Raw genomic sequence first — 139,927 nt, forward strand, 5'->3', positions numbered from 1 at the left:
ACTTCGGCATTTTCTTTTGTATTGCTGGGAAACGAACGGGGAATGTATACATTTTCATTTTTACGGGTTCGGCAATTAGTTTCCCCGGTCGCATGCAAGGTCATGCTAGGGTGGAAAACAGACCTTCAAGTTATCTTTTAGTCTATACCAGTGCAAGGGAGCAGGGAGAAGGGAGAGTTGGATTTTGCCTAGTCTGTTACGGAGGCGTGTAACATTATATAGTTTAATTTGTGGCTTGTTTTCTTCTTCTTGATAATAACAAAAAATAACAAAAGTCAATCATTGCGAATAGCTCACAACCACCCAGCCCTTTAGAAAACAAACACCCATGGGGAAAGAACAGGCGATTCTAAGGAATCTTACAATTGTAAAATCCCAGTAACACTCGTCTAATTGTCGATTTGTATAACAAGGTGTCCCGTGGATGTTGCGTGTCGGGTTTGTCTTGAACACGCGACAAGGCAAAAATGATTTGTGAGGTCATTCCACATTAATTGACTAATTATGGTCTTCATATTTGCTAATCGTGTAGTCAAAGGAAGTTTTATAAAAATCATCTGGCCGCCCACCCAAGGGACAAGCACATTCCGCAGTCCTTTATTATTTGTAGCTCTAATTCGTCATTATTTTTTGTCTTAAGAAATTAAGGTTGTGCATGAAGATATTGTGAGGAAAGTCTTTTAGGGCAGTGCTGCTCTTTCTGAATCGATGCTACTTTATGGTATTGTTCTCAGTAAAAGCGTTTATAATGGTGAAGTGCTTTGTTTAATTAAACACATCACCTACTACAATTGATAGGGGAAAGAGATGTTTATTTTTTTTAAACGGGATTCTTGAAATTTGGTATCCTTTTGCTCTCATCACCCGCCGGCCAGCAATGTCGTCGGCCGTTGAAAGATGTTTTTATTAATTAGCCTGATGAATCAGATATTCCGCTCCCGACGGCGGACAGATAATTAAAATGGCTACTTAGGAAACGTTTGGAAATGTTGAGTTTTTTATTTTGAAAGAGCGAAATACGTTTGTCGTTGCAGAGAGAAGCCAGAGAGTATTCTAATTATAAAATCACGAATAGTTGACATAGTGTTGGAAAATTGATGACGAAATCATTTAAGCTCCTTCAAGAAACCCGACGAGCGTTCTCAAGTGTCGCACGATATACGCATAAATACACTTCCTTCCTAAAACAGTCAAGTTTTCAAGTTTTGTCATTTAGACATGTGATTTTTACGTTTAACATCCACTGAATCACAGCTTCGGAAACGTTCTGGTCCTGAAGGAAATCCGTTTCGTCTTTTTGGCAACCCAAGCTGGTTTTTCCTGTTTTCAATTTTCCTCACGCAATTAGCAGTTGGAGGAACAAAAGTATCAAGGTAACAATTTTATTTTATTCCTTATATTATTGTTACATTTGCAGTCAAACTACGAATCATACAAACCTCGAAAGAAGAACTTTGTGAGCGTTATTAGAGGTGCCCGTATTACATAACTGTTAGAAGAGTGCGTATAAATTTTGGCCTTTGCATATGGGGGCAAGCAAGATGTCCATATTTTAAAAATGCCACGTAAATAATGTTCGACTGTTAGCTGGTTAAAGGATTTCAATGTACGCTCACGAACAGTTATGGTTCCAAAACATGCAATTTATTCGTAGCAATTTGGCATAGGGCAACGGTTTTATTCTAAGTGTTGTTCAACAACAAACCACTTGTAACTGTTATCCTTGTAAACTTGACTCCAACCAAATCTATACAATAAGAAGACTTGGCCTTCCTTCGCGAAAACAACAAAAAAGAAGGATTCAGTTGCTTTGTAGCTTTTATGGTTACTAGATGCAGGTATATTTTGAAACTGGCCACAGCTTGTTGTGCCGTTTCGGTTATAGAGAACTGTTTCGTTACATGTTTGGAACTCAAATTAAACACAGTTGACATTAACCCTTCGACTGCCTTCGAAAGATGAGCATCGATTTTTATTCTCTTCATTATTTTACCAATTGCTTTAGTAAGTGTCAAATTGTTGATATCTTCAATTTTTTACGCGTATAACTGTTTGAAGTTGAAAAGTTGCACGTGCGTCCACATCTGTCGTTTTAATGACGAACGTTTAAGATGTTACCCTGTCGTAAACAACAATCTTCTATACTCATTTTTTTTAATGACCCCATGGCAACCATTCTAAAATAATAATTAATTACGTTTTTAGTTTCGAGTTAAGTTAAAACGTTAAAGCTAGAGCAATATTGTGTTGTCAGTGCTTTCACTGAACCGATAAGTACGTTTTAATCCTGCCATCGGTGCAGTGACATGCGTTAGATTCTAGAATTGATTAGAAATTAAACTATCAACATACTCGACATACTCATTGTTTTGGGCGGTGTTTTGGTAACAGGGGTCGTTATTGACTGCATTTTTTTATGTCTGCTGAGCTTTTTAGAATATAAAATATACAAGAAATTAGAAAACAAAATAAACGCTTTGGTGTTTGATGACGAGTAACCATGGTGGCTGGACCATGCTAATGTTTTTTTGTATAGTTTGAGCTGATTTTGGACTTTACAGATTCTAGACTTAGCAATGCCGAAAATAATAAAAAAAATAACAGGAAAGTCAACTCATTGTGTCTGGTGTTTGATATAAGAAGTCGCTATGGTAATTCAGTCTAGTACTGTTTGCGGTTAGCTGAGCTTTTTTGGTTTCCACATTCAACACAACCTGAACAGAACAAGAACTAGATGTATTTTGAGGACGCTGGTTTAAGGCCATAGCAGGTGAGAAAAGAAACTTCTTCTTGCTGTTTTACTGGCTTTAATTTGAACAAAGTACAAGTCCGAATTGATCATATTTATTCACTGCTTATAACACTTTAACAATAGCTCTTTCAATTCTAAGATCTCAAAGCAAGCTACAGAAGTTAACACAGCAATTTTTCACAATTTAACTTTAACACTGGGCAGATTTCAAGTAACAAATTAATTGTACTGTTTCATGGAATTGTCCTTTCAATTATTCTCACCTATTTTACACGAAGGATAGATGGATTTGATTGTTTTTCTATCCACTTTTGGTTACTCAACAATTCTTATTCACTGCCGGATGCCATTTCTGCAAAGTCTCTACGATCTTATAGATCATGCAGTTTTTAAACTGTCACCTGCAGTTGTTTAACTTTTCTTTTGCATCCTGTTCAAGGACTATTCACACAAACGACACTGATACGTTTTTGTTTCAATTTAGTTAGGGATGCTAATATTTGATTATGTTTATGACTGAACTGGACTCTCCAGACTAATGTAACCACAAGCCTAGCAGTGGACAGCTGTTTCGTCCTTTTTGGGACTCGTCAGCACTGCGTAAGGCATGGTGGTAATGGGAGAAAAGTTCTTATTTCTCCCACCTCATTGATCCAACACTTGTGGTACACAATATGGATCTCTGGGGACAAGCGCACCAGTAGTCTTATATTTGAGTTATGTTTAGGTACACATTTAGACCCATAGCTTGCATAACCAAACCTTGATGAACATGGCAAATTTGTTTCCTGCTTTACCCTTAATGGAACCTTGTGAGCTCAGTGGTTCTTGTGATCACGATAGGAAATTTGAATAAACAGGTCTTTGTTCATTAAAAAGGCAAGGAAGAAGAGTTTTTTTCAGAGAAAATATGTGAGTTTCTTCATACGTGACTATTGTGCATTATCTTTATAAGCCCAGCCCATGTTGATTGTCTTGCTAATTGTCTTAAAAAGGCTTCCAAAAAATAAACCTAATCTGTATATTGTGCGTCCAGAACAGTACATTCAAATTACCAATAAAATAAGGAAGGCATTAAATTCAAGAAAACATCAGTCTTTGACTTTCTTTATTGATCTAAATGGAATGGTGGTATGTTTTTTTAAAGACTTTGTTCCAAAAAACGTAGATCTATGAAGACTCGTGACTGAGAAAATAAGAAGGTATTAAACTATCAGTTGCTTCTAAATATAAACTATAATTATGGTATTTTTATTTGACTATTGTAACAGCATTTGATTCAAAAGATCACTATTATAAAAATAAGTTTTGAAGTATAAGAAACTTATTTAATTAACACAACATGAATCCATTTAGTGTTAAACGAATGATATTTGTGCCAGTGTTTGGAATTTCCTTTCAATTTTCTAAAATCCTACTGTCATGGGTCCCTTTTGGTTAATTATCATCTGTTTGGTGTTTTTCTGCCTCAGCTAACTATTATTTTTAGTTTGACTTCATTTTTTTCATGGCAAAACGCGCTTCAAATAACGTGATAGGCCCCGTTAAGTCAACATGGGCGATCCTGTTAAAGCCATTTCCTGCTTATAAGAACAAAGGTAACCATGGTCAGACTTTGTGGAGTCACTAAAAAGTTGGATTTACACATGCAAAGGAAAGATTGAAAAAATACATTTCTTATCTGAAAAAATTCACACCAATATTTGAACATTTTAAATCGTCCTTCTTACCTTAAAACCAAATTCAACTATGTGACTTAGCTTCACGAAAGAGCAACTACACCGAAAAAAATATACTTGTATTTGTTTATTAGTATTAATCACGTTAAAGAAAACGTACTCACAAATATAAATACCTGTAAAAGTTTTGTTTCGTTGTTTTTCTACGTGAAGCAATTCTCTTCGAATTGCGTCAGGGTCAATAATGTAAACATGCAACCTCGAGGTTGGTAAACATGTTTTGGGGGTTTTGGCTCAGGTGAGTCAAAAAACTACGCCAAAACAGGCTGGGGCGTTTCACACGAGCAAATTTTGCACTCACAGTTTTTTATAGCAAAAATGAGTTAGCTAGTAGAAAGAGAGTTTTAGAAGCTAGCTGGAATAGTTAGAAAACGCAAGTTAAAGCAACTGTAGGAAATATCAACCAAAAGACAACACCAGCAACAAAAGAACAACATTATCAAAAATAACAATTGACTTAAACAAACAAAATTAAGAGTCTCACTGAAATTAATTTGGCAGTAGTTATTTTTGTGCCTATAACTGTTCCTCAATAGCCAAAAAGAGTCAACATGTCAAATCTTCTTTTAAATGAGTTTGTTTTTGTATATGTAGAAGTGACGTTATTGCAAAGTTAGAAGAACTGAACCTTTTGTACCTGTCTTAGCAACATCGTCGTTTGGTCTCAATCTGATAAGGTATAGTGTTTAAATAATATTTATAGTTTTTAATCTGATAACCCCTGAACTATCCAAACTTGTAAGTTAAAAATGCACTTTTCTCTTCGAGAAAGAGGTATATATAAACATTGCTTGACATTCTAGCCTCGTAAGTGGAGACAGATTATATGTTGGTCGCCCGTGTGTATCCTTAAAAAACCTGGTCTCTAAATAGAATGGAATTTTTAACTAAATAATAATGGCTTTGGAAAGATACCTCAAAAGAAATGAAGCAATACGTACATCTATAATAATCAACACAACAGAGTGTAAAGGAATGAATGAATATACTGCGCAGATTCAAACCTTACTACTCATTTTTTGACAATCTGTCGAGAAACCCATCGTCCTTGACTTCGCCAGGAGCTCATGACATTTTACCGTGAAGAACTTTCCCACGATGGCTTAAGGTTTGTATGTATGGCTCTTAAATAGCTGTTCTTTCAGTCAGTTGTATAAATATACACGTTTTAACGATCCGAATCATCATTCTTTGAATTCCTTCCAGTAGGCACCACGACCCTCTCTAATAATAAGCGTCACTTTTAAATGTGTTTTCGTAACAAACCGCTCTGTTCCCTGAGGCCTTTTTGTTCCAATTTCAGCGCTGGCCGTGTCACTGTATTGCGTTTATGGGCAGCACACTTGTGTGGGCCAGTACTAGTAGGCTCGTATAAACAGATAAACTTCTAATTTAGTAGCGCCCACCCCTTCAATTATATTATCAGAATAAGCGATCTATACCAGTGTTATAAACAGGGCTCCTTTAGGAACTAAATGTGATGGGCCTCTATGGGTGACCATGAAGGCATAATGCTGTTACTCCAAAACAGTCCGTTTTCATGCGAATCTTTCAGTTCATCTTTTATTTATCGCTATAAGCATAGGAATTTGTGAGAAACTACAATTAATGCGAAAAGAAATTTTAGTAACATGTTTATCACAGTTTTTTGCTTGGGGGGAACGGTTCTAAACCAAAGCTCTGCATGGTCCCTCAAAATTTTTCAGTGCTCGTAAAATAAGGCTCCTGCTAAGAATGCTCGTACCGTATTTTCTCGATTAAACGCCCCCGGCGTTTATTTCAAACTTGGCCCTATAGGGCCGGCGTTTATTTGAATTCAGGAGTTTTTTCAAGCCCTATGTTTCTAAGAAATGATTTTTATTCATTATTTTTGACAGCTATATAATTAGACATTATTTTTAAAGCATATTCTATCTTTAATAATTGTCTAAGGGGTTGATTTTCAAATACAACTTGGAGACCCGGCGTTTATTCGGGGCCCGGCGTTTAATCGAGAAAATACGGTATATTTTTACAAGTGCTCGAATGCTTGGTTTTTAGTGGAAGAAGTCTTTTGAAAAGTGCTCGTTGCTCTCAAGTTTAATTTTGTCAATGCTCGTGCTCCTAAAGAAAAACGTTGTGTTTGCACGCTCACAAAGACCATTCGATTCTCCTCAGATTGTCGCTTCTGCGAAAATTAATCAATAATGCACATTCGTACCATTAAGTTAAAGTAAACTCTATTCCTCTGTTTTATCTTACAAGTAAGCTTCAACGTAGGTCAAACATCTCAGATCGTGTAGGCGAATTGACTTCAATATAGGCGAATCGGCTTGTACTTGTAGGCGAAAATATCCGGATACCAATTGAGCTCCGGGATTGGTGAACTTAGCAAAAGGGAACACGATCTGAGATTATGTGTACGGTCCCCTGCCTTTTTTGCGATAACCGCCTACATCGGTGTGCCTCGGACCCCGTGATGCGCTTGAACTGTTTCCATGTCAAGTTTTTAAGTGTCATTGCTTTTTACTATTTCTCTTATTTTAAAGAAATTTTATGTTGAAATTGCACTAAAGGGGCCCCTCCGTAATGAACGTCCTTCCGTGAGGTCCCAAATTTAGATCAGGACCGCCAAAAGGTTAATTCAAGCAAGATTGAGCTAATCCAGGATCAGCGGCAAGTTCGCACTCAATTGTATAAGTTATCGGAAAGTTATCTAAACAATTTCGCTCATTTTCGCCTGACATTTTTAACTTTTATTTGGACAATGTCAAACGTAAACTTAAAATTAGCAGCGGAAAACTCTTTACAACGACAGAAATATATTTAAACCCTTCGGTTGAATTTAATTCCTAGATTACATTAATCGGCTTTTTGAACAAGCGGCGACCCCGCACTGGTCGCACAAACGAGCATTACGGTAAACATCAATGCCGCCTAACCGCACACATGCGTGCAGTTTACACTAATAGACCGTTATATACCTTCTTAAAACAACACGCCAGGTTATATCGAGGCATCTCCGGCCTAATCCTTAAAATAAGGACACATATCCCCTCCAGTTGTCTTAAAATAACAGGCACGAGGGCAAGGGTTAGTTGAGTTTTCTCTCTAATTTCGCTGTCTCCGGAGATGTATGCGATGGCAAACAAAATTAACTAGTTTCCGAGGGTAAAACTAGCAACTAAAAAAGAGATATTTTCCGATCATTTCTTTTCCTTTTCGCTCATTTGTTAATCCACGAAATGTATGTAAGGAGCTGACCTATTAAGACGGGAACTAATTTAATTTTTTTAAAAAATTCTGAGCGAGCCTGTACAGTGGAACAGGCCGGTAAAATTGGGCAATTACATAATGTGGTGGAAATTGCTCGTAGTCAAATTTAGGGAGTAATTAAGTAGTTCAGGCTCAAATAGGATGTTTATAGGCGAAAAATATTATATATTAAGATAATAAAACGCTTTGAAACTTAAACCTTTGACTGTAAATTTTTTCGGGATTTGCGTACGGCGTTAAAAAACAACACAAACACAAGACACTAGTTGTGCCGGACAGTTTTATATTTAAATCTAATCGTGTTTGCTGGCTAATTATATCCAAAATATTTTACGGATTAAAACACAGAAGTTCCTAGTTGTTTAGATTTCTGCTTGATAAATTACCTCTCTCAGGCTTATCCCTACCATGTACCACCCGGCAACAAAATTTCCTTTTATAACACAGCTCTGTCACAGTGAGTCGTGTTTAAAGGCCATGAGGTCAAACCTTGAATTTTACAATCTGGACTAAATTTTATGTTTGAATGGCAGAATTTCAAATGAATAACAACAAAAGCAACAGCAACAACCACCACCACAAGAGCGACAAACAGGCAAGCAAATAACAGCATATACCCAGACAACTTCTCACATAACTGATGACCTGATCCATAGTTTTTGGACTGCGTATCTCTAATTTTACAGGTCAGATTTTTCAGATTTGTAGTTAACCATAGCAATTTATTTTTGTTTAATTTTAACTGGAAGATATTGTCTGATCTATATAAATTAGATGGGCTATTTATTATAGATCTGTAGTTAATAATAGCAATTTAATTTTTTTATCTCAACGGGAAGATAATGTCTTGTCTAGTGTATAAAACTAAATGGGCTGTTTATTAACAGTATTTCAATCAGTATGGGAATCATGTATGTATGTCTTAAGTTGTAATTACGTGACTTGAAAATCACCAAAAGTGGTTAAAAAAAAAAGAAAACTTTGCTAAAATGAATAGTTTTCTATTTTTATTTTATACCCATAACAAGGTACAAAGCTGTCCGTGTGATAAGGTAAACACTTAATCTAAATTCAATGGAAAACCTGACACAATTAATGTTCAATACTTATCTGGCTCTGGGCTTTCAAAGGATGGATAAAGCTATTTACTACTAAGATAAATTGGTATTCAGTGAAAACAATCTCAACAAAACAAAGTCTTATCCATTGATAGTGATTTATCCGCTGCAAAGTGTTATGTGACGCTGACTTGAAGATGATGTTAGATCTCCTCAGTGGCATACATTTCTTGTATGGGAATTAAAAAATTAAATTTATAACTAGAAAGAGCAAGAAAAATTTATTTATACTAACAAATTTTTAAGGCAAACTGCTTAAAATCTGCTGCAAATGATGGATTTGTTAGTGCAAGAATTACAATCGTTTTTATGGTCGGCCAGTGACAAACCAAATCACCCAGTCATACGTCTGTGCCCTAATAAAGTTTCTGTGACAAATATGAGAGGAACACTCTGAATAATGGTATTGAACGAGATATTTCCTGTTGAAAACGTTACGTTTGTATGGTTGGGTGACAACTTATGCCACCCATCCATACAGAGATCTGTAAATTTGATATCACAAATTAATAGTGTGTATGCCATAAAGTAACTGTGCGAAAGACACTTTAATTAATGATAATATTAAATGAGATATTTCCTGTTGAAAAACATCAAATTTACAGAATTTCATATGTCTGGGTGGCAATGGTTGCCACCCAGATATACTGGTCAAACTTTGAATGCATCAATTTAAACAGATTTGAAAAGTTTACTTTCAAACTTGGCTCTGTAAGTAAGATTGCCATGGGTTTTCTAGCTATAATGTCTCTTTTTAAATCGTGTGTAGTCAGTGAATTTCTTAACTCGAGATAAAAAATATAACGTCATAAAAAGTGCCCTTTTTGTGACCTCTATAAAATCTCTGCTAGGGGTCTTTTAAGGAAAAAGCCCTTTAGATAATTTAAATAGTAGTAATGGCGAAATAGGGTTAGGAGCTGAAGATCGAACTGGTGATTGATATACCAGTTGTTTTGTGATGCTATTTTAGGGTTAATGCTAACGACCTAGAGTGACAGACGTCAAAAAACAAGCATGGGTCATCACAGTGGTTGTGTGCATGTATTTTCTGCACTCTATGTGAAATGCAAAACATCTTTTTAAGCTTGGAAAATGCACTTATGTTTCAGATTATCGCAGAAAAAATGTTATTGCAAAAATGACCACAATGTTCTCTTTATCTGGTTCGAATTAGGTGAGTTTAGTTTCTGGCGACCACAATCCAGCCCTGTGTAAACAAAGTTGGTGTAAATTTAACTGCTCATTGACGCGCTAAAAGAAAAGGGTAATGAGGGGATGTTTTTAGTTAAGAGTGCAGTCGACCACCTACCTTAGATTTCATTAATTACAGTCTTAAAACTATTCTATTTATACATTGCTGTATGTTGGTCACTTTTTTTTACTTGTGTCTCGTCAATGATCATAAAGAATGATTCTCTGTAAAATAACCCTCATGCTTTGAAGAGTCATGGAAATACAGTTTCTCGTTACACTTATGGTATTGTCAAGCAGTGAATAGAAAAAAAATATAGAAAGTCGTCAACAAGAGGAAATCGCCTTAATGTACCCCAAACTCTCACCACTGACATTGAAAGAAATCTCTGGCGATCTCTGTACAAAGAATTAGGTAGGTAGTCGGTCTTATGTTTCAGGATTTAACTTCTAGAAACTGTAGCAGAATCCCGGAGGGGGGGGGGGGGTACTCCTATAAATTTCTGATAGGGGTGTGCCGCCAAGGTTATTAAACCCTGACTCTATTTAAGGATAAAGAAAGCGAAAATTGATACCCTTTTTAAGGCCCAAAACTGAAAAAATGACACCCTATTCAAGGGAAGGAGAAGCGTTCCGTGACGACGCAAATCGACGTCTAACCGCCCACGGCAAAACACAAATCTTTATAAAATCAAAATCGCTTTACTAACACTCGAACGGATGCCTTTTTACGTTGAGCTGGGCGTTTATGTTAGCTGATAGAGTTTAGGTACCCTATCTAAGGATCACACCGGGAACACATTGCCAAAAGGAGCAAAAATGATACCCTTTTTAAGGACTGAGAACCTCAAAAACCATACCCTATCGGGCAGCACATACCTATATAGCCCATATATGGGAGTACCCCCCCCCCCCCCCGGGCAGAATCACACGAGGAAGCCAGAAGCTCTATTTTACCTGACAGCTGACAAATTGCCGTAAATGTTGACTGACAAATTTTGTCTTTGCTAATCATCTAAACTGTCAATTGTAAATTTGTCCATGTTATCAATGATGGCCTATTCAGTGACCATTCTAACCCGCGCTCCTTAGTCCTCACGTCCTGTAAAACGTGCGTTTACTTCTGACAATCCCTTCAACTGTTTCATACATCTTGCGTTGACTTGAGTCGAATTGACGTATCTTTCTTTCAACAGAAAGTCAGTCACAAATAACGTTTATAATCAGGTCTAGATCAAACTGACACTGGAAGCACATGGAATATTGCTTTGTATATGTAATTAGTGAATGTGTGTAAAACATTCACCGAGCGCGGAAAGCTGCGTGGCAGCCACAAAATGAAATGTGACGCGCGTGTGATAGGGCGTGTGTGGGAAAACTCACGCGAGGAGAGACCTGCGCGCGATGGATGAAAACTTAGCTTGCATCTTATATTTATTGTTGAAACTTTGGGCCAATGTAAATTCTCCCTGTTGAATGCCAATCATTTTCCTAAATGTTAGTTATGAGAATTTGACAGTGCAACAAGACAGCCTCCCCTTATTACATAACCTAGTTTTAGTCACTTTTAGCTTTCTCCAATACTTTGCTCGAGAGTATCGAGAAATTGGATTTTGGGAATTAAGACATTCCTGAAATTAAAACATTGCTTGAACGCTGACACAAAGCACTCAATTTATTACACAACTAATTAATAAAATCAGCTCTTTTGGAAAAATGCTCGTAGTGTTTCCGTCCTTGTTCCATTTTAATTGCTCTCAACGTAACATTCTTCGCCTGTGAACTTACAGAGTAAGCTACACCTGGGTCGCAAAATTGATTTGTACAAAAGAACTGGGTCGAGTTATTTTTAGCGACCTCTTGGCCTTTCTTCTTCTGATAATTACGAACTTCGTTGAAATCATAGTTTCACAAGTGTTCGAAAAACACAAACTACGTTCCTGAGATTCTCGTTTGAATTGACCTCACTCGATCTAACCACGATTTATGTTGCCGCACCAGAAGTATTAAATCAAGTTATGTTTTTCCACAAGATATTCTGTCTCATCCAATTTGAAACAAATTCATTTTGGTCCTGATCAATATGTAGCTTTCCAGTATTTATTTTGTGAGTTTTCCCTACGATTTCAAACCATTACTTTGAAGGTTTCATAAATTGATTTTGTTGCGACCTCGGCCTTAAGTACGTGTTTTGCAAGCAGAACAGAGGTGCACCGCTTCGCTTCCTTCTCTTCAAGGATTATCTGCAGCAAAAAGTCCCGCTCTGTACCCGCGGCGTTTCATCAGACCACCCACAAGGAAGCCGACGTGTGCAGAATCATGTGTGGTAACTTAAAAGTGATTGAATGGTTTCTGGGTCATTACCCCTCCGATCAATTTGCCAGTAGGGATCCTTTGCAGTTACAAGCCCCTGGGATATACGCTCCCTCCTTTTCGGAATATAAGTTCCCCTCCATTTACTATCTCGCTGTAAATGATACAGGCGCAAGCAGACAATCTTCTCAGGACAGCCATTTTTGAAATATCTTCAATTTCTTCATTTGAAGAGTACGCTTGTGACATTTTGAAGTTTGTCGCGTGCCGCGTTAAATTGGCCGAAAGGTCATTAGATATTGTAATGTTTTGCGCTCAAAGACTTGTAAAGCGGGTTACAAGCCCCCTCCCGGCTAAGTGCTCCTTGTTCCCCATTCTCTCATATCCGAATGGCAGCCCCCTTGTGTAAACCCCCCTTTCACAAGACTTATATTATAAAATAGCTTATGATGCATTTTAACAAAGAAGAATATTCAAAATGAACGCTTTATTGAAGTAGCCAAACATTACTGTCAGACGGCGTGGAAGCTTTCAACAACATGCGAATATTCAATCGGATTGTAAAAGGTAGAATTAATTTACACGGGTCGATAGCAATCAAGAACAAGTCACGTATCCAGAAATTAGCTTTTCATATCATCCAGCTTAAATGTCATAATCTGCTTAATAGATTGTTTTTCTAGAGGGTTAAAACTCACATCGAAAGTAGGAAATGCTTTGTTTATTGTTAAAACGTCCTGACGCATAACTCCTATTTAATTTTTCAAGATTTACCGATTTGTCTTCAGGACGCCCTGAATTTGTTTACCCATTTTGTTCCCAATCATTGCAGGTTCTAAAGAAAATAAAGTGAGTTAGAGTTTCGAATTTTTTCATTTCAATCTCGAGTTTAGTTTACTCCATAAAGGTCGCTCTGCCTGATTCTATTTGAAGCACTTTCGTCTCGAGCGAATTACTAAGGAATTTTAAGTTCGTCTGGTCGCCTGCTAGCTTTGTCGTGTGGCTATTTTGTACAGATGAAGAGCTTGGCTCGTATGAACTTGACACGAGTTAAAACTCGCAACAAAAGAAGGAAATGCTTTGTTTATTGTTAAAACCTCCCGACGCATACCTCTTGTTTAATTTTTTTAAGATTTACCGATTTGTCTTTAGAATAAGTCTGAATTTGTTTACCCATTTTTGTTTCACATCGCTTCAGGCTCTGAAAACAATATACTGGTATATACTTTCGAGTTATTGCATTTCAATCGCGAGTTTCCGCTATTTAAAAAAGGCAAAATGGTCAATATGCCTGATTCCATTTGAAGCACTTTCGTCTAGAGTGACTTACTAAAGAACATTAAGTTTGTCTGGTCGCGTGCTTTGTCGTGTGCCCCTTCTATATTCGGATGAAGACCTCCCCTCGAATGAAAATGACACGCCTACCAAGGGAATTAGAGCACTCTTCAAATTTCTACGTTTATTTTTTTGCATTTGAGCGGTACCAGATAAACAGGCCTTTAAAAAACGCACGAAAATCGCAAGCATTGCTCATATATAAAGAAAAGCAACATTAAATCGCTTGTTAAGACGGATTTTATGTTTTTTTATGCGCCGGCAAAGATTAAAGCGACTACGGAAATAGGAAAACTACAGGTCTGAAAACATCAGAAGGGGAGAAAAGTCGAGGTATCAAGAGATGATGTGATATTTGCTCGCTCCAAAGTTATGCAGCTAGTGTGGTCGACCAAGAACCGATACTGTATATATTGGATATCTGATGATCTTACAATTGACCTCGATATTAGAAACAGAATATTTCTGGCTCCAAGATGTCCGTATATTGAGCAATGTATCAATAGACAAGCTAACCTGAATGACCTCTCAACAACAGAAACGAGGTCTGAAATTAGTATTTTCACACTCCACTTAAGCTTGCCTGAAGTAAGGACTCTGTATGTTTCTTAGTAGTAAACTTCAAACTTTTATCTTATCCGTAACTCAATGATATTTACTTATTAAAGTGAGAGTAAATCGGTGGAATAATACCACTCACCCCAAATTTATTACCGAAGCGAACGACCGCTTCTACCAATTATAGATCACCAGTTTCAACTTAGTTCAGGATGAACAATTTTAATTATATAAATGGCGCCAGTTTCGTCTTGAGGTTTTGAAAAGTCCGTGTAGTCTATAAAAGTAGCTAACGTTAGTTTCCTAAGTAAAGATCTTCCAAAAGTAAAGGGTTCCCTCCTCCAGTGCCTCACTCTACGACTTGCCTCTCATCGCTAATAGAGACTTACCCCCTCCCCGACTGTAAAAAGTACTATGGTGGCCAGGTTTTTAAAATTTCTACTGCCAACAATGGGTAAATTATCTATCACACTGAACCCAGCTGCTTTCAATTTATGGGTGATCAAAACGTGTGAGCTCTTTTAGTCCCAGAAGCAAAGCTGGAAGAATCCCCAGCGAGTGACCATTTAGCTGAGCATTACTTTTAAAAGAAGAACTTACCATTTATGCGAGCTCTTGGAAGTCAAAGGGTGAAATTTATAATCTTTGGTAGATTTCGTAAAGCTTCATAGAAGTGACAATCCCATTCCCCTAGCCCGGATCAATTTAGGTTTCTGGGAAACTGCTCACCTACCCCTCCCCAAACCTAACATTAACCCTTACTTATCGCTTTGGGCAAAATGTTAGGTTTGGGGAGGGGTAGGTGAGCAGTTTCCCAGAAACCTAAATTGATCCCCTAGCTCCACTAAAAGTAGTAAGGAGGACTACTTAAACCCGACAGGAATTCGGGATCATTACAACGCAATGAATTGAGCTACATTCCTCCTTCCATTTGATGCATCCTCTCTAACGAGCGCGCCCTTTGAAGGGGTCATGAATGGTCCCTCAAAATGTCGCAATACTCGCAAAATTTTAGTGGGTGCTCGTTTGCTCGTGCTCGCACATTTTTACAAGTGCTCGCATGCTCGGTTTTCCGTGGTGAAAAGTGCTCGTTGCTTGCAAGGTTAACGTTTGTCAGTGCTCGTGCTCGCAAAGAATAACGCTTTGCTCGCATGCTCGCAAATGCTCGCAAAGACCATTTGATACCCCTCTTTGAACGTGATGTTGTTACAGCAGCCTTCTTGTCTTCCATCTCTTTCTACGTACTAAATCGAAAGAACGGAAGATCTAGAAACAACAGAAGTCAAATGGCGCATGACATTAGAATTCTACAAAGCCAAACGCTTTTCTTGCATTGCAGATGAACACACACGTCTGTAACTTGGTCAGAATTTGGCTGTAGATGATAGAAGCAAAGGCAAGCTAAAGGATGCACTGCGGTTCTTCTCGCTTCGGCACTTAAGTGATTAACATGTAATTTCCCTATACAAATAACAATACATTATCAAAGAGTCAGTTGACGAGAATATACAAATTCATGAACTTGCAGAACGATATATTTTATCTTTTTATCTATTTTAAGAACTAACTGTTATGTTATGTTCTTTTTCTTCTTCTCCCTCTTCTTCTTCTTCCTATTATTACTTGTTGTTATTATTATTATTTTCATTAAGTTATTGTAATTATATTAAAAAATATTATTATTATTATTATTATTATTATTATTATTATTATTATTAAAATCTGAGTTACTACTCAGGTTACTTGGTCTTGTAAGATCGCGTGCACCGTAAATGACCTAAATAGGTGATAAAGTACATGTTTATGGAGTAAAACTGTGCGATTTGAAGAATTCAATTGACTGTCAACAATTTAGGAAACTACCACACACATATAGATCTTTCCTGACGCTAAAATATGTCTATTCATCTGCGGACGGTTGAATGACAATCCTGCCAAGTTCCAGCTAAGTACAATGGAATGAGCCAAAGGCGTGATGACATGCGAGTACACACGTTTCGCCAGTCGTGAAAATTAGATCTCATATTTTTTCTGATCAGCTTTGCCGGTGAAAATTAGATTTTCGTCTTTTGCTTAAATCCAATACTACCCACAGAGAGGATTAGAGACGTTCGGAAATATTAGAAAAAAGCGACAAAATACAAATTTAAGACAGATATAAAACAGTTCTTCTTAAACAGAAGGCAAGCAAGGAACAAAGGTTGTACTTTATTTGTGCTTTATAGTATAGACCCTGATTAAGAAAAGCAAGATAAAGAAATATATCCTCTAACTGGAGACCAATAAACTTTTGGTAGATTGGCATCTTTCAGTCGAGTTCCTTATAATCGGAACAATTAGGAGAACGAGAGTCCGTCAAAGAGAGTCAAACTATCGTTTTCATTTAACCCGCTTTAACCACCTTTCGTGCGCTCTAATCGACTCTTGTATTTGCGTACTCTTGCATGCCCAACATACAAGTTAGCGAGACTGACTTTAGATAGGTCGTTAAATAAGCAGATGACGTCAACTGTCGCGTAGTCTCGGTTTATTTGATCGCGCACACTTCGACTCGGAATGAGAGTTGAAGAAAACTCGTGAAGCAATTTTCTCTCTTTCGACTCGAGCACTCAAAGACTGTTGTTTTCTCTGGTTAGATATGCCGGGCCTTAGTTTGTCAGCTCGGTGCATTTTAAGGACACTTGATAATCATGTACATGGAATATAAATAAATATGGACACTTCTATTTTACATGTAAACATTTGGGTCTGCCCTTTCGACCATTACGGTATTCGATTGTTTCCTGCAGTCAGGGTTTCTGAATCACATGGTCGAGGAACCTAGAGTCAATTAGACTTCGATTTCCTCCCTTCGAATGTCTGGAACTGTTGTCATTTCCGTCAGCTCGATCAGACAAGAAACCACGAAACGACTGATAAACGTGTGAATGAATCATCGGTTTCCTCTAAATACTTTCATTTAGTTTATTTTAAAGGAATGATTGCCAATAGATCAGGCTGTTCAACAAGGTGTAATGAGGCAATGATTTCAACAAAGGGGACCATGAAGAAGTGTTTGGAAAAAGAACGAAATCCTGCTTTGAACAACTGAAATAAACTGATCACGTGAAGACACCTGACCCAGTTTGGAAGGTTGAAATAATTCCGGATTCTCTCTAGTGGAAAGCTATAAAAATAAAGTAGTTTCTAGAGCATAGTGGCTCATCCGGCATCAAGCCGATGCATGACTTCTTAACTGCATGCTGTCGCAATTTACTCCCCCTGGATCAAGCTAGTTCATTGCCGGTTAACCTCCAACATTTTTTTAGGTGGTCAAATAATTCGGGTGGTAACCATTTTTCCAACTACTAGGTGAAGACAGGCATTGTGAGAAAAGAAAATCTTACCCAAAATCTTGAGAGAGAAGAAAGTGTCCCTGGCTCTGAATATTGTTGTGCAACTCGTCTGCCTCCCACACAGGTCAAGAGAGCTATGCTCTTATGCTCCGAAGCCAGGGCCATTAATTTGGTTCCAAAAGTTGGAACTTTGAAAATTCTTACCGAAACTGGTTATAGCCTAATGTTTAAATGGCAATAATATATTTCTAGGTGATGAACCGTTGTTTTAGATAAGAGGACAACACACGAGTACCCAGTGATAATTGATGGGAATGGTCATGGATTCAAGGCTTGGAGAATGAGACCTTAGGAGAAAATTTAAACTAGGTGCTATTAAACATATGAAGATTATTCACTGAAACGAAGGCAACCACAGTATAGAAATTTGTTGTTTTTTCGTTGCAAATAATTGCCCTTTTTTGGTTGAAAGAATTCAAGTCTAGCTATAGTAAATCAAAAATAGATCAGTGCCGGAAATAGTGGGACATTGAACATCGAAACGAGATTAGGAGCGAAAAAAATCAGCTAAGGAAATGGTTTTTCAGTCAGGAAAATATAGAATAGTTTTGCAAAAAAATTAAGAGATTAGAGGTTTTGGAGAAAATGCATTCAGGAAAAGAAAATCCTTTACTGAGTCTTTAAAAAGGAAACAACACAAATGGTACTAAAGGAAACTCAGCCTCAGCCTTGCGGGGGGAATTATTTCTTTAGTGAGAACAATTAAAATTTTAAATTCCTGCTCACCACGAAACTGTCAATTTTTGTTTGAAATTTGTCCCATTTTGAAAGGCATTTGTCAGATTTGTCAATCATTTCCTCAGGGATTTGTCAAGATTTGTCTTATTTTTAGAGGTTCATGCATTCTATTCAGAGTCTAAGTGAAGGGTATTGTTGTTCTACGCCCGTAAACACGATTTTCTTCTGTATTGATTACTTCCTGTGCTTATTCTGCAAAATGGGTTGCGTGAAAAGCATCCGTTGCTGGACCAAGTCAGAGCCTGTTCTTTTCTTCACCAACAAAAGGAAGAGTGACGACAGCTCAGTGAATTGCATGCAATAATATTTCAATTAAAGCCTAAAATGTATCTCAAGCAGGTCGCCTGTGAGGCGCCCTACGAATAATGCTGAAGAGTGACATCTAAGAGCATTGCTTGGACATTTTGGCAACCTCTACGTGTCTAATTGGACCTTGTAGTTGGCACATACCGGGAATCTCCAAGTGATAACAATCAAAGCTATTCATTTCTTTAGAAAAACTTTTTTCGCTAATATGCTACCAATGAGAGATGCGCTGTCCACTTGCTAAGAACATTTGGCGTCCCACAAGGAACAATGACCTCGAATGTCACATCGCATTCATGAATGTAACATTCTTTAATCGCCCCTAAAACCCAACAGCTACGTCACAGCCTGGGAAGTGTAAGAGTCCATGTCTTGCGGTGGTTCAGTTTTTCCCACACTTTGCAATTAATGTAATGAGAATATACACTAGATTTTTGTTAAGATAAGCTTTAATTGATGAGATCTAAAGATAAGGTCGTTGTGGCGTTAATTGCAGGTCTGGGTTCTCACAACGGGTTTTGTGTGTCGACGCGATTCTCACGGAAAAAGACTCTTATAGGAGACTCGTGCGGTCAAATGTTATCTACTTTGGCCTTATTGCCAGCTTTGAGGTCTTGCCAGTGCGGAAAAATCTTGTTATGGTCGAAACTTCCTCTGACGTGAAATAATTCTTTAAACAGATGCTTGTTGTCGGAAGTCATCTAGCGTTTTATACGTACATACTAAAACAATACTAACAAAAGCGCGTGTCCAAGAGTTTATATCAAATCAAGAAGCAACAAAATAAACTAACAGTTTTCAGAACGAGTTTCACAAGAATTTTGTAGTTTACACCAAGAAAAGTTAGAAATCGTGATAGTTTTGTGTACAATAAACCGGCTCGTGGTCATAATGTGTTCATAAAGCCGCATGTATAGAAAGACAATATTTTGCTACGGAAAACTCCAAAAAGTACATTGTAATGATCTTGTTAGAGCAATTTGTCCACAGACATATAATAACGCTGTGGATATTAGTTGTCTCGTCAGATTGACTCCAAGCTGTTCTTTTCAATTGCGTTTTAGCTTTCCGTCTTTGCAGTCGATCATTTCAAGTTGATTAATCCAAGGGGTGTGTCATTAAAACGCCTGTCACCTCCTTGTGTGGTCCACCACGCATACGTAAACACGATCTCAATCGAACAGGCCACATTTACCAGGTGGCATTCAACTAAAGAAGATCAGAACGCTGAACTTTCCTGACGGCATATCGGAGTTCGTTCATCAGCGTACGCCCTCTAAGAGTGCAAGCTTGTAATTCGTCTCTCATATTAAGTCAATACAATTTCTTTCTTAGACTCGAGAAGTGGGATCAGATCTTTAAGGGATCATGAAGGCACAGCGCATTCCTCGCTTTATGTGCCTATTGGTGGCTTTCTTGATGCTCGACGCCAAAGGCATTTTAAGATTGACAGAAGGCAAGACTTTTCACAAGGTAAGTTTTCTCTTCTAGTTTTGTGGGACTTCATAGCGCTGCATGCTGCAGTTAGTAGTTTCTCTTTTGAAAAGTCCTAAAAAGCTAGTTAATCTCAACAAGCCGCCAGTCACCGCCGCATTGCGGAGGAGGAATACTTGCGCCACCATTGCACGCAAACACTTATCGGGGACATACCTTCATTTGTACTGAAATATGCCAAGTAAAAAACCTTTTCAAGAGGCGCTAACTTAATTAAAATTATTTTACATTTTCTGACGGACGGACTCAAGAATTACTTGGCATTTACTGGGATAATCACCGTATATCTCTTGCATTTGTCACGTGCTTCATTGTAGAGACTAGAGGCCGCGAGCAGAACACATTCCACTACCGTAACATTTCAAGTGTTCCTAAAAGTGCTTTGCCAAACTGACCTTTTACTTAACTTAACCAACGGCAGTCAAGCGATTTTCAAAGCTATCTCTTCTTATTTATTTTTAAAAGGAAAAAAAAAGATAAAATATGTACATCGATCAGTTTTCGTGAACCTCTGTGGGGTGATGCATCTAGATTCCTCTTGCAAAACACAAAAGTTTTCGAGAAGCAAATGGAAATCAAATTCTCGTTTATTTTGTAATCAAACTTCTTTTGAAAAGAAATATATTTTCTGAGATTTAACACCAGATTAGCGATTCTTTCATTTTGTTGGGGCAAAAAGGACGCGCATTTAGATGGAATCCTATCTCTGTGACCATTACTAAGTTAGCTTGTTAAATGTGTTCCGAGGATTTTAATTTACTGAAAACAAAGCTGACTGTATGACGTTGAATAAGGAAATAAAGAACAATGCAATTACAATGTTTATGAAGGGAATTTGTGAAATCCTCTTTGGCGTGAAAATGTTGGCATTGTTTTCAAATTGCCCACTACATTAATAGCAGATTTTTACTACAATGATCGCAATTTTGTCTGGAACTCAGCACATTGCCGCAGATGGCTCTAAAACTGGTATTTTAGTTCGAGGTAGGGAGTTTTTTAGCAACACATGTTCAACAAAACGAGCATTTTAGCGTTTAATGGAAACCATATGTGTAGATCTCGTTTGAGAATTACAAATTGCTTTATCAGTACCTAAATCACACAGGCGTGACTCAATGTTTGACTTACGGTGGAGCGATGCTATTTTTTACTCCATAAAAGCAGTGACTGATGTTTATAACTGAGGCTTTGAACTGCTAAAATAACTCGTACAAGAGAGTAAGGATTGAAGAATTGTTTATAATTTGAAGAGGCTGTTCATCATTCGCTCCTCCCGCTAACAAAAGATAACAAGATGTCTTGCCACGCCAGTCACCAGGAACAGAAGACGTATCAGATAGCAACTGGGCCACGCAGCAGAGAGCTCCATTTTTCATTCCCCCGTTTGACATGTCAAAAGATTCTCGTCGCTGTAAATTCGAATAACGGTTTGCCTGGCATGGGTTTGTGCTGTATATGTAGCCCTATACTTCTTTTTGCCTCACTTGTCTCGGCTAGATCTTTGATAGGATATCTGCTGCTCTTCCGTAGCGGAAACAATTCACGCTTTAATACTCGATTGCACAAGGCTGTGTATACTATTAAAAATTATTTTAAGCTCTTTTGAAGTAAATAAATGCTTATGTCACGACGCTTATTGCACGCTTTCGATGGACACACGGGCAGACATTCTGTGGGGTCAACGAATCTTGGATTTTTTTAAAGTCGCTACTTGACACATAAACTGATATCGCTCGAGATCTCAGTGGAAGAGAAACTTCTGCTCCACGAGTAACACGTCGAAGAAAATTGTTTAGCAGCTCAGCTCACGAGTTAAACATTGAGATTGAAAACTAAAACCTAAAAACAGCTCCACTTTAAATATTTTGCTGATATCATGATCGACCATGCTACAACGAAGAATAGCAATTAGTTTCGATCTGGTTCGCCGGTCGCTCAATCGTAGCCGCTTTCTTGATATTGCTGTTATTACCGATTCGGACTGAAATAATCTCCTGTACTGAGGATGAAGTCACTTAAGTATTTAAAGTAAGAGGTTTAAATGAAAAAGCGGAACGCTTTAAGGTCATCCGTAGGCCTAATATAAAGAGTTTTGAAAGAAGTCAGAAGTACGGTCAGTCAATACGGCACGCGATCATTATCAGAAAAGAGCTCACAAGCACCGAGAATTGATGAAAATACGGTGCAAACACTTAAATTAAACGTCACAAGCATTAAATATGATTTTCATAATTAACACTGTCTCTTCTCGTGAAGATTAGTCTCAAAATATGACTTACGCGACCAGACGGCCTTTGTGCTATAAGAATGGAAGCTCGCTAATGTCTTCATCCGTAGCTTTCGAAGTCCTACTCTATATTAAGACCTATTAAGGGCTTTCAAGTTTTTCAAGGCTACGTCACATTCGGTAGTAATATATAAATTTCCAGGCACCTAAAGAATAACGCCCTACATTCAGTAACCGACTGAGTGTCAAATTCCCCTTAAAATTCAAAAGGAGTGTTAAAAACCTAAATTTTCCTTACAATGTCACTAAATTGTAAAGTCGACAAGTAATGAGAAGATTGTCTTTCGAAAACTGAATCGAAATTCCGTGCCGTTTCAGCTTTACCCGCAAAGAAAAGACTGTTAAAAATATCCTTGTTTGATGAAAGAAGTGGTAACGTTCAAGTGGTTGAAACATTCCAGTGATATACAAGGTTTCTCGCCCTCTGCTTCTGAGCTTGGTAGCGTTTTTTTTTTCTTGTTATGCCCGTTTTAGAACTCTATCGCCCCAGGGTAGAAAACGATACATTGAAAATCAGGGAGGTATCTTTACTCAGTATTCTATGTCTCTGTTGGCATGCAAGCTCTGATAAAATTTGTTTACGATGAATAGTGATGACAGTCGATTTTAGAAAGATTTTTACACCGTAATAATGTAAATTGGTTCTCTAAACTGCCAAGGTCGCACGCAGCTAACTGTGCCCAACACGACACAAAACATTTCCGTATTTTTGCAGTGTTATGTCTCTGCTTCTTTATGCAACCATCTAAAACAATCCGGTGTGCCAAAGCTCGAGCTGAAAATAGCTACAAAAACGAACCTTTTTGTACTAGATGCTGAGGTGAAATGGCAGTTCTATTAAAGGAACCCTGCTTCGTAAAATGAAAGAATAAACACAGGGGTATAAAAAGCCTAAATCCTTAACAGCAGGCTCCAATTCACAAGATTGAGTTTTGAATATTTGTGGTCATACATCGCATAACAACTCTGTGTGCATGTACAAGAAATGATGACACTATTTCATTCACGAGTTTAGGGTTTCTGTTTCGTTTTTTTAATAGCCTTTTTTAAATCTTTGTCGTTTTAATTTTATACCACTGGATGGTAAAAAGTAAAAAAAAAAAACAATACACATAGATTCCATAAGTCTAAGGTAATGTTCAAATTATTAAAGTCGCCTTTTTTATACCACAAACTGCCAGTGAGTTTAGAAACAAACTCGAAACGATACCTCAGTAGATGATATTCAACCTTAGTATTTTAACGAGATAATATAATTTCCTATATAACCTTCTTATCACCCCCCATACCTTATTCGCCCTCCGCGTTTTTGCGGGATCGGTCATTTAAACCAAATTATGGCGTGTTTTCTTGCTCATTATCGCCATTACGAGAAATACGAGAGGGTCGCCAACTGATGGACGGATCAATCAAGGCTGAGATTGTTTTTTATTGGCTGTTTATTAGGGCGGATATCAGCGAGACTGTATCAAGGAATAGGTATTACATTACTAGAGAGAAGAACCAAGTATTTCTAACAAGAATTTCTTTTTGGACGTTTTTCTCCTCCACTGCTTATCAGCGTACAGTCTGTGACACATGACTCATGAATTAAGATACACGTGCATATCGATTCACGTGTAACTACGATGGCATATACTTCCCAAGAAGACAGGAAATAAGTCTTGTATGAAGACTGTAGGGTATTTCCTGTTGTCTAGTTTTTATCACCAAATCAATTGTATACAAGACTAATAACAAGCATGTTTGGAGTAAAATAGCTTATTTATTTATTTTCTTGTGTAGACAATAGGGGAGCCCTTCCGTTTGGAACAAAGGAAGTTATTAACACGTAATTCCTGCCCTTATCCCATCGGTACATTGATAATGCCATTAGGAAGGATGAAGTCCATCTTAATATGATGTTAACGTTTCATCATGTATTATAAACCTAATCACACCTTGGCAAGGGAAACTCCCTTTTAGAGATTTGTGGTAAAACCACTTTAGTCTTGCACATATATCGTTCTCACTGTACAAGGAAATTAAAAAAAAAAATTGAAAAAAAAAAACGATGTTTAGACTGCCCCAAACTATTAAGTCTACAGCGGAAATATCGTAATTTATTTTGCAACATTTGGGGCCAATGTTATATCAGTGAGGTTAAAAACAAACCGGGCTGTCTTATTACCGCATGCTGCCCTTCTACCAGAAAAAAAAGTCACTGGGAAATTTATGTTTGCATCAGTCTTTGAAACATGTGGTAGTTGTTCTAGACAGATGTGTCGTCTTACGTCATTTTAAATGTAAATCTCGGCGTTTTTTAATCGCTATTCTCTAAGAACTAAGAGGATTTATATCACTCGGAATGCTTTCGTTCTCAAACCGGATAACTCACCAAGGAGGCCATTTTATCAATTCATTCATAACAACACCCACGTTTTTTTTTCTACTAAAAATTCCACAGATCACAGAGGTTGCTGAAATGGGAAAATCAAACAACCATCCTGTATTTTCTCCTAAACAAAGAGCTTTCTCTTTATTAGTGATGGCGTAAAGGCGTTTAAGCAAACTCCAAAGCATTGTTCGGATTAATCTTACTGGCCGATCGGAAATTGTAATGCAGAGTGTTTGATCCTAGTACTTGTTGCTTGGCTAGAGTTCATCCGTTAAAAGGAATAACACTTATGGCGGCTAGTACAGGGCTTAAATCTGATATTTTCATAGACTCAATCCTTGACAAATTGAATAGAGGCAAACAAAAGAAAAAAAACCCACAGTTTTCAACAAGGAGGATTTTGTTGCATTTTTGGTCAAGACAGTGCTTAATACAACTAATTGAAGTACCTTGCTCACAACCTCGTTCCCAGGGTCTCTCTCTCCCTTGCCTTACTCATACACGATGATGCGCCTAGAATTCAAGTTTTGAGCGATTTTTCTAAGAAACAAGCGCAGAATTATTAGAGACCGCCCGACGTCTCCAAGACCTTGCACATGACTGCGAATTTTTTTTTTATTATTATGAAGTTCAGTGTACAAGTATATAATGGCAATTTTTTTACCGTTATTTCATCGTTTTCTACTTATAAGTAATGCTCATGAAAATGCCTTTTTAAAAAGAGGCACTTTGTGTAGTGATTTTAACTAGAACTACACGACAATGTAGAATTTATGCTTGCAAACAGCTCATTATGTAATTCTGTGTTTTTCTTATATTTTGCAGGTCGACCAATCAAAAGCCGGTGAGTCATGCACATATATAGACATACAGAAATATAGAAACTCAAACTTAACAGAAAGTTAAATTACCCAGTTTGGTGAATCACAGAATTTTTTGTACTCTCTTTGGCCTTAGTAATTCCTCTCATATGTTGTATGCAATTTTCTTTCCGTTATTTCACTGGACACTGAAAATTGACACCCGTTTGCGGCTTCACTTTCTGTCGCGATATAAGCATTACACCAAAAAAAAAACTCGTCTTAATTGGCTGCGAGATTAGTCTTTTTTGCCCTCTGGTCGAGGATGAGCTGTGAACTCTGCAATTCAAGAGTGCCTTAATTTTGTGGACGATTTGACGTTAAGAAGCAATTAATAAAAAGAAGACTAATTCTTGTGGCAAGGAGAAGAACAACAGAAACGAGACATAAAGAAAACAGTTTAATATACAAATTAGAAACGCATTTTTGAATTTGTTTATCAAAATACGAACATTTTAATTTGTATTTTCAACTATTTGTCTTTCTGTCTCTCTTTTGTTTTTCTTCTCTTTGCTGCGAGGATCAGACGGCCTTTTATTGCACAGTATTATCTCAAGTATTTAACTAGTCCATGTCCACAAACAATCCGACTGCTTATTGGTTTGACGCGGTCATTTTTATTCTTTTTTAGCGTTTTTCAATGCCAATTTGTTGTTTATTTCAAATACATGGCTGAAAATGCAATGTCTATATATTTCAGCAAGGGCTTTATTTTCACTGATTACAAATATGACGGTACGTACGTGCCTGTGGCTTAACACAGGTCACTAATACAAGACCCCTAAATGTCGTACTTGTCATAGACTGTCCACAGCCCTCTATTTTTTCGTGTTTTTTCGATCGATGAGCGCGCGGTGAGAACGGCGAGAGAACTGGACGCCAGCGCAAAACGGAAAAGGCAGTCTATACTTGTCAGTGACTCGTATGCAAGGATGCCTATATCGTTTACCTGTATCTGCCAACGTTTTTCAACCCTTAAGAGCTAGTGTTAAGAGCTGGCAAGATATATGGAATATAGTGGCTGAGCAAACAACACGAACCGACCCTAGGTCATAGCTTTGGTTTGAATTTTTTTTAGTTCTGCCAAAATTCTTTCACTTCTGACTTATTGGAATGAAATATTATTTTAGACAGCTTTTGAGTATTTGCAAATTTGCCAAGTAACCTAAGATGAAGTAAAATTCCGCTCGAAAATATGTTGTTTTAGCCAATATTTCTACACTTTTCTCCCCTAAACCTTTTCGTGGGGAGGCCGAATGACTCTAAAAATGTCTTACCAAGCTGGAGAAATCCACCAAAGTTACCCTCTTAAATCTGCCGATAGTAAAACCTTAAAAAGCCTATTCTATAGGAGAAAGATGAACCTTAAATCCTTTACACTGAGCTTGGTAACGTAGCCTTAATTTGTCATCCAGCAGCAGACACAAAACTTATTGCATTGTCGATACCATAACCATTTATACCACTGCCCGGGGAAGCAAAAGCTAATTTAGGATCTTTCTACTTATATAGGAACATCTCCATCAGTTACCATTGACCCTAAGGATAAAACTGTCAGGGAAGGCAAAGGACTGTCACTGACCTGTGCAGCGACTGGTAAACCTAAACCTCGAATAAAATGGAAGAAAAATGGAAGGACAATTATGTCGGATTACAGAATAAAAATAAGGGTCACAGATACAGGGTCCAAGCTGAGGATAAGAGACTCAGTCAAGCAAGACTCTGGTGTATATCACTGTGTTGCTAAGAACCAACACGGACATAGCAGTTCTGCAAAAGCGACAGTGGACGTCAGAGGTGTGTATAAACGTTAAAGTTGTGAGTGACCGTGTCACGCAATTTCTCGCACAATTTGTCACGCCATTTAACAAAAAACTTGTCACGCAACTTTCATAAGTCAGCAGGCATAAGATAGTCGTTTAGATAATTAAAGATTGCTTTACTTCCACTGCAAAATGATATCTGTTACTTTTTCTCTTGTTCTATTGGTCGGGCTTCAAGGGTGGCGGTCACATGATCATAGCGATCGCAACTAACAGAATGGACCAATCAGAACGTAAGTCAGGGTGCCAACGTTTCCAAGCACGGGAAATGTGTGTAAGCCACGTTCACGTCTCCTGATTGGCTGAAAACAAAGAAAGTTTGCTTTGATTGGCTAGACTACATTGTAAACCCAATGTAAACGCAAAAGCGTATTCGAAAGCTTAAGACACTGCTCTAGTTCCCTTAGAAACCATCAATCGTCTACTCTACCCAAAGTAATTTTCTCAATGCTTTTATTTCAGGAAAGGATGTTATCCCCCAGAGGTATGTTCATTAAGTTATTTCTGTTTTAAACAGAATTTTAGTTTGATAGCATCATGTTGGCGTTGCATTTCAAAACAAGTGCAAGCTACTATTATAGTGTGGCTGCAGACTACTTTCAATAGTATAAGGTTAAGGTCAATCACAGTTTCGCAACCACATACGAAGTAAAATTACTTTTATTAGGCAATTAGTTAAAATTCAGCTTGTGGGTAAAAGTACTATTATAGCCGTATATAAGGAAAGAGATAAGGAGAGAGAGGACATTTGGGATTAGTTTTCTGCATTAATGAACTCTTTGCTTGCCCATTATTTCGTTGCATAATGTACATGCTCTTGACTTTGTAGTTTTTTTTTCTATTTATACATTTATATCTCTATAAGTAACTTCAATTCATTTGACTTGTTTACAGTGGGACATGCAAACCATACAGTGGAAGCATTTGCTCAAGTTTCATCTCAAAAGGGGCTAAAGTGTTTATTCCGCATCTCAAATCACAACAAAACTTTGAAGAAAACATTGCTAACGCTACCTCGATGTTGACGGGGTACGTCAACCCAACTTGCGAAAAATCGCTGTTAAAAGCTCTCTGCTACAATCTCTTTCCGCCATGCCAGGGCGGTAAACAAGCTAAACCGACACGTCTTTGCAAAGACGAATGCGAAGTACTTCAAGCTAGGACGTGCTCGAAAGAGTTTCGTTTGTTGAGAGAACGACTTGGCCCTTTAGCTGAGGAGACAGTACCAAACTGTTCTATTCTGCCGTATGACGGAGGACCAGATACCAGAGATTGTTTAGTGATCAGTAAGTAGTTTTATTTTAATATTTTACGAGCCTTTTTCGTGATGAAGGTAATACCGGAGATATTTCTCGCACTTGATTGGTGTAGACACATCACGTGACGCCGGCAAACCTGGGGATATTCGAGAACGGCCATAGTTTCCATAATTTGCTTTTAACGTTTGCTCGTTCAGTTTTCGTCCCAAATATAGTAAGAATGAAAATTTTCGGCCCAGATAAGTTGTTTAATAATAGAACTGATTGCTTCGAACAGACTAGGGCCATTCCAATAAAATGTTTCGTTTCCCATTGCCCCGTCTCTTGTGATGGAGGGTCGGTCAGTCGAGCAAAAAAAAAAAAGAATGAACACTTTAAGGGGACTGGGTTCATTTAAGAAGCCAGGAGATGCAGAACCGAAAGATTTTGTTTCAGTCGATCTCGCTGAGAATGTTGGAACAATCGTTAATGCCCTTGGTACGTAACAGCCTTTGAAAACTTAGTATCGATGCTAATTAAAGTTTAGAACATCACATCATACCAATTGTTGTTAATAAAACAAGATCGTGTGCTTGTAACTTCAACTACTTGCCTCTTTGGCTAGTGAATATGGAATTTGTTTTTACATTTCGAAAAAAAAATGGGTCGGTCGGGCGATGGAAAACGAAACATTTTATTGGGATTGCCTAGCAAGATTTTAAACGCTCACGGAATTATTTCGACGCTCGACAGATTGATCCGGTTCGCCCACACAGAGGGCCTATGCGAAAATATTTGAAGAAAACACAATATTTTCTATTTAGCTTCAAATAATATACGGACATGACGTATAGTCATTATTTTCATGATCGTGAAAATTCGCACGGGGAAAAGATTAATCAAAGCCAATGTTTTGGTCTGGATCATTTTTTATTTATTTATTTCTAGGTGTCTCTATTTCTAGGTGGCACTAATCTCATTCCGAGCAGAAATTTCCTTTTGACAAAAGTTAAAAACTAAACCCAGCTTATATTGTTTATATTATACTTTTTTGTTATTATATTTTACTTTTTAATAAAGTAGCTGTCTGTGGATAAAGATTTATGACGCAAAAGATCATTACCCTGCATATGAATGTTATGTGTGCAAACAACAATTTACTTATGGATGGCGCGACGACAAATTGCTCTTTGAAAATGCGTATCTTACGCCACCGGAAAGTTCGAAATTATATGTTATTTTGTAGTAATAAAAATAAGAATTAATTAGTGATATTATTTCTTAGAAATTTAAGATTAGAGAAGCAATCTAGAGACAAACAAAACAAACTGAGATATGTAAAAGCGCTGATATAATACAGGGGAGTGTGTGTGGGCCAATCTATGTGTGGGCTAGCCTGCGAAGCGGGTCATTTGCTTTCCGAGAGTGCGAGAGGGGTGCGCGAGCTTTATAAATTATATTAAAGTTATCTTTACTTAAACACTGTTGTATTTAAAGCTACAAGCTTGTGGGGCCTTGTATTCCCGATGGAATTAGAATTTGGAAGCTTCCATTCGCCTCTCACGCTTTTAAAAAGATACGACTGCTTCACAGGCTGTGCGCGGGCTTAAGGTATAAGTAATTTTAAGTGCTGGGTATAACCCACGAATTTCCTTCTAAGCATTAGCCCTAAGCTAGTTCACTCGGTAGAGCAATCGTGATCTAATCCAGAGATCGTGGCTTCTAATCCTACTGAGGTCAAAAGGAATTTTTCTTTGCTTTTTGTGGTCCTCAATTTTCTTTCCTAGGGCTAACGCTCAGAAAGAAAATCTTGGTTTATTTCAAGCTAATTACCGTGGGTTGTGGGCTTATACAACGTTGTGAGTGCTGTTTTAGTTTGTTGCTTGACATTTTCCATTCTTGTTTTATCATCAAGGAAATAAAACAGTTTCAGGAAGGGACACTTGCCAGCAGGATACTGGTGAGTAAGGGCAGCTTGTATTGTACTGAATGGACAATGCTTGATAATGATATAGTTCTAATATACGAGTGCACTGAGATTTTCTAGTTTGGTTGTCAACTCGCGCTGCGTGTAAGTAGGTTATCGAGTTGTACACGTAAAGGCAAGCTCCATGTCTTCAAGCAACCGTGTCTTGTTGTGTTTATGATATAAACCCTGTAATAAATAGGTTTTCGACGATTTTCCATTAATCTCCGATCATCTTCGGAAGTTTGTCCGAAGATTGCTGACGACTGGCACGCCGGAAGTTTACAAGCGATTACTAGTCTGTCCCCCTTTTTTAAAAAAAATTGTACCCTTTTTATCGGTCTTTGAAGAGTTTTCGACACCTTTCCTGAAGACTGATCATGACAAAACTGAGTTCTTTACTGTGTTTTTCTGTCCGTTTAACAAGTTCATTTTTATCAATCCTTTTTTCAGGTGTATCTCAAGTAATTATCAAGCCTCTGAAAGGAAACTATCCCACATGCAGCGAGCGATTAAGCAAGAGAGTTAAAATCTACAACAAAGAGGTCTTCCAGCTTGTAAAGAACGTTAAGTCAGAGTTACAGAATGGAGGCATGGCCCTAACTTCACATTCCAGTGAGCTATCCACGTATTGTTTCTCAGCTTCTCTCCCTTTGAGAAGCCTGGTGCGAGAATGGAACGCCTTTTACCAGACTCCGCGCCTTCCCAACTTTCACTGGCCACACAATCTGACAGTTCCCGGATTGAAAATCTCTACGCTAAATTCAAGTGTGAATTCGATATGGATTCCGCTCGGTTCTTTGGCTAAATACAAACTACACGAGAAAATTTATCTTCGGAACGTAACTTTTTACTACAGGTACCTGAAATCCGGACACGGTTCGTTCATCGCTGAAGGTGAATACGACCTCTGCGAAACAGTTTTTAAGTTAACAGTGGAAACGCTTCATGACGGAACGATTAAACTCAGCGGTTTCTCTGAAACGCCCCTTGATGTAAGCACCATCGAAAGTTCCTTCGTGTCAGCAAGACCAGGGAGTACGCTAGTCAACGCGATTAGAAAGACAGATTTGTTTGTTCTTCGGCTGATGAACCCAGCTATGGAAGCTTACATCAGCAAAGACTTGATCGTGAAATTCTCTGGAAAGACATATTTCGGGGATAGTGCCCTTCCTGTTACGCTGGAGTTTTTTGGCGGGAAGTGGAACCGGCATGATGTACTTTTGGCGGGAATTACAAGTACAAGCATCACGATAAACCAAGCATTGAAGATGTTCACGGGATTCACCATTCCTTATTTGGACATTTTGAAACACTCTCCCAACGGATCCAGTGTAAGTTTGTGTTGAACTCATTAAACTGGTAACCATGGCGATAAATCATTAGTGGTGGTTGTTCAGCTTTGTAAAGGTTGGTTTTCTTTTAGGCATACGCATTAGCAAAATAGCGAGGGCAGCAGGGATATAAGCTTTAGCTCAAGTCATTAGAACAACAAACACACACATTCTTTTTATCTTGTCCTCACTCAACCTCGTCCCCAAGGCCTTCTCGGCAACGAGTTTTCAAAATGGCGCGACGCGTACGAGCCGCCATTTTGAAAACTCGTCGCCGAGAAGGCCCTGGGGACGAGGTTGGATCTCACCAGGAATCAGCGCGCGTAACCGTAAACTCAAGAAAAACAAATCCATATGTTCTTGTTATTTAACCTGCTAGGTTGGAATAATACTCTCTGCGCATGCTCTGGACCTCAGCAAGACACCGTATCGCAGATTCCAACAGCAACCGCTGTCTCTCGCGTTTCAAGACACGGTTCCTTGGGGTCTAAGCCTGGTAACTAGAGCGTCAATTCCTAAGGAAACACACAACAGCAGTCAAGTGTGTCAGCTGTTTCAGGTTAGATAAAAGTTGTTAATTATTTCGCGCTCGCCATGATTTTATTATTTTCCCAATAATTGTTTACGTGCGGTGAAAATTTGAATAATCTCCTTTAAAATGTTAAGTGTTGTTGTTGTGGGCTTTGCTGATTTGAAACTTGGCTTCCAGCGATTTAGTTCATGTAAAACTTCTCACACAAGAGCAAAATTAAGCAATTAGTCGTTGAACACACACACTTTCTGTCCTCGTTGAACTTCGAATCGCGAGTTCCAGGTTCGAGCTATGGCTGGGGTCATTATGTTGTGTTCTTAGGCCCTGGGCTTAACGGTAACGCAAGTGGACGCAAGTAGTCGCTAGTTGAACTTGCGTGCAGACTTGCGCTGGGTGGCCAAACGGTGAAAAACTTGCGTTGTCTTAAGTGCAAATTTGATCTCGACCAAAGTGAACGCAAGTCAACGCAAGTGTACGCAAGTCATGAACGCAAGTGCTGACCAAACAGAGATGCAAGTTTTCAACTTGCGTCTACTTGAGTGCCGTTTAGCCAGAGCTTTAGGTGAGACACTGCTCTTCAAGCGGTTCTCGTATTGCTTCATGCAACGGAAACTGCAGGAGATGATCTGTGCCTAGTAAACCACCCATACCTGAAGACAAACCATGCCTTAACTTAGCCTTAGTTACCTACTTTGTCCATCTTTTTTGTGTTTAGACTATATTTGGCCGCGGAAGCGAGTTCACACTGAAAGCCTCGACAAACTGGGAATACATCACACTGGACTGGCATTTCCACAATCTCTCTAAATTATCAGTCACATCGTTTGACAGAGTGCAGATGAAAATGGAGGTACGTTGATGTTCTCTTCTTTTACAGTATTTTAGTGGCTAATGGCTAATACAACAAGAACTGAACGCCAAGATATTTTAGGTCATTTTACTAGTGAATAAATTGGTAAAATAAAGATATAATCAACATAAAGTTATTTTTATTGATCCTACGACCCTCTGTAAAACCATTCTCGTGACTATTTCACGACTATTAAAAAGTAAGTATTTTTAAAAAAAATTAAAATAAATCGAGCTTTCGTCGGTCGAGCTACAGCCTTCGATGGATATGTCTTATCCTGGCTACCTCTTCAATCTTCAATCGTATTTTACGACTATTTCGCTTTTTGTGAAATCCATTTTTATTTTTACGTTTTAGATCAATGACACCAGTCGACCATACTTGCATTACACTCCACTGCCTTTTATGGATATTTCTATTGATGGCGCTATTTACAAGAGCGAGCAGCGGTCTCAGGGCGTGTCATTCAACGGTCAGCTGACGTACGATGGACCCGAGTCAGATCTTCAGGGAAACTTTGGAACCAAGTCTGTTTGGAGAAAAGCGTTTGGGATAGAGTACTTGACTATGAAGAACTTACGGCTAGGGTAAGAATGGAAATAAATGAATTTAGCCAATTCCAATATTTGAAGAAACAACAAGGGGGTGGGGGGACAAATTTGTAGTAACACAATCACATTTTACTTTCAGTGAAAAGGTCAGCAAAAATAACATAAAACTGGTTAAGGCAAAATCTCATTCGATAGAAAGGAAAATAGTTTTTTTGGTACCCAAGTGATTTGTGATTTCTGTTTTTATTTTCTAACAGATTATCCTTGCCAACCGACCAATCACAAATGAGCAGTATAAGAGGAGAAGCGGACCTCGAATTGGGTGCCCTGTGTAACGAAACTCGTAATAGTGAAAACGACTTCATCAAGGTGTGTACAAACAACAACAACAAGTAAAACGAAAAATACTAGCTAAGACATCAAAATATTTCGTTTCCTTTCTTAACGTCTGGTTTATATTATTTTTTACAGCAAAACTGTGTCACAGGCCACCTGTACTTGGGATTCTCAGATGAGTCTGTTGACCATTTTTTCTATGGCACATTGTCTCCAGTCAGCCTTCAGAAGTTACTTGAAGTGTGCAATATTAATCGCAAACTGCCTGGTGCTCTGGCAACTATAGGATTCCCTGAAGGTCTTCAGGTATTGACAGTGGCACTGTTTAATACTCTCGATTTAAGAATGAGCATTTACCTGGATCTTGCTCGTTGCTTGAGAAACGCAAACAATGAAGTGCACACACCTTACAATCTGCGTTTATAGAAAGACTATACCAGGAGTCGTCTCTTTAGTTTTGAAGCCGTTATTTTGGTGGTCTTCCAATTGCTGTTTTATTTAGGGGGCTTGATGAAAATTTTGAAGCAATTGATGTTATGTCTCATTGCTTTGGTTTGCGTTGCTTAGTTTTCCATAACAAACTCTAACCTTAATAAGAGTAAACATGATGTTGTTTCTTTTTAACCAATCAGATGAAAATTCGACATGTAACTTTTTTTCTCGCGCTTGGCTCTGGTTTACTATGTTATTGCTTTTGATTGGCCCATTGTGTTGTTTGCGTTTGTGGTGACTAGTAAGAGATTGCTTTTGTTTTGGCTTTTGAAGAAAGTTGTTTAAAAACTGCTTATGTTGTGACCTGTACAAATGTATAAATTTTTCTCCTGATCGCGGACTGTATTTCTCTCTCTGCCTGCTATAGATCTCTGTTGCCAGAGGAGCTCACGACCTTAGCGCAGTTGGCGGACCAAACCTTAAACCAGGCTTCATACTGGAGGGCAAGATGAGTGTCTTAGGAATTGAAACCACCGGTGCAATTTCACTGCTACCGAGAGAGGTTTGTTTGCCGGAAGATAAAATCATTCAAGATTTTTTGTTTCCACGCGCGCATTTCGAGTGCGAGCGTAGGAGGAATACGTACGCGCGCGTTTCCTCGCGTGCGCAATTGCGAGTCTCGCTATGCATTTGTTCTTTAATTATATAACTCATTCTGTACTGAATGAATAGTTTTCTCAAGCTATTTTCTGCTTTTACAGTTTCTGATTGATGCGAAAATCACATCAGATGAGCCTCCAGCGACCCTTGATGACGTCACGCCGTTATTTTTGTCAGGTTCTGATCCCGATCAGATGCCAAAGCTGTTCCTTAAGGCTCGAATGGATCCAGTTCCATTCGTGAAGGTATACAACAATTTTCTGGCAAGGAATGAGCATGAGTCATGTTTTATGTGAGTTGCGGATAGAGTGAAAAAGTGCAACCTTGGGTCTCCCTTCTTCACATCCTGTATATGGAGCGGTCACGAGAGAGATCCTGGGCATCGATTACTTAAAATTTGAAACTCGCCCCAGTTCCCTGCGCAACCTCGGAACGGCCAATAGGAGTTGGGTTAAAAAGAAGATTCACACCTTTAATGAGATTTCAACTTATGAACATGTTTCTGTTCGGGGAACAAAATGACAAGTCAAATAATCAGTGCGTATGTTTTAACTCAAAAACTTATGTTACCGTAACTGCATTATTGTAGTAAGGGGACTTAGTCTCAGCAATGTGACTAATGCTACTTAGGTAAGCCCTTGACTAACTCCCATTAGATATCAACATGTAATTTCTCCTAACAAATCAATGCATTACTAAGGAAAAGTTCCGTTAAGAGAATAAAGAGAAGCATCATCTCTTCTTGCCAGTACGTCATGTATGCGCCACTAATAAACTCTCCCAAGAACTTCCACAAACGGTCGGCAATCAATCATGTCCATAGCGTCGCTTCGCATTTTTACAAGTCTGAATTCAAAGCGTGGGTTCACAAGTTTGAATAAAACTTGATTGAAGTTTCATGTTCATAGGGTCGCTTCGCATGTTCACAAGTCTGAATTCAAAGCGTGGGTTCACAAGTTTGAACACCTTGCTCGTTAGGTCATTACTACTGAACAAATCTACCCACACCTTACCGTGAGGTCTTTTCTACCGAACATTTTCTCCACACCCTACCCCCATTCAAAGGCGGTGTATGTTACACTACGGTGGCTTCCGAAGATTTTTGAATTTCGCGGTCGATGATTTTATTACGCGTCGGTAATTGCAACTTTTGTTTTACAAGAATCAAAGAGAGGGTCACAAGTTTTCTTAAACAATGAAAATGACGTTTAAGGATCAAAATGTCTCTTCCATTGTCAACCCAAAAATGCAAAGCCTGGGAAAGTTTGATACGCTCCTACGCAGACGTTCTTTGGGCTTGTCACGGGTTCCTCGCCCTCGAACGCGGAGAAAGCGTGGCACGAGTCCAAAGAACGTCTGCGTTGGAGGCTTCAATCAAAAGTGAAAGCGGGATTTGTAAATACAACTGTTGCTACCTTCCTTGGTAAAATGTTATTGATATTCAAGGGGTTTTTTTTTTACCTTCTTAGGTCGACGGCATTGCTCGGCTGTTTGGCATATTCAAGGAAGTGCGCATGCTCGTCACTAGTGACTCTTTGGAAATGTATCTAACAACTGAAGTCAACAGGTCATTTAAGATCAATGTGCGCATGACCACAAACTACAGTTCAGATCGCAACGAGACGCAATTCAACGCTACAGTTGTGTTTGACAATGGTTTATCTAAGGTAAGTAGTCATGACAGGCTTTTTAGAATCCTTTTTTTAATTTTGCATTTTGCTCTTTTGGGCGTGAAAGGATAAAAATTTGATTTATTTTTTCAACAGTTGACGCGTCTGGCCTCAAAGCAAGTGGTGTCTATGCTAGAATCAGAAATGTCGAAACTGAAATCGGCTAAAGGAGAAGTACAACGTCTCAGAAGGGATTGCGTAAAAACAATCAAACGCGAATGCTCTAGTTGTATGGGCCACGCGGGGTGTGCAAGCTCTCTTCGAAGCCTTGACTCCACAAACAGGGCGCCAAAAACTTCAACGAACACTTCAGAAAGGAAGCGAGACACGAAACGAACCAGTTCCACCATGGACATCTGCCAGCAGCTCGTTATGGAACGTTGCCTGGCAACCGAAACCGCACACCATAATGTTTGCAGTTTCACCAGTGCAAAATTGAACAAGACATGCGCAGCTTACGAGGCTGCGGCAAGGTCTCAGAGAGAACTGGAACGAGGGCTGCGATGGGTCAGGCAAGCGGAACAGTTCATGTACAGCGATTTGTTCCAAATTCACTCCCTTTCGTTCAAAACAAATGTCACTTCGGGCAATCTGGAGCAGATTTATTTGGACACTGTTTTAGAAGTGACAATATTTGGACAAAAACAGAGACTTTATGGGCTGCGGATGAATTTCAACGAATTCGTGAAATTATCCTCTGAGATCGCCAAGTACGCGGTGGACTGGTACCAAAAGACGCAGCCGCCGTCCAAATCAAAATCACGTCACCCTGACAACAGACCCAGGCCCCCTGCTTCGTAAGCAGTGTTATAAACAATAGCAGTTCATACACTGCAAACTTTTATTACGTACAGTAAAAACAGTTACTAAAAGGAAACGATAGCCCACAGTGTGCATAGCTATAGATCCTAAGGTCCTTTGCCACCAATAATGGCGAGTGAAAGATCAAGGATTACAATAGGTTTAGATGTAAAGCTTATCGTTCTGTTCAACAAACAGAGAGCGAGAGCGCGCGCCCCCCGGCAGACCCAGCACGGCCGGCAGCGGCAGACGAGCACCACAGACACAGCGGAGACGGGGCCGACGCGGCGAGGACAGCGCGGCAGAAAAGGACCACCGCCCCCAGCCCCCCCCAGGGACACGTCCCGGACCCACCCCCCGCCGCCCAGCCCCAGCCGACCCGGCCCCCCGCCCCCGCCCACCCGCCCCCCCCCCCGCGACCCGCGCGCCCAGAGCCGCCCCCCCCCGCCCCCCCCCCGCCCCCGGCGCCCGTCGAGTCGGGCCGCGTCCTGACGTTCTTGTCGTTTCGGTGCCTATCATCTCGGCATCTTCTACCACCTCTCGTCTGTCCTGTGTCTGTCTCAAGAAGAAAGCTGCTCAAAAATCGCCACAAAAGGAGACAACAGACCGACCTGCGAGCTAAGTTCCTCGAGCAGTCCTACTAGCGACGGGCGAAAAGGTGCGCGCAGCAGACGAGTGGGCACACAAGCAGCGCTCTTGTCGGGAGTAAGCGGCGGGAGCTCGATTCCCGTGACGCAACCTCGACGTCTCAAGTCACCCATACCACCACCGTACCCTCCCAAACAGAACCGCCCGGACTACAGCGGCAGCGCACAATCAGCCGTCCAGCACCTAACCGACCCACAGGCAGATCATAGAAAGCAAATACTGTCAAAAAAAAAACAAAGGAAAGAAAGGCAGAGCACCGCAAGCAAGTGACTGCGAAACGAGAGGAGAGGGAGACAGCCGGGCCCCGGAAACAAGTCAGAAGGTCACGAAACAGTTAACGATCAAGCTAGCGAGCCACTACCCCAAGCTTAAACTCGGCACGACCGGCGGCATAGTGGGGCAGGCCGAGAACCGCAGCAGACATGGGCGCCAGAGGAAGGCGGCCCAGTCTCGGCGGGTCAGTTCTCGGCGTGGAACAGGAGAGGAGGAGGGGAGCGCGAGGGGGGTGGAGGGCAAGCCCCAACGAGCGGGGGGTGGGGGGGGGCTCGGATCGCAAGTAGGGCGGAGGGGCCTGAGGCTATAGACACCGCAGGTCAAGCGGGCAGACGAGGCGGGCAGAGGGGAGAGGGGGAGGCGGGGGGGGGAGGGAGCTGGGGGCGGAGGGGGGGGGGGGGAGGGGGGGGGGAGGGAGGGGGGGAGGGGGGTGGGGGGGGGGGGAGGGAGGGGGGGGAGGGGGGGAGGGGGGGGGAGCCGGGGGCGGGGGGGGCGGGGGAGGGGGAAGGCCGGGCCGATAATTATGTAAAGTTTGAAAAAAATTTCCAGTGTTACTTTATAACTTAAAGATAAAAAAGTCGTTGGGCAAATTGTCGTTTAAGGACCCAGCGAGTTAACTCCAATTATCCAATCAGAAATGGAATATTTGTGACGTCAACTTTTCGTCGGTGGAATACGTCATGTTGCTTAGCAACATGACCGCTGAAAATTGTAGGCTCAGTTAGTTTTGGGACTTTGGCTGGCTCTTATTCTCTTTAGACTGTTGTTTTAATATTCTGACTTTGCTGTGATTAACTTTGGTTAGCCTTTTCAACTTGGAACTTGCACGTAGCTAGAAATTCTGCTCAATTTATCCATACAATGCTAAGTCATTCACGGCGATATCTTACATTTGAATGAGCCTCGATATTGCAACCTTTGCACTTACAATCGTCTCAATATATTATGTATTTTTTCTGTCTCAATGTAACATATTCTGCAAGTCTTGTTCCCGAGTTTTTGTTGGGCCAAGTAAGGAACGTCTAGGGCCATTGAGAAGTTGATGCAATTTTGAATTGATCAGCAAAAAAAGTGACATTTAATATATAGCGCCCAATAGTTAATTTAACCGCAAATACATTTCTTAATATTTTAAATGGAGGAATATTGAACTGATGGGCATTTTTACGTTAATGGAAGTCCTAGGAAAAGGGGTACAATTTTCGTCAAAAGTCTTACAAACCTTGCTGATTATAATCTATATAAACTCAACACTAGCTTTGCTCTGGCAGTCCTGCTTACAAAGATTATTCAAGGTATCCTATTAGAAAGTTTTGATAGAGCGGGTTTTCTAACAACTGTCCAAAACCAAACCCAAGGTTATTCATTAGATTTGACCAATCGCAACAAATTAAAGAAGTGCAATGAGCCAATCAAAACGCGAAGCAAACACATGCAACCCGGCGTTGAAAGCGCGGGAAAAAATGGTTAAGTTATTGCTTCTGATTGGTTAAAGAACGTATGATTTCCTTGATTGGTTAGACCGGTTTGCACGAATTTTTCTAACCAGCAAGAGACCTCAAACAATTTGTTTTCGACAGTGAGTTGAAAGACGCTCTACTAACAGACTTCTTTTTTTCATTTTTTTTTAAAGAACTGCATGCTGTTAAACGTATTTTCTTTCGTTGTAATCACGTTTCCTAAGTACCAGACCTTTGTTGAACATTGTACAGCCGTGAAGAATGTGAAACACTTCAAATTCTTCATAATCTGTGATAAACCAAAACCTACAGCGGTTCCAAAAGGTTTATCACTTCATGTATATGATATTTAATTATAAACAAGGAATTTCCAGAGGGAAGAATGTACGTAGCACCTACGAAATGTGTTAGCACATGTTTTGTTTGAATATATACAAAGTCAAATAAAGTAACTGAAAACTTTCAAACAATGTCATGCACTACTATTCGAAAAAACACATTTTCGGGAAAAAACTCTTGCTTTGCAATAAAAATTTGCGATAAGATATTCGATAAAAACATCATATTATCTTAAAGATAGGCAGAACCTCTTCCATCCATATTGATTACGCTTTTCCTAGCAATTTGGCTGGAGGTGAGGGGATTCTCCAGGGAAGACTTTCGCGCTTTATTTTTGCGTTTCATCCACCTTTTTAAGGTTCTTTGATAGCTTCACTAGTAAAAAACACAGAAATCCAAGCCTTGGACTCCTCAGAGTGACTGGGTTTGCTTGATATTTTTCTTTGGTTCGTTGTGCACGATTTTTTTCTCTACTTTTCCTGTACAGGACGTTTTTGGTAATTACACCCAATGCCCCCTCCCCCCTCCTTTCCACCCTCAAAATAAAGTGGTCTGGCCCTAAATGCATACCATAAAATTCCGGTTATAAGCCCTGGGCTTATACAACTTCATAAGGGTTTTTGGGTGGGCTTATATCCGGGAGGACTTATAAGCGGAATAAAAAAAACGTTCCGAAACGGGCCACGAGAGTGTTGATCGAAATACGTTTTTCAGTTTAAAACGCATAATAGAGCAACATTTAGCCCTGTTCAGTACTGTCATCTGGCAGAGTGGGGCTTATATCCGGGGGGGGGGCTTATAATCTGATGTATTTTTTGTTTCCAGGTAGATAGGCCTATTACCGGGGGGCTTATAACCGAAATTTTACGGTAGTTTACGACTTTGGCAAGCTTTCGCCATCGCCACCGCGCGTAAAATAAAACAAACAAAACAAAAACAGAACCGTGATAAGCGGCCATTCTCAAACATGCGCAAAACAAACAAGGTTTTCTTGATGTACATGTATAGATTTATTTCCAGTTTCTCATAACTCTTTTATAACAAACTCAACTTGGAAGCTGATGAGAATTGCGGGCTTCATCATCTTAGGTAAAACAAATGCAAAGCAGTAAGAACGACAAAGATTTCACAGAACCACAACCAGCGGTAAAAACGGATGCCTTAGGTACTTCAGAGATTTTCCAGTAAACACTGTGTGATTAGAAAACGCCTGTACATAAGAGGAAATACTTTGAGGAATGGAAAATTTTGCGCGAAGTTCATTCGCTTCTCTAGCAGCCATGTTGAACTTGGAGTATCGCGTTCGTTCGGGATAATTTTCCAAGTCGAGAACTTGAAGAATTCTCACCACACCGCTGAAGACATTCCAGGAAAATATGAACCCTGTACACTGTAATGCAGGGCTGAAATGAAAAGAGAATATCACACTGTTAGTAAAAATATGTTACCTTGAACCTCAACTACAGAGGAGGGTAGCCTGCCAAGGCAAACGGCGTATTTCGTCTGCGTTCGCAGGCTAAGAGGAGGGCTGCTTTTAAGTACTTTCTTCGTAGAAAGGAAGGAAAAAAAAACTGGTGAAAACAGCCGACTTATGCTTTTACAAACAACTATAATTAGTTTTGCAGAAAGAAGTCGGAGCGAGCATTTTCAATTGCTAGTTCACGTTACATAAACAACCCGCCGTGTTTTTTTGGGGGGGGAAAAGAAAAAGGGGGGGGGGGGGGGGAGAATCCCAATTTCTCGAAGCCTTGGTTTCTCGAAACTCTCGAATTCTCGAAGCAATTTTAGTTTCTCTTGGACAGAACTTCTCGGTAATTTTACCACCGATTTCTCAAACCTCCCGCTTTCTCGAAGCAATTTTCGTTCCCCTGGAGTTTCGAGAAATCGGGATTCTACAGGATGTGGGCGATAGGAATGGAGGGGCACTGAACTTTAAGTGTACGCACGTTTTTGATACGCGTCTTAAAAACGCAAACGCGTTAACGCGTTAGTTGCGGATGCGTTTTACGCATCCATAAGTACGCTTCTTTTTGACCTGCACTGTAATCAGGCTCAATTTCTAACCTCGAACCTTAAGCCTGGTTTTCACTAGCGACGCAAGCACAAGCGCCAGCATAAGAGCGATCACGCAAAAAAGACAAATTTTGACCCTTGTGCTTATGCTTGCCGCAAGCACAAGCGCAAGCATCCAAATGCAATGCGCTTATGCTTTTGCTTGAGTCGAAGCCTTTTTTCACGGAGAAATAAGGGCTGTTATCCTTGCGCTTGTGCTTGCGCTTGCATCGGGTCGATAGTGAAAACCAGGCTTTAAATGTAACATGAGGCAGACAACCAAACAATTAAAAACAAAGCAACAGAACAACAATAAGGGAAATTACATTACGATAAACGCTATGGTTACACACCTTGGACTAACAGCCAAGCCACAGCTCGCAGATTGCTGTCTTGTGCGAGTATAAACCAGAAGTCTGGCCATAGTGATGACCTCACCACTGTCTGGACACACACCCACTACCTGTACATCATAGTCCTTTAGCGACTTGTAGCTGTGCCGGAGATCCTCATGCGCTTGTATCAGCTCATTGATACACTGCTCCAAATCAAGTGTAACTTGTTGAACAGCTAATGCACGAATCACACCACCTCCGAGAGATTCATCAAGGGAGGCGTTTGATGTCGCATTAGGGTTGCTTTCGTTGATTTTGAAAACTTGCTTTAGTGTTCTACCGTGGCATGTCTTTACTGTGAGTGGTGGGGACCCATCATACATGTCAAACTCGCTTGTCACGTCTGGGAGTTCATGGTAGCTGGGATCATCACTTGTTTGTTTGTAGACCTTGAAAACTGACGAAGTCAGATTGTTGTTGTTCAGAACAGGCACAAGTACACCGAAGTCACAAGAGCTACATGCATTTGGCACTTTGTGATTGTAGGACAAGTCAGAGCTTCCACTGTAGTTAGATTCTGAAGAATTATTACAGAAAGATGAATGTTCACTGCAGCTATTTTGAGCAACAAGCACAGGACTGTCAGTACATTGTGAAGCTAATGTTTCTCCTTTATGCAGGCTAGAAGAAGTATTCACAATACTTTTAGACGTTTGGACTGCGTTATCATCAAATTTGTCCATATTTATTCTTTCATCAGAGCATTCCTTTTTTGGGACACAATCATGATTTCCTAAGGAGTGTTCATCTTTACATTCTTTATTGTTTACATCAATGCGAGAAGGGGAAAGGCATTTATCTTTATCTACCACATGAGGGTAATGTTGCTTACTGTGGATTTGATTCAGCCCATCAACAAAACCAGAGACAATCTTACGCCGATCAAAATGTTTATGCAGTGTGCATGTAGACTGCACATCCCCAACTTTAATGCCTGGGCTTGAGTCTTGACTTGTTCCAGATTCAACCTCACTTTTTGTGCCTTCAGAAGATATCCTGGGTCTTTCTAAATCTCCTGTGGCTGAGCAATGACATGAACCATCACCTCTAATGGTCTCCCCATCCAAATATTGTCCGTCTTCAAAAGAAGAACAAGTCTTCTTTGAGGCCTTATCTTCTTTATCTGGATATACTTGTAAACTCTTGAGAGCTTCTTGCAAGTTACTGCTGTTACTCTCAGCGGTTACAACCCTTAATGCCATCAAGAAGTCTCCAGTGTTGAAAAGCACTGTACCCTTCATCTTTAGATTTGCTGATGGGTTGAATATCGGGAATGGAGGCAAAAGGTCATATTTAAAATGCACCGCAAAAGAATGTTTCAAACACCTCTCTGTTACTTCACCAAAAGGTGTGTACTTGCAAGCTTGACATGGGTGGGGTGAGGGACCAGCACATATTGTCACATGACACTGATGGCTTTGGTCTTCTTTCACAGCACGTCTATGTGATAGCAAAAAAAATATATAAACTCAGTATGAATTATTCCTTTTGCAATATTACCTCCTGTGATAGGCCTGCAATGTGTGCAAAGGGCTTAAGCTACATATTCCTTTTAGCCCTCTCCATACATTGCATGCATCTTGAATTAATAACTAATCAAATTAAAATACAGGTATGCAATGTGTGCAGAGAGCCATATAGCTGTAGTTTTTCACACGTGAGTTTTTTTTTGTTTTTTGTTGGTTTTTTTTTTTTTTTATTTTTTTAGGAGGGTTCATGTAGCTGTCGCACTTTGCACACATTGCAGGCCAATCATACTAGTATTATAGGCATGCAATATGTGCAGAGAGCTACGTAGCTGAAGCCCTTTGCATACATTTCCCCTATTGTTCAAGGAAACAAATGAGCACAAGGGCTTTTCTAGAAATAAGAAAGAATAAGTATGGCTACAAAAGTATTTCAGTGCCTAATAACATGCACTTGAAACATTTTCTTTTACAAGTCAAGCACAGACAACAGTAAATTTTACATACATTTCACCATAAACCACAATTTGTGACTCATCTGGGCTCTCAGCTACCATTAAATGCAGATCTTCATGAATTTCTTCTTTATCAAACAATAGCACTGTAAAAACCTTGTAAAAAGAGATTTTTTTAGACATCATTCAATCAATCAACTTTATTAAAGGAGGGTAGCTACAAACAGTTAAAACTGACAAACAAGCGGCCCTTGGATTACATAATTATAATAATAATAATAATATACAACTTTATTTATCCTGGTAGACCGGTAAGCAAGGAGATTGACTGGTATCTCGGTGACAGTATAAAGCTTTACAAAGCATATTTAAAAGCATAATACTAGCTAAATTACATACAATCAAACTATGAAATTTTATACAAAGTTAAAATTAAATTGTACACGTGTGATGCACTGTCCATATCATGAGATGTGAATGTTTTGCTTAAATTGTGTAAGTGTGCGAGCCGCGAATCTCTCTTGGCAGTTTGTTCCAGGCACTCGAGCGAAAACCAACGAGGTCTGTCCACATTTGATCTTACTTGTGGTAGACAAGTGTTGGATCTCAAAAGATCGGCAATGTCCGCGATTGTCATTAAATAACCTGTTAACTGCTTAGGGCAGTTAATTTAATATTCCAGTGCACTGACAAATTTAGATATTTGAAGTGCCACATGCTAACTTACTGCTATTCAGTCAAATACCACATGTGCTGCTCCTACTGTACTTGTTAGTAAGGGATTTCAAGAAACCCTTATCACTGTCTAAAAAGAGTTAGGGTCATATTCTTCTGCCTTGGTGCTGTAAATTGGTCCGGCCTGTTCACAAGTATTGGATGGGTTGGGGGGGGTAGGGTGAAATCATGAATGGACTGACACTTAGCTATGATAGGCACCATAACATGCTGACTTCTGTTCTCACCCCTCAGTTGAATTGTAAATGTATTTTAATGTATGCATAATGGCAAAAGACCTTTTAACCGATATGGCAGCCATTTTGATTTCTATTGTTTTGAAAGACATTATGAGATGCCCAGGGTTGGTAAAGCCTGTGTTTGAGCCTAGTGGCCATCAGGCCACAGCTTATTCTGGGATACCCAGGATACAAGTTAATATGTTTTCTCCCACTGGGCGAACAATAGAATTTAAAATGGCCGCTGTATATATATGAAATGTCAGAGTAAACTGTGCACTACAAACCTGTACTAAAGGCCTCCATTGATGAAACTCCCACCAGTGAAGAGAGTAAACATAGCGAGGCATCGGACAACTGTCATCATTGTCAATTTTAAGACAATAGGATATCAGGTATCTTCCATTCTTGGTAAAACCCAGAATAACATGTCTGTAAAATACAAGATGACGGCTGAGTAACTCTGCAATTTGAGGGCAGACCAGTAAAAAAATCCCACACTGATCATGCAGTTCTACAGAGGTGTGTGTAGTGTCTCTGATTAGATTTTACTCGGTTTTAAATTTCTGCGCCCAAGTAACAACCAATCAGAGACTATACATGGATCTCTGTAAAGCTAAGTAAATGAGTATCAATATGGAATATTTTGGGTTGTATCGTAGATGCCTCACTAGCAGGGAAAGAATTAAGCATCCAATGCTCAGCATATGTTTACTTAGTGGCAGACATTGTAGGAAAAATCAAACACATTTTAAGCTTCCTTTTTAGTGCAGAATGCACTATTGTGATGGTTTGTTGGGGCTGTCCTCCGCTAAACCCCTAAACCCCTAAACCCCTAAAGCGCTATGGTGTAAACTTTAATAGTCAATTAATTAATTAATATCAATTAATTAATTATTTCTTGTGAAGGGGGTGGGGGGTGGGGAGCACCTGACCGTACCCCTAGGTAAAACCTGGAGCACATCTACGTTACTTTCATATGAAGATCTCAAACGTATATATTTGTTTCAGAAAACCCTTTGCTCTCCTTGTGGTACTACTCAACGTAATTTACACCAAACGCATGCGCAGATTAGTCTACGTTGTTTTCTGGAACTATCATGAACATCGCTTGTATTGCGTGTTTGCGATAGGCTTCCTGCAGACTTCTTGGCGCCAAGTAAAAACCGCAAATTAATTAAATTAGATTTTGAGACTTTCACATCGCTTTCGTAATTAGGTATGCAAAAACTTGCACCGGGATTTTCGGCGTGAACACCTGATAACAAGGAAACAAATATCCTAGCTGTACTGCGTTTTAAAAAACCTGTCGAAAAATATGTTTTTTGATTAGATTTGTTTCTTTAGTTTTTGAGAATCGTCTTTCGTGCAGTCTAAACCGTAACTTAATTAAATTAAACAAATGTCATCGATGCCGCCGTAAAACAAACAAAAAACAAAAGTTTCATGTTATCGCATTTTCAAGGAAGACAAAAGTATTTTGTTACAAACGAACAAAATTGTCGTGATACGTTTGCAAAGATTAGCGTAAGGAACACCTGGGAAAGAATACAAGTAGCCTGTGAACAGTTTTTCCGAAAGTAAAATAAAGCAAATAAACACGAACATATATAAAACATCATACTTTCAATTGTTCCATATTGCATTCTGCACTTACCAAATCATCGAGATTTTTTATTCTCAGTGGTGTACAACAAATAATTGTACTTGAACTCCCTTCAGGTGAATACCAGGCATTCAAAATTAATAAAATTCTTTAAACTGCCAACAGAAAAAGTTTTTTGTCTGTTGGCAATGCCATCTGTGACCATATTTTTGACAAGACCATGAATGGATAAATTTCAGGGTACTACTACTACTAGAATGTTATTTGACATCCCAGTTACATTTTTTAAATAAAAAATAATTTCAATAATATTAATATATCAAATTTAGGTCCCTATCCCTCGGAAACAGATGAAATCAGACGGGACGATCTGGGTTTAAAATTATCAATTAGACAAGCTATCTAGTAAGTAAAAAAAATTTCCAGTTGTACAAGCTGTTACCCTTTTCTCAGGACACCATCGACATCCAATATGCTGTCCAATGGAACGCAAAACCTCTGTGGACATTTCTTGAAGAGGCGGACTCGGTTTCCGCGCGAATGCGGCTGCAGCGATCCCCTTGTCTATCAGATGATAAAATACGGTTACTTCACAAATAAAAAAGGCGGTTATCATACAAAGAGGTTACTTACTTCTCGAAGAGCGAGTTTTGAGACAACACTGTGTTTCATTATTTTTAGATTTTTTATAAAACCCGCGTCTCCTTCGATCCAGTTGATAATGAGCCCGCGGTAACAACAGCGCATACCTCAACAAAATTGTGAGCGAGCATAGGTTGCTATCAATATCCGCTGGGCGGCCATGCCGGAAATCTTCAAGGAAACTCGTTTATTTGTGTCTTGATGATTTTCTCTAAGCTTTTAAAATTAAGGTTGCTCTTAACTGTGGTAATTTGATGTAATGGCACCACCTGAGTCCAAAGAAGATGACTTGCACGAGAGAATTGGAAGTTTTGTTTCCTATCTCAAACAAGGGTGAGTACACGTGTAAACGAAGATTGATGCTTCACTGAATGAAGCTTATCATATTTTTTTGCGACTGAAATTTAGAATTTATTGATTTTAGATGTAAACCATTATTAATTAAGCTACAATAAACAGTATAATTACAATAATTATACAGAAATAATTTTCCTAAAACTTTCACCCACACCGTGTACATGTAGTTGGAGCAAGAAAAAGTCTACTTTCACTCTGCACCAACCACCCCTCTCCTCCCCCCTCCCCTCCAATGCAATTTTTCTGTTTTGAACAATGTTCTGTGATTCTAATACGATGATAACGCAGTACAACACGCAATTTGAATCCATACTAAAGATCTTTGGCATAATGTACCTGTCACTGGAAACCCACCAACTGCCCCCCCCCCCCCCACAGGAAACATGGAGCATTAATTTAGCCACAGAGGAAAGCCAAATAAGGGAAATGCCCCACAAATAGGGGACATATTTTCTGGTCAAGCCCCGACCAAATGAGAATAATTCTCCACATGTAGGCAACAGACTTCAGAAGTGTCACTAAATTTTTTTAAAAAGATTAATACGTCAGCCATTCTCCCTCTGGAACATTTTTATCAATCCCTGCATCCTTTGCATGCCAAGAACAAAAGGACATTCAACATTTGCTTAATCCTTAAAAATAAAAAGAACTGATCAATAGGTGTTCATAACAAATTAATTCAAGAGACTCTCTGTACTTTTTGTTTGTCTTGTTGCCTGGCTCTTGTCCCAGACTGCTTTCATGCCACGTTTTAACATTCACTCCTACTCCTACCTGCTCGGCCTTGGCAACAGTCTAAAATTTACGTGCCCCCCTCCTCCTTAGGCAAGGTAGAGTCAAAGCCCCCACAAAGCCCTACCCATGCCCCACGCCTTCCCTGGGTTGGGGGGGGGGGGTGTTGCAGTGACAGGTGCATAACCTGAATGAAATGCAGGCTGGTCTCCTGGTCCCTACCGTGTTTTCTGCAAGGTACTTCCCCTCTCTTCAACCCAAAGTTACTGTAATGAGCAAGAAGTTAGTGAGAACTAAAAAAAAAAGTCAAAAAAGTTCTGCATGCACCCTAACAGCTCAACAGATGTTTACAGAGAAGCACAGAAAACATTCCCATAATTGCTTAAATGGCAAAAGGCACATCTGTGTATTTGATACAAAATCAATTGGGTCCATGGAGCCGCTAGGACCCAGACTGATTTTGTTTGTTTGTTTGTTTTATTTTCAGACAACTTCATGGATCCTATGATGTAGCACTTCAGACATTACAACTGTTGCGAAGAATTGTTTCACAGACACGTTGGAGTACAGCAGGGTACTATATATAGCCATTTTAATAATTTTCCAACTCTCTCATGTAATAAAGCAGTCTCCTAGACAAGAAAGACCAAGTTATGCCAAATATCTTGAAGGGGTGTCAAATGGTAAATTTGAGACTTAATGAGACAATGAGACTGATATTGTTTCTGCAAGCCTGAGACCCTTTTAGCCTTGCAAAAGAAATCAAGACTCTGACAATGCATCCCAGAAAAATTCAAGACAACAAGACCCCTGAAGTTTGGCTAAAATTCTACAAGACACATTTTACGGAGGACCATTCACCACCCCTTCTTGAATATTCTTGAGAGGGGAGAACTTAATACATAATTTTAGTTTATGTTATTGACCTGTATAATACAAGTATACATGTGTGTAGTATGTCATTATTTTCACTGTATATTTTTATAGTGAACTTATGCAGTTTATGAGAACAGAAGGAAAGAAAATGGCAAGTGCTCAACCAACAGGTGATTAGTTCTTTCACTGATTCTTTACTCAGCTGCTCAAGTCAAATTTTGATTATTATTTTTTTTTTATTTCCTGCTTTTTCTGATTGATTTTCAAAGTGTGAATTAACATTTTTCCTTTTATAGATTCTGTTGTTGGAAATATGGTTCGGAGAGGTATGTTCTCATTCATGCACCTGTGTATGTACAGGGAATCTTGATTTCTCAAACCCTTGGTTTCTCAAATTACCTGATAACTAAAACCAGATAATAATTCAGCTAGATTCCACCGTTTTAAGAAATCTCAATAAATGGATTATAATTACTGTGATATACCTTTTAACAAAGTTCTCACTCCACATGTACTCACATATTTTTGTTTGTTTGTTTTTTTTTTTTTCAGCCCTTAAGATTATCAGAGAGGAATATGCAGGGTATGTGTGGCTAAAGTGTTGTAACTTTCAATATATTCATGTACATCATAGACCTGCATGTACACAGTTCAATGTTTGTACATGTAAGTACTTTTTTATCTCAACAGTTCTGTAAGTGGGAAAACAGAAGAAGGAGAAACAGAAGAGTCTTTACATGTGAGTAAAAATGATTATAATTTGTTAAATATTTGTTGTGTTAGCTGAAAGGTTTTCTACTATGACTTTGTTGTTGAAAGTTGGTAGTGGAAAAAAAACCTTTCAGGTCACGCTAAGTTGTATGTGTGCTGGACTCTGGATCAAGCCGGGTTCGGGTTCAAGCCCTGGCTGGGGCACTGTGTTGTATTTTTGGGTAAGACACTTTACTCTTAGAGTGCCTCTCTTCGCCCAGGTGTCAGTAAATGGGTACTCGCAAATTAATTACTGGGGAGTAACCCTGCGATGGACTAGCATACCATTACCATCCAGGGGGAGTAGAATTACTCCTAGTCACTTTATGCTGCGAAAACCGGGATAAGTTCAGGCCTGATGAGCTACTTGGCTCAACAGCAGGCTTTACCTTTTACCAGATGAAAGTTCGCGTAGTAGAGATGTGTCCCTTAGGCTGGATCAATAACCCCTGGCTGGGATGATAATTTTGTAAATGTAACTCAGCCTCTATGGTATAGTGTCACAATGATATGATAAAGATTTTTCAGTCCTTTACTAGCCTACAGACAAGACTGTCATCCTACACTAGCCATGGTGACCGAATTTGTTAACCTCTAGATAAAAATGTAAAAAAATATAATAATGTCTAAAAATATCTATTGATTGTTTCAGAAACTTTTGATGGCTGGGGGACCTTCCACAAGTGACTTTAACAAACCAACTCATGGGCTAAAGGTATCTAAATAAACTGTAATTACTTTCAAGTATTTATAATTATGTCATTTGTCATATTTTATATTAATTTATGAAGCTCAGTTAAATAGACGTTGCTGGTCAAATGCTCAATTCTCCCAAATTATTCTTCTGCAGGCCACTGTTATTGATGCTTTAAATGAACTTTTATCAGAACTTGAATCCAGGTATGTTACATTTAGTGAGTAGTACATAATCCATATGTTTCTTCTAAAATTATGTTAACAAAACTGTTTTTCAGCAGTAGTTACATACATGTACATGTGCATTGTGTAGCCGTAAGGACAAGTCCACTCAAGCTAGGGCCAACCCACGCTAAAGCAGCAGGGGCTTAGATCCTGGTTACCATAGCTTAAGCAACAGGAGTATTGTTCCCACCCTCCCACCCCGAGTTGGCAGGGATACCCCTTCTTCCTCTAGCAATTTTTTGCCAGGTTGTTGTAACAATTTGCTGATACCCATTTATACACCTGTGTGGAGGGGGCACTGCAAGAGTAAAGTGTCGTGCCCAAGAGCATCCATGACTTGAATCCAGACTTTTGATCCAGATTCTACCTGTAGTACACCACTGCACCTCTTGATCATGAGGCTGGTGAAGGGGGGTCTAGATGATGTTTCATGAAAAAAGTAAAGATTCACTAGGAAAAAAATGCCTTTCATGGATCACAAAAAGATCACTTTATCACCCACAATCACATTTCATGGGAAAAACATAACCATTTCACGATGCAAGTGAGAAAAAAGGCCTTTTACGGATCACAAGTAAACAATTTTCCACCCTCTATCACTACAAGTCCTTATAGTATATAATATAATTTGTGATAACTATTTAACTAAAATGTTTTTGAAGCGTTCTCTGGTTAAAAATTTGTTAAGATATAAGCTTTCGGCTGCCAAACTACAGCCTTTAACGAATGATAAAAAATGGCACGAATGAATAAATATATAGGGTGGAGAAACCGGCAGATGTCTACAGACGCGAAGAAAAGAACACATTAGAAATGTTAAACAGTGTAACAAAGGATCGAACATTGCAAACCATGCATGGATGAACGACCACCAAATTGATTTCAAAAATGCAAGAGTCATCGACAAAGGAGACTATCGCATGCGAAAAACTCTTGAGTCATGGCACACTGCCATGACAACTGAAGCGGACAACAATGCTAGGTCATTACCTCCGCAATATTCTATTCTTTTAAAATAGTTCTCTTTTATTATCATATTCTCACTATTTTTCTTGTCACCTTTTTACGCATTTTTATTCTGTAATTTTTACCCTATATATTTATTCATTCGCGCCATTTTTTTTTTATCATTCGTTAAAGGCTGTAGTTTGGCAGCCGAAAGCTTATATCTTAACAAATTTTTAACCAGAGAACACTTCAAAAACATTTTAATTATGAATCCTGGTTACTCTTCCATTTTTAACTATTTAACTGTTGATAAAATAAGTTTTGTATATCTCTGTAGTGCTGATAACATTGCCACTCAAGCTCTTGAGCATATACACTCTAATGAAGTTATCATGACCATTGGAAAATCAAGAACTGTGGAAGAGTTTCTTAAGGTGAGTATGCATGAGGTTTTAAATAGCTTTTAGAAAACCTCATCATAAATTAATAGTACATTCAACATAATAACAAATATAATAATAATTCCTGATGATTGCTCAATGTTACACGATGCAATTTTTGTCCGCAACTTGCAACACGCCCACTGAATAATTAAAATTTCAGTGGTAACCATTCCCGTTGACACGCTCTGATTGTCTGATTCAGTTGACACAATTGCATTGCAGGTTGCACTTGATATGTTGCACTCAGCAGCTTGTCACGCAACCTTGCGAAAAGTAGAGAATAGTTCAACTTTTTCTGCAACTTGCAAGGCAACATTTTGTTGCATTGCAGGTTGCAAAAATGGGGTGTTACACATGCAATTTTTTTACAACTTGCAATGCAACGTTTGTTGCGTTGTGTTGCAAGTTGCAGGAAAAATTTTGTTGTGTAACATGGCCTTAACGGTATTAATTAGGTAAAAATGGAACCATTTACATTTAAAAATAAACTGTGATGCACTTATGCACCGTTGCCATAGAAACATACTATAATAAGTACTCCTAAGGGGTAATTTGGGATTAACTGAACTGGTCTCAACCAATTTATAAGATAAAATAAATACATTTTTATTTAAATTTCAACACATATATTGAATTAAAAATGTACATGAACCTACAAGTACAAATCTATTTATTTTTTGTTCTTTTTTAAGAATGCTGCAAGAAAACGGAAATTTAGTGTTATTGTTGCAGAAGGAGCTCCATTTTATAAGGTTTGTAGACTTGTCCCAAAAACATTAGTTGTTCATTTTTCATGTTTTGAGAGTTGAAACTCGTGTGACTCTTTTTTTTTTTTAGGGCCAAGAGCTAGCCAAGAGTTTAGCTCAACATGGTATTGAAACAACGGTCATTACAGACTCAGCAGTGTTCGCTATTATGTCAAGAGTTAACAAGGTAACTTACTGCCTCTGGTCTGAAGAAATGGAAGTTGAAATAACCTGCATTTTCATAAGTTAGCAAACACCGTCGAAGCAGTTGTATAATTGCCGTTCATGACAAGTTTTTCAAGTAATTCTAGTACAGGAGTTACATCGATTTTATGTCGTAACAAAAATAATAAACTTGAACTTCCGTTAGTTGTCCCGAGTAAGTGTGTTGTCCTTTAAAACTTCTACCTACTTTTAGCATTCCTGAACTGAAAACGTATTTTATAAAGGATTTGGCCGGGAGACTAGGTATCTGTTGATAGATTTTAAAGGGAACAAAGTAGTCAAATGTTGAACAAAGTCGTCAAATGTTGAGCGCAAAATCATGTAATGCCTTACTCTGGAGGTGATCTTGTGGAGGGCAAAAGTTTGAGTAACGAGGACCGCAATCTTTTCAATCCTAATGGCGTTTTATTTCTTCAGGTTATTATTGGCACTCACGCTGTAATGGCAGATGGCGGGTAAGTTACATAAACAACCGTACAACCAAAAATTCTTATGCACTCTTGTGCTAGTGAGTGGCTTAGTGGCTATGTCATCAATATGGAATCTTTCGGCTAATAGACTTCGAATATTTAACAATTATTCCATGAGCCCGCGTTGGATACGAGTTGGCTATAACGACTCGTATCCAACAAGGGCGAATGGAATAATTGTTTTATTAAATTCTTCTCAAGTTTAAATCGACTGAACATTTCATTTTGATGTAAACGAAGTGATAGTATGAGGAGGCGCGAAAATTTCTGGCGCGGTGTTCACTTCTTGAGTTGAATGAAACATACGAGGAAAGCGAGCCAGAGAGTTTTCTTTCCAAGATTTTCCTCGAACAGTCCCCTCTAAAGTCGTCTAAATATCCTGGAAATTGTGACAACAGTTAAGATTTACGAGAAGATCCGAAGCAAAAGCTTTTCTGGAAACTACAAGTCTTGTGCAAGTCGAACGAAGCAAGTGTTTACATTGTACTTCTTTACGGCTCCACGGCTGTCATCAAGACTGCTATATTATTTGAAGCGAAATTCAGCTTAAAGTGGAACAGGTTTGTTGAAGTATAAAAGGACAAAACCAAGATTGAAAGGTAACAAACTTTACGGAAGTGCTGAGCCTACTTAGTTTTATGACGTACACTGAATGAAACTGTGTCAGTCAGTTGCCGTTCTTTCGTAAATTATTTGCTGCTTTTCTACTTTATTGACTCGCTCTTGTTGTGTGTTTATAAGTATTATTAATTAAACTTTTCGCATCAATCCTTTTGTTTTGCGTAGTTAATTTTACTATGGCATTTCTGTGGTTGTGGTAGGCACCGCTAATTATTTCTTGTTCATAAACCTCGCCAAATTTGCTGTTTTTCAACCATTTTTCCGATGGAACTGTCGCTTCCCGTAGAAAAATTTTAGCTTGGCAAAAGTAACGCAATCATTTTCCAAATAAGGTCAAACTAAGGTATACGAGCTGACAACCGGGATTGAGTGAACCAATCAGAATGCTAGAAATGCAATATCCGTGGCTGAAAATTTAATAATAGGCGTTATCCATTTGTTCTAGTAGTGGTATTGCCAGTTTGACAACCAACATGTAATCTCTAATTTGTAGTTAATGCTTGTAGTCGTCAAGAGTTGCTCATTTTAACTGGGACTTTCTTTTCACAGGTTACGGTCCATTGTTGGTTCCCATGCTCTCGCTCTTGCTGCTAAACACCACTCAGTTCCGGTAAGCTGAATTTATTTAATATGATACACATTGTGTCTCAGTTTTCAAATGTCTTTTCAGGGTTAAAAGGGTTAATGTGCTTTCCCTTATTATTTTAACTTTGTTTGCACACCCACCATTTGTTTTAGAACAAACTATGTTATTAACTTTCAATCAGCTTCTCCAGTTCTTCCACTCCGTTTCTAACCTTGTTAGCCATTGTTTTCGACCTTATATGGAAAATTGTTAATTGACGCCTATTGTTCTTTTCCACAGTTGATCGTGTGTGCCGCTATGTATAAGCTTACTCCACAGTATATCGTCTCTTATGACCAGGTAAAATACATATTCCCTATTCAGGGAGGGGAAGGGATGGAGAGAGGTATGGAGGGAGAGAGGTATGAGGGGGGGGGGGTGTATTTTTGTTTGGCTTTTTGTGGAAGTTTACGATCGGTTACGCCTGGTTTGTTGATAGATATAATACATGTAAGTAACCATCTTTGATCTTGATCCTCTTTCGTTTTGCTTCCTTTTGCAGGATAGCTGCAATAAATTCGTTGTCCCTCATGATGTTATGAATTTCTCCGAAGGTAAGATCACTGAACTGGAAATTGCTTCCGTTTATTTCAGCAAAAATTCTTTTCTGAGGAGTCGTGTTAATATTTAACGTAAATATTATTATTTTGCAGGAAGTATATTGTCTAAAATTGATGTCCACAATCCTGTGTTCGACTACATTCCTCCAGATCTAGTGAACCTTTGCATCTCAAACATGTAAGCATTTTTATTTAATTTGACTTTCGAGTAGAAAAGGGAGTAACCTGACAGAATTATGCTACTGGGAATAAACAGTCGTTTCACCTCGACCGCTCAATTTGTTTCTTGGTACAAAAGTTCGTAACCTAGAAACAACCAATCAGAGACGCTACACGGACTGCGTATAGCTACGTCATCAGTATGGAATTTCTCAGGTCCAGTCTCAGTCGTCTGAGCGAGGGAAGATTTGACCAAGAGAAGAGGAACGACTGTTACTCCGCCTATCGTAGCCGAAGAAGTTTTTTTTTTTGGGGGGGGGGGGGGGGGGAGTGGAGAGGGGGGATGCTGATTAATTCTTTACATTATTTTAGGTAATAAGATGTTGAACATTTTGTCAAGACTTGTTTTCTCTTTCCAGTGGTGGATATTCTCCGTCTTATGTGTACCGACTTGTTAGTGAATTATATCATGCAGATGACTACTACTTATGACACGGTAAGCCAATCAGAGACCTTGTTACATTTTCATCGCATATAATAGGACACCAATCAGAAAGTTTGTTCTATTTTCATCTCCTCAATAGTGCAACATAACCAATCAGAGCCCCTAAGAGATTTTGCTCCTAGTCCCAAACTCAAAAAGTAGATTCTCTTTATTGATTACAACACATTTCCTTTACACTGGTATGAGAATTTGGTTCCTCATCAAGCATTCTCTAACTGACAAATTTCCGTTATGAATTTTAATCAATTATTTTGTTTCTCTGCAGGTTGATTGCTGCGTTCGTCCCGACACGTTACACGATGTTCCACAAAACAACTCCGCATAACATCTCCCTACAACAATTTCATATGAAGCTACATGCATTTACTTACTTTAAACCATTAACAGCCCAAGCTCCTTTCTTCTCCGCAGTGGCGTCTTAAGCATTCTCGTATAAACTCGCTATCAAAATAAACTTCGGGGAGATTTGGGAGAGGGAAAAGTAAAGCGCGCAATGGAACGCGCCTTTATTTATATTCTGGCGCATTCTACATATGTCATTAATATTGATGGGCGGGAAAAAAGACTACTCTCAGTCCCCATTATCAAAGTACCTCACTGTCACACCCAACGGAACTTGAAAGTTTTTCGCGGAAGACAAATCACGCGAAAAGAAAAAGAGAAATTGGTTAAATTAACAACTGAAAATAAAGTGTAATAATTCTGAGTACAAGCATTGATCAGAATTGTCCTTGAACGGCAAAGTATTTTATTAGTGCAATCTAATTTAATAATTTTCTGTCTGCTTGTACTACATGTAGGCTCTAAAAATGTGGGGGAAATAGCGCGCGTTTTCCTTATCAAAGAGCCTGAAACAAGTTACTTTTTTGTGTGAATGTGTAACTCCATGGCCAACGAGCAACTGGATGTCATGTCAAAGTCAACTGACAAGACACTGTTGTAACACCAATCCAACTATCTCTACTATCTCAAACTTTGCATACTTCCCAGCAAAACCGATTTGGGTATGAAATAACCGAGCCTTTTACGATCGCTTTAGGGCCCTTTGTAATGACCGCATGTCTATGACCTCTATAAGACGTTCATTTCTCTTATGCTATGGTCTGTTAATTCGGTGATCGTATGAAAGAGGCTTGACTGTACTACAGACCAACTTTTGCGAGCGTACCACATTGATCATTACGATTGAAAGTGTTGATTTCATGGGAACTTGATGCTCTGTAATACCCCCTTGCACAATATATATGGAAGAGTACATTCATCATAACTTTAAGTGGTTGAAACTGAATGTACAGCACGGCAGTTCAAGTTCGTGTTTGTTCTATTGACTGAACTTTAAAACAAAACAAAGTTGAAAAGCTGTATTTGCTCTACAATAAAAGAAAAAGAAAACGGGGAATGGGGAAGTAAAGTTTGTCAAGCAGCATTGAAAAGCATTGCTTACATTACGTTGATTTCCGATCGTGACTCAGAAGATAAACTCCAATAAACGTCTAGCCCGAGTATAAAGAAAACAAAGGCGTTTGTTTAACAGTGACTAAAAATTCAACTCGCACAGACAATAACAAGGAAAGCAGAAATCACGTTGAATAATAAAGAAACAGAAAGAAAAACGAAGTACATTCGTTTTCGTAGCTTTGAAAGGGGAAAATATCCCGGTTTGCTGTAAAATAAAAAGCTTAGTAAATATACAAATACCCTCTTTCAGGAAATAGCCAGCGACAAAAAACTACCTTTATTTTAGTAGAACGGGACGGTTGTAAGCCGATTGACACTTAAGGGTATCACTCAAGGTAAAAATATTAAATATATACTATTTTAATAGTACTAATTTCAAACTATACATCTTGTATAATTAGTCTAAGCAAAAGTACATATGTACTTCTGGTCAAAGGGAAAAACAATAGCAAAGAAGCAGAAGTGTCAGTAACTGATTTGACTGAGTTGTAAATTTGAACAAAATCTCTTAATCTGGTCAAAAGTCAAATCATGCTTTAGACAACCGGATCATGTTGCTGAAACATAACAAATAAGAATCTTGTATTGCGCTGATAGGGAAGTAGTGATACAACATTCCTTGTAGTTTGAAAAAGTATAAAAGTGCATATTGCTGAAACATGAAAAAAACTGACTTGTTGCTGAAACAAATAAAACCTTAAGTGATTGAATTCGTACGTGGGGAGCGGAGATGGCGCAGTGGTGAGAGCACTCGCCTCCCACCAATGTGGCCCGGGTTCGATTCCCGGACCCGGCGTCATATGTGGGTTGAGTTTGTTGTTGGTTCTCGTCCTCGCTCCGAGGGTTTTTCTCCGGGTTCTCCGGTTTTCCTCCCTCCGCAAAAATCAACACTACTAAATTCCAATTCGATCTGTATCAGTCCTACGTCTTATACATGAGCCTCTGGCTCGGACACTGAGGGTAACCTCGTCCTGCGTATGGACTTTAAAATTGTATTTACATTTTGTATTTGTACGTGTTGTAGCGACACTACAACATTTTTTCGTAATTCTATTAAGAGTTTAAACGTGACCTGTGCTGAAAAAACAGCCAAGTATCGTATGAACAAAACATGTTTTCAACAAACGAAGTACAGGTGCAATGTAACAGAAAAGTATTGTTAAAACGGCATGTTTCCTGTAAAAGAAAACTCGTTTGGTAATTGTGAAACCACGTTAAAATAGTAAAAGATATTTCTTTTATAGGATCCTTTATGCCATTGAGGAAGTATAACCAGCGACTGAAAATAAAAGCATGAGTGGTTGATAGCGTGCGTGTTGTAGCGAAACGTGCATTCTTTCTGCATACTTCTAGAGAGTTTAAACGTGACCTGTGCTGAAAAACATCGTATTAAACAAAACATGGTTTCAGCAAAAGAAGCACAGGTGTACTGCAACAGAAAAGTGACGGTGTTGTTGAAACGGCATGTTCACTGTAGAAAGAAAATTGGTCAATAGTAATTGTGAAAAATGGATTTTGCTTTTGTTAAAATACAAAAAAGTATTGCTTTATGTCATTAAGGAAGTATAACCAGCAACCGAAAAACCTCAGTTCTTAAAGTTTTGAAATGTATTACGGTGCAATAAGTTTCAGGCTGTGCCAATCTACAGATACATGCAAGATGGGCTTAAGGAAGTAAACTTTAAGAATCCAAAATTCCTTCGTGTCACTATAGTTCTTTTTCCGCGAAAATGACTTTTGCTGAATCATAATAAACAAGAAGCTTTATTTGTGCTACAAGGAAGTAGAGATACAACATTCCTTCCCGTTCAAGGCAGGTGTTGGAAGGTATAAAAGTGAACGTTTTGAGAGAAAAAAGTTAGTCCAGATGAGTACAGTAAAGAGGTGTTTACAGCAAGAAGTTACCAGTGACCTATCAGGAAGCAAGTGAGTAGGTATCTATTAAGATTTTGTTTTTTTACTTTACGTTTATGGTGATAAAATTGGATCTTATAATGATGTTTTCGAACACTTTCAGACAAGATGTGAGTTTACTTAAGGGTTTTTTGTCGAAAGTTACTTTACATGCATTTTAACCTGTTTTAGACCGTAGTGGCCAGGTTTCTTCAAAATCATATATTTTTTTTCTCTATTGGTTACACTTTTGTTAACAATTTTGCAGGATGAATACTCTCGTAGTTGCAATATTATGGATGCTTTGTCTCATGATACATTCACTTGGAGCCTCACCAGTCAGCAAGGTAAGATGGTTTCTAGACTAACTTTCCAAGTTTGTGTTCGTCATTAGCGCTATTGCTTTTGATTTCATCTTCCGTGTAATAATTTGATTTTCAGTATTGCAAGATGAAAATAACGTTCCATATCCCTGTAGGGTGCCGATGTCGAGGAATACCGTGTCCGTATTTATGAGTCTGGGACAGAGTTCAACGAGACGGTTACAATTGATGAGAATCAACAAACAGAACTGTTCAAAGTTCCAGCCCACAATAACGTCGAAAAATCAGACATCATGTTTGACTTTAAAATGGTAGGCATTAAAAATCAATGTTTTCTTACACTAAGATGCAAAGCAAATAGGATTCAATCCGTTGAATGCTAATGTTATTTTATTGTAATGATCATTTTATTATATTCTATTAGTTTTGTTTACTTTACTGCTCGAGCTAATCTTTACATAATAAAATCATCAATATTTTTGACAGTATATGGGCTGTTTTCGGGTGATACGCCTTGTATAGGACTTGTGTTATTACCTGCCATGGGAAAATTATTTAAATTATAAAAATAAGTAACTAAGTCTCGAATGACTCCTCTTGAGATTTTCACCTTTTTTTAATTTTCAGTTGTCGCTCGTAACCATTCTGAAATATCATAAACTTTTTGGGTCGCCCACTACCTCGCGGAACGAGTTAATTCATTGGTTCTTAAAACAATAGATAACAGGTGACAACAATGCACCTAGCCCTGAATAACAATAGAGGTAGTGTTTACAGCGGGCGAATGAAAATAGAGGTTCCAGAGAGGAAGTGTCTTACTGAACTTTTTTATGTTTTCCTGGGGGGGGGCTCCCTTATATAAGCCGTAGAGTTATCTGAGGCGCCAAAGAGTATGGTTTTCGAGTCGTATTGGTCTGAAATCGGGTATATATATTTTGACCATTTTGGCCTGAAATAAGGTATATGTATTATGACCAGTAATCATGTTAAGTTTAAGGAACTGAAGACAGTTCTTTCTTGATCGTTCTTATTTATTTCTTAAGAAGTGTGATTTAATAACGTCGGAAATTTCTAGCCCTTCTCAAATTTTTACGCAAACTGAAGCAGTTCCTAGTATTATAGGGTCTGGTTTGAAATAGGGTTTCGGTCAGATCTGAAATGAGATAGGGAAAATCGTATATTTTGGTTGGATATAGGGTAAGGGTTTTAGGAAGCGCGCCGCGCACCTCCACCAAAACTTTCGGAGAGTACCCTCCTGGGGGTTTGTTCCTCTAAAAAACTTAACGTAATTTTTTTAATCGACTAAGCACGTTTTTCGGATCCCTCTCTGCAGAATGCTACGATGATTCATTTTCCACTCAGAAGCGTCTGTTTTCTTCTTCCACTGGCACGAGATCAGCCCACACCAAAGAATCTTGTAAGGAATCTGCAACAGGTGAGTTAGAAAAACCAAACAATAAACAATTAATAAGAGGGGATGTTCCCTATTGCACTGAATAATTAATGTCGCATTGTTTGATGTTTGTTTGTTTGTTTTTTGGTTTTCTTCTAGGTTGCCAGTAATGACGTGATAACACATAAAGAAACGGTAATGGCTGATAAAGAGATCACTGACCGTTCCATTTTAAGTGACAGCACTGCAAGTCTTTGCTCAAAGTCTCGAATCTTCCAAGTGGTAAAGCTACCGAGTGAGCGGATTGTTGTCACAAATTTGGACAATGCCCACACAAGTAAGTATTAATGAGCTAAAAACTAAAACACATATCTCTTCTTTTTGTTCGCCTAGTGGTAAGAGCGCTGGCTTGTAATCCAGAGGTCCCAGGATCAAATCCTTCTCCCTGCCACCGGATAAATTTATGTTTGGTGGTCCTGAATTCAACTCCTTCACGCTCTGTATATATCTAACTGCTCAGCCTCCCATAAGTTGGGATTTTTAACAAGTGCCTGTTTGTTTGCAACATTTGTTTGTTTACTTAAGGGCCACGATATAAACTACTTGTATGCTAGTAATAACAAACAAGACACCATCTTTTAATGTGGGGAAGGGGGGGGGAGGTGGTACATGAAGAGACAACCTGTCTTTTTGCAGAGTGGTGGCTCCTGTCTGAGTACAATAGTTTTGACCATTTCCCTTACCTAATGTTAAAAAGGATCGAAGGTTACACTTAAGATTTTTGTGATGAAATAGAATTCGCGCTAGGAAGCCTGAGAGCACGAACCATGCATCAATGACGCAATTCCCATGGAAAAATAAAACATTCAAAGGCAAATATAGTGCGATTGTGTTACATTATTGATAGCAGCTGTGAGCTACATGTAGTTACGCTTAAATTGTTTTAAAAAATTATTACGCTCGCCATTTGACGTGTTTAAGATAACACCACATCCACAGCACGTTTTTGTTTCGCGTCACGTCACCTCGTGCGTCATCCGTTTTTTGTCTTTTTGAGTCGAGCTCGGGCGTACAAACTTATCTGCTGCTCAAAAATAACGCTATACGTGCTGACAGAAAAGTAAACATATTCACAAAACAAATTTACTTAATGCTTTAAAGGATCAAAGGTAATACACTAACCGGTAAATATTTTAGTGGTGAAAACTGAAAAGCGCTACGACGCCTGAGAGCACGAACCATAAATTACGCAACTCACATGGAAAAATAAAACCTTCAAAGGCAAATGAAGTGAGATTGCATTACTTTATCGGACACTTATTTAGAAAAAAAATGCGAAGGTCGGCACTTCATCGAATTACCATGAGGTTGCTCGAATAGCCTTTGATTAAATATAGTGAGAGGCAATAATATTCTCCAAAATATCAGCTTTGAGGCGTTATCCGCCCAGACATTTCCACTCGAAGAAGATGTATTGTATTAAGTATATATAGTGAATTTTGTAGTTTCCAACATTTTTTATATCATTTTACATGTATTTTTTTAAATTTTTGTTGTTCACGGCACCACAAGCTTAGTAGCTTAAACCTCTTACCCTGAATAAATAAACTTATCGATCATCATCATCATCATCGTCGTCGTCGTCGTCGTCGTTGGTTTTAAAAAGGGAAATAACGAATGTTGATTGTGTCCGCGACAAATGTCGATCTCAGTTCTCGACCTAAACAAAGTTACTAAAATAAAATGAAACGAAACGAAACAAAACAAAAAAAATAGACTGTGTTATTCATGCGATGTTCGACATTTGACCCCGATATTATTCATTAATCTTTAAACTGCACTTTGAATGTTCTTATCCACGTCTCTTACTTACTATTCTTTACTCCAAGGACCAATTCGTCGGAAGAGGTCAATGGCTGAACCATGTAAAGATGCTATGAAAAGTGTAATGGAGGTGGTCAACACATGTCCTGGCAATCCCTTCCCGCAATATAAAGTGAAGTGCAAAGTGGAAACTGAATCATGTGCATGGCTGGTAGATTGTCCGGGACTGGGAGGTACGGTCTTCAGAGGGAAAAAAGCAAAAGAAGAAGCTTCACACCACGTTAGCAGTGTTTCATTCAAGAAATCTATCACCTGTGGCATGGACCATAGACAGTGGACTTTTGTTTGTTGTGGCTACTACTGTTTATAAAGCTGCTATTTTTTACTGGCCCATACAATTGAGACGCCAATATAAAAATATAAAGTTTAATCATGTTTTAAAGTTAGCCCTAATGGGCCTTCTTCATTGTTCTCATTGGTTTCTTGTTCATGTTGTAATGCTTAAGTTGAATGTAATCTGCACGAAGTTCAGTTCAGGATACAACACAACTTGCTTGCTTGGATATTATGGTTTGCTCCTCTTTTCTTTCGTTGTTATAAAGCTAAAGTTAAGCCTGTGTGGCCGTAGTTTGTTTTCAGAGAGCGCGAGAAGGGCGCAAAAGCTTTGGATGCGAGACGGAGCAAACAACAACACGGCTACAAATTAAGGGCGAACTCCCCCTCCCCCCTCTCAATTCTTTTAAAGCTCTCGCGTGCCGTTCGCGCCCTTGGAAAGGAAACGAATGCTTCGACGATTCTCGGGAAACAATTTTCTTAGAGACCAGTTAGTAAGTGTAGGATATTACCATCTTCAAATACCAGCTTATGATTTGTTCATTGGTTAAATTGGTTCAATTTTAGCTGACACTCCGTTTCTTTGTTTGGTTCCCAACAAAGGAAAAGATCAAATAGTTAAGATGGTTACAGATATATGACTTCATTTCAAAGGGCTCTTGTAACCATATGGTAATGGACCTTTTTATGCCTCAAAATTTGTTTTATGTTTCATTTGAAATTTTAAATACAGTATCATAGAGTTTTTTTTACAGAGATGTTGTAACAGTATGGGGAGAACCTACTATACAAAAAATTCGAAATGCTTCTCTAAGAGGGAGGGTGGGTGGGGAGGGAGGTGGGGGCTTCAAATGAAAATATATTCGTCATATTGGACTTGTCATTCGATGTGGTATATATTTTCTTCCAGCTAACCGCCATTATTAACTGCGCTGCGCAGTTCTTGCTCTGCACGGGGTTTATTATTATTATTTTTCGTTTTGTCGGTGACCTGCACCAAGCCTCCACTCGGTCAGGCTCATGTCACGCGATGTTTAGAAGCTACAAATCAGTAACAAATGGAAACATTTTCCAATTTTTTTTCTTTACAAAGAATGTTTAGTGTGAAATATTCGATTTTGAAGCGTTTTATTTAAAGGAAATTCTAAATTTTCATGCGTCGAAAGAAAAATATATTTCAGCGGGCCAGAATCTGTGAATAAATACCATTACGTTGGTGTAAAAGAATGTGCCGACATGACAAGTTTCACTTTCGATCGGCTAGACCTCGAGTCACGTAATTTTTCAAAGCTATTATCAGCTACCTTTCAAATCTTTGCGAATCCATTAATCTTTACTTACAAAATTCAGTGTGAAGTATTTTGAAGCGTTTGAATCAAAGAAAATAGTAAAATTTCACGCTTTAAAAAAATACGCTTTAGTGGGCAAGAATTTTCATTTATTTACATTACGTTTGTGTCCTGGAATGTGCTGGCGTTAGCAAATTTTTGCTTTCACAAGACACTGATCGGCAAGAATCACGCAATGCTCTGAAAGGTTCAAATCTGCTACAAACGGAAACTAAACAAATCCTCTGGTCTAAACTAAGCATGTTAAGTGTAAAATATTCGACTTTTTAGCGTTATTTATTTTTGGAGCTGTGTCATCTAGAGGATTTCTAAAATCTGATGGAAAACCACTGAGAGAAACATGCCCTGACTTGCAAGGGTTACGTCATTGCTAAATTAATTACCCAGGGAATTCGCATTCAGCAAAACACAGGTCTAGTGTTCTTCTCAAATTTGATTTAATTATTTGCTTTAATATTCAATTTCGGAGCTGGTTATTCGATCCTTAAACGGTAATTCAATACAACACTGGATGCTAATTTAAAAGATATTTTTGTTTCACGGATCAGGATCGTGGGAATTAAATTTGGCCACCATTAGCATATAAGAAAAATATTTAATTTCGGATGGAACTAGTCAACCATGAAATGTCACGCAAGGTGTTTTCTTACCATCTTGTTTGTCAGTCGCAAAATTGTTCGACGCAGGTAAAGGGGATAAGCGGAGGGGGGAGGGGGCGCATTTTTTGTTCCCCCCACATGACTCCCCTAAAGTGCTCACGAGACCAGCGCAGTTGTAAGCTCTAAGAGCTCTTGTTAATCAAAGTGCCCTATGGGCTGTCTCGTGTTACAGATTAGTATAGATGTTTAGTAAATAAAATAAAACTGCTTTTGTTTTATAGTAGCTAAATTTGTTATATATATTTTATTGTTTCAGGTTGGCGATATGAAGCAATGTATTAGAAGATATCAGTAAAGATAGTACATGGGATATGTAAAGTTTAATTAACAGTGTTTAAATTTTTAAGCAGCTTAATTTTTTTCTCAGAAAGAACAATTAAAACTTTTAGTCGTTTTCATTTTTAAACAAGGAATTATTGATTTCAAGAATTATATTTTTAATAAAAATGAAATAAAATGCTTAAAGTTTGAATTATGGAATGTTTAGAAAAACGTGTTGTTCCTCCTAACTGAGTGAAACTTGCGTACCATCTACAGCGTGGTCGGCATGTAGGACGCCTCACGCTTTCAGAGACGCTGGTTCAAGTCTTACTTGCAACATGGCAAAGAAGAAAGTCACAAAGCTACAAATAAAACTCTGTGAAAAACTCTACGAGGACAGCGTCAAAGATCACATAGATTTCCAAACACAGCTAGTACTGCAGTCTAAATTACAGCATTTTATTATAAATTTTATACGTGCGACTTGGTATCACTACCTGATATAATAGTATTTCTCTATAAACCAGGGCAAACAAATATTTCACGAAATTTCATTTATTTTGATAAATTCCGGTTTCCATTGAAATTGGCATTTTTTGGGCTTTGCACAATATCTGAAAAAACTTCTATTGGTTACTACTTTCAGTGTACCAACTTTCATGCCTGTATCAAAAAGTGCACAATTCAACTAAAATTTCGAGCAAAGCCGCCGGACTAAAACTCACCGAAGCATGTCAGCTCTTTGCAATTAACATTTAATTAACGTCGCAAAAAAGAAAGGTGTAAAATGTTAGATTTGCAAGAAGAGTGTATAACTCTCGATTTGTCACACAACGTTGCGTTATTTATGGACAACGACTGCATAAGTTCCTCCCGGGAGGGCGAAGGGGGCATCAGTATTCGGCCTATGCAACTTCGTTTGTATAGCTGAGGGAGCTCTTGCTCTTCCCTAGTCGTCTTCGTACCGCGCGAGGTGAAAAGCGTGAAGTGCGGGTCGGGAGCGGTTTTCACTTCGCACCGTGCGCTGTATGAACATGACTGGTGACAGGTCGGGTGGGGGTATTATAAACTACATAAAAAACCGTTTGAGATGAGCTTACAAGAAAAGACTGAGATATGCTTACTAAGGTGATGGATTGTTTGGTTGCATAACTGTATGAAAGGTTAACACTCGTGAAAATGGTCGCTATCACTTGCAAGGCGTGGTTTGTGAAAGGTGTCAAATAAAGACTGGAAGCTAGGTTCTGCTCTGCATAAAAATTTTTCGCGGGTGAAGTTGCATTCTGTGAACTGACGACGTATCATTCTGCCTCCCAATCCAATCACATTTCTGTCTTTGAGTAACTAAAGCATAGAACGTCAACAAAAAGGCAGGCATTATTAAGTCGTTATCGGTGCTATACTGGTAATATTATAATATAGCATTTATTTGTTTATTATTCAATTAACAACCAGCATTCACGTGACGGGAATTTCTTCTTATTCCTAAACTTGACGTGTCCGTTCAGTAAATGGCTTATACCTAAAACGTACAAATATTAATTTCATGTTCTGTAAAACTTTAACCAGGTGATAAAAGAAAAATTGGCACTTCGATACAGTAAATGAAAAAGTCGGATTCCTTCATGCAATAACTTTCTTGTCTTTCCGCGTTGGGCTTGTAAAGGAAGAGTTCTCTTCAACATCCTTTCGTTTGTCTTTTTTTTCCTCTGTTTTCTTTGCGTCCTTTTCACTGACGTCCTGTTTCACGTCTTTTTCTTGTTTCACGCTTCTTTCACTTTCGTTATCAGCGCTATTTGTTTCTTCCATATCAACATCTTCTTCACTTTCCTCTTCCTAATTAAGAGCAAATGAAAACAATATTGTCTCATAATAAACCAATTGTAGTTTTGACACGAGTTTGACCAATCTGAGTGAAAACTTCCCCTTTGGATTGTTCCATTCTCCAAAGTGGGGACACTAAGTAAATTCTACTCCACACTGCAGAGGACACCAAACACATTCTACGCCACACTGCAGAGCACTCTAAGCACATTCTACCCCACACTGCAGAGGACACTAAGCACATTCTACCCCACACTGCAGAGGACACTAAGCACATTCTACCCCACACTGCAGAGGACACTAAGCACATTCTACCCCACACTGCAGAGGACACTAAGCACATTCTACCCCACACTGCAGAGGACACTAAGCACATTCTACCCCACACTGCAGAGGACACTAAGCACATTCTACCCCACACTGCAGAGGACACTAAGCACATTCTACCTCACACTGCAGAGGACACTAATCACATTCTACCCCACACTGCAGAGGACACTAAGCACATTCTACACCACAGTGCAGATGACACTAAGCACATTCTACCCCACACTGCAGAGGACACTAAGCACATTCTACCCCACACTGCAGAGGAGACTAAGCACATTCTACTCCACACTGGAGAGGACAGTAAGAACATTCTACCTCACACTGCAGAGGACACTAATCACATTCTACCCCACACTGCAGAGGACACTAATCACATTCTACCCCACACTGCAGAGGACACTAATCACATTCTACCCCACACTGCAGAGGACAGTAATCACATTCTACCCCACACTACAGAGAACAGCAAGCATATTGTACCCCACACTGCAGAGGACACTAAGTAAAAGGTTTAGGGTACATCTCTAACAAGGCTTACCGACTTGTCACACTTCTTGCAGACCCACTGATATCATCGTGTCTTTGGGTTGTCCTACATAACCAAGTAAAGTTAGACTTTGATAGAAAAGGTAACTGTATATATCTGTGATGCTTACCTACTTGTACGGGTAATGACAATATGAACAATAAGGACGCCTAGTAAACATGTAACCCTATCCTTTCCACACCTTCAAACTGAAACAATTCTCAGTGAAAATAAGGTACAACTATGCGTAAAAACCAGTCAGTAAAATTTAATAACTTTGATTAGATTATTAATTCTCAATACCCTTTTTTAAAGTTGCACAGACATTTAGTTCACATGACAAATCGTTGACACAGCTACCTAATTAGTAAGACATATAAGTGAAATTAACAAAGCAAATTAGTTTCCGGTTAGATAACGCATGGATTAATAATATTCTTCTCTTGACAAATTGTTTGACATATCTGTAAATTGCCGCGACCTTTTATTAAACAGCTTTTTACAAAGGCTTTCATCTTGTAATAAATAAGAATAAAATGATCATTTACAGAACGCAGCTCTAGAAAAATAAATCACTGAATAAATACTCCACTGAAAGCAGTTCTTTCTTCGCCGCGAATTCAACACATTTTCCCATCAAGTTGCCGAAATAGTGCAAACAGACACTCTAGTCAAAACCTAGAAAACAAAAACAAAACAAGAATCATTCCATTAAAACAACAACTACTGAAAACTAACACATAACATCACGTACTCATATCACTCGCCTATCTTAAATATCTAAACGTCTATCAAATTACTTCTTACTTCTCTAAACTAAGTAACAACTGAAAACATTCATTAACATACGAACCGCTCTAAATATATCTGTGATGCTTACCTACTTGTACGGGTAATGACAATATAAACAACTAGTTGTACCTATCGGTAAGTGCCAACGAGCGAAATACTCATGTTTGTTCATAAGAAAAGATATTGAATGGTTTTTGATAGAACTATATTTGAATTGACCAAAATATGGTAAATTGTATTTTAGGTAATATGCGAATAAAATGCTATTTCTCTGGTGTTCATAAATGACACAGGCTTGATAGCCTGCGTAGCAGGCGCCGTAGTTTCCAGCGCGCGTATTCTCGCGATCGCGCACTTTTACACAGATGTCTGCTACGCAGGCTACGGGTTTGACACATGTTTTGACAGATTGATAACTCTTGACAAATCTTTCTTTTCAACGTTAAAATGTCACAAAATGTAGGCAATAAATGAGGTTTAATCACTGTTTTTTAAATACAACAAACGATGGTTAAAATGTTTCCGTCCACAAAAGTGATAGTTGCATTTCAAGAACTTCTTATAAATCAAGTCCCAAAATCAAAACTGCTAAGATGCTTTTTTAAATATAATTTTCAGTAATCAGAGAAGTAATGCACGGGTCAGATTTCAGTCTCGCATGCGAATTCGAAGTGTCATGTTCAGTTCCCGGGGGGGGGGGGGGTACTCAGAAAAGTTTTATACGGGGAGGCTCCGCCCCAAGTTCTAACCCCTTACCCTTTTATATACCATTTGTGACAGAAATTGTACCCCTTTCGTATCCTTTAACTGAAAAAAGGTACCCCTTTCATATACCTAAGAGACATGGCGTGGACTTAAAATAGGACGTTTTCTTGTCATTTTTATGTAGCGCTTAATAAATTAAAATAATACAGCCATAAATTGCGTCTGTTCGAAATATTTTAATTAAAGGCCCTTTTAAATGGCCAAATGACAGATTTCCATACCCTTTCATATACTTAAACTCGTGAAATCCCTACCCTTTTATATACCTGAAGCCTGAAAAAGGTACCCCTTTCGGGCGGAGCCTCCCCGTATAGGCCATTATAGGGAGTACCCCCCCCCCCCCCCCGGGGTTCAGTTACGCAAAACTTGAAAAATTTGAACAGAAAACAAAACTTGAACGGTCAAGGATTATTTGGAAACAAAACTTTTATTCAAGTTAACATTACATTTGCTGTTAGAAGCAAAAAACGTTTGACTTTCTTGTGCGTATGACATGCAGTAATTTTAAGCCTGGTTTTCACTAGCGACGCAAGCACAAGCGCAAGCACAAACGCAAGCAGCATAAGTAGTTCGTGCCAAGTGAAAACGAACGTCGACATAAGCACAAGCACGTTAGCATAAGAATATGATGTTTACAAGTTAGAAGGCTTCGTTCTCGACTCCGTTCTCCCTGCAAATATTGTGGCAGAAACTATCTCTCCTCTACTCGTGTGACGAAGAAAGTGAAAGCGACTAATAAAGGAGAAAAACGAAACATTTGGGATTATAAATATTTTTAAAGAAAGCATTCGTCTCCGTTTTTTTCGCTACTCAAGTCCGCGCCTGGGCCTTTTTGTTTTTTTGTCTACACTTCTCCGAACATTCTCGAAAAAACGTTTATCAAAATCAACCGCGGCCTCTGCGACTTTGTTCAAATGCTGGAACTAGTACTTCAATTGGCTAGACACGGCTAGACGTAAACACTTTTCTTGTGCTTATGCGATGTTTGTTTTCACACGAACGCAAGCACAAGAAAAGGACAAATTTTGATCCTTGTGCTTGTGCTTGTGCTTATGCTTGCGTCGATGCCGTTTTAATAAGAGCTGTTATGCTTTAGTGAGCGTCGCTTTGTATTGATGTTATTCCTACGCGCAGCGAAAATGCGTGCCAAATAATATATAAACGGTATTTGATTTGGAATAAATCATCGGTCAAACAATTACTATAAACACAATCAACACTAAAAGGTAGCATTTACCCGACTTCAGCATTCTCATAAGTCAAGAAAACTCTACTTGAAGTCAATAGTCCGCTTTTAATTTTCATGTCTCTCTTCGATCGTAAATCAAAGAACTCCCAAAGTCGAAACATTATTTCATCGCTTTGAAGACCTTGATGTTCATTTTTTCGGCGGTCGAATATTCTGTAGGGTATTCTCTTTCGATTTATAATTCCCTAAAGGTGTATTGATCGGTAAAGGGATGAATGACCACATTGAAAATTTTAACAGCGAGCCGCGTTGACGCCATTTTGGACATTTGCTTTCTAGCATGGAGTGAGAGACTGGGAACCAGTTGGGAAGAACAATACAACCCAAATATGGGGTTTACTTACACCCAAATATGGTCAAAAAAAAAGTCCCTTACGCAGAACTTAAGATTTTCTCTGCCTATACACTCATACGCACACGGCTCTATGATTCTGCCGCCTCGACAGCCTCGCCTCTTGGCTCGGCTGTCTCGTTGGCAATAAGGACGCCTACTAAACATGTAACCCTATTCTTTCCACACCTTCAAACTAATCTGACCCGTTTGTGACCCGTCGCACATCCGTGCAAGATACTTGAGGAATTCATTAATAAGAATCAACTGATCGTTCACATTTTACGACACACAAGAAGAAATCACTTTATTCTACCACTGCAAACCCGATTTACCTTGCTACCTTGTCACTTCTTTACCTTACTGAGGTCTTAGATGCATACTCCTGTTTTCAAAGTTGTTAAGATGCCATATTTTTGACAAAGATTTTTATTTTTATTGAAATGTAAAAAATGGAGAACAGATGATTTTGTGATTAGTAAGACATAAGTACAATCATGAACAATTTACAAAGCAAATTAATTTCCGGTTTTTTCAGATAACGTTAACCGCGGTAATTGTGTGCCAATCTTTTATTTGATTGCGTGATAACTTGACTCAATTTTAGCTTAATAATATTCTCCTCTTGACACATTGTTTGACAGATCTGTAAATTGGTGCGACCATTTATTAGACATCTTTTTACAACGCTGGCTATAATCTTGCAACAAATAAGAATCAACTAATCGTTCACATTTAACCACACACAAGAGACAATGAGTTTATTCTCCGACTGCAAACCTGAGAGATTTACCTTGCTACTGTGTCACTTCTTTACCTTACGTGAGGTCTTAAAATAACCACAACTATGACAACCAAGTTCAAAACATTAGCATCTGTTTTTCAATTCACTTAGATAAAATCTTTTTATCATATTGTCGGCTTTTTGCCGGACTAACAAAGGGAGGGTACTTCATGTAATACATCACATTAGAGACGGGAATGTCCATTATTTTTTTAAGAAGAGGAGAGAGAACAGATAGAACAATTTCCAGCACAGAAAAATAAAGCTGAAAAAAATCGTGCAAGGAGAACCATGAGGAAAAAAAAAGGAGAAAATCTTAAATTTTGTTTTTGCATAACCCGAAAGCGAAAAAAAATACTGCCCAGAAAAATTGCCCAAACCCCTGCCCCATATCGCCTAAAAGCAAAATACTACGTACCTTATATTCCGAGAATTTACAATATATGTGTAACAATTAAACTCAAGAGAAACCACATATTATGCCAAGAGCGTTAGAATGAAGGTCTAAAAAGTTCACTTGGAATACAACCAAAGGTCTATTTCTTACCTTGTTTCCTTGCTACCTTATCACTTCGTTACCTTACGTGAGGTCTTACACAAAGCACTATCCTGAGCGACCGAGTCAATGCAATATCTCGCGTTACGTCACGGTCACGTTGTTTACGACGTGACCGTGCCGTAACACGAGACAAAAACTAGCAATGGTATATTGCAATTCCTGAGTTTTGATTAGTTAAAAAAAAAACGCGGAGGTATACGCGTCAACGAGAGCAGCCGGGGAGGTCAAATATTGCAATTCTTTGCGTGTTTTTAATGAAACAATTATTCCACTCGCACTTGTTGGATATGAGATAGTTGTAGCTAACGAGGCGCCTATTTACCATTTCATATCCAATGCGCGCTCATGGAATACTTGTTAAATATAATCGATATCGACTTACCAAAACCGCGGTTACATTACTATCAACTTAGTAGTTTCTGACAAGAATATACCATGGTGGAACAAATTTCCATGGTCTGTTCGATGTTTTTTTAAAATACTTTTAACTAGAAAATGAAATGTGCATAAATAAACCGCTGTTTTTATTATTTCATTATTTTAGGACGAACTGTGTGTAGTTTAAATAAAACTTTATAAGCTTTGGTTTGTATTATCGTTATCCTTAGTTTGCATTTAATTTGCTTGATTAGCTTCGATTTGTTTGGTTTTTTTATTGAATATATCGGACAATTGTAATTTTACAGTAAATCTGTAACATTTTCGGCTTAAATAAAATAATGAAAAAAAATACAGAGTATTGATATTGTTATTACTGTTGAATGCTTCAAGATCACGCAGCCCGCTTATTAATGTCTGCTAGCTATGAAAATGACTTCAAAAACTTTGTTCCGGGCACTAGGGTGGCGGAAATTCTGTCATCAAAGATTAGAAAAGAAAGCTATCACGATGACCTTACATAGGATGACACCAGAATATTAAACATCGAGACTTGTTTATCGCGACGACGTGTATAAGGGACACTGAAGATAAACAATATAGCTAGCTCTTCCGCATCCACGCACCTATTATCTAAAAAAAAAATTCATACAGTGGAGCTCAGTGGTGGAACAACTTGCCCCCAGAATTACAATTACTTTATTTAGACAAGGTATTTTTAGCAGCCATTTTAAAAATATTATTAACTAACTATCTACAAGTACAACCAGAAACCGGTACAACGTAATAAAATTCAAAACAATAGACGTTGCTTTTCTTGGAAGCCGTGTTAAAAAACACCTCTCAAACGGTTTATTTTACTCGATCCCGCCGAGACACCCAAAAGTGAGATTATGGACCTGAAACAATTTTGACTTGGTTGCTACAGAATATTATTATCATTCGTTGTGTTATGACTTGCTCTTCGATCCATACCAGCGCTTTTTCCCCAAAAAGATTATTTCCTTAGCCGCTGAACAAACATGGTAAATCATACGATCCCACAAAATGATCGGCATGGACACAAATGTGTTGTTATAATAGGCCACACTACACCAGCCTTGTACGACAGCTGCGTTTACATTATTAACCAAAAAATGAATTCAAGTCACTTCTTATTCTTCCAAGAAGGTCAGGGGAAGATCCGAATAGGATTTACCGTATAGTGTTATTTGTATTTTTTTTAATTTTTCTTAGTATAAAATGTTAAAAAACGTTATACAATTATACCTGATTTTAAACTGAAAAGACAACCTCGTTTTTAAGAAAAAACTCCCTGGGAATGTGATGAAAAAAGGCTCCACTTTTGTACTGTTGCGGCTGTTGAAATGTCAAATATTCTATCTTATCCCCTTCATAATACTAGGGAAAAAATATGTATTGTTACTTGAAGTTCCAAACTGACCAAGCTTATGGTGTCTCAAATTGAAACTTCAGGACTCTAATTTACATTTCTTACACAAGCTGTCTTTACATACGCCCTCCTGACGTCACTGTTTGACGTAAGCCTCAAAAGCAATTATTCCTAATGAACATGATTATCTAATTAGTAAGAGCCATTCATCACACAGAAATTCACTTTGGCTCGTATCGGTCTTTTCTGTTTCTGCGAATGTGACTTGGACCTTTTCGTGTTGACTTGTTTAAGGACGAGGATAATTTAAAAGGTAAGGCCACATATTTTTCAGAAATATATATAAAAAATGCCTTTTACCGGTTCGACAATGTTAATTCTCAAGACCGTACTGTATGAGTTTTAACTCATTGACTGAATGTTGAAAAATATTTGCTCGTGATATTTTATTCTTGATATCTTTAAACATCAAGCGTTGGGCGAAGTAAAACTGTCTTTCAGTGACCACAATGTGAGAATTGTATCCCGTAGCGGGTTTTTTTCCCAATTGTATTGACTTCAGTGACATGTTTTAAAGCGATGTGCCAAATATTTATATTTATTTTGTCAGGAATACCAAATTCTTGCCACAAATTTCGAACTGGATTTACTAACCTGTATAATGACGGAATTACGCCGATTGTATTGAGCGTTTGTTTCTAAAACGATATGCTATTGCTACGAAAAGATTGAACCAAGGTCCCAATGTAAAATACTGTCCTTAGCTCAAAATCCCAAAGTTAAAAGCAAATATTATTCACTTCAATTTAATTTTTTGTGGGTTGCTCAATACGGTAACATTCCCTAGTTTTTTTTATTTCCTTTATTTTTGTCGCCTGGCCACTTGACAGTGTTCTGAGATTGTAACATATTTTAATAAAATTTACCCATTTGACAAAAAAGATTATCTTTGAAAACCAGGTAAAATCGTCATTAAATTCCGATATGATCACCAATGTGAGCGGGCGAACGCAGAATAGAATTTAACTTGAGTTTCCAGAAATTCACCACCGCATGCAAAAACGAAAAAATGCAGAAAACACTCCACACCTACCAGATGATTTTAAGTATGGCCTCCCAACATCTTAGATAATCGGAATTAGCCCGCAATATGTTCTTTTTGTAACCGTGTTTTAAATTGGTCATTTGACAGTGCTAATAGGCAATTCCTCAAGTTCATGATAGTACCTCAAGCAAAAGTTCGTGTGTGCACGGAATATCGTTCGCCGATGTGATCGGACATGCGAAAGATTTAGTTGTAACTCAGCATAGACCAGCAGACGTTCGAAATTTCACATAATTTTGAATGCATAATGAAACTTAACATTAAACTTATGTATACTGAGTTTTTTTCTTGTTAGTAAATCTCAACACCGGTGAAATAAAATGCGTTCATCAACAAGTACGACTTAATTTACTACCTTCGATGACGGATTGCCTTAACACTTAAATAGTGACACATCTATAAGATTTTCACTTCCTATCTTCCATCAAAAGACGACATACACTGATAATGAATTTTACTCTTTTTTCCACATATTCCTTTAATGAATTTATTTTCAAAATTTCTTTTCTGCCACAGTCGTAATTATTGAGTAACCTTACTTTTACATTGACAATATTTTAAAGTTTTTTTCTTCAATTTCTCTTTCTGTAGGCTTCCAAAGGAAGTGAGAGAACAACATTTACGGAGTGTATATAGTGTTGTAAGAAGAAAAGTAAACTTATCCAGAAGATATCAGTATTACTATCAGCGGTTCGCACAAATCGTTAACATGCATCTGACCATAAACAACTCGACAAACCAATCAAACACTCTGATTCAAATCACAAAGCCAGGAAGAAAGGAAAATTTTGAAATCTTCCACGTGTTTTGCATCATAATTGCCGTGGTAGCATTCCTGCCGAATTCCTCTTTATGCCTCCTTCATGCTTGCTGCCAAAAAGTGCGTCGTATCAATAACATTTTCCTTATCACTCATTACATTGCCAACACCTTGCAGACGTTAACAGTGATGGTGTTATTTGCCTGGCCAAGCAATAACAAGGCTCTACTCTGTGTGTTAAACGTCTCATTTAGCTGTTCAGTTTTATGCATTCCGCTGATATCTCTTGTGACTTTGTTTAAAACGCGGTCGGTCAACAGCCGTCCAGCGTTTTTGTCAGGAAATCTATCTTATATCTTACTGGCAGTTCTATTGTCTACCGGAGTGGGCGTGGCCGTACCACCGTTCCTGGGTTGGGGCTCGCCTTTTTTGATCTTTAAATATCCAACAAGTATTTCAATATCCTATTCACTATTTGCTGGAAGTTTCTTGATTGTAGGTCCATTAATATTTATTTGCTTTACAAATTATAAGTTATTTTCTCGTGTCCGAAGTTATGAACGTCGTGCAAAGAGAGAAAATGAACCACGAACTCATGGAATTGGAAGATTGAAGTTTGAGCCAAGAAGAAGAGAGGGCGAAGCGAAATGGGTGGCGATTCTTCAAGTCGTTGTTTTTGTTTTTTGTCTCCTTCCCATAACTGTGGAAAACGTTTTAGCGTCTTTCGTTCCACACCCTATGCCCGAGGTCTTGAAATATTCTTTTAACGGCCTCGCACTAGCATATTGTGTGATGTCTCCGATCCTTTACGGGCTCACAAACAGGGAAGTTCGCCGAGCATTCAAGTGTTGCTGTTATCAGAAAACATTTGTGCTCCAAGGTCATCCGCGGAAACAAGGAAAACGAGGAAAGATGGGAGACGGCTGTTACCGTATGGGAACAAAAAATGACCCATTTGTTATTCAGCGCGCAGAACAGTCTTGCGATGAACTAACAGGAGATTACGATCTTGACTGCGCCGGACGTGAAAGGTTCGTTCATTTTGTGGGTATATCCAAGGACTTTTCTACGGGTGATACAATTGATGACGCCCCACGCCCACTAAAACCTGTTATTCGAAAGAAAAGGCCAATAACTACTGAAGTGTCCCCGATAAGAAGGCATTCTACGTTAAGGAAACAGGACGAAGCACCCAGGCGTAGACCTAAAGTTGAGGATAGCACGAAAGTTCATTTTGATGAGGAATACACCGACAAACAACGAAAAAAGTACATTGCAACGCCATCGATTAAACGAATGCGTCAGATTAAGAACTCGATGTCGAACATGTCAGAAACTGATCTCCAGTCCAGTATAGGAAGTTTGAGTGGATATGAATTTGAATCGCAGCAACATAAAGCACCTCACTTTACAAACTACAGCGATCCCATGCGGTCAGCAGGATTCAGGCAAGTTCTGACTGGGAAGGGAAATATGACGCGCACGTGTTCGCTTCACAGAGGCGACAAATACAAACCTAATATCAGAAAGTTTATGGAAAGGCGATGTAGCACTGACAGCGATAATGCCATTAGAAATGGAAGCGAGAAGTGAGCGATGTATAAGGGACGGCCGAGATTCGTCTGATATGATTAATTTTAAGGCTGACTGGATTTTCAAAAAACTCTTGTCCAATAACTAAATGCCATTTAAAGGAGCTATGTCAAGAAGTCATTTTTCTCATTTCTTTCAACTTGAAGAAGACCTCAAAATGATCGTTTTACATCGTAGAAAACAGAAACGGAGAAATTAAAGGCCGAAAATAAACAAGGATGGTTTCAACTGACCAAGATAAAGACGGATTACGAATGATAATGATAATGTATTTATATAGCGCATTTTTCATATGTATATGTTCAAATGCGCTTTACACGTACTGTAATTTTACTACACCTGTAAAGGCCAGACCACAACACCGGGAGCTTCGTGCCCTACTCTTTGCGAATAGTGTGTGGGTTCTTTAACGTCCCCTGTTATAAGACTGAAGATACAGGAGACGGGACCTAGGTTTACCGTCCTTTTCCGAGAAGACTAGAATGTCTAACCATTTGCAGATGAAATTACAAAGGCAGCACATTCTCCTCAGCTATTTTAAGACCCTGAGTGTTGGTCCGGTCTGGGGTTCGAACCCACAACCTCCCGCACAGCAGTCCGGCGCTCTACCAACGAATGACAAACTTGAAAACACTTGCCATTTTTTTTTCAAGATGTGTTATCCGTGACGTAGCTCCTTTAAATAAGTTTTTTAATTTGTCTCAGATCAACAGATGTCTTCTTCAGTCCGGGAAAGAATTGAACGCTTCGAGACTAGACTGTTCACAGTCCTCTATTTGCTCCTGTTTTTCTTCGATCGTTAAAGCGGGAAAATAAACGCAAGAGAATTGGAAGCCAGCGCAAAAGGATGGCAAAGTTAGAGACTGTGAACTGTCTTCGCGGAGCCAGATCTGTCTTTCTACTGAGCCTTGCATGTTAAGGATCCTTTTATATACTTAACGTGTATAGGCAAAATAAAATATAGATAAAGTACTAAATGTCGATAAGATATAGATAAGTACTTAATGTCTTTTATTATAGTTTTTTAATCGATTTTCTTAAATTAATTAACATGTATATTTCTAGCAGTTCCATGTTTGAAAGTGCTAAGATGTATGTTTGTTTCTTTGTTGACCTTTACCGGATGTCATATTCCGTGCAAAATTGATGAAAACAATGCGGAAAACAAACAGATACATTTGAGTATTTGATTACAGAGCCAAGGACAACATAATCTTCCAACCTGTCACTAAATTGAGTTACCTTATTATAGGAAATTAACGCGTATATTGGTTTTTGTTTTTTTCCTTTTTGTTTTTTTTTTTTTTTTTTTTTCCTTTTTTTTTTTTTTTTTTTTTTTTTTTAAAAAAATATGTTCTCGGTGGTCCCGAGTCTAGCTCCTTTGCCAATTTTTAACTGGTTATGGCTTCCAACCGGATGATGTTTTACAATTGTTTTTTATCTGATATTTTTTAACAAGTTTATACTCAATTAAAATATTTTAACCGGTTTACAGTGTCAAGAAGTAGCATGGCAATGTTAAATCGACCGTCATTAACTTTTTGTTAAAGGTTCAATTCAAATTAAAAATCAAGCATGCTTCGGGAACATCGCTATTCGTCGTTGAATGAACGGGTTATTTCAAATCTCCAGTTGTATCTAAGATATACTAGTTATGCAACGTTCGAGTGATATGGAAACCCACGTCACTTGTATTTCTCGGTATACATACGAGCCAGGCGAGTGTGTATACCAAGAAAATACAAGTGACAAGTGGGAATCCATGTATACCACGAAAGTGTTAACTATTTATACCATGCCATAGAAAATACGCTCACTAAATTTCGTCGGTACATCGCAGCGCACGATGGGAGGTTGGTTGAATACCGTCGAATATACAACGGCTTTCCTGTATTCTGATTGGCTGTATTTTCTATGGCATGTTATAAATGGCATTTGCCAGGTAGACAACTGTTATACTAGTAAAACACTGAAAACACTGATCTGGAGGATGCAGTTTCTTAAATCTCCTTGAGTAATTTGCATGTGAAAAATCCAAGTTAAATTCACACTGGTGACTCCACCAGTGAAAAGTAAAGTAAACCGTAGACTGTTCACAGTCCCCTATTTTTCCGTGAGTCGTAGAGATCGATCGTTCAGTCCGACGGGCCGCCATCGTCCGCGAGCGACCACAGGGCAGAGGAGTCAAGTTTGTCCGCAACAATCTCACGTGCCGACGTCAGAAGCGACGGTGCGACGTGACCCGTCATGCGACGACTGTGCAGACGTGGTGACGTGGTCGCGGGGGCGCCGAAGGGCGCGAGGCCCGACGAGGAGGACGAGAAGAAAAAGACAAGGGACGACAATACCACGTGATCGGCCGATGTCACCGAAGAACGGTGGCGGAAGGAAGTCGTGGGATCTGAGATGAAATCACCCTACTCAAAACAACAGCGATCCTCGACCGCGGAGAAGTGCCCCAGGAAAAGCGAAATTACCAGACGAGGAACACGCAACGAAGAGAAGTGGAGTGCTAGTCTGTGAAACACAAATATTCACACACCGTCTCGCATGTCTCGTGAGCTCCGCCACCAGATCCCCGTCCACAGTACGAAACACATTTTTAACTGCCACTCGTCCCCCGAAATACAGCTTAACGATTTTTGAAGATTTTCTTACAGCGTATGGGGAGAGATACTAGTCTTAAACCACATGTAAAAAATGAGATCGTTTCGTTTGTTTAGCGGGAACGAGGGACGGAATTCGCCTCAAATCGCTTTCGTCCCTTGCTCTCTTTCTTACTGCTGGTCTCTCTGGTAACGCCCACAACATTGCTGTCTGCGGATGTCGCAGAGGGACGAAACGAATCACCAGACAGACCACTGCGCCGCAAGACGGCGCTGATCGTACGGCACCGATCGCTTTGAAAGGTTTTGAAGGCATTGCACGGGGATTTGAACTGGGACACTTGACTCCTCTGTGCCCTGTGGAAACTGGGGAGAGGCAAAAATCCCGTGGGTGGCGGGGGGGATGCCAGCGTTTCTCATAGCGTGTCTCCCCAGTTCGCTCGCGTTCGTAAACCAAGAGGCGGCCCGTCGGACGAACGATCGATCTCTACGACTTCACGGAAAAATAGGGGACTGTGAACAGTCTAAGTAAACCGTGCATGTGGGCACAATTTAATTAAAGGAATGCACTGAATCTTATTTTGAAGTTTGATGTGATTTTAAACTGATATCCGACCCAAATAAGAGACTTTTGTCGTCAAAATAGCTTCGGGTTATCACTCGTCCCCGCCCATACGATAGAAGTGTAGGGCTTCTTTAACATTCCTCTTTTCCAAGAGAGTTGTTTCCTTAGCCGCTTAATAAACAGGGTAAATGTTGAATAATATGATCCCACAAAATGGTCAGCATGAGCACAAATGAGCTGCTCGCACAATCCTAACATGTCTTGAACGACAGCGGCGTTTATGTCTCCAAGGTTTAACCGATCATGGAAGTCTTCAGCAAAGAGTAAATTATACCCAGCTTCACTGAAAGGTTTAAACCAAGTTTTGTTCTGCTCGTCCGTCGCAATGTAAAGAGTTTTTGTTAAGTTCACTGCCTCTCGTATGTTTAAAAGCTGTAACCAGGAGTCCTGTTTCATGCGAAAGCTCGAGGGATGGTCCGTTCTGCGCACATGCATTGCATTAAAAGGGCGACCTATCGCTTCTAAGACATCCGCGACGCGTTTCCGAATGTCAGGCGCGAAACGAAGGAATCGCATTATCCACTCATGCGTGTTCAAAACAATTGTCTTATCAAAGAACAGCAGCTCTCTAATATACAAAGATCCCTCGGAGAAATACAACATATCTTCTGTTCTGTTTGTTAGCTCATCCCGGATTCCCCAAACAGGTCGAGCACTTGTATTGTCAAATTGTTTTAATTCTGTTTTGCAAATGCGACGATATAGAGGAAGGTCTCCATGGCTGGGTAGGTTTCTTTCCATATGTCGACGAAGAAGTTTCCACTTTTCTTTATCTGTTTTCTTCGGAATGGCATCAACCCATAGTCCTACCAGTCCGTTGTGACAAACGCGGTGCCACCTTAAATGTTTGTATTTCTCTAGAAACTCCACATGACTTGACGTAACTTCTTTAACAGGGACAAGTGTCGACAATTTCTTCAGGTCAATAACTCTCGATAATGGCAGTAGCTTGTGTTCAGGAAGCATGTTGTATGTTTCATAACCTCCAGACATTTTCCGACTTCTTTTTAGTCGAAGTATTTCTTGGTGTGGCGCTAAAGGGTGGACGATAAGAGTTCTGTTTAACAACTTGGCCAAAATAACCGCGTTTTCGAAGGCCACACGTTGATTATTCCATCCCCCGCCAGGTGGTTGATAAGACAGGTATTTCATTTCTTGGTTGTTTTCACAAACTAGTTTCCCGTCAATATAAACTTTCTGTTTAGATAAACACAACATTTCGTTCAGGGATGTATTCCACAATGTCGAAGATCTGTGTGGGAATTTCGTCATTGTATAAATCGTCGCGAATATTGAGCAAATAAAAATAAAACACAGAATCTTTTTTCGCAGTATCATGGCCGTCACAACGCGCTGTTGACCTTTAAAGGCAGTAAATATCAGTTTCCAAAGTATCATTCGAAGCATTGAAATAAACCAAGCGATGTAATACCTGCTTCGGTTTTTCCTGAACGAGTGAACCCCGTTGTTTCGGTTCATATGCAAGGGTAAATACCGCGGCCTTGATGGTTTTCTATCCATTTTTCTGGTTCAAATGCTTCGTGGATTTTGAAGAGGTTCAAACGGGGAAAAATATTTCATCCGTGAAAGAAAATAACTCATGCATCCATTACTTCATAACACATTGTCTTGTCGCCAGCCGGCCTTTTTTCCTTGTGGTAAAATTGATGTTTGTGATAGACTTGACGCTTTCTGATTACAGGTATTTTATACCTTTCTATTTGGAAATTGAACCATAGTTTATGTAGGAAAATGGTTGTGAAATCAGGCAAAATTATTTGTTATATATGTATTTGTTCACATTTCTTAGCTTTTCAGACCGTGTCTTAAAGTCAGTAGGTTTTGACACGCTTCCGGGTGACCAATCAATGGAGCCGTTACGGTTACTTAATTTAGCCAAAGTGTGTGATGGAGCGAAAAAGAAACAAACAAACGTGAAAACAAAAAAAAAGATTGTGTTCGGTCGTGTGCCTTCTAACATGAATCTTTGCATCTTTGTTTACCGGGTTTCATTATAACCATTTCCTTTGATCTAAACTTATGAAGGAACTGATCTCTGTCAAACTTTCTAAGCGAGTATTGTTCCAACAAAAATCTCTTGGGAAGTCCTTTTACTCCTGCATCAGCTACCTTTCTTCACCCAGGAAAAATAAATGAGTGCTGACAGACTGCTAGCCAGGGCAGCCTGAAAAAAAATTTCGTGGGAGGGTTCTGCCCGCGATAGACAATCACTTGTATGGGATTGCAAAGTTGGTTCATGCCCGACCAAAGAAAGATACCGTCTCACTTGGTACGCCTTTGCTTTTCGCAATACAATGTGTGAAAAAGCTGTAAATGTCTCTGATTTGTATGCTAAAGTCACAGTCCCTAAAAATTTAGAAGGCCGCACAAATGATCAATAAATTCTACAAAATAGCACTATGGAAGGTGTGAGTCTTGACTTTGAAAATTTTACTAACTGACGGCACTACTTTTTTCATTTGCATGGATGACTTTTGTTTCTGTCCAGGCTGAGAAAAATGAGTCAGATAAACGATGATAAGGCAGTAATACTTACTCGACCTAAACATAGACTAATGTTTCAAGTTAGAGCGATAGCGCGAAAACAAACAAAAATAACCATTTGTCAACTAATTGGGATTTACAGTGCCGCCGCTAGGTAAACACTAAACTTCTCTGCTCTTCTGTGTAACGTGGGTAAATAAATTATATTTACATTTACATTTTTTACATTTATAACTACCAAGAACCGATCCAATTAGTGGCAAGATGGTGGATTTGAACCAGAGGCCTCCAGATTTCAAATCCAGCTCCCTTAATAAAAACCACTCAGAATATTCTGTCACGCCGTCATTTAGCTTCATTTCCTTTTCAACTAGCTGTCTAGAAACGATGCAATTAGTTGTCGTTAAAAAGTTCCCTATATTGACTGTATTCTACTTCTACCACACTCTTTAAATCTCACTAACAGCGCGCTTCACTGGCCAGTTTCGGTCCCAGTGTCTACGTTTCCCTTGACGACCTTGACGGGCCGGCTGGGGACGAGATTGTTCGCTTGCCTAAAATTCGGCGAATGGTTCAGTCCTACAGCAACCAGGCCTCGTGGATAACGATGATATTTCCCATTCTCGGGAAGCACGGCCTAGAGGAAAAACCATCGAAATTTGATACTGAAATCTTGTGTGGAGTGATAGTTTTCACGAACTTTTGTCTGTCATTCCACGAAAACTTGATTAAATAGGAGTGAAAGTCAATCGTGAAGCCAAGCCCCCATTTTAGTGCACCATCGTCACGTTGGCCGTTTTACTTCCTGGTTCAGTTATTTAATGTGATTGAACTTTTTGATCTGTACAGGGTGAAGCATTAGTGTGTGACCATTTGAGATAAAGTAATTGTGTACTTTTATGCTTTTTTGGTGTTTGTTAAAGTAGTGAAACCCTTACGTGGTAAGATAAGACAATTTATTTAACGTCAAATACACAGGGAGTGGTCTCCCAATCTTGACAATTCATATGATATAAGTGTTTGGCAAGCTAAAATCTAAGGACTACACAGGCTTAAAAACTAAGAGTAAAAAATGCAAATATCTTTATAGCTAATTGTTCGAGTCGATCTGAAGGTAATTGTACAAAGAAAGAAAGAAAACCATAGTGTTTGATCGTTTAATTGCAAACTATTGAGCTATACTTTAATGTGGAACTGTTTGTCTTACATTATTTTTTTTAAATAAATAAATGTATTTTCAAATTCAAGTTTGAAATGTTAACTTAAACTCGCTAGCTGTAACACCTGATTTTCTTCACAGCAGTGATTTGTCTGCGACCCAGGACTAGCGGGTTGCACTGTTTTATTACGTCATTCAATGTAAACAGCTCGCAAGATGTTTCTATGATCTCATAGCCTGGTCTAACTTGGTAACATGAGAACGCAAGGCGCAAAGAAATGGTCTTTTGCGCCTCGCTAAATCTCTGCTTTGCGCTTTTTGTGTTGTTCTTTACCATAATAATCACTCTGGGATGTTGTTCGTGTTGGTTTGATTACTATTCTATGACTGTTGTGGAGCGAAGCAAGGACAACGATAATTGGTAAGCCAAGAGAGCTTCGTTAATATAAATATAAATATCAAGGCGCGGAGATTACTAAGTTTGTTAGGATCAAAATGCCATAACAATCTGATTCTTTTTTAACCTTCCAGCCAAATACGAATAGAAGACGATAGCGTGAAGCCAATTTCCAAGTGAACAAAAAGATAAACGAAGAAGAAAAATTATTGACAGGTAACGAAATATTTTGCCTTGAGGAAGGAAACCGCTTCTTGCCAGACCAGACTTGCTATTTATGTAATGGCGGTTTCTCGGGACACTTGTCAACTATTATATTTTGAAGTTTAAGGTTGTTTCGCGAGTTTTAAGTTAATACTTTGTGTAGCACTCCATTTTAAGCTAATCCAATCCTTCGCGCTGAAGGTTTTTGGCGAGTGTTTGATTCATGGGTGAATAATCACAAGTGTCAGCATAAAGTGTCGCGATTAAACACAGAACCTGCCCTGAGCCAAAGCAGGACATGCCTTGCAACCTGCTACTTGAAAAAATATTGCCGTCTCACCTTTTTTAAAAGGGATTTTTTCAAGGGTTTTTTTTTTGTATTTTTTAAGTTTTTGGAGGAAATTATTAAATAAATTTTTTTTTTTAAAAAAAATTTTTTTTTTTTTTGGGAAAAAAAATTTATTTTTTTGGGGAAAATTTTTTTTTTTTTTTTTTTTTTTTTTTTTTTTTTTTTTTTTTTTTTTTTTTTTCTTCGAGGCTTATGAGTTCTTTTTTTTTAAAATTTGAGTAATAGCGATTGCTTTTTTTCTGTTTTTACTTTGGTACCGGTATACAGTCAAAATGCCTCTCTCTAAAACGGAAGCGGATTCATTATGATACAATTATCTTATATTTATCGTTTTTGGTTGTTTTGGTAATATTTCGTTTTTTAAGTTTAAAATTTTTTTTTTTTTTTTTCGGGGGTGGAGAACCTGTTTTATGACCAAACAATTAACTTTTATTAGCGGAAAGCCGCTTAGCTGGTTCGCATCACTGCCAATTTTCCTTGCTAACTAGGTGATAAAAAAAAATTTGGGTAAAAGAACGTGGAGCTAACTGGCAGGGTGTTTTTTCAGTTTTTTAGCCTCTTCCAAAGACTCAGGCAAAATTTCTTAAAAGAGGCGTTGAAATCGCTGTTAGCCTAGTGTTTATTGTTTTTGCTTTTCTTCTGGACTCGCAAAAACCCTCATAATTTTGTCTCCACCTGGAGTTTTAAAAGATAAATTTGGTCTTTAATTTGCCAACGTTTGCTCGTTCTCTTTATCTTCTTTCTCATCTACATCTTTTGGAAAATCAGACGGTTCGAGCGTTAGTCGGGGGCCGGATAGGGTTAGGACGTCGAAGCAAAGGGCTAAGAATTGGAATGCGCTTTTCCAGCTTTTCAAATTCGCTACCGAACGGCGAATACGTTTATCAACTTCCAGTTGATAATCAACTAAGTGTTTCAATATTGCCTGTCGACAACGCAGCACAGCGGTTTCTCTAAAAACTAGTGACTTTGTGACTTGCTGATTAGTTGCTGACACCGACAGAAAACACCTGTGTAACTGACCAATTAGATTAACCTTAACAAAATACATGTCTCATTTCACTGTTGTGCAGTGAAGGAAGTAGAAAGCCAATGGGTTTAAGCGTCGAGCGCAAAATTGCTTCAACCTAAGCCTTTCTGTCACAAAGATGCTAAAGTTTAAAATATATATAAAAAATAAACATTTCGAAATAAAATTTCAGCAAAAATATCCTCCACACTGGAATATTGTGCGATAGCTATATAAACACTAAACAGTCACGCTATAAGACTTTGTATACGGCTGAAAATGTTAGAAACGTCAATTGATCACAGGTTTTTACCGTCAATCGACAAATAATTTTTACCCTCGAAAGTCGACAGAGCGTCAAACTGTTGAACATTTTTAAAACCAAAAGACAACAAATGAAAGAGATATTATACAATCAGAGTAAAAAAACGGTCTATTAAAATTAGCGGGTTAACCGTCTGAAGTACAATAAAGCTTCCATTAAAGAAAAACCCCCAATCAACCGCCGTTTTTTTTTTCTTTCTTGCTTTTAAAGATCAAAATGTTTACAACGGTTGCACAGGAAATACTCTGACGTTTTACAGTATGCGAGTTGAAAGGGATTGTAAAAATACAGTTGAACCCCGGTAACTCAAACTCTGAAGGGAAACGAAAAACAGTTCGAGTTAGCAGGGTTTTCGAGTTAACCGAGTAAAAATGACTGAAACGTGGCTCCATGGGATGTTGAAGTTAGTTCGAGTTAGCGGGGTTGTTCGAGTTATCCGAGTTTGAGTTACAGGGTTCTACTGTATTACTTATTTACCTTCTGTCAGGTGAATATCAATATTCGATCTGATCAGTGTTAATTTAATTTATTTCAAAATATTTCACATAATTTTGTGGATAAGGTTATTTATCATTCAGACAATATCAATTTATACTTTCAATAGAAAGAAATTCAAGTGATTTCCTTAATTCCTAATTAAAATCGCTTAGACTAGAATTGTATTGATATCGATATTTGACCTTAGGCTGTGATTTACAAATGGTTTCATCGACCAAAAATAAAAATATTTTTTATGTAGAGCAAGTCTTATACCGAGGCGCAAATTTCGTATTCGTTTCTTTTCCAGGTCGAATTTATTGCATATGCAAGGAGATCAAATTTAAATTTAATTAACGAAAGGTTTTAAAAGCTGAGTTGTTATTTGTGGAATAGTCAATTTATTTCATCATATCTGAGAGTGGAAACAGTGTGACCACCTATAGAGACATACTGACACCACCTGCTACAGGATAACACGCTTCCACGTACAACACAAATAGAACACTGAAACACTCGCTCGAATGGAAATAACAATAGGCCAACTAAGCTTGCTTTTATTTGATGGTCCTTCGAGTTCTATGCGAAAATGACGGCGAGAAAAGGTGTGTGAACTTGAGAGATGTTGATTTGTTTCTTTGCTTTTGTGCGTAATCACTGACTCTGGATGTGGCCAACCATTATCATCCACCGTTGTCCTGTAACGACTTTAATTTCTTTTATTCAGGCGTCGGTGTATTGCATATCACAATAATAATTTACTGAGTTTGTTCAACCTTTTATTAATTCTGTTTATATTAACCTCACATAAAAGCAACCTGAAGTTACTTCAGCGGAAACTTGTGTTTTTCGTAACAGATATTATCACTAGAATATTATAAACTACTTTTTGTTAGCTTTGTTAAGTACATGTTAAAACCTTTCGGTGTTTAAATCGTGTTTACTTGTAGAAACGATGTTGTTTAGTGTTAAAAATTGTTACTTAAAAAAATCTTTTGTTTCAAAATGCTGTTAAGTCTCTACACATGAGCCCGTTCTAGTTGTGAAAAAGTTCCTTCTCGCCTAGCTTAACGACTGTCGAGTCTGTTAAGTTGTCATATTGATTTACGGTTGATTTATTTAAGAAGCGAATACGTTTGAAATGTTTTTACCAAATGAATTTTGGAGCAAGTAGCTTTTTAACCTTATCATAACAACAAAAGTGTTAAAGAGATACATGTTTGGTGGCAATCGCGTTAAATAGTGCTCTAAATCGCAGCCCAATAACTGTTTGAACATTATTAACTTGCCATATAAAATTGGTAACCTCCGATCTTAATCAAACAAAGTGAATTCAGATTAGACCATATCAAGACTAACAGTTGTCAATTTCTCTCCTGTACAGGTTTCTCTCATTGTCTTAGAAAAAGCACCGTTTCCAGCCTTACTTTTAACGTCAAAGAAACGAGGCGAAAATTTTCATTCAATAGACATATTTTCCTCTGTACCTTGTATGCTCTTTTCTGGATAACGCCTGTGGCGCATGCGCACCATTGGATACCGAAGAGACACGAGATGAATCACAATGTCCATGTTGGACAGCCACACATTGTAAAACGACAACCTTTTTCACAGAAAATGCGCTTTGAAGTAGTCTATGACGACAGCATCGGCGATTTAGATGAGGAAAAGTACGGTTTGATTACAGGAAAACTCATTCCCGAGGCAGTGGATTATTTTCACGATGCTTTTAGCGTAAAACCAACCAACATGTCTATCAAGCTACAAAGAACTTGTAAAAACAATGCGTACTTTCTAAAGGACATCAAAGGCGACAAGGCAGGAGATGTTCAGTTTTGTAAGCTGGACTGTGTAAACACGCAGTGCGGACCTGTGAATGTACCCGCTGACCATCTGGATCAGTGTCGGGTGTGTGACAAAGACGGCATCAAATGTTTTAATGTCCCGGGCGAGGAGTGGGAGTCTGGGATGGGAGTGGAATCACGTGATTTTATTTTGTACGTGTCTTGTATTCAAACTGATCACTGCAATCTGGCCAATGCGGTGGCGTACGCCTCTTACTGCCAACAAGAGCATGCGCTGGATCGACCTGTCGCTGGATTTGCCAACATTTGCCCTAAACGCCTCGACACTGACCCGAGACACTACCCGAATCTGCTGTCCACCGTAAAGCACGAAATATTTCACGCGCTGGGATTTAGTGCAGGACTTTTTGCATTTTACAGGAATGAGAATGGGGTTCCTTACACGCCAAGAGAGAAACACGGCTTGCCACCTTACAACGAGAAGTACGGTTTGTACCAGTGGAGTTCTAAGATCGTGCAAAAGGTGGAACGAAAAAACTGGGCAACACGACACGGAGACATCCAGCATGAGGTACACATGATTGTTACACCCCGAGTAAAAAGGGAAGTACGAAGGCATTTTAACTGCCCGAACTTAGAAGGAGCAGAGATCGAGAACCAAGGCGGGGTGGGGACAGAATATACACACTGGGAAAAGCGTTTGTTCGAAAACGAGGCAATGACTGGGACGTATACACAGAACCCGGTTTTCTCGAGAATCACGTTTGCTCTGATGGAAGACACGGGATGGTATAGAGCTAACTACAGCTTGGCTGATGAACTAGACTGGGGGAAGGGACTCGGCTGTCTTTTCACTAAGGCAAGCTGTAAAACTTGGATGGAAAAGCACTTGAAAAAGAAGAAATCTGCCGTGCCTTTCTGCTACGCCATCAAGAAGGCTCCATTGCACATGCGCTGCACGCACAGCAAGCTGTCGGTAGCTTTGTGCAACCTTCGTAAATACAACAGAGCTTTACCCGAGGAGTATCAATACTTCAACCATCTTCCAATCAGTGAAACAAACCCAGATGAAGACGAACCAGTTGGTTTAGTTATTCGAGATACAGCATCGTATGGCGGAGCTGTGCCTTTAGCGGATTACTGCCCATTCTACCAGAAGTTCACATTAACAGGAACAGATGGCGCAAAGCGTGAAACGACCTGCACGATGGAAGAGAACGCTCCAGCAATGCTTGACAACTACGCCTTGGAGCATTACGGCCCTGGCACCAAGTGCATCGAGCAAGGGCGGGAATGGTTGGCAAAGAAGGGCTACTTAACACGAACAATGGTTGATTGGGGAAGCGGATGTTACAAATACCATTGCGATGGAGGACTACAAGTGGAAGTCGCAGGGGAGTTTTATACTTGTCATCACAAAGGACAACATCTTGAGATCTCTGGCTCACTGAACGAATGGAAAATTAATGGATCGCTGGTTTGTCCTTCATGTGAGGAATTCTGCGGTGCTCACAGAGGGTGCCCTCAGGAAGTTCAAAGCCTGTCGAAGGGAATTGTTTTTGTTGAAGGAAAGAGACCAAGTCACAGAAATGATGCACACAGTTTAAAGAAGTCTTCGGTAGAACTTTTTTATTTTATAATTTCAAGAATCTTTCTTATTTTTAGTTTAATGGTCTGTTTTGTGCCAGGCTTTCATTTTGTTGATATCGTAGTTTAAAATGATTTTCTGTTCAAAATGTAGTTAACCTAGTTTGATTTTGTATTCTATTTACAAGGCTAAAAGGTTAACAATTACAAAATTAAGATGTTGAACCAAACGTTTTTGGCTTTGCCATCACAAGGTTAAAAATGGCCGCCCGCGCAACAAACAGAGTTCCGGTTTTAGCCCTGGGCTATACACTTCGTAGGGGTTTGGTGGTATAAGCGGTGGGGCAATCCGGGGGCGCGGGAAACGTTCGAAACGAGCCAGGAAGGGATGAAAATACGTTTTAGTTAAAAACGCATAATAAAGCAACATTAGCCCATTTAGTACTCTCGTCCTGTAGAGGGGGGCATAATCGGAATATTTTTGTTTCCAGGATGATGAGCCTATAAGCGGGGGGGGGGGGGGGGCTTATAACCGTATTTTACGGAACTATGTATTCCCGTGGGAAAAGTAGTTCTAGTTTAATTTGTTAATTAACAAAGGAAAATACAAATCAAACTAGTTTGAAATCATTTTGACTCAAATTCGTTTTAAACTACAACATTAACAGAATATATATGTAGAAGTAAGACTTGACTGCAATGCAGATAGTATGATTAGGTAGGTATGATTTTAAATGTGGCAGAGATGCTAGAATATGAAAATAACATAAAAAAGAAACGACAACCAATATTAGATGGAATGCTAATATCGTTTAGCAGAACAATTTACCGCACTTTACAGAGAACTGATTGGATACATCTTTTTTTCTAATTGCCTTTTTGACTTTGTTAGCCCGGGTCAAATTAAAATCTTCCCGGAACAGTTACTTTTGATTTCACTATGGTACCATGAATATTACTATTAACAAAAGGTCCTTAAATTTTTTTTTCTAACTTCACAACAAGTGCATGAAAGTAGAAAATAGCAAGACATGAGCAGTATTTCACAGAAAGCATAGCCGTTACTTGTAGGCAATGGATACTAGTATTCGCCTCTCTCGGGCGAGCGCGAGGTCCACGTAAAGCCTGACGTCACAAATTTTCGCCCCAAATCAATAAGGGGGAAGGGAACGCCGGACTAAGATGTTAGTCTTGTAGACATAAACAAGTAAACGTCAAACGATAAACTAACGCGGCAAATAAAAAAATAGGACTCTTGAATGCAATTCAATCTGCAACAGAGGTAACAAATCACAGTTTTTCCAGTGGGAAAGAGTTGTCAACGTGCACCTTGTAAATTGCCAATTTACGATCCTCTAAAACTTGTAATGATTCTTTTATTAAAAAAAAAAGATTTCCAAGAATAATGCAACTGCTTTTATTATTTTATCTGAAGTCTGCATTTAATACATAATTCATTTGCTAGTACAAAAGAAAGTAGAAAAATGCCTATATTGTCCTATAGGGATCGTTGTGCAGACTTCGGCGTGTCCCCATTCCTTTCCCGTACCTCCTAACAAGTACCTGGAAACCTTGCAAAATATATGGGTTGGATTTCCGAACTCGTTCACAAAGAGTTAGGGAAATGACCTTCCTTATTTTGAAAGAATCTTTGTATTCTGCATTCCTACACAGCATAAAAATTGGGATTTACATGAAATTTAAGGTGGTTAAATCTGGTGTAAAGTTGGATAACCAACTTAACTCCATGGTCAAACCGAGCTTTATACTACCGTGTCTAAATGTGATTTAAAGTTAGTGTAAAGAAGTCTCTTTACCTGCCTTTATACTTGAGTGTAAAGCTTGGATAAAGATCAGCTTTCAAAAAATGTAAAGTCAGCGTATAGCTGAATAAAATCCAAATTTACGCCAGCTTTATTTAAGCTTTACACCACAGTAAAGTTAAATGTTCATGCATTCCTATCGGCTGGTATCAAGAGCCAATTGAACGGCGTACCCTTGCACCCACACACTCCGCAACACTCTCTTGTCAACCCGCCTACCCCAGCAGTCATTTCAAGCTAATTTGATGTCTGTTATGGCCTAGTGGCTGTTGCGGTGGTCCACAGCCAAAGGGTTGGGTGTGAGTGTGTTTGGTTTTCTGATTTTTCTTATCATGCAAGTTACTTTACTCGCACTGTGGCTTTCTCCGTCGTAGAGTGTAAATGAATATCGTTGAGCTGTTGTAGAATCCTGAAAAAAATTTGTGTGTAACCTGCGATTGACTAGTCCCCATAGCTTTGGTGTATCTAAGGAGAATAGCAATTTATACTCCAAGTTTCTGTTATGAACACCAGTGGTAAGAACCAGCTGTGTGGGATTCTATGCCTGTGTATTTGTGTAGTTTTTGACTAGTTTTTCTTACAAAAATTTATTAGATAAGGTGTAACTTTGAACATTCACTCATCAGTGGCAAACAGAGTTTGTATCTTGGTGTGCCATGCATGAATTTGCAAACAGTACAGGAAATATAATTAGCCTTGTGAGTCCGCAGGCTGAGCTGCCAATGGCCAGTGGCATTACGAGGTAAACTAAAACGATGCCTTCTATTAACAGTGTGAACAGCCCACCTGACCGTCACGTGATCGACAAGAAGACCGTCCTTCTTTTTGGCCTCGTGAATGCGACCTCGACGAATAAGATACGGATCTCTTGAGCCTACATATAATCTAGCATACTTACAAATCACTAAGCCCAGCAGTTCTGTTACATCATATCGTACAAAAGAACTAATACCAGGAGGAATAAGGCTTTTAGATAAGAAAATCTCATAGCCTTTGGTCCTAAATGGCTCGAAAACTGTCAGGTCATTAATGTGTGTTATAATGTACAAATTAGTTGTTACTTCTCGGAATTTCAATCTTTCCATTTGTTTCAGTCTGTAATTAATAGTACTTGTGAGATTTCCTGCCTCATCCTGTGTTGAAATGAGCACCGCGTTATATGGCTGTTTTATCTTTGTCATAATTCTTTGAAACTTTTCCTGAACATACCGAGAAAAGCGAATGTAATCACTGGTCCATTTTTGGGCAAGTGCAGTGCGCTTCTTGGACAAAAAACGAATATCTCTAGTTGCTATGGAACCTCCGCGAAAATATACAACGTCTTCTGTCACTCGACTTAACTCGGAGATAATTCCGCGAATAAAAGGCTTTGCTTTGTAAGAATCAGGTTTGATAACTAATCCATTATCACAAACTGGTTGCACTGAAGGAATGGAAAACGATAAAGGTGAAAAGTTTTGCGATTCTAGCACTTTCCAGGCGTTGTGATTATTTGGTGATGGTATGAAGTCAACCCAGAAGCCAAGTGTATCTCGATGGCACACATCAAACCATGACAAGTTTTTGAAGTTGTCAAGAAACTGTCGACGAGATATACTATGAACTCTTACCAGCTTCGATAAGTGTTTTAAATCCACAATGGAGGACATTGGAACTGTGAATTTCTTGTCCAAGAAGTCATAGACCTTTGAATCAGATTGTAAAGTCCTTCTCACAATGCGCTTAAGTCGTTTTATTTCAAGTTCACTCGCCAGAGGTTGTACAAGCAAAGTTCTGTTTAACAATTTCGATATTATGACGGCGTTTTCGAATGCTTGAAGTTGTTTGCTCCAACTGCCAACCGGTGGTTCGTACGACAGGTATTTTTCTTTGTCGTAAACTGGAACGAACAAAAACCCATCATCGGCGAAGTCACTTGAAAGAACAATGTCTGCAACGGGTTTTTTGTTTGGGTAAATTTTCTTGTGACCACGAAACAGTGTCGCTGGTCTGTAGATCAACGTTAGTGACACCATAACCAGAACTATGACAGCGAAGCAGTCGAGAAGTCTTTTTAACGAGGTTAGGGAACAGTCTCGAAGGACGTTTAGAAAACATACTCTGTCAACAAAGTCCTTTGTCCTGGGCATGGCGAAAACTGTCTTGTTGCAACGTTCATTGTATTTCTTTCCAAATAGATCGTAAAGAGCTAGGTCGGGTGACGAAGTACTCACATCTTGTCGATCTCGTCATCGTTCAATTGTAGGGTTAACATCGAGAGAAAGGAAGAGGTGCTAGTTAATTGGTAGTTGACAGAAAACGTGTAGTCAGCGAGTGTTTGTCATGAACAAGAATTTTAATTGGCTTAAGCTTAGAGGGAAGGCAAAGTGAACAGGTAATTGATCACCGAAGCGGCAAATTACCTGTTAAACACATTGACTAGTTTGTTCAGCTAGTCCAAACCCTCAACCAGCCCTCTGTTTAAGAGAGGAATAGTTTGTAAATAAAGGGTTAGGCTGTTTTGTCGGGTGAGTTTAACTGTTAAAGCATTTAGTTTATTATGATCTTAGGGCAAATAAGGCCGTGAATTTACTGTGACCAGGAGCTATCACTTGAACCGTCCCCTGGTTGAATTTAATCGAAACGGCAGTTTTGATGGTGTTATGCAACTACCTTGTCTAGTCCTATTTGAGAAAATTAAATCTTCCGCATGAGTCGCATGGGGAGTGATAAATTTAACGCATTTTGGAGAAATATCTTTCAACCCTGCGAGTTTACATTACATAAAGGTTCGAGACAGTGACAATGTGCAAATCAGCTGTAACGAACAATTTATTTAATCCCTTGCCCATTTTACAGAATTAACAAAAATAAAAGGATTAAGGTCATGGAAGTGGGTCAAACTTTATTCTTGTCGCAGTTGTTGATTTCTTCCATCAGACGTTGTCTGAAATGATAACAAGAATTGAAAAAGTAAACCATGATATTCTGTTTACTAAAAGTTTACTTCACCCAAATAGTTTATACTACACACCCATGGCCCATATCTTGTATGGATCATGAAAGGGTCATGCGCGGTCATGGACTATACTTTATGATTTTATTTAACACTGGCTGCACACTTAACACTGGCAAAGGTAAATCTACAGCAAAGTATTACGAGTAAAAACAGTATTTTTTGTAGCATTTGGCAATAACTAAATGTCTCATTCAAAACGTCCACCATCTCGGAGTTTCGATCAGCTTTATCAAAAATACCAATAGAACTCTAATATTAAAGAAAAAATACGACGATACAAAAATGTAAAGGTTTTGGAATAGCCTCTTCTTAGAAATCAAAATCTCACCAAACCAGAAAGTTAAGTTCAATAAATCATCGAATTTAGGTTAAACAGTCTTTTAAAACATGGTCAAGTGACTGAACATCGACACACCAAAATGCTTTATTTTACGTCCGTATTTTGGTAACACTCAAAACTTTGGTCATCATTGCCTAAACACGCTTTAAATAAGATGAGTTTGAAATCGGGGCGGACACTTAGCCACCCCATGGGCTAAATATAGGATTTAGGTTTCGTTACATAAATTTTATTTTTCGGTTAAACTTGATATAGTTCTAAAGCGTCATACCTCATTGGTGTGTAAATTGTTTTCTTATCCTGTGTATCCGATAGGGCAAACATGAGAGCACAGTTTCATCTTGGCAAGAGGTTTTGTTGCAGTGCACCTGTCTTCGGCGACTGTCTGATTAGTCACTGTGTAGATGCAGTCTACGAGCGGTTCAGTAACTAAACCTGGTAATAAAAACAGGCTTCATATAAGAATGGTTGTCACATGGTTAATTATATGGACGCATCTACATACTCAATAGAGCTCGGCTCGCAGATCAAGATTGCAGCGTTTAACTGTACTTTATTACGACTATTTTCGTTATAACTAATGTGTTAATGTTACCTAATGCCTTAATTGATGAAAAAAGGTCATGCAACATGCGATAAAAATCAAAGCGGAGGTATCTAACTGAACAAAATCATGTTAAAAACCGCCATCATTTAGCTACCTATAACTACGCCTACATCTTCGTTTGCATTCATAATAGCGTAGCTGAAAGAGAGCCAGGTTAAAACGCAACAAGCTTACTGTCGTTCAGTAACACTACTCTGATGCGTTTTATTTAAAAAAGAAAACTTTTTTCCAATGTAGAAAAATATGTAACTGTTGTTTTGTAGTGTTCAATGCACGTAGCTTCACCGAGCTAGTTCTCAGGCATGCCATCCAACAAACATTTTAAACAAACACAACGAGCTTAAAGGTGCAATGTCACGCGGGTTTAAGTCACTGATTTTTCTGATGACTTTCAAATTGAAGGAAACCTCAAAATAATAGTTTTCTAACGTAGAAAAACACCAACGGAGAAATAAAAAAGCCAAAATTTATAAGGGTAGTTTCGACTGACGAAGATTAAGACGGATTATGAATGACAAACTTGAAAAAACTTGCCAGGTTTTACAAGATGCATGTGCGTGACGTAGCTCCTATATGGAGGCAAATCAGTTGGTTATTTACAAAGATGAACAACCTCCCCCCCCCCACACACCCCTGTAAGTTCCCCGTTTTCCAATCGACAATTCAGCAAAGTTTCTTACTTGTGAAAGCGTAAACGTAGTTGTTTCTTGTCCTTCCCACTCCCTCCCAGCAGCCTTGCAAGTTAAAACCATCCTTGTCGTAAGTGACATAACCTGAAGGTCCAGACCAGCATTCACCATAGAACTGCACTCCAAATACGGGGAACTGCTTCTGCCAAGCATCCTGGGCACACTTTTGTACTGTTTCGGACATTTGATGCCAGTTGATGCCCCGACGATGATTTCCGACCAACTCCGGCAGCGGTCGCCCGCCTTGGTGCTTGTCTTTGAAGCAGCCGATCGGAACATGAGTCATATCCTGCCCTAAGGTGTAATGCACGCAAAACGTTCATAATGATAAAAGCAAAATTTAATGTTTGCTTGAAGGGGCTTTGGCGTGAATTTCAACAGATTTTTTAACAGCCAGGATGTATATTTGTGTCGTTGGAAAACCGTAGTATGGCCCATTTTTATTTACAATTGCAATATTAGAGCACTGAAACTGTTAACAAGCGTCGTTGGCTGTGGATGACTAGGGTGTAAATGGATTACAACTTGAAAACTTGAGGCAAAACTTTTCAACTTGTTTCCACGCGTCCTAAAAAAATCGATATTTATAGGCGTGACTTGATTTCTCCCTGAAAATTAAGCTTATATCTTTTTCAAGATGTGTTTCATGAGATAAGTTGCCTAACACTAATTTCAGAACAGTTTAGACCAAAAATCATTGAAATCCACAAGAAGTAACTCTTTTAAATTGAAATTACAATGCAGCGAGTAGTGACAACACCGCCTCCGCCGCCACCACCCCTTCCAGTGGCGGATCCAGGGGGAGGGTCCGGTGGGGTTAAGAGCCCCCCCCCCCCCACCTCATCAGACCTGGGGTTTTATACAACTTGTTTGACACTGAAATTCTTGCATCGACAGGATCGTATAGCACTAATTAACTGGTTGATTTTTTTAATGAAACGTGCGTTGCATTTGTCACTAAACTTAATTCCAGGCATTTCCAGAAATGTAAAAATTTTCTCAATCTTTGCTACCAAACGTAAGAGGAGGATGTTCAAAGGGTGCCTCCTTCACGAGGAGCCAAGTAAACTTGACGTTGAATCAGGTTTGTAACGTGCAATCGCGAATGTGAGGTGTGTGGCGGGGGGGGGGGGATGGGGGAGAAGTTCCTTGCAACAAAAAAAATCAATAGTGTTTTCTGAATCAAAGTTTGGAACCCTCCAATAAAAAATTCCTGGATCCGTCCCTGCTTTTCACCTTACTCAATCAAACAAATTTAGATACTCACTTCCGCAATTAACACAAGGGTACTCCACTCGCCATGTGTAACAAGGCATCTCATTGCATGACGTGCTTGAGTCAGGCGGCATATCATCACAGTCATCCGATGACACAACAGTCCAGGTGCCATCACCGAGCTTCTTTTTACATTCCACACTTCGGCTTTTAGTGCCATTGTCACAAAGAACTGAGCACTAAAAAAATAGATGAGTACATATATGGAAAAAATTCTGACATAGAGCGGTTTTCACTCGAGTGTCGAAAGTAATTCGCGTTTGCTTTGGTTTTGCATTACTTCGCTTAGTGATTGGTTTAAAAAACTCGCGCCACATTCACATCCAATCAGAAGTAAAACCAAAACCAATTACTGTGTGACTCGCTCACACACGTTTTCCCGCGCTTGTGCCAGCTACATGTATTGGCTTCGAGTTTTAATTGGTTGACTGGATTGTCTGTGTTCTTTGTGATTGGCTTGAGTGATTACTTTGGTTTTGGTTTTACGACACTCAATTGAAAACTGCTGTAATACATGTGACATTCTGGGTCTTTACGTCTAAAAAGACGGTCTTATGTGACAGCACCTTACGCTAAAATAACTGATATTTAATTAGTACTTTAAGGCATCAATTAGATTCTCTTGTGCTGGTCTAAGTGAGCTTTGAAAGTCATCATCTCAAATTTTGTTTAGCAGGTCCGCTACACATTGCCATTATACATACATACATACATCATTTATTATCTTTCCCCATGGGGGCTTTTCGAAGACAATATGGTACATTCATGGTTCTTCTGCTGTATACTAACAGCTTTGTCTCAATCTCACTTTAACTTTGCATTAATCGTAAGGTAACCTTGAGTCAACCTTACGCCAACCCTGCGCTAATCTAACGCGAACCTCGCACTTACATTGGGCCAACCACACACCAATCTTAAACTGATGGCAACCATACGCCAATCTTAGCCGATCATATGCACCCAGCTTTCTCTAGCCTGCGGCAGCATCCGGTTAAAACCCGGAGTTCATGAAGGCTAATCTCTTCCTGCCCTTTCACAAAACATTTCTTCCTCCTCCCCTAAACGACTAAGCCCTACCTGAGCCCAGTTCCCTACGATCCATTTAGCCATGCAATCCACGTTATTGCAATTTTGTGAACTGACAGGTCGTGACAAGTGCGCGCACTCGGACTCGGGTAGGACGTTCGTAACATCCTGGGAAACAACTTGTACGCATGTCAAGTTGCGATGCTGCTGACCACCTCCACAAGGCTCCGAACACGGACTCCAAACTCCCAACTGAAATCTGGAAGAGATAGTGCAAACAACAGCGCATTGATGTGCAAAAAACATGCAGTTGAAATTAAACAACACGTCCATCGCAGGGTAACCCTACAGGAGTAAATTCGCCGGTACCCATTTATACACCTGGGTGGAGAGAGGCACTGTGAGAGTTAATTATAAGTGCCTTGCCCAAGAACACAACGCAGCGCCCCGGCCAGGGCTCGAACCCGGGCTGTTCGACTTGGAGTCGAGCGCGCTATTCATTAGGCCACCGCGCCTCCATCACCGGTTTTGGTCCAGGTTTGGATAAGCTCTCCAAAAAGAACCGTTGAGTTCTCTGACCAGTTTTATAGACCTCAAGTGGAACGCAGGCACTGGGGATGTCATGCTCACGTTTCTATAGCACCCCCTCCCCCCTTGTTTCGAAAAATGTTCTCACAGTCACAAGTACACCCAAACCCGCTGTTGTTCCCGCATTTGACTTTTTCCAATTAAAGTTATTTTGCATGTATTTCTTAATTTCCGTCAATTCATTGTTTTCGTTCGCTTTCGTGTCTTCGTGCCATTTATATTCTGTTAGGTTTTTTTTATGCATAATTTCGCTTTGTTTCGTTCTTTTTCGTGTTAGTTTCACCGATAGTTTGCCAGTTCGTCTTTAGTTTTAGTATCGTTCACTTCGTCCATCGCTCATCGCTTCTCAAAGATTTTATTTCTACATCGTTTGTTCCTGTGCCATACAACGTTTGTAAGTGTCTTTTCTTGTTGTTTTTATAGTTTCGTTTATTTTCCTGTTGCTTTCTTTTCATTTTATTTTATCGTAACTTGTTAATTTCGTGCTTGTTTTTTAGCAACCGTATCTTCGAGTTTCACCGTGTAATTTCTATTTCGTCGACTGATCATTAAAGTTGTGAACATTTGGTACGCGTGTGGATATGTATGGCAGTAATACCCCCTTATATATAGGCATTTTACATTTTAAGGTAATGTTATAGTATGATAGTCATACTCACTGTTTGGGGCAGGGGGCCAGGTTACACTGCCTCGAATTCGCTGGCTTTGTACTCTTATCACAATAAACTGGTGTGACCTCAGTGTCGTCATCTTCACGGTGACACGTGACTTTGATCAGCTGAACACCTGAGAACACGTGACACAAATGTGTTACTCGGTTTCTGAGCATTTATGTAATATATCAAACACGAGACAGCGTTTTTCATCACATTTCCAAACACCGAGAAGAGAGTTGAAAGTACGACGCGCAGCGGAGTATTTTTGACGAACTTCGAGGTGTTTTGAAATGTGATGAAACACTCTGTCGAGTGGTTGATATATCTCCTCAATCGAAACTAAAACTACAACGAAAACGGAAAAATAAAATCGTCAAAATCTATGCTAATTAAGATCAGATTTCCAAACTCCATCACGGTTCTGATTTCCTTTGTTTTAACTAGATGAATTATTAATGAGTTTGAGAAAGTGATTAGAAATATTTAGTCCGACATTGCTGACAATACAGTCAGAACACTGCTTGGATATTATAAGACCTTATAAAACATGCGTGGAATAAGTTTCAAAAACCTATTAAGAAAATACAAAGGAAATAAATGTTTAAGAGTGTCTTTTACATGATCAAGACACAGCTAAATTTTATGTCCAATTTTCTTGGCCAGAATTACCCAAAATCTTAGTATCAGTACAAGAATGAAAAGATCTACTTCAGAGGTTTTTAAGCCGTTCAATAAACTCGCAGTTCTTGCTTTATCAAGTATAAAACACTCGACTGTGCCTCGTGTTTTAAACTTGATAGAGCAGTTTTCAATTGAGTGTCGTAAAACCAAAACCAAAGTAATCAGTCTGGCCAATCACAAACGACACAGACAATCCAGTGAACCGATCAAAACTCGAAGCAAATACATGTAGTTGGCACGAAGCGCGGGAAAACGTGCGTGAGCGAGTCACGATTGGTTTTGGTTTTACTCCTGATTGGCTGAGAAAGTTGCGCGAGATTTTTTAGCCAATCACTAAGTGTAGTAATGCAAAACCAAAGCAAACGCAATTTACTTTCGACACTCAAGTGAAAACCGCTCTAAAGCACTTCTGCTCGTTTATTAAATATTACATAAAACATTACCTCCAGCACACGTGGCGCTGCATTTGCCTTCATTCTTTTCTTTCCAGTTGAATTTTGTACTCTTCCCACTTCCAGGAGCGTAGAAACTGTACGATATTCCTGGATTGTTGTGATATCCGGAATAGGCATACTGTGGATATAAAACATACGTAAAACAAGAGACAATCAAGTTAACATAAGAACTTTATTGGCCGACACAGGTACTGGTAACTCAGTCGTTAAAAAAAGGAAAGGAAATAAAAAGAATAGGATGATATATATAACTTACATATGGCATAGTTTTCAGTAAAACTCAGTAAGAGCCGGTTTTATGGCAATTTATGGAACTTGGTGCTTGTAAAACAAGCAACCAGACATTATCCTAAGGAGCCGGTCGTCATTTAGAGTGGGAAGGAAAATAATAGTTCAAATGGAGAGAGGCTATTTTTAAAATCTTCAGCCTTCCCCTTTTGTTAAGTACAATTTTTTCTGACTGCCTACCCACCTGGCAATTATCCGTTAAAATATTAATTTCCTCACCTTTCCCTACATAATAATTATTGACCGACATTAACTTTAGCGATTTCTGTGTTCTTCCTTATTATAGGAAATAAACGATCCCGCTCCGCGAAATTATCAAAATTCGCGTTTTTTTGTGAGCGGTAATTTCCGCGTAAGTGGAGCGTTAATGTCCAAGACTAACTTAATCCAAATTCTGGATGCTGTCTGAACACACATAGAAACTAGGAAACAATATCCTTCTCTTCTCTTTACACTGTTTTCCAGCCTCTTACAATGTAAATGCCTTAAAGATATGTCATCTGCAATATTTCCAGTTTTTTCCTGCTTTCAGAAGGGCGGTACAGAAGCCAAAATATCTTAAAAGACATCACAAATCGCGTTAATTTTCTTCATTTCGAAAAAACTGCCCGTCCCTCGCGTTAATTTCCTTTATTTAAAACAAATTTTCCCTCCAATCCGCGTTAATTTAAGTCGCATGAGTTTCAAAGACCTTAAATTAGGGAAGCGTTTATTTCCTATAATAAGGTAGTCACCTCTATGCTTGACAAGTTTTTGACATTGTAATGAGATATAAACTATTGATTACCATAGCATCAAGAGCCTCATTCGTCGGTCCTAAGATAGAAATTATCTCTGCGAAATTATAGCCACTCATCTTATGATAGATTGATGTCCCGGCAGCTTTGTACGTTGCTGTCCAGGCGGGAATAGGAACATAATATTTGCCTGTTGTGTTCGACTTAATACCTGCAAGGCCAAAACAACATAATCGTAGTGAATTCTGGTATATAAGAGGCTGTCTCTGTTGAACGGTTTGTCCATGCACCTCCTTTTGTTTCGCGGTCAGTTAAAGTAATTCTACTTATTCTCGTTAATAAAAAGCTCTAAACTTCAAATTGACAAAGCAAAAGTGTTTTCTCAACAAAATCACGGCCACATAAATGACACTTTTAAAAAAATTGAGATAAACTTGATAAAAGTTGGGCCGATGTTTTTCAAGTTTACCCAAACGCAATCCGTTTTAATCTTCTCGAATTTTACACATTCATGCCGCTTTCTGCCCTTTCTGTGTTTCTCTTGAGTTATTCTACAGTTTTAAGCCGTAATTGTAATATTTCAGTTAATTCTATGAACAGTTGGTCAGTGCCGAATTTGCCTAAAAATTTGGTGACATGTTTACATGTGTTATATTATACATACCTAGGAAGTTATACGATTTGCTCTGCTCGACAATCTCGACGTGTGTAGCTCCCTTTGGAATTGTGAACATAATGTCGCCTTTATACGCACCTAGCATTTGAGAAAACAATGGCATAAGTGATTTGATACCATGCCATAGAAAAGACAGCCAATCAGAATACAGGAAAGCCGTTGTATATTCGACGGTATTCAACCCAACCTTCCCATCGTGCGCTGCGATGGTATTCTCGACGAAATTTAGTAAGCGTATTTTCTATGGCATGGTATAAAATAGTTACACAACACTTTCTCGTGGTATACTATGGAATATCCCACTTGTCACTTGTATTTTCTTCGTATACACACTCGCCTAAAGGCTCGTGTGTATACCGAGAAAATACAAGTTACTCGTGGGATATTCCATAGTACACCACTCGAAAGCGTTGCATAACTAGTGTGTATAAAATGTCTAAAAAAATTAAGTAAAGCTACAAGCTTCAGATCGATGTTATAACGTTTTGAGCATTTATGCAACCAGCTTAGGCTCGGGGGGAGGGTGGGATTGGGCATGGTACCCCTGAAAGTAGGCTAAGGCTTCGCCCGAGGGGCACCACTTTTAAGTGAATAATAAAAGGGTAGGGATTTGACCAGTAGAAGTACGGAAAAGGTTTGTGAGAACTGTCATTCTGAGGCCAAATGCATGATGTATCTAAAAATTGTACAGGGTTACTCAAGTGAAAAAGTTTGAAAAAAAAAAGGTGCAGTATTTCTAGTATAGGGCCCCTGTTGATACCAGCCAAGTGCTGATTGGGCCACCCTGCCTAAATAAAGTTGACTTGACTTGACTTGGTTTGACTTGTATGAAACTTAGTTAAGTAAGTCTAGGTTATCTTTCCTTTACCATATACTTTATAGTTCTTTGTGTAATTTCCGTTCGTCAAGCTACAAGAGCTGCCATCTCCTCCACAGTTAAAACATCGGTCATACACTTTTCGAGATCCCAGTTTCTTGTTGCATCCAACAACCTGCAGAATGAAACAAAACACGCCATGACACATCTTTATCATAATAGGCTGGCGCTTTTCTCCGTTTTCCTTAGCATAAAGCAGCCAGGAGTATTTTTACTCTCTCTAGACGGTATGCTACTCGCCCATCTAAGGGTTATTCCCCATTGTTTAATTCGTCGGTATCCATTTATATACCTGGATGTAGAAAGTCCGGAGATATCGTCTGGGTTAATGGTAAGCGCAGTGAAGCGAATAAAGTGCCTCCCATAAAATTATGTTTGCCTGAATAGGGAAGACTTTGTATACTTACTTACTTATCCTCATCGAGCCCATGAGGACTCTTAAGGCCGGCACTTTGTATACTACTTGTATTTAATAATTTATTACGCCTTGTATTAAAATTACTTGGGATCGCGCGCGAAACGGCTGCCATCTTGGCAACTTGATTTTATTTAGCGAGCGCCATGGAAACATGAGAAAGTACCAAATCTATCACATTGATTAGCTTTGGGGTATACGTTGAGCAGTATATAGAAAAGAAAACGTACATACATTGCATTTTCCCTCAATGCAGACATCGTAGACAAACGCGTTACTTTCACATCGCGTTCCATCCTTCACGTGGCCAAAGAAATATCCTTTGCTCCCAGTGACGCAAGCTAAAGTACACTTGCTGGATCCTGTAAAATAATTAACAATAATAACAATAATAATAATAATAATAATAATAATAATAATAATAATAATAATAATAATAATAAATCTATCTCTAAGAGACTTTAAGAATGTCCTACACAAAACATTAATGTAAATAATAAGTATAAGCTAGATAGTTTTTTAACCTTAATGATCAATTGTATTTTTATTAATTTTACTGCGAATTTCAATTTTATATATTTTTAGTCGTATCGTTCTTAGCTTTTAGGGGTTTTTAACCAACTTTGTAATAATTTCGATTTTTAATTCATTTTTTTTATGCCATTATTTTTTATCTCAGGACCTACCTGAAAACCACACTAGTGAGTGGAGCCTCCTGTTAAAAGATCATTATTACTAAAAGATCATTATTATTATATATTATTATTATAATTTAAAGCAAGTTAATTTTGCCTATACCTCCCAAATAGTGCGCACGGTATTTTGTAGTGGCAGTGTTATGTTCCTCGCATTGCTCATGTCGATAGCGGTCAGTTGTGCACTCCTTCAAGAAAAGATAAAAACCGATATCACTTAACCTCAAAACTTTATAGTGCGTTTTCTAAAAATTTTGACAGTTGTCCATAGGCTTTATTACTTTCTAATAATACGGAATTATAATCGCGCGAATACCCTAAACACATCGTCTGATGTAACCAAAACTGGAGAATATCAAGTGATATCCACCAATTTTCAAACTTTTGAAACTTCAGTTTTCCTCCCAAGCAAATTATTAAATCGAATAGTACGCTGGGAAAATCCCTGTCACCTTAAGTATTCAATTATTATATTTAATACTGTATGTCAAAAACACAAAACTATATAACTTTCGATTTAGGCGAAAGCATGTTCCGTTAGAGCGGTTTTCACTTGAGTGTCGAAAGTAAATTGCGTTTACTTTGGTTTTGCATTACTACGCTTAGTGATTGGCTTAAAAATCTCGCGCCACTTTCTCAGCCAATCAGGAGTAAAACCAAAACCAATCGTGACTCGCTCGCGCACGTTTTCCCGCGCTTCGTGCCGGCTACATGTATTTGCTTCCAGTTTTGATTGGTTCGCTGGATTGTCTGTGTCCTTTGTGATTGGCCAGAGTAATTACTTTGGTTTTGGTTTTACGACACTCGATTGAAAACTGCTCTATAAAGTAACATTACCTGAGTGTTACACATCCTAAAGTGTCCTCTTGCAGATCCTTGGCAGGGTTTTCCGAAGTATTGAGGTCTAAAAGAAATAATATAATGAAACTCGTTATAGCGAACATATTTTTCAAGTCCCTTGGCCCTTCACTATATCGAAGTTCCACTGAATATGTAGGGCTACGACCGAAAGGGATATTAAAGAGTAGGGATTTCACGAGTTGAAGTAAGGGAAATTAAAGATTTGGGGGAAAAATTCAGGTATAGCATCCACCTCATTAGCCACCCTCTCTCAAAAAAAGTGTACGGTTTTGCCATTTTGGAAAAAAAGGTAATTAAAATCAAATGAACTTAATAAAGAAATAAAAATTTTCAGAGGAATATGCATCCAAAAATATAGGAAATGACAACCGACAATCAAAAACTATAACTGTCAACTTTGCAAAGAAGTGAAGTTTTTTCGTTTGGTCATTTCACGCTAATAATGTTCCAATACTTAATACCCTTACAACCGTTCCTAAAAGGTTCTGAATATCAAACTTACGCAGGATTGTTGCATTGTCGACTTCGATATTTCACTCCACCTCCACAAGTTCTAGAACAACTGCCATATGTTCCCCAGGGTCCCCACCCACCGTCAATTGGCGGTGGCAAACTTGGTCCAACATCAGTACAAACTCCTGCTCTGCACCACTGAATAAAAACAATGAGAAATCAGCTTAAGTTGATCGCTTTTACATTTCTAAAACAGGACATTGTGTTTTTACTACAGACATTGTGTTTTGTTTTTGATAAGTAACTTAATTCTTACACCCAAGGCTTCCCGGCGCATTGCTGACAAAATGGTGGTACCCTGTTATGAACATCCAACCAAAATCCGAATCATAGAATAACGTTTTTGACTTGACTAATGCTCCAAGTTCAGCGTTTTTCACTTGATAAATGATTTTAAACATGACCCACTTTATTTTAACTAAAAATAACGCGCAAACTGCGGTGATGAATATTACAGACAAAAGGTTTTTTACCTTTCTATAACCGCATGCAGTTCCCTCAGCGACCGGTGCACCTCTGCTGTAACAGCTCCCTCCTTTTGTGCAGTAAAGAGCACCGCAGCTTTCCTAAACAAAACCAAAGTAAACATAAATTAAGAATGGGAGTTAGCACCCAATGCTTTTTTCCCTCCTCCCCACCCCTGCCCTCTTTTGAACAGTTTCAATTTGTTTCCGCCACTGATGACATGCTTCGATGTCTTCTTTATGGTGACAAGCAATCCTTTACTTTAACAACTTAGTTTTTCAGTTAATGGACGTTTCCATGACTACGCCTAACTCCTTTCCTAACGTTTGGAATGTCTATGTAAAACAATGTCTCAGTTAAGGATTTCAGTTGAAACAGAAGATGATTTTAAAAACAAGTAAAAAAATCTCCTTAAAATTTCCAGTGATGAACTTACTCTCAGTGAAGGACATGCGCGGTAATCAGCTCCGTATGCCAGCTGGCATTGTTTATCTATGTCAGTGGTATAGCCTGGAAGAAAAGTGGGACTGGGAAGCTGTTTAGGTGGTTTGTTGTGGAAACATGTACGTGACCTGGAAAGTTTGAATATCAACACAATATGTAAGCACAGTCAACTCTCTCTTAGCGGACACCTTTATAAGACGGACACCTCCATAAGACAGACACCTCGTGTTGGTCCTGTCCCTGCCGGTTTTCAGTCATTTTAGCTGTAACTAATCTCCCTATAAGACGCCGGGCGCCTCTCTAAGACGGACAGTTGGAGAGTTGACTGTATCAAAGCCGACCTATTTGCCCGACTGGTCTGTTAGGGTGACGGCAGACAAGGACACACTGTTGCGGACACATGATATGATGATATTGCTTGGGTGGTCAAACGAGTCGGGTACAAAACAAATGTTTTTTGTCCATGCCGCACAAACCGGGAAACATTTTTGCGGATACAAAATGTTTCTGACAAAAACTGGAAACATTTTTTGTGTCTCAGACACAAATTTTGCGCGCGGGGACAAATGGAGAAACTTTTTTGTCCGTTACATTGTCCCCTTTGTTTTCCGCCACACTGAGAGGAATCCGATGAAAACATACTTGGAGACTTACGTAAATATCGCTTTTAATTTGTCTCTGCTGCAAGAAGACCAGTGATGTGCGTTTGGACCTGACGACTGCACACTTTGCATGATGTATCCCTTGGCACAGTCTCCTCTGTCGTGCGGCAAACCGATGCTAATGAAAAGAAAAAGATAAAAGGGATGAAAAACAAAGAAAAAATAACGTTTAACCTCAAGCGTTTAACGAAACTTAACTGTTGCAACAAGCTACCATTAAATTGTTGACAGTTTTATTAAATGTAGCCTGTGAACAGGCTTTCTGATCGAGTTAAAGTATTAGCAATTTGGGGGTTTTGAATTTTGCCCTTGCCCGTGTAAAATTTTATGACGTCAAACAGGGGGCTTTTTTAAACCAGCCAATTAATGCAAGTTGTGGAAAAACGGCTGATACTATGTAGCTAAGTTTTGTTTTGAACAAAGAAATAATTTTCCAGTTTTTCAACGGTTTGTTTTGTTAAGGCGATGCTTTTGGTTAGACTAGGGACAATTTGTTCTAGATCAGTTGGGATATTTCTCCTTTGGACGAAATACTGTTTGATTCTTGCTGGAAGAAAATCACGATGGCGAGTTTCTAATTCTTCAGTTAACTATTTCAAGGTTAGACAGACATTTAGCAAGTATCAGATTCGATTCTGATACTCAGTAATGCATTATTTGCTTCTCAAAAGAAAACATAAACATTACTGAACAATGGAAGTGATGATGTCTTACTTGTGTCCCATTTCATGTGTTACAGTGTACGCCGCAGTCAATCCAGTAGCATCATTCACGCTCACTCCCCATTTACTACTACATGGCGTGGAATAGTACGCCAGCCCTGAAAAAATTAAAATAACATGAAAATATTTTTCTATTCTCCTTACTTTGTTCAGCATTGTGTTGATGAAACACAACAAGCACTTTTGAATGAATGAACGAACGAACAAACGAGCGAACGAGCGAACGAACGAACGAACGAGCGAACGAACGAACGAACGAACGAACGAACGAACGAACGAACGAACGAACGAACGGACGAATGGATGAATTGAGACCTTCATTTAAACAGTTGCATTATCTTCCTTACCATCCATATAACAGCTATTAAGGCCACAGACTCTCCTGCAGAAATAAACATGAACAACAAAAGTCCAATGAGTCTTATCACTGAAAATAACTTGAATTTACTCACCGATATTTGAAAATTAATTAACTCAAGTGGGGGTGTCTTCAAAACTACATTTTTAAACACACCTTAGAATTTTTTAAGGTTTCCATGCCTGTTGCGGATTACGACAAAAGTATAACAGTTTCTCTTTATGACACTGACAACGATGCTTGTGGTACGTTTAATAGTTGAAAAAACGTGTTCAGCGCTTAAGGTGATCCGGGACGAACTTTCGAAGTTTTTACATGTTATCACTTATCGTACGATGTCAGAGTAATCCGCCAGAGCTAGTTGTCGAAAATATGGCACAATTTTCTGATGCAATTTCTTGGCCGGCCATGCAGTGTCCCTTAAAAAGCGATTTCTTTGCCGGCTAGTGTCGCTTAAAATATATATTGCTTCCTTCTTTGGGGTGCAAATAAATTTGAGCGACTTTATCAAAAAAAAGAGGATTCTGCTATTTTAAAGAGCGTTTTTAAATTTTGTAATAATCCTTCTCATTACTTCTGATGGACTAACCTTGTCAACATGGCGGCGTGATCGTAATGTTCAGCGGCTTTATCAGGCATATTTCTTTTTGACGCCCATTTTGCAAAACTTTTAAGATACTTGCCACCCGAGGTGATGTTGTTTGCCGTAAAATCCAGGTCCGGCTGGCAATGAAAACAACAAAGATAATCAGTTTTATATCTTACTGTAGTTTTTAGTGATATCAGTTCAAGTCATCTTCAAATACAAGTGCAATACTGTTTTATTTAGCAAAATATCATATGTGCCTAAAGCATACAGTTTTCCATTTATTATTTTTCTACATATTTTAGTGCCAGACTTTAACTTGATCTACAAAAAAAAATGTAGGAAAGTTGATCACTGTATGCTTCTCAGCAAATCTAATCATATAAAAAATTATGTATGTTTCCGTCTAAGCATAGCACTACTCTTCATTAATTGAGCAAATTGCTCAGCTATCAAATCTATGTTAAGACGGAATCCACTAGGAAGTCGAGTAATATTTATTAAAGTTGGACAAAAATCAAGTACCAGAATAATTAAAATCCTATTGCGTTATTTCTTACCCTTAATAAAAGGTAAAGATGTAAGTAATTATCCGTGATAACACCAACAACAATTTCTTATCAGAGTCTGAGAAAGTGAATTTCAAAGTTCACAAGCTATAGGCAAAATGTCACGCGTAGCCATTTTGTAAATTCGTCTTTAAGCGATTCAGTGGAATTCAGTGGAACTTCGAAATTTGTTTTCGATGTCTGGTGTTGTTAGAAAATATTTCTTTTGATTAGATATTTGAAGCAGTAACACAATAGCTTGCAATCAGGTGTAAATAGTTTTGGTACATAATTTTGTCCAATAATTACTTGAAGTCCTGGCGGATTTCCTCTTTAAAAAAATGATATTCAAAGTTCACAAGCTATGGGCAAAAGCTCACACTTTTAAGCGATTCATAGGAATTCAGTGGAACTTCGAAATTTGTTTTCGATGTTTGGTGTTGTTAGAAAAGATTTCCTTCGATAAGATATTTGAAGCAGTAACACAAAAGCTTGCAATCAGGTGTAAATAGTTTTGGTACATAATTTTGTCCAATAATTACTTGAAGTCCCGACGGATTTCCTCTTAATTACAATCAAGTACTTACATCAATTCCTTCCACCAGGAAAACTTTGACCAGCACCCAAGATACCTTCATTCCAATGGACTTATCTTTGTACAACCGGCTAATCTAAAGTAGCACAGTATTAAAACAAGAAATTCTGCTTATTTCAATTTATTCTCCTATGATCTTAAGTGGATATTTTAAATTATTATATATTTAACAAGCGTTTGCAATGTGCTGACATAACTTTTTTTTAACTCTTGGAAAGTCTCAGTTGCTTGAATAGTATTATTTTTTAAACGTTCACACCAATGCAATTTCCGAGTCGTTGTTCCTGGAGATTTTATATTTGTGTCCTCAGAAAAGTGCTGGAATTCTATCATTTCTGAATAGTACAGGCCCTATAGTAAAACTACAACAACAGGTAGTAGTTAACTATAAAAGAACAACGGTGGTTAAGAATGGGAAGACAGATGGAAAGGCTAAAAACAACTTAGTAAATTTAACAAGGTGCGCAAAGAAGAGCTGGCGAAATACTTTCCATTAGAGTAATCAGCAACTTTATCTAATCATTCACATAGAGAAATTAAACAGCAAGGAAATAGAGCGGTTTTCACTTGAGTGTCGAAAGTTAATTGCGTTTGCTTTGGTTTTGCATCACTACGCTTAGTGATTGGCTTAAAAATCTCGCGCCACTTTCTCAGCCAATCAGGAGTAAAACCAAAACCAATCGTGATTTGCTCGCGCACGTTTTCCCGCGCTTCGTGCCAGCTACATGTATTTGCTTCGAGTTTTGATTGGTTCACTGGATTGTCCGTGTCTTTTGTGATTGGCCGAAGTAATTACATTGGTTTTGGTTTTACGACACTCAATTGAAAACTGCTCTATTGCAACTATTACCAAGTTCGCTGTGTTCAAAAGATAATCAAGGGTTCCGTTGCCATAGTAATCACATGTAGTTTTGTCAGCTGCCAGCATAGCCTCAATGTAGATCTTCCCTTGGTAGATGACGTCATCACGTTTGCTTTCCGTGTCGTCTGGTTCGTTCTGATCTTCTTGAAATTTATCATGAACTCTTTTAATTTCTGGTACTAGTTTGAGTGATAAAGAGAACACCTTGTATTAATGAGGTAGTGGTAAAGGAAGTGGTTCTTATATAGCGCATTTTCAAAGCTCAATGCGCTTCACAGTTAGAGTTACGGGACGAGATCGGACATCAGTATATTAGGCGCCTTTGGCAACCGCTATCCGTCCATGTGTATGATCTCGTCTCACCACCCAACCCACGGATTCATGTGAATAGGCCAGACCACAACACCGGGAACTCCGTGCCTCACTCTTTGCAATAAGTGTGTGGGTTCTCTAATTAACGTCCCCTGCTGATCATATACACTGACAGAAGATGCAGGAGACGGGGCCTACGGTTTATCGTCCTTATCCGAAAAGACTAAAATATCTAACCATTTGCAGATGTCATTGTAAAGACAGCACGTTCTTCTCAATTATTTAAGACCCTGAGTGTTGGTTCGGTCTGGGAAGCGAACCCGAGACCTCCTGCACGGCAATTCGGCGCTCTACCAGCTGAGCTAACCGGTCGGCGGCGTTTAGCTCGTTGGAGTTTTGTTTCCAAGTTCGACTTCCTATACTGACAACTGAAAAATAATCAAAATTCTAGCCGTTTGCAGAAAGGAGCTCATCAATGTCGTGGACTTCTTCAATAGACAAATTACACAAGATTTTACTAAGAGCTGAGTGACATTTACACATTCACACCCATACTCTCATGAAACAGTTCGATAAGCCCTTTAAAGTCATACCTCCTACCGGAGTCGACTTTTTTCCTTTGTTTGGAAGATCTTGGATGCTTCTTCTGGATATCACGTGGTACCCAGTCCCCTTCAGCGTCGCGCGCCTGTGAAGGTGATCTGGCAAAGGCTCTATTTGGTACAAATGACCATCACTCATTATGGCACCACTCTGAAAAGCAAAATCAGCACTGCAGTTATCAAAAGAGCCTTTTGAGTTCTGCACAATACAACTCGAATGACAACAATTACACTGATCGTTCGATTGGGATCAAACAAGAAAACCACATGTAATCTGAAAAGGGTAACATTCGAGCCCAATTGCACATCAGGCCGGAGCTTATTCCGGTTTCAGTAGCATAAAGTGACTAGGAGTATTTCTAAAAAATCTCGACCCCTGAATGGGATTCTAGTCCATCACAGGGTTACCCCCAGCATTAAATTGGCGCTGGTAATCCACTTTCATACACCTGGGTGAAGAAAGGCAAATTCTATGAGAGTTAAGTGTCTTGCCCTAGAACACAACGCAGTGCCCCAGCCAAAGGGCTTCAATCTCTGCTCACTTTTTTCTCATTTGACTTCAAAACTTTTCTGAACAAGTTACAAGTCAACCTCGTTCCCAGGGCTTTTCCCTTGGTAATTTGGAATTATCAAGAATTACCTGGGAACGAGGTTGATACCTTGTAGACAAGTCTTACCAGTTGACCCTTTTCATCGACTTCCCGTACTGCCACATGGGAATCAGGATCCGAGGCCACGTGACCCACATAGAACCTTCCCTGAGTAAGATGGATTTCTTTGGTAAGCATTCCATCTGCAGTTCTTCTCTCTATAGACAGCTGTCCATCGTTAATGACGTCATCATTAGGTTCTAGCCTTAGATCAAAGTCTTTCCCAAATGCTGACAGTTTAAATTCCTGCTGAGGTGATAGTTGACTTCGTTTTCTTCTGTGATTAGGGACCCTTACTATGTCATACTCTGGAACTTAGAAAAAAGAGGTTAGCTGTTATTGGTAGATTTAGTTTTTACATAGTACACTTTGTTGAGCTCCTTACTTTCGTTATTCATGCAACTTTATAATTAACAATTAATCACCATATACCAGACAAGTTGAATAACTAGCGGCCAAAATATCTCTTTCGTAAACAAAGCGCCCTTGGGTTTTTTCTTTTTTCCCGGGTTTTTTTTTCCCCCTACCGCGCGCAAAAACTTTTGGAATACCAATTAGAACGCCGTTTACCTCAGTCTTGAGTTAGCTACAGCTTTACTCACCGTGCAAAGTTTCTTTTTCTGTGTTCCTTCGTATCCCCCCTCCCCTTTCCCCTTCTTCCTTTCTCTCCCCTTCCCTCCCGTCTCCTCACCTTAACCAGGAAAATGACTCTCCCACTGAAGGTAAAATCTGACAAATAATTCGCACGATTAAAAATCCTCTTTGTATAATTTTCTTTTAAGAGTTATTTTTAACATCTAAAGTTCCTCCCTGCAATGAAATTCTTTGTCGTAATGGTTCACCCTTTGTGAACACGGTACTCTCTTAGTTCCTTGCCCCCGGGGGGGGGGGGGGGGGGGGAACACGGTACAGTCAACTGGAAATTGGCCTGCTTTACTACGTGTTATGCTCTTGTTACCGCTTGTGACGTAAAACGTATTATTAAAATAGGATTAAACAAATTTCTGCACGTTCCAGACTCACACATGTTTTCACGACTTCCCTAATAAGGTTTTTCTCTTACCTGTATCTTGAGAATCCGTATGTAGATATCTTCTCATTTCATCCTTTGACAGAAGTTTGTGAAACTGTGGTTTTAAAGTAGCTCTAACCTAAAGAAATTAAGACGCACAGCTTGAGTATTAGTTACATTTATCCATACTCATGTCGACGTCCATACAAGAGTACATATTAATTTAAAAGTGAATACGACCAATGAAAAGAGCTATTACACGCAAAAAATCACAACGCAAATGTCTGAAATGTACTACTTATAACCGACGTTAAATTCACTGATTGCCTTTAGGCCTATACCAGGTGAATTTTTTTCCCATACATAGTGTACTATTACGTGATACCAGAGATAAATATGGTATTTAACATACCTCGTGAAGTAAGCAAATGACATAGAGTATCGTCGGTAAATATCGCCTCATTTTTCAGTCGTCTTTGGGTACTTGCTTACACTGGGAACTCTGACAATGTAGAAATCTGATGAAACGCTAAATTGAACTACGTTTTCTGAGCTCCGTTTATATGTATGACTGTTTATAATCCGTAAATTGGACGAAGCCCAGGAAATCCACGGGGAAATGCGTTTTCTTTGAAATTTGATCCGCTTTCCGTGTGTGCGTGGTCCATTTCGATGTTTTGAATAAAATTGGCCGAGGAAATTTACAAATGGGTACTTTATTAATAGGATGTTTCTACACCCCTTAAAATAGCTTTATTTAATTAACGACTGAAATTAAATACTCTTGTTTAATATAATTAAATTAAAACGGACTAAAAGTGTTTTGATTTCCGTTCTAGGTATTCTTTTTTCAAAATTCGACCGAGAAAAATAACAATGAAAATGGAAGTTAAGAAGTAAAATAGGTTAAACAGGTTTCTCCATCTCATTTTTAAAAAATAAAACTTATCGAATTCCTTTTTTTCACCTCGCTTTTCGCCACGTTTTTCGGATCAGATTTTTCCAGGAGTTTTTTTCGTTTCTTTTGTTTTGAAGCAATAACGTGTTGCCGGAAAAAAGGGGGGATGAATAGTTTTTTTTTCTCCCGATGAGCTTTTTCGAGTCTTTAATGCGACAGGGGGCAAAAACAAACTAAAACTAACAAAAAAATAACACAGCAAAGAAGAAAGGGGTTTTTCATTTTTTTTTTTCCTTTTTCCTGAGAGAACTTACTGTATATAAAAGTTGACAGTTTCTTCGCGTTTCTTTAGGTTATCCAACTCATTATCTGCCGTGTTTCGAGCGGAAAGTACCCAGCGCGGAAAATGAGCACCAGCAAAATAAACTTGCTTGGCTGCATTTTTCTTTGAAAAAATCCCATTTAAAAATATTTTAATTCGTTAGGATTTGGCGGTATATTAATTTTTCCTTAATGGATAGTATTTGAGAGATTAAGCATGACGTTATACGGCTAACGGCAAACGCGAGCTTGCCTTTCATTTTGTTACCTTTTTTATCGAATTCTAAAATTAATCCCTCATACTGAATTGGGAGAAAAAATCCCACATTCACGACAAACACAAAACTACTCATTTCCGTGTACAAGCGCCAAACGGCAGACGGCAGAAGTTGAATTTTTGCCGTTCGCGGGAAAAATAAACGTCATGCTTAATCTCTCTATTAATAAATGTTGCCGAACTCGAAGATGAAAAACTTATCATTTTAAGGTATTTTGCCGACTTTTTTTAGACTTAACCACGGGCGTGAAGTACTACGTCTGAAAATGACACTTCCCTATCCTCTTTATCACTTAATATTTATTACATTTCTTGTTTTTGTCTTAATAAATGGGAGCATTTGCAGCTATGTGTCTGCGGAAAGTGTTAATGTCTTGTAACATTAGAAGAAGCAAGCAAACAAAACGCCACGCAGTTAATTACTGTGAGAAAGGAGTTTTTTGCTACACCTGTGTGTAAACCAACTAAGATGCGATACTTGTTATGCAAACATCTCGGAAATGTATGAGACTGTATTCTTCAATTTTACACGTTTCCTTTATAAGCTGCGCGGGCCTTCAGTCAAGAATTTGAGCTCAAGAAAATTGAAGAATAGACGTTTTTACTGGCTATTTTTTTAATTTTTATGAGATATATTTTGTAAAGTGCGATACTTTTGTGTGCCTTGATTCAAAATTCAAGGGCATCATAAAATGACCTTATGTTTCCTTAAAAGCTAGCTATTTAATATGTATGAAAAACAACGATTTGTTAATATTTGTTTCAAAATTGACGAAGACGTATCTATCATAGTCTGGCCAACGTTCAATAGCAAAGTGTTGAATTTCGAATCTGCGATGGCCATGATTGTGAACCTTTCTGTTACGATCGACAAAACAACAAACGTTAAAAGTTTTCTTTTACAGTATATTTATCTTCTTCTATTACTGGAAGGGTGTACCGTTAGTGTAAAACCTCCGGCCAAAGTTAAGGATTAAACATCATGATGAATATTGCAGGTGGTCCGGCTAAACGATCACACCAAGGCCCGTAAAATGCTAAAAAAAAAGTCACCAATCTGGCTCAAAAATTTGAACCAAGTAGTATTTTAATTATCGAACGTACAATGTTCGATCGCTTGGTCTATCCGAAACGATTTCCCAGCGCATAAAGCAACTGAGGGCTCGAGGCGCAAAATGACACGATGTTGAATATTAAAAAGGTTTTTTCTCCTAACAAAATTCTTAAGAGCTGTTTTGTGGGTTTTACGTTAACGCTGGATTTTACAATTTTTCTTTAGTTTTGTTTTTACGATAATATATTTCAGGGCGGAAAATTATCGTTTTTCTTTTAATAAGATTTAAAATTTGAGAAAACCAAAAATACCTTTTACTGGGTCTTTACTTTCGAAATGTAAAAGATAGTCGCGGCTTGGGTTTTTATTTTCTAATTTAAACAGCGGTAGTTTAAATCAAAGCGAGCAACCAACTTAGCCGCTGGTTTTTCATAATCTCGCTTTATCTCAAAATAAGTCAGCGGCATTAGTATTGTTGAAATCATGCAGTAATAGCTGGGAGTAAAAACGGTAATTAAGGCACCTGTATCTATAGATCAAGCTTGATACTTGAAACTGTAAATCGCTTGGCTTTGTCTAAATTACGTAAAGAAACAAACAAAAAGCATCTAATACACAGAGCCATTTAAAATTAAGTCGCAGTGCGTAGTGCATTAACTTAGCTTCGATTAGCTATACAAAGGCTGACATGCGTGGTTGCCCTGTGCTAATGGTTGCCTTTGACCACAGCGGATCTAAATGGCGTCATACAATATTGGCCGCCCACACATCTCATATATGCAGATGTATTAAAAAAAATAAAATATAGGCTTTGGTTGGAGCGGTTATTGTTCCAAAAGGCTAAACGAGTATTGGACACAGATCACATACACTCTCTCGTATTGTTTTTATTTTTCTTTTTTTTTTTTTTTTTTTTTTTTTTTTTTTTTTTTTTTTCCTTTTTTTTACCCCCTCATTTGTTAAGTATGAAAGTTTTATTTTGACTAAGAAAATTCTCATTATGTCCTTTACATAAAAGACCATAAAAGTACAACGGCTATCGAACTGTTGCTAGAATAAAGTTTTCGTTATAGTGTAGTACCAAGTAAACTTGGGAACAATCTGCTGATACAAATTTAACCCTTTTATTGTTTCTGCTACAAAATTAACACAATTTAGCTATATAGAAGAACAATTTCTGTATCCCGGTGTATGTAATAAAGTGCATTTCGACACTGAGGTCACTAAAGCGAATCAATGTTTTGTTGCCGCGCAAAAGCACGAGAGAAAAATTTACATGATGAGTTATTTCGAGTCACGCTATGTTTTCTTCTTATGGTGGAAACTTTTCAATAATCCCACTTTGGCTGTCTTAGAACTTCGCATCCTTCTTGTTCGAGAAAATCATGTATTATTCGTAGAAAGTTTGAATTAATAAATTATTATTCAGAGAAACTTCCGTTGGCAAGGAGCTAGCGTGCGTAACTAACAATAACATAAACTGTCCTTTTGTCACAACGTCATTTGGCTTCCATTCATTATTTGGCACGAGATAAAATATTTCCTGTTGGTTACCTTTGAAATAAAAGCATCTTTTTACTTTCCTGCTGTTATTGACATGGATAAAACTGGGTTAATACATGAATAAACTGTTCATATGTAGTTGTTCGTCAAATGGAACAATAGACTCGGTGCAGTATCGCCGTGATTAATTGGAGGTGTCCTGCTGTTTCTCCGTAATAAGATTACCATAATAGTTTTAAGTGATTTATACAAACTATATTCTGTCATCGCCAAGATTTCAGTGCTGATTTACTCAAAATAAACCCCATACACCGTAGCCACAGCGAATAGCGTTCGGTTCTCGATACTAGCCGTTACATGCGTGTCGAAATCCGCGTTCCACAGACATCTGCTAGCGACCCTGAGCCCTTGGTTATGCTTTGATCCCACGTTGACCAAACAAACAAGTTTATACCGCTCGATATTAAGACTCTTGACTTGTTCGATAATTCTTGAGCTCAGTAGCTTGGTCAAAAAACCGCATTCTGTGGCGTTATAGGTGAGCTCACCAAGCAATGCTTCTAAACTGTTTTGTATAATTTCCTTTACTTCTCTCTCCGGAAACTTTCTCTTCGGCTCGGTTCGGTAAGTGTTTTCTACCTCTTGCTTTTTCTCGTCGTCTTGACCACCCTTTGCCGACTGTTCTCGAATGGAGTCGGAAAGTCTCCGCCAGAGACGATACGGAGAGACGTAAGCTCCGGCCTTGGAGGTTTTTCTGCCTTGTGGATTTACCGTCGATATTCGCCGAGATGAGGTCGTGCTGCCTGCTTCAGACGGACGCCTTCCTGAAGCGCCATAATTGTCTTCGTCAGATAATGATTGGACTGATTGAAAGCTCAGAACACGTGGTCGTGGCTCGAAATCCATTCCTAACATGAAATGTTACTGCACGATCGGGCAATAACCGAGAGTAACAACCGTCCTGAACTGTAAACAAATACGTTGCCTAAAGTACCCTAGCTCTCCCGCAGTTTAATTTATCATCGGTTGAGTAGTTAGATGTCATAACTCTAAAATTACACCATTAAGTCACGGCTTTGAACAAAAAGAATGCACTTTCAAGACAAATTCCTCTGCTGACCGCACTTTTAATTGCCCGACAATTAAAATTTTCTGCTAGCTGGGTGTTCATTTTCGTGTCTTATTAGCTTAATTAACGGGAACAGGGATCAAGGGTGGTGCCTGCAGAGGCTAGGGTAGAGGGTATAAATTTAAAATAATTTTCAATATTGTTCACCACCTGCCAGATTATAGTGACCATTTTTGTCTTCAAATTCCAAAATTGTTCAACATAATGTTTGCTAAAAGGTAAAATAGCTTAAAATTTCCCCCCCCCCCAAGGCTATCATGGATACAAAAAAATAATTATAAGCCCCCCCCCCCCCCGTTTAACCCCCCCCCCCCGTGGACTGAAAAACCGAATGTTTTTCGACTAAAAGTCGTCATCAACCCCGGGATTGGTCGAAAACGTTCGGTTTTTAATCCACCTTTTAAGCCCTTTTTTTTGTTTGTAGATGTAGCCATTGAAAACCCGTAAGGAATTTAAATAATTCCGGGGCTAAAACTGATCTTGAAGTATGTTATAGGCCTTGGACAGAGAATGAAATGAAAGTGGTAGCAAAGAAACGCCATAGAAATTAAAATAATCACTGCTGACTTGTTTAATAAATCTTTTCTTTTTGGTTCAGGTGATTCACAGCGTAATCGAAAGTTGACGTGTGAAGTAACATACATTCTGTCAACTTTATAATACTGTTAATTCAGATAAAAAAGAATTTTGACAAAATACAAGTAAAATAAACCAATGTAAAATCAGAACTTAACACGACATGATCCTTACCGATCCTTTTGTTTGAAATAGCCTCAATCAGGAAAGCTACATGCGCAACTAGGCTTGTAAAAAGAGATTAAAGTATATTCTGGCTTTTTGAATCAAAGATTTCGCGGTGGCATATATTATTAGACTTGAAACCGGCTACTCAGGTTCTATTTTATTTAATTTTTTTTTATTTCATCAGTTTTCTTTTCATATGCCCTCTACATTGCCTTTCTAATCACAGACTCTAAACAGATAATACAATACAAGATACGGAAGCTGGCTAATGTTATTTCCGTGTAACAGACGTTTTTTCTTTTAGCTACTTCGTTACTACAGTAAATACTCTGGAGGGAATCAACAGGATACATCTCCTTGATGAAGATCTCTGGTCACTCCTTTACTTCCAACATAAGCGTTGAAACAAGCTGAATATCTGTGAGACAAATAAAATGAAACAAATTATTACAATATCACTGTTTGTAATTCTTAGCATAGAGAATCAAGCACTGTTATGATGGCCGTGAGAGACATGGGTCCTCACGACTACAAATAAATCTTGACCTGAAGATGACCAGTTTACACACCTTAGCACCGGTACCAATGTTTGGCTGTGACTGGGCTGTTTAAAAACCAAATATGTTTGCTTAATCTTTAAGTTTGACCAGACCGGCCGAAACTTACTCATGTTTAGTCTGTTTCTGTATATATTTTTCCAGAATTTCTTTTGTAATAGTTTGCTTTTGTTTGCTACAGACTTATTCATTCATGTGCCAGTGAATAAAATAAGACAGATCATGTAAGTTAAGACTAGCCACGGAAACTCTAGCCTGTTCCAGGCTCTCGGTAGTTATGGAAGAGCGAATAACGCGGGCGAGCGAGGAAAAAAATGAGGCGGGAGGAAGGTGAGCGAAGGAAAGAGACAGGCTTTCCTTCGCTCGCCTCCGTCCCCCTCGCTCGCCCGCGTTTTCGCCCGCGTTTTCGCTTTCTCCTTCAACTACCGGGAGCCTGGAACAGGCTACGGAAACTCATCATATAACGACAGTGCTCATTGATATGACATCAACTTACACAGATTTGTTGTTCCTGTCTGTCTGTTTTCCTGTCCATCCCGGCTCAACTGTAACTTTGCTGAGTTTCCATTTCAAAAACCAGGAAAAATACTTCTGTTGCACTTGGATTTTTTCCAGCGTTCCCACGTTTCTTGTGCCACGCATTACAAACGTTTCATCGCTTCCACGTTTTAGATTACGGCTTTAATACAAACAAATAACAACAAATAACATTCAAGGCCACCCAAAGAAGCATACCGTGTTTGGTTTATTTTCCCTTCGCGCTTCGCGCTCGCCCCCACGCGACCCGCAAAATAAAAACTAGCACTTCGCGCTTCGACCCGCAAAAAAAACCGCCTATTCTGCAGGCTACCATATGTCACGGATTTTACCAGGTTTTTGAACCGCCAAAATTTATATTTATGTCGCAGGAAACCTAAAAATAATAGTCCATTTCCAATAAAAATTGCTATATAAGAGCACTGAAACTGTTAAGGTTTATTTCTATCCGCAAATTAAGTTTATAATTTCCTTTTGATGTTTAAAGATAATGTTTATTTAGGGTTAAGTTGCCTACCACTAATTTCAAAACACTTTAGACCAAAAATCTGCGAAATCTCCGGAGCGTGAAATTTCCACATATTTGTACAACGGCGTTTTCACAAGTTAAGTTATTTTTAACCGACACTTACCCGCGAAAATTACTATCCCAATGAAGTCAGCTACTACTTTGCTGGTATATGTACTGAAATCGTCGCTCGAAATGCTGCCAGAACACTCCAAAAAAGATTCTTCGCATGTGTCCGCCATGTTAACTTCCCAGGTAAACGAGGAGCATTTATCAACATTCTATAACGAAATCTTTTGTGACTGACTATCCAAAACCAATTAGCGGGGAAATTTTTCTTAAGATAACTTTACTTATTAAAACGCCGTTTCACAGACTCAGTATGGAAGTTGCTCACTTCGGGTAATGGGCTCCTGGCTATACAGGTTTTGCTTGTAAATGGGTGATAGATTTTGGCGTTTGGATCTAAGTTTGCTAAGTGGTTTGTCCTCTGGTCTTCTATTGGGTATATATCTCGAGGAAAGTAACAAGAGCATATTTACATTAACGTATTTATTTTCTTTCATCAGACTTCTCATCTTTTAAACGAAAAAGAGAGCAAGTGAATTCAACAAAAAACATCTTTTATTATCTTTTGATCTGACATCGGGGTGGTTTCAAGGAAACCTTTAAACAGACCATCAACATCAACGAACCAGACTTATAACATCATCGACTGACAACAACTTTTCACTTGACTCTGAAGATGAGTTCTGCTCAGGTTTTCGAAACGTCAGTCACCAACAACAGTTCTTCTCAGAACTACTCTCACCTGGATCTCACCTGGATGATCACACTATACGAACTACTGATACTTCTGGGTTCAAACCACTTACTATGAAACCTTAAAAGTTTATAAACAAAGTGTACCGATATACTGTTTTAAACATGGTCCTAGCATATAGGAACGTTGCCTTGTATTGAGTTTACGCTCGAAAGCCCAGACTAAGCGTTTTAACATTATTGTAAAACATCATTAACATTTGTTGTTGAATCAAATCTTAAGCTAAACATAAATAAATACCTATGAAGCTGAACGGAATCCGATTCCCCGTCAGACCCAAACAATTTCACCACGATATGAGCCCGCAGTAAGCCAACAAGAAACGACCAGGTGGTCTTGAATCTGACTACTGTATAGTAAGGAACTGCAATAAAACCAAAGAAATATATAGCACCAGTGCTGAGCCTACGACCGAGTTTAAATCTACTGCGGTTCTACCCTGTGTCAAAGGTCTTTCCGAACAACTTAGACGCTGCCTACAACAACAAGGCGTACGCGCTGTTTTCAAGTCGGAAACTACATTAAGATCACACCTAGTACGGCCGAAAGACGCCGTTGATCCGACTAAACAAGATGGCGTTGTTTACAGAATTCCCTGTGAGTGCGGCAAAGTTTACATCGGCGATACTGGAAGACCTATGCAAGACAGGACCTCCGCCGTTTCAGAGCACACCCACAACACCGGACACTACCCCCTTTGGAATGATGTTAAGTTTATTGATCGTGAACCACACTGGTACACACGCAGGGTCAAAGAGGCAATTCAGATAAGACTTCACACTAACAATATCAACAGGGATAGTGGAATTGAAATTCCTGAAGCATGGATGCCCACGATCAAAAAACACAACACCAGGAGAACGGAACGACAGCGGACCCCTGAGGGAACAACAGCACACCGGAACAGCGAGGATCGAAATGCACCAATCACAGCTGTTGAAAACAACCAATCACAGTGCAGCAGCGTGCTTTATAAGGTTACACCCGACCAGTCGACCTTATCGCCTGATCGTGATCTACATCGCGATCTACATCACAAGTGACACTACGTCGTGAGACAAACAAAAAATTCTTTGTTATTATTGTACTCTACCACGATGATTAACAACAACATTTTTTACAAATATATAGTTGTTCCTAAGAGTAACGCGCTATTGCTAAAGTTCGCTGAAAACGAAACGCCTTGGAATGCAATGTTTAATTTCACACATGAACTTAAAAATTAGTTCCCAAGACCACGTACAATATGCAACTTTTTGGGGGGAAGGGGTGGGGTGATGGAACCCCCTTGCCAGCCCTTCCATTCACACATCAAGATCCCTTGACTACAAGGCGCAATTTGTATTTCTTTTTAGTTTGTTCGGTGCAATAAGAATATGAACTGACTTGCGCTTTAAATTCTACAACACTTATCTGCATCTGTTTAAATTCAACTCGATAACGTTTGAATACCAATACTTTAACAACGTAATATATATTTACCGCAAAATGGCGCCTTTGTCATAGTGTATAAGAAGTGCTTTCCAAGTATTTGACTGCCATTCTGAACAGGAGCGTTGTATCCCATTTCAGGACACACTCCATTTTTGCAGTTAGCAAGACACCGAGCGCGATCAAATTCATTTGAGTCATGGCAAGGGAAACCTTTCATGTTCTGCATACACTGCGGAGACAGTGACTCGATAAAATAGTCCGGTGCTCGGAAATGATCGCACACAAGGGGACCTATAGGACCAAGGTCTGAAAGGAAAAGAAGCTATGAGATAAAAAGAAAGTTAAAATATAATTGATTTGCATGTCATCAGAATTAATAATATGGTGATCATTTATAAGATAAACCCTGGCTACCCGGACTCTCGCATCTTTCTAGCTAGCCTGCGTTGCAGACGAACTAAACCCCGGTATAATCCTCTATCCGTGTAAGTTTGTCTGCAACGCAGGCTACCCCCTAGCGTCCCCCCTAGCTAGTATCCCTCTCCCCCTCTAGATGGCATACTAGTCTATGGCCGGTTTCACCCAGAAATTTGTAAGGTTTCTCTGTCAGGTTGTTGTTTCCCATTTATATTTTTAAAGGGAGAAAGGCGCTGTGAGAGCAAAGTGTCGTCTTGTCCGTTAACACAACGCAGTGAGCCGGCCAGCGTTCAAATATAATTACTTGATCTGAAATCTGAACATTACTCGATTTCTCAGTCCCCATTTCATAAGGATTATAGAGCGTTCTTTATTTCCGTTTAGGCATAAATATACGTTGAAGTCACAATGAGATAGGCAGCCGTTTTGGTGCAAATGTGAAAAAGACAAAGAAAACAACGTGTTCATAATGTATGAGAAGAACCAAGAGAAAATAATGAGAAGAAACAAACTGGCTAACTTTGCTTTCACAATTTTTCCGGCACAAAATCGACGTCAAGTTAATTCTTCGAATCAGGAACCGAAATCCTAATCGGGTCTGTTTTGCATTTAAAACATAACCATTATTGTTATTTATATATTTACTATTTGTGATGCTTGAGCAGCCCACTTGATTCAATCCTCCATTAGGATAAAAGTCGATGTGACCGGAGGCCTGGTACAAGCCCCAGCGATTGGCGTCTGTATGAATGACGTCAACAAATCGAGCGTCAGTGGGATCCAGTCTCACCGCGGGATCCGTCGCCGCGAACAGTGGTCCAGCGGGGTCGAGGCCTGGGGAGGAGGGAGTAGAACCACAAAAGTGAGAGGTACTAGAAAAAGGAAAAGTTATGCTGTAAAGAAATTGTTTTTGTTCCTAAAACGATGTGTTTCCCTAGACTGAAGTTATCACAGCTGGCCAATCATAACATGCAAAAGGAGACGACGCAATCAGAATTTGGAGTAAAATATAAATGATAAAAAATTACATGCGACCAGCACTAAGTGCAGGTAAACGTACTTAACTTGGTGCGGTTTTAAAGAGAGTGGTTTTAAAGAGCAGCATATATGCCTGTTCTGATTCAGTTACAATTGCATGCAGAACGGATTTCGACTGTAGAGACGGTTTCCGCTGAACATTCGAGCAGTATAGGCAGAATTAAGAGCTCATCAGAATTTTACCGAAATTTAAGCTCTCAAGCTGACAACGCGAGAAAAAAAAAACAATTTGAAGTTCTCCACATTTTTGTTAAAATGGACGTTTTATGTCAGTTCAAAACAGAATAACAAACGTTTTAAGCTTTTTTAACGAGGTTTGGCATCAACTTTCTTGACAATTTTCATTGCGCGGTTAATTATAGAAATGAATTACAGTTTGTTTCAAACAGTATACAAAATTTCACCTTGCTATGAGTATTTTGGTTATTTATGTATGTGACGGAATCCGTCTTAATGAATCATTTCACTGCTCAAAACACAGAAACAAGTCAAGGAAATAAATAATTTAGGACTCAAACATAAAGTACTCTATGAGTGTAAGCTACCTGTGATTCGTTCTAATATCAGACCGTTCTGTTGCAATCTGCTTCCAGCGTACCCAGCGATATGAGAGCCAAGACTAAATCCCACGATGTGAAAAAGGTCCACTGAGCTTTGGGTCTGAGAAATGAGGAACTTAACCAGCTCTGCTATCATGACTCCCATCAGACGTGTGTTCCCTGTCGCCTGTATATAGGGCGGGAAGCAACCTGGGTACCAGTCCACTAAAATGACATTGCAGTCAACGTTCCTCAGTAAACCATCCCTTATGTGCTCCATCCATTTGGGTTTAATCTCTGCATGTACAGTAAAATAATAATAAAAAATCGTCAAAAATAAACACCCGGCATCTTCACCCACGGAGTTTTTGCACTCTCCCCACTTTTCATTCGCGTTCAGGAACCAAGATGGCGGCCCGTCGAACATAACGATCGATCTCTACGACTTCACGGAAAGATGGGGGACTGTGAACAGTTTATCAAAAATATTATGTAGTGTGGAATAGTACAGACTTGACGATCACCATGACAAACATTATAAAGTGCCGTCATTAGTCGAATCGTCGACTCTAGCTTTACCTTTAAAAATGATCCAGTCAGTTAAGCCTATTTATACGGTAAAAGGAAGATAGGGACGGATTCCACATGCCCTTCCTCACTCCATAACTCCAAGAGTGCTAAAGCTATAAGTATAAAACTAGGACTTGAGTGTTTTTTTTTTTTCAAAGTGTATGTCTTTTAATGACCACAACCTGAAAGTATGACGGGAATTAAGTCTTCGTGTCCGAAAATCACGTCAGAGAATCACCAAATCGTACTCAAAAGAAATCAAAACCAATAAAAAAGATGCTAAAATGATTTAAAGAAAGAAACCAAAGACTAAGACATAACAATTGATTTAAAAAGTACGTGTTTCCCAAACGCAACATATTTACTTCAGTAACACCGATTATTACCCTGGGTGCCAGAGGTTTTTCTTCCGTGGTTTCCAGTGTCGGTCATGTCTCTATTGTGACCCGCGCGAAAAGTTTTTTCTCGCGACTTCGCCACTCGTGGCGACGGCCTTCGGCCGCCGAAGAGTAACCCACCACGCCCGAGAAAAGTCCTCTGGTATCCAGGGTAACCGAATATAGAAGTCAATGATAAAAACAAAAGAAACGAGAGATCCAACACTTTTTGTTAATGATTGTTGAAATATATTTACTCGTAACACTTTCATACGCATAAGCAGAACCCGTTTAAAAAGTTGAAATAATACACCACAAGAGAACTGCTTTAGTATGCTTTGATATAAGAAATGTATTAAGGTTGTTGCACGGACAACTTGCAACAACGATTAATCGCGAAAAAAAATGTTGGCAACACGTTGCGAGTTTTTGACTTCAAAACTGGCAACGTTTTGCTGAGTCAATAGTTGCGAGAAAAATAGTCCCTGGTACCATGGTAACATTGTTGCATAAAAAAAATCGTTGTCGCAACTGTCCCGTGTAACCCCCCCCCCCCCCCCCCATCTTACCAATATATCCATGAACAACCAAAACAGTCTTCTTGGAGCCACTGAAGTTTGAGGTTTGAAGTTTGGTCAGATCGTCATCGTTAATAAAATGCGGTTTGTCTGGGTTGGATCTGGTGTAGAGGCGATATTTTGGAGCAACAATCGCTGGCGGAGCGGGAAGCAAAGCTATGCTGTTGAACGGCTCTTCTTTACTAAAACATCCGTACTTTCCATAGCAAACTTCAAAGGCAGCTACAGCACAAATGCAAACGTATTATTTAACAAATGTACATCAGTTCTTCAATACCTGATCAATTTATTTTGTTGACGATGAAATTACACATCAATCAGGACAGAGTGTAGATTTGGAGAAACTTTATTACATGAGGGTGTGGCTGTACACAGGCTATATTGCATTTAATGCTTTGGGGAATTTTTCTGGGGTGGGAAGGAGAAATTACGAACGTTAACAGCGTTATTTTTGTATCTACTGTCGGGAATTCGAAAGGCCATGATATGCAGTCTTTCCTTAACTAAAAGAAAACTGAAAACAAAAATTAAAATTTACACAAATATAAATAATTGCAAGGAAGACTTTAACTCAGTGACACAAGCTCGAGTTTCTTTAATTAGTAAAACAACTTACTTTATAATTCAACATTGTTTTGATAACTGAAAGGATATGGATTTGTATCAAATTGAATTGAATTGTTATAATTCCGGGTTTAAACTACAAAGTAGATCCAGAGTTTCTCGTTAATGGCGTTTAGCACAAATCTTACGACAGATTGGCCAAATGTTATTTAACACGTGCGTACATCAAAACAAATCTTAATTTCTCTGGTCGTGATCAATCTGTCTTTAAAACTTGCAGAGGGTGCAATGCATAGCAGTTTGCCTAGACATCCCGTTTCTTCAAACTTTACCTGACCAATTAAAAATTGCTATATAAGTGAGCAAGGTTTATAGCACCAATAAAGAAACATTGGTGTTGTAATCTTGAAAACAAACTCAGCATATCTTTAGCTTTGCTTTAAGATGTCAAGCACTGCCAGGAACAAACACCTATTTTAAAATGCATGATTGCTACAAAAAGGGAAAATCAGGAAGGTTTTTTAAAAATTAATAACATAAATAAAGGATACCATGCTCACCGTTTCCTAAACCCGCAAATAGACAGACGACAAAAGCAAGGAAGATCATTTTGGCTCCAATGTGATTCTCGATCGGCTTAGCTTACTGCGAGTCAAAAATGGACTTTGCTGGTTAAGTAACTGTATTATAAAACTACATTGCCAGTGAAAGAGGTCAGCTGAATAATCAAACTAAATCGATTGTTTGAAGAATAAAAACCTTTCACTTGACTCGATGAAAAATGATCGTGTTTGATTTTTAAAATGCGAACGTCAGAAGAAGTGGGATGAAGCATTTGATGACGTTTTTACAATTAGTCTGTTGTTGTAAAAAAACTAAAATGGACAGTTTTTGAAAAGCAATTTAAAAGAACTTTGAAATCTTAAAAAGTCTTAGAATTATCACCCTAAAGAGACAGCTGTGCCATTATTTATTTGTATTTTTTTTTTCAAATATTCATGTTACCTAAACTGCTCTTTAGCGTGTTAAAACAAATAATTTTTTGTCTCCATTTAATGATACTTTGACTTCCTCAATATTAAACCTTTCTCTGTTTGTTGTCGGACTCTTTTGAACTTCAGACCATGTCTAACCTACTACGTCAGTTCAATCTTTCAATTTGCACAAGTAATTTACGTAGTTCGGTAATAGATCCCAAGGTGAAATACAAAAGTAATTTATTTGCCCAGCTTAATAGAGAATGTAAAATATACCGAAGTGTAATAAGGCCGGAGAAATCGATAAAATTATTTGTTTTCGGCTGTCGATATCCCCTCACAAGGCGGTCTGATATCTCAGTATTTCTTTATTTATGTTGTTCAACAAAAAAATATTCTTTTTTATTAATTTAACTGAGGTCTCCAAGCTAAAATCATAGTGGAGAGTCATCGGTGCTTTGTTCTGTTAGAAAGAGCCTTTAAAGGCAGTTATATTATTGTAAGACGATTTAAAAGATGACGCTAACCCCTTAAGGCTGCCATGTTTAAAAGTCCATAAAAATAAAGTTTGCTGGTTAAGTTACATTAAGTTTTCATTTCTCATGAAAAGAAGACAGCTGAGTAATTTAAACTAAATTGATTGTTTCATGAATAAAAAGCTAACACTTCAAATCGACGAAAAGTATACTTTTGTTTGGTTTGTATTTATTTAATGCAGCGGTGAGGAGACATATTGTAAGTGTTTTGGTCTGTTTTCTTTGCCGTCTAGGTCCTTTTCGGTTAGAAAGAAGTTTCTAACTAAAAGAAATTGAAAGCTTAGATTGTATACTAATCTTGCAAAGGTTTTGTATTCAAATCCCATTGCTTCACCAGCCTTTTCTGGGATTTAAGCTTGGGTATTTCAGAAAATAACTTGTACTCACACTCAGATTCTTAAGTTCACAGAATTATGTACATTATAGTGACCCATGGTCGAATATTGTTTTCATCTCACCAAGTAAGAAATATTGTATGAGATGATTCAAATAGTTTTTTGCACGGGCAATTATCAACATCAAACATGACTTAAAATAATATCACATATCTAAAATAACATCACAATATCTATAAGTACCTAAGAACAATTCTAGAAAATGTTCGAAAGTCTTTTACTGTTCTTACAAGGCCTTCCAAAATGTTTGGGTTATCTTCAGAATGTTCGGAAGCCTTCGAGCTTCCTTCGGAAAAATCTTCGAGTGATGTTCGTAATTCTTAGGAATACCTCGAGAAAACGTCAGTAGTTTTCTGTGATCTGCGGTACACTTAGGGCAATTTTTCTTTTTTTTAAGAGAAAATTCTCCTGTCAGAATGGAATGTTTTTTAATTGAGTCATCAAAAAGAAGACATCACAGAAACAATTTCTTCGCTAAAGTGATCAGAAAACAGGACAATTTTTTTAATTTTTTATTGAAAAACACACACTTATATACTGTACTTTGTACTGTATTATATAAAACATGACAATTTATCAAAGCGAATTTATTTCTTCAGGTTTACGTATCAGTCAGAACTAAGAGCACACTGACCCCCACCTCACCCCCGCGAGAAAACACTTTTTGGCGGGGAACTGACTCGGAAAAAATTGAGTTTAATATTTAGATTGAACAGAATAATGAAGAAAGTAAAACTTACAAACTTCAATTTTTACCATGTATAGACCATAGATTACTACTTTTATACCAATATTAAAAAGGTTTTTTAACCCTTACATGCAGTTTACAATGCATATTTGAAAACTGTGTAACAATGAATATATATCAAAGCAGTCGTTGAATGATCAGTTGTCAGCCTAGCATTTACTCTTCACTCTGACATCTCTTTCAACGGGGTGTTTTATCTGCAATAAAATTGTTAAACAAATGGCTTTATATTAGCAGTATTTAAAGAAGGAAACTATTGATATCTCAGAAAGTTTCCTTTTTATTTTTTTCCTTTTCTGAACTGCTTGGAGGTAAGTCCGTTCCAATTTCCCGGGATCGAAGGTGAAGGTGGGGGAGTGGGTGGGGTGACATTACTGTGGAGGAGTGGGTGGGGTGACATTACTGACAACGCTTAACTCTGGTTAGCCCCTTTCCACCCAATTTCTTTATCATCTTATAAACGATATAGAAAATTTGTTCCTATGATTGTTGAGCTAACTAAGTGATTTTCGAAGTTTTAAGAATTCTTGGGAAGTACGAGGCGCATTTTTCTCGTGTCCTTAAAAATTTTCGCGTGCTTCTTTAACTCAGCAATGCACACTCAATCCTTACTTGGTGTTACTTGATCAGACAAATGGGACGGAGTAGCAATACTAAATCAAATCAACGCAAGTGGGTAAAATAAAAAATCGACAGTACAAAAATCTAACAGCAAATTGAATACGTAAAGGAGTAAAAAAATCTCTAGCTGTAGCATTAAAACCAATTTATATTAGAAATCAACTTACCACAAAATGGCGCTTTCGAGTTTGTTTGTAAATAGAACGTCCCAGTACGGTTAGCACGATCAGCATCAAAACCCATGGAGGGGCATATGCCATTGCACGTCAGGCAATATCCTTGTGCAAACTGTTCGTAGTCTTGGCAGGGATATGCTTTCCACGCGCATACGTTTGATACTGATGCAGTGTAGTACTCTGGAGCCCTCATGTGATCACAAGCCAAGGACTTGACAGGGTCTGGTGTGAACACAACAACAAAATGCCCCAACGCCCTATTAAGGTTCCTAGTCCAGTCCCTGAACTCTCTCTCCCTGAACTCTCTCTTCCGCGCGCCCTTTATATTGGTTGAACCATACTAAAAGATAAGGCCAAAACACAAATCGCTATCCGTCACTCCTAGCGCGCGCGTCACAAACAAGTAACACCAAACTCTTCGTTTTTGATTGGTTCGTTCTGAGCGTGTGCATGCAAGTTATCCTGGACTCTCTCTTCTAGCGCCTGTGTTCAACCCCCATAAAGGGCACGCGATAGAGGGAGTTCAGAGACTGGTCTATTCAATCCCTCGGGAGTGTGTATAATTCCACAACGTTTTGGGAAAAGGCGGATATCAGAGACTGGGCTTAAAGTTCACATTCTAAATCAGATTGCGCACATGAATATTGATAGTGGAGACACCAAAACTTATTTCTATGACAAAGTAGCAATAAAATATATGTGCTTGACGGAAAACTCTAGGCCTTGATAAGCCCGACGATTAAGGCTGTGTTCACACTGGGTGCTTGGGCACGGTGCCCGAGTACGATTTTCGCTGGCACTAATGTGAACATACTTTTTTTTTTCAAGTACCCACGCCATAATTCAGGCACGGTGCCCATGCCCGAGTACAAGGTCCAGGCCTTGTACTTGGGCACTTAATGGTACTTGGGTACTTTGATTTTATGTGTGTGAACACGACACTATTTTTTCCGGTGTTCAGGAACCAGTGCTTGGGCATTAAGTGTGAACAAGGCCTACAACTTTACGTTATGCCACAAGATTATAACAAGCCCCTAATCCACAACATGCTTGCTATTTCTGTGTCCACACGAAAAACATCGTAGAATTCTGAAGCATTTTTTAAAACCAGTCAGCAATCGCAGCGACAGACAATGTTGTGTTATGAAAGTTGTGCGGACTTCTGTGTGCGATTTTTGACGACGCGAGAAGCGCGCGTTTTTAAGTCCCATACGAAAAAGTTGTACCATGTGACATTGTTTGTGTCTGTTTGGTGTTTTGTTTTTTCGCCTTAAACTTACTAAATATGTTGAAACGACAACCAGGCTGCTTGTTACCGCCATTAGGATAAAAGTCGATGTGTCCGACATTTTGGTAAGACCCGAACCCTCCTGCATCTGTGTGAATGACGTCAACATGTTCAGCATCACTTGGATCCAATCGACCCGCGGCTGCTACGTTGGTAAAAAGTAATCCAGCTGGATCCAAACCTGACATCGAAAATGACGTCAATAATTGACAATAATTAAAATATTTAATAAGTTACAGTTATGATTAGAAAAATTAACAGATCACTTTTAGGAGAATCGTTCCGAGCGTGAGTCATTCCGAGCTATGCACGGAATAGATATAAACTGACCCGAAGATGTGGTGAACCACAGTGAATGTATGGGAGTTATCAAGGATAGGGCAGCCTGAATAAGTATGACAAAGGGTTGCATCCTGCAGAGGATTAAGGATACTTCATTTAAATAAGTAAAAAATGATTTTTGGTCCGTACTAACACACTGATGATTGAGGCCTTATGTACATGTGCACCCATGCACGAAGAGGAGTAAGTAAGTAAGTAAGTACTGTAACACACTGATACGATTTTTATTTGATCTTTTGAGCTTGAAGCGAAAGGGCATTAGAACTAATTGGTTTATCTGCGAGTGTCTTGTTTACACGGGAAAGAGAATGTTTTAATAACAGTAGCGTTTTATTATTTTAGTAGAAGTAATTAAGCTCCTTTGTCGCTTTTTTATTGTCTGAAACTACTCTTGACAAAAAATGAATTCATACTTCACGGACTGAAGTATTCGCTACGACAAATAGTTGAAAGAATTGGTCATGACTGTATGAAGTATTTACACTGTACGTCATTTTGTTCGCTTTGGCCGCCATTTATCTAACCAACACATTGGTGATGATCCACTCAGAGAATAATGAAGTTTAAATTTATTTATTATCTTTCGGGAAACTCCCAAGAGCTTTACCAAACTCGTTCCCAGGGTGTCCCCAGAACCGGGATAGAGGTACCATGGGAACGAGGTTGGAGCTTTACCTGTTATTCGACCAAGCTTCATTCCTTGCGCCAGCAGATAGCTTCCAGCATACCCTGCAATATGAGCTCCAAGGCTGAACCCCACAATGTGGAATCGCTTGGTAAAACCGGGAGAACCGGAAGAACTGGATATCAGGAACTTTATGAGCTCTGCTGTCTGAGCCCCTACTAGCCGTGCATTTCCAATGGCCTGTCCATAAGGAAATTTAGCTCCTTGTGACCAGTCAACTAATATCACATTGCAGTCTTCTCGACTAAGGAAAGCAGTTTTCATCGGTGTTGCCCAAGTATTAATACTTTCTAAACGGAAAAACAAATGATAGTAAGATTCTGTCTTGGTGTGCACAGTAGCACAGGTTACATCCAAAAATAAATTATAGATCTATTTGGATTTTTTTTTTCCTTTTTTACAATAGCAGAAATGTTCTTAAGCATTTTGGTGTTTTCCACGAATTTAAACTATTTTTAAGAACTAACTTGGCACCTTAAAAAAACTAACACAAGAAATTAAAAATACATACATTGGCAAAGTAAATTACAAGGAGGAAATATTGAAAAAAATATTGGCGTGGTTGAACAAAGTGGAAACTAAAATCACACTTGCATGTTTTCATGTCTTCCATTAGCCATGCCGGTTACCCAAGACAAAAGGATCTTAAAACCTATATAGAGCTGGGAATTTAGCGGAAACAATTAAGTATTATATCAAACATGAAAGGCGGTGTTTTTATGACATTTTGAATTTCATCAAATCAAAAAGAATCTGCGGCCCTTCATATCAATCTGAGAGTTAGCTCTATTGTTGGTGCTAGAAAATGCAATAAAAGACTGTCACTTGTTTTTTATACATCTTCTTAATCATACTCACACCTAAGGGGAAAACGAAGAAGAAAAATGGTTAAAGCCTATGTTAAAACACTTCCAAACCTGGGACCGCGGAGCTAGAGGGCTGGGGGGGGGAGGGGGGCTTAGCTCCCCCAATATTTCCTAAACAATAAAGACTTTCTAACAGAAAAGTCTCTAAAGACCCCACTTTAAGTCCCCCACCTCAATAAGAAAAAAGGTTCCGCGGTCTCTGCAAACATCGCCACGATTATGGTTTCTTTTGTTTTAGGTCGTTTCGACGTTTCGTGACTACGATTTCCTTCCCGGCATTTATTTATTTGAAATTCTTTTTTTAATTCATTAAAAAGTATTAAACAGTTCCCTAAAAGACTTGCCTGTAAAGCCATGAATCACAAAAATGGTTCGTCTTGTGATGTTAAAGCTGGAGGCTCTGAGCGTACTCGTGTTATTATCATCAATGATTGAAGGGGACTGGGGAGAGTGCCTGGTGAACAGATGAAATGTTGTTCCAATAGCGGATGGTTGCTGTGGCAACCGAACGAAGATGCTTTGAATGGACATACTGTTGTTAAAGCAGCCGTACTTTCCATAGCAGACTTGGTGAGCTTTCAGGACAAAAAGAAAACAATAGTGAGCTACACTTTAAAACATTCACCGCAGGGCCGTAGCTAGCAAGAGGCAAGACGAGGCACTTGATTCGTCTTGTTTTTAACCCAAAATTAAAAACAAAGTATGTTTAGTTGAAAAAAAATTCCAGTTGAACAAAATTGATTTAACAAAAACCTCATAAAAAAATTTTAAGAAAGAGCTTATTAAGAGCTTATAGTTCTCTAATTTTCTGGAGGGCATGCCACCAGAACCTCCTAGCAAGATCTTGGCTCGTCTATGCCAAAGGTCTGGTTACGACCCTGTTCACTGTATAGCAAGCGGTCACGTTTTTTATTCCTTTTTTTTTTTCCTACACTCCTCCCCCACCCTAGCAATATGCTCATCATAGCTGATGGCGCCCATTAAAAACAAATGTGTTAAAAGTTTGCGTTTCGAAATCCGTTGTAAACCATTCCTTTCTCTTTTGTTTGATGATTCAATTTCTGTACTAACAAAAAACTTTAAATGACGTTAAAACGTGACGTTAATAAGATGAATTTAAATCATGCAGAAACTGATACCTTATTACATGAAATTTTCGCGACACTTAAATTTCGCGATTTTGCGAAAATTTTGTATTTTGAATCACTTTTATTTCGCGTTTTTGAGTAAGACACAATTTACATTTCCTTTAAAAAGGACTTCATTAATGAAAAAATAAAGTCAAAATAAACAAAAAAGCCGAAGGGTGGGACTAAATCTCGGCAATAGCTACAACAGTACAAGTAGGTTATGCTTGTAAGTGCATGAGTTATTGTTCTTGTTTCAATTGACGACAACATACATTTAGATTTATAATTCCTTCCTTCAGTGGCACCAAACTTATTTGTCTTAATTATTGACATAATGTGAGTCACTTAATTTTCGCGGCATATGTTATGTTCGCGACACTTATTGTTCGCGTCACTTTAATTTCGCGATTTTTTTCGAATCGCGAAATTCGCGAAATTAACGTGTCGCGAAAATTTCATGTAATAAGGTACAACAATCTAAACCGACTACAGCCACAGAACATCTCCTTTCTTCTCTGGCCCTAACCACACTGCTTATGACATGCATATAATTCCCATTGAAAAAATCTTTTCCAACAGAAACTCAATTCGAAAGGCAAGGGAAGCTTTTTTAATTCTAAAAGGTAGCACAATTGATCCTGATGGTCTAAACATCCGCGAAGAAACATATTAGATAATTTAGGCCCGAATCAAACGTCGAACTTTACATGTGTTGCCATTTTGTTAGTTAAGCATAGTTTATCTTTAATTTTACACTGTCACCTTATTTAGTTTAACGTATTTCCGGTATTTCGCAAAATATCGCAATCACCACATAAAACACACGTTCCAATGTAAACTCCCATAGTACCAGAAGAAGGCTGGTTTGGCCAGCCGAACTGATAGCCTCCCACGCAGTCGTTTTTAGGAGCGATCGTGCGATCGTTCTAAAAACGACTGCGCGGGAGGCTATACGAAATATGGTGTAAAACAAAAATTATCATTCTACGTTGTATCGGTCCCTGCTCTTAAATTCCTTTTTCTGTTCAATTTGATCCAGCGTATACCGGTAGGATATGGTTGAAGTTACTTGCTTGATCAGTAAATAGTTAATAACATGCTGTATTTGTAAGATATTATTATCCACTTCGGCAATCTCAAGATCGCTGAATTCCGATATCAGCAACGGTGGAATTTCAAGGACACGAAAAATACTTTATGGAGTGTAGGTCTTCAAATACTGAATAATTTAAAAAAAAATCCAGACGACCCAATACACTATACTCAAAAAATCAAGTGATGAAGTCTGGAAACTGAGAAGTGGCCGGCAAAGTTGTTGTTGTTTTGTTAATGTTTTCTTTTCCGCTGCTTAGTGACGAAACCTTGAACTTGTAAACCTACGGATCATCAAGGTCGTTAAAAACTATATTCTGCTAATTTCAAATTGCGTAATGATAAGTAATTAATTCAAGCTTGTAAACATAGTAGAGGGGACTAACTATGATTTGAGTAAACACTGGTTACGTAAGTCTAAAAATACGCACTTATTTTTGTCCAGATTTATTTTTGCAAAGAAACGAACATTCTCTGCCGACAATGTGTAAAAGCAAGACTAATATAGACATGTTTTTGCTTTAAGTTGGTTACTACACTTTAATCTAATTATACATTGATCAGATCACTTGCAAATTGTTGTGATCATAAAACACAAACTGATTTTGTTTGCATTTCAACAAAAGCAGCAGGATACCTGCAGCATACATGAAAAAAGTGTTTTTGTTACTTTTAATACACGCAAAAACTCGATCGCAAATCTTGCTTCCAAAACAGGAAACTTTCATGTCCAATCCTTTTGTTTTGATAGCTTGCAAAGCCGGCGACTTTCCCGCTTCTCCGATTAAATGTTTTGCAAAATCAGTACATGTTAAACCAGTGCTAATATAAGTAATGTTGTGAAACTAATTTTGTTAAAACTTTAAACTTTATGATAGATGAAGATTGTATTGCAATAAAGACTCGACTACGTACCTTGTGTTTGTGCTGATATGGCTATAAGCAATAAAATAGCAACTGTTTTCATGATCATCCTTTACTTCTCAAGCTTCGCTTTCAGCAAGATATAGCTGACCTGAATGAGTCGACTGTCTGATTTGATATATCTGCAAGAGCTAATTCCACTAATTATGAGCGATTAACTTGTTTACTCTGTCTTGCGTAATGCATATCACTT

At 38.7% G+C, this 139,927-nt stretch overlaps 11 protein-coding genes and 1 long non-coding RNA gene across 22 annotated transcripts; 4 read left to right on the forward strand and 8 right to left on the reverse strand.

Annotated features, from left to right (window-relative positions):
* Positions 1 to 681: 681 nt before the first annotated feature.
* LOC144637714 (uncharacterized) lies at positions 682 to 38,096 on the forward strand. Of its 8 annotated transcripts, XM_078496787.1 has the most exons (18): positions 682 to 1,373; positions 17,849 to 17,965; positions 20,036 to 20,173; positions 25,684 to 25,702; positions 27,231 to 27,515; positions 28,004 to 28,025; positions 28,436 to 28,827; positions 30,695 to 30,739; positions 31,199 to 32,079; positions 32,459 to 32,638; positions 33,327 to 33,461; positions 33,819 to 34,048; positions 34,270 to 34,381; positions 34,484 to 34,654; positions 35,208 to 35,342; positions 35,542 to 35,685; positions 36,910 to 37,107; positions 37,207 to 38,096. In XM_078496787.1, exons 3-18 carry the CDS (start codon positions 20,069 to 20,071, stop codon positions 37,909 to 37,911), a joined length of 3,759 nt encoding a protein of 1,252 aa, XP_078352913.1. In that variant the 5' UTR covers positions 682 to 1,373; positions 17,849 to 17,965; positions 20,036 to 20,068; the 3' UTR covers positions 37,912 to 38,096. The 8 variants fall into 8 exon arrangements, with proteins under 8 accessions (XP_078352913.1, XP_078352912.1, XP_078352914.1 ...); XM_078496786.1 differs by lacking the exon at positions 17,849 to 17,965; XM_078496788.1 differs by lacking the exons at positions 682 to 1,373; positions 17,849 to 17,965 and adding an exon at positions 2,371 to 2,770.
* Positions 38,097 to 41,617: 3,521 nt separating this feature from the next.
* LOC144638475 (uncharacterized) lies at positions 41,618 to 48,257 on the reverse strand. The gene is made up of 6 exons (XM_078497675.1): positions 48,192 to 48,257; positions 48,001 to 48,122; positions 46,240 to 46,384; positions 45,052 to 45,155; positions 43,037 to 44,518; positions 41,618 to 42,034 (listed from the first exon to the last, which is right to left on the reverse strand). Exons 1-6 carry the CDS (start codon positions 48,228 to 48,230, stop codon positions 41,758 to 41,760), a joined length of 2,169 nt encoding a protein of 722 aa, XP_078353801.1. The 5' UTR covers positions 48,231 to 48,257; the 3' UTR covers positions 41,618 to 41,757.
* A 104-nt stretch (positions 48,258 to 48,361) lies between these two features.
* Positions 48,362 to 57,850, forward strand: LOC144637718 (translation initiation factor eIF2B subunit beta-like). The gene is made up of 18 exons (XM_078496796.1): positions 48,362 to 48,533; positions 49,777 to 49,863; positions 50,277 to 50,335; positions 50,462 to 50,491; positions 50,718 to 50,748; positions 50,856 to 50,904; positions 51,568 to 51,630; positions 51,766 to 51,815; positions 53,122 to 53,218; positions 53,920 to 53,979; positions 54,065 to 54,160; positions 54,616 to 54,653; positions 55,839 to 55,899; positions 56,155 to 56,214; positions 56,417 to 56,468; positions 56,568 to 56,652; positions 57,053 to 57,129; positions 57,404 to 57,850. The coding sequence occupies exons 1-17, from the start codon at positions 48,460 to 48,462 to the stop codon at positions 57,123 to 57,125; spliced, it is 1,065 nt and encodes a 354-aa protein (XP_078352922.1). The 5' UTR covers positions 48,362 to 48,459; the 3' UTR covers positions 57,126 to 57,129; positions 57,404 to 57,850.
* Positions 57,851 to 57,993: 143 nt separating this feature from the next.
* Positions 57,994 to 65,188, forward strand: LOC144637719 (uncharacterized). Its single transcript, XM_078496797.1, has 5 exons — positions 57,994 to 60,836; positions 60,968 to 61,123; positions 62,146 to 62,247; positions 62,365 to 62,542; positions 64,095 to 65,188. The coding sequence occupies exons 1-5, from the start codon at positions 60,759 to 60,761 to the stop codon at positions 64,397 to 64,399; spliced, it is 819 nt and encodes a 272-aa protein (XP_078352923.1). The 5' UTR covers positions 57,994 to 60,758; the 3' UTR covers positions 64,400 to 65,188.
* A 2,849-nt stretch (positions 65,189 to 68,037) lies between these two features.
* On the reverse strand, positions 68,038 to 70,213 carry LOC144638591 (uncharacterized). 2 transcript variants are annotated; one of them, XR_013567974.1, is made up of 3 exons: positions 69,904 to 70,213; positions 69,324 to 69,377; positions 68,038 to 68,467 (listed from the first exon to the last, which is right to left on the reverse strand). It is a non-coding gene; the product is annotated as an uncharacterized LOC144638591 (long non-coding RNA). The 2 variants fall into 2 exon arrangements; XR_013567973.1 differs by having other exon boundaries at positions 69,899 to 70,213.
* Positions 70,214 to 82,181: 11,968 nt separating this feature from the next.
* LOC144639033 (uncharacterized) lies at positions 82,182 to 83,772 on the reverse strand. Its single transcript, XM_078498296.1, has one exon. The coding sequence runs from the start codon at positions 83,770 to 83,772 to the stop codon at positions 82,264 to 82,266; it is 1,509 nt and encodes a 502-aa protein (XP_078354422.1). The 3' UTR covers positions 82,182 to 82,263.
* A 2,379-nt stretch (positions 83,773 to 86,151) lies between these two features.
* LOC144638581 (leishmanolysin-like peptidase) lies at positions 86,152 to 92,329 on the forward strand. Of its 2 annotated transcripts, XM_078497772.1 has the most exons (3): positions 86,152 to 86,336; positions 86,447 to 86,528; positions 90,061 to 92,329. In XM_078497772.1, the coding sequence occupies exon 3, from the start codon at positions 90,231 to 90,233 to the stop codon at positions 92,196 to 92,198; it is 1,968 nt and encodes a 655-aa protein (XP_078353898.1). In that variant the 5' UTR covers positions 86,152 to 86,336; positions 86,447 to 86,528; positions 90,061 to 90,230; the 3' UTR covers positions 92,199 to 92,329. The 2 variants fall into 2 exon arrangements, with proteins under 2 accessions (XP_078353898.1, XP_078353897.1); XM_078497771.1 differs by lacking the exons at positions 86,152 to 86,336; positions 86,447 to 86,528 and adding an exon at positions 89,128 to 89,281.
* A 2,098-nt stretch (positions 92,330 to 94,427) lies between these two features.
* Positions 94,428 to 96,143, reverse strand: LOC144638420 (uncharacterized). Its single transcript, XM_078497618.1, has one exon. It carries the CDS (start codon positions 96,018 to 96,020, stop codon positions 94,482 to 94,484), a length of 1,539 nt encoding a protein of 512 aa, XP_078353744.1. The 5' UTR covers positions 96,021 to 96,143; the 3' UTR covers positions 94,428 to 94,481.
* Positions 96,144 to 96,684: 541 nt separating this feature from the next.
* LOC144637716 (A disintegrin and metalloproteinase with thrombospondin motifs 1-like) lies at positions 96,685 to 116,768 on the reverse strand. 2 transcript variants are annotated; one of them, XM_078496794.1, is made up of 26 exons: positions 116,499 to 116,768; positions 116,138 to 116,225; positions 115,102 to 115,382; positions 114,416 to 114,575; positions 113,499 to 113,689; positions 112,641 to 112,724; positions 111,509 to 111,642; positions 110,909 to 110,943; positions 110,554 to 110,659; positions 109,832 to 109,957; positions 109,170 to 109,305; positions 108,742 to 108,834; positions 108,258 to 108,406; positions 107,732 to 107,798; positions 106,998 to 107,082; positions 106,434 to 106,561; positions 105,776 to 105,899; positions 104,896 to 104,985; positions 104,282 to 104,442; positions 103,195 to 103,324; positions 102,074 to 102,200; positions 100,878 to 101,085; positions 99,793 to 99,979; positions 98,517 to 98,819; positions 97,501 to 97,664; positions 96,685 to 96,817 (listed from the first exon to the last, which is right to left on the reverse strand). In XM_078496794.1, exons 1-25 carry the CDS (start codon positions 116,547 to 116,549, stop codon positions 97,525 to 97,527), a joined length of 3,384 nt encoding a protein of 1,127 aa, XP_078352920.1. In that variant the 5' UTR covers positions 116,550 to 116,768; the 3' UTR covers positions 96,685 to 96,817; positions 97,501 to 97,524. The 2 variants fall into 2 exon arrangements, with proteins under 2 accessions (XP_078352920.1, XP_078352919.1); XM_078496793.1 differs by having other exon boundaries at positions 115,102 to 115,388.
* Positions 116,769 to 119,593: 2,825 nt separating this feature from the next.
* LOC144637803 (dynein light chain Tctex-type 5-B-like) lies at positions 119,594 to 121,227 on the reverse strand. Its single transcript, XM_078496886.1, has one exon. It carries the CDS (start codon positions 121,052 to 121,054, stop codon positions 120,428 to 120,430), a length of 627 nt encoding a protein of 208 aa, XP_078353012.1. The 5' UTR covers positions 121,055 to 121,227; the 3' UTR covers positions 119,594 to 120,427.
* Positions 121,228 to 122,157: 930 nt separating this feature from the next.
* LOC144638460 (pancreatic triacylglycerol lipase-like) lies at positions 122,158 to 130,676 on the reverse strand. The gene is made up of 8 exons (XM_078497660.1): positions 130,515 to 130,676; positions 129,382 to 129,612; positions 127,872 to 128,162; positions 126,934 to 127,122; positions 125,920 to 126,177; positions 124,678 to 124,801; positions 123,066 to 123,248; positions 122,158 to 122,430 (listed from the first exon to the last, which is right to left on the reverse strand). The coding sequence occupies exons 1-8, from the start codon at positions 130,561 to 130,563 to the stop codon at positions 122,352 to 122,354; spliced, it is 1,404 nt and encodes a 467-aa protein (XP_078353786.1). The 5' UTR covers positions 130,564 to 130,676; the 3' UTR covers positions 122,158 to 122,351.
* Positions 130,677 to 132,359: 1,683 nt separating this feature from the next.
* Positions 132,360 to 139,884, reverse strand: LOC144637817 (pancreatic lipase-related protein 2-like). Its single transcript, XM_078496896.1, has 6 exons — positions 139,726 to 139,884; positions 136,929 to 137,163; positions 135,713 to 136,008; positions 134,688 to 134,876; positions 133,399 to 133,629; positions 132,360 to 132,807 (listed from the first exon to the last, which is right to left on the reverse strand). The coding sequence occupies exons 1-6, from the start codon at positions 139,781 to 139,783 to the stop codon at positions 132,791 to 132,793; spliced, it is 1,026 nt and encodes a 341-aa protein (XP_078353022.1). The 5' UTR covers positions 139,784 to 139,884; the 3' UTR covers positions 132,360 to 132,790.
* Positions 139,885 to 139,927: the final 43 nt, after the last annotated feature.

This window comes from Oculina patagonica, chromosome 14, assembly GCF_052425735.1.
Source record: "Oculina patagonica isolate OP01 chromosome 14, crgOcupat, whole genome shotgun sequence".
NCBI lineage: Eukaryota > Metazoa > Cnidaria > Anthozoa > Scleractinia > Oculinidae > Oculina > Oculina patagonica.

Excerpts from the sequence above, each read along its gene's own strand:
- LOC144639033 (XM_078498296.1), bottom strand. The coding sequence starts at position 83,772 with ATGGATAGAAAACCATCAAGGCCGCGGTATTTACCCTTGCATATGAAC.
- LOC144637719 (XM_078496797.1), top strand. The coding sequence starts at position 60,759 with ATGAATACTCTCGTAGTTGCAATATTATGGATGCTTTGTCTCATGATA. Across the intron at positions 61,124-62,145 it reads TCATGTTTGACTTTAAAATG|AATGCTACGATGATTCATTT; the intron begins GTAGGCATTAAA and ends CCCTCTCTGCAG. Across the intron at positions 62,543-64,094 it reads TTTGGACAATGCCCACACAA|GACCAATTCGTCGGAAGAGG; the intron begins GTAAGTATTAAT and ends CTTTACTCCAAG.
- LOC144637817 (XM_078496896.1), bottom strand. The coding sequence starts at position 139,783 with ATGATCATGAAAACAGTTGCTATTTTATTGCTTATAGCCATATCAGCA. Across the intron at positions 137,164-139,725 it reads CATATCAGCACAAACACAAG|CTCACCAAGTCTGCTATGGA; the intron begins GTACGTAGTCGA and ends TTGTCCTGAAAG. Across the intron at positions 134,877-135,712 it reads GAAGCTTGGTCGAATAACAG|GTTTGGATCCAGCTGGATTA; the intron begins GTAAAGCTCCAA and ends TTTCGATGTCAG.
- LOC144638460 (XM_078497660.1), bottom strand. The coding sequence starts at position 130,563 with ATGATCTTCCTTGCTTTTGTCGTCTGTCTATTTGCGGGTTTAGGAAAC. Across the intron at positions 124,802-125,919 it reads GACAAAGGCGCCATTTTGCG|TTCCTTACTATACAGTAGTC; the intron begins GTAAATATATAT and ends GTTTTATTGCAG. Across the intron at positions 122,431-123,065 it reads GACAGGAACAACAAATCTGT|ATATTCAGCTTGTTTCAACG; the intron begins GTAAGTTGATGT and ends TTTGTCTCACAG.
- LOC144638420 (XM_078497618.1), bottom strand. The coding sequence starts at position 96,020 with ATGCCCAGGACAAAGGACTTTGTTGACAGAGTATGTTTTCTAAACGTC.
- LOC144637716 (XM_078496793.1), bottom strand. The coding sequence starts at position 116,549 with ATGAGGCGATATTTACCGACGATACTCTATGTCATTTGCTTACTTCAC. Across the intron at positions 113,690-114,415 it reads AAAGTCGACTCCGGTAGGAG|TACCAGAAATTAAAAGAGTT; the intron begins GTATGACTTTAA and ends CACTCAAACTAG. Across the intron at positions 107,799-108,257 it reads CGACAATGCAACAATCCTGC|ACCTCAATACTTCGGAAAAC; the intron begins GTAAGTTTGATA and ends TATTTCTTTTAG.
- LOC144638475 (XM_078497675.1), bottom strand. The coding sequence starts at position 48,230 with ATGAAACACAGTGTTGTCTCAAAACTCGCTCTTCGAGAA. Across the intron at positions 48,123-48,191 it reads CAAAACTCGCTCTTCGAGAA|ACAAGGGGATCGCTGCAGCC; the intron begins GTAAGTAACCTC and ends ATCATCTGATAG. Across the intron at positions 45,156-46,239 it reads AATGGAGGCCTTTAGTACAG|GTTTTTACAGTGCTATTGTT; the intron begins GTTTGTAGTGCA and ends TCTTTTTACAAG.
- LOC144637714 (XM_078496787.1), top strand. The coding sequence starts at position 20,069 with ATGAAGGCACAGCGCATTCCTCGCTTTATGTGCCTATTGGTGGCTTTC. Across the intron at positions 35,343-35,541 it reads TTTCACTGCTACCGAGAGAG|TTTCTGATTGATGCGAAAAT; the intron begins GTTTGTTTGCCG and ends CTGCTTTTACAG. Across the intron at positions 37,108-37,206 it reads TTGACAATGGTTTATCTAAG|TTGACGCGTCTGGCCTCAAA; the intron begins GTAAGTAGTCAT and ends TTTTTTCAACAG.
- LOC144637718 (XM_078496796.1), top strand. The coding sequence starts at position 48,460 with ATGGCACCACCTGAGTCCAAAGAAGATGACTTGCACGAGAGAATTGGA. Across the intron at positions 49,864-50,276 it reads ACACGTTGGAGTACAGCAGG|TGAACTTATGCAGTTTATGA; the intron begins GTACTATATATA and ends ATATTTTTATAG. Across the intron at positions 53,219-53,919 it reads CTGTGGAAGAGTTTCTTAAG|AATGCTGCAAGAAAACGGAA; the intron begins GTGAGTATGCAT and ends TTCTTTTTTAAG.
- LOC144637803 (XM_078496886.1), bottom strand. The coding sequence starts at position 121,054 with ATGTTAGGAATGGATTTCGAGCCACGACCACGTGTTCTGAGCTTTCAA.